Genomic DNA, 133940 nt, shown 5'->3' with positions numbered 1-133940 from the left:
GAGAATCGCTTTTAACTATACGCGTACGATTAATCGAAAGACGTTAGAAAGATATATTAGCCGTAGCTAAGGTTCTAGCGATTAAATATAAAGAAGCTACCCGGTATTAAGACGAAAAGAACGCTTACCGGATACGAAAAAAGCCTTTAAAAACCGACGACCTCGTATTACTATACGATACGCTACGATATATAAATAAATCGATAGCCGTAAAACTAAAGTACTATTAAAAGAAACCGTACTTAATCGCCGAAGATTTAGGCTATAGTCGTTATAAGCTTAAAGAACCGGATAAAGTTACGTTATTATATCCGGTTTTAGGCTATAAACTACGGAAATTTATTTAAAATATTAACGGGTTTTAAAAGCTAAAAAACCCGGAGAAGGACGAATAAATTATACGCTTACTACCGATTAAATATAAGGACTAGGAATCGACGATTATTAACGACCCTTAAGCTAAAGGAGGCCTAAAGCTTATACCCTCGGTAATTAATAACGAAGAAGAAGAATAGTTAACCCCGAACGATAAGGTACGAATTATAATAAAAATATTAAATAAGAAGCTTAAAGGATACGAAGTTATACCTAACGATAAACCCGGACTAAGAAGATCGACCCGACTTAATAAATAACCCTCTTATTATAATATAATAAGGCTATAATACCCTAAAATAACCTACCTATACCGATCGAAGAATAATAAAGCCTAGGAGCTTAATATATAGTCGCTTTCCTAAGTAAAAGAGGAAAGAAGTTATCCCTATATAGTTATTAAACCGGTAACCTATATACGAAATTAATACCCTAAATCATAATATTAATAAATACGCCTTTTCTTTATTTCTTACCTTAAAAGAAAGCATATTTCTATAAATTATTAACGCCGATTAACGCGTTCCTATACTTAAATAAGTTATTCTTTACGTTTATCGTTAGAAATCCGGGATATTAATATCCTAATATTACGTAACTATTATATTTTAATATAAGTATATTTTAATATTTAAAAGAAAAGCAAGGAAAGTAATTTATATTAGTAAAAGTAAAAGAAAAAGAAAAGGAAAGGAAAGAAATACGCGTTTAAAAATAAGCTAGAAATAACGTATACCTGCCGATTAATACCTCTCTTTTCCTCTTTACCTTCTTATCCTATCCTTTACTTATTAGTTACTAAGAAAACTAAAAACTTACTTACTTCCCGACCCCCGGAAAGTAACGATCTTCGAGTTTATTATAAATAATAACTCCTTCCCCGTTATCCGTATTATAAGCGGGTATACGGCTTAGCTTAAATCCTTTATTAAAAGGAAATTACGATTTATCCTTACCCGTAAGTAGGTAAACCGTTCGTTCCGGAATTTATAACGCGCTCCGTTAATAAAGAAGAGATAAATACCGTAAGAATACCTAAAGATACGATCGGGGGCTAAGGATCGGTAGGAAAAGAAGGGCTATATATCCGCGTATTTAGCGGTATCGAAAAAAGCGAGCCGGCGCTCGTAGTATTAATAAGGTACTTCGTTAGGTACCCTATATTATTAAACGAATAAATTAACGACGTAACGAAGGTCCGTCGTTAACCGACGAAAATACTCGTTAACCGGGTCCTTATTATTAATCTTTATAAATAACGTCCGGCGGCGAAAGAATTAAACGTAACGAACGAAGGATATAACGTAGCTCTAAAGGTAAGTAACCTCCTAAAAGTCCTTACTTATAATTTCCTATGCGATATACCGGCCGGCCGCCGGCTTATTTAGAAAATAAAACCGAACGTTACGAATTATCTTATTATTAATTAATATAGCCTTCGATTAATAAATCTTATTAATATTAAGAGCTATATACCTAGCGTTATTAGTTTATTATTCGAATCCCTTCGATGCTCCGGAGCTACCGGCCGATAATTACTTTCGGGCTTTAGTTTAACGGGCGGAAGTACGGGGCGTACGGTACCTACTGAACAGGAGCAGCGTGGGCACGCTGACGGAGGCACGAAACGGCTACCCAACTGCCAACAACTGGCCCAGTGCCGATCAACCAAGATCACAGCTGTAAACAGCTGTAATCGGTTGATCGGCCAGCTGAAAACGGCAGCTGGGAAAGAAAGAACTGGAAAGGCAAAGACGAGGATGGCTAGAAAGGCATGGCAAGAAACGAGTAAATAGCTATAGGCTGTAATATCTATAGGTCTAAGTCTGGCTAATGAAAATATAAGTACGCGACCCATATAAATATACATCGAAAAGGCTACGTAGCCTAGATCTACCGTACCACTACAGCCTCCCTAGTTTAATTGATCCGTAAGGAGTAATTAAACTCCTAATAGCAATAGGTGCGGTAGCTTTCGTTCCTATTAAACCTAAATAACCTAATCAACCTAATCCCGATTAACCCTAATTAACTAAAAGCTAGCTAATTTAATTAAAGGCCAACAGGATAAGTCAGGTAGGTCTCTGGTTAATCCTAAAATAACGGGAGATAATTATAATAGCAATAAGTAGGTGGTGGAGTAGGTAACTGTAACCGTGCCTGACTATGCCTGATTAATCCTAATTAATCCTAAACCTATTTAATCGCTACTAACTAGGAGCTAAGCTAGTTTAATTAACGATTAACAGGAAATAGGAAAGATTAGGAAAGGTCCGATAATAACTAGGCTAGCGGAGCTATAACCTATAAACTAACCTGATCAACCTATTCCTAATTAACCCTAATTAACTAGGAGCGAGCTAGGTTTATTAGGGCCATCAAGAAATAACAGGGATTAATAGTTAGGAAATAAGAACTATAACGGGCAGGTAAAACAAGCGTAGCTTCCGTAAGAAACGAAGAAATAATCCCGTAAAAAATCTGATGCAACGTAATCCCGTCCTTCTCGTCCATGGCTATCTTTTGCCGATCCTTTTTAACTAATTCCTAATCCTATAAACTAATTAATATATCCTATTCAATGCCCGTTTCTATAACTCGTTTCTAGTAACCGTTCCTATATTCGTCCGGCAGTATCTACCGGGCTTCCCTTAACCCTCGATCCCTCCCCTATACGTAGTTCTAGGGGCTCTGGCTCTTCCTACCAACTATATATCGGTAAGGGCGATAAGAGGGGTCTTTAGGCGTTACTATTCCTATGGCTGTTTCTAGGCTATTTTATTTAATATTTTATCTATTTCGTATCGCGGTATCGTTTATATGGGTCTTTCGCGCTAATCGGTAGGTTCCCCGATCAGGTTCGTAGGTATAAGGTCTATCGGTATCTTCGTATAGTAATTAAAGGCATCGTAGTACCTATCGGTTAGGGAGGAGAAACCTCCCTAGGTACCGTAACTAACTAGCAGGGATAAAACAAAGGCGATCGGAGCTATCGGTAAGCCTCTTGCAATTAAAATAAACTAATCGGTAAAGAACGAATGCCTTCAAGCGCGTACGAGGTTGTTATAAAAAGGAGTAGTAGCGGTAACTTAGTTAGATTAACTAAGGGCGAGAAAACTACCATCTAGGTACTTAAAAAACGACGACGGAACCAGATAAAAACGGGCATAGCTCCTTTAAAAGAGATAATTAAGAAACGAGGATAAGATAGATCTACTAATCGGCGAACGAGCTTTCAAGCAAGCTAATCAAAAGCTAATAGGAGGGCGTGGGTTGTTAAGATGGTCGCCATGGTTATCTACCCTCCCGTTAATCCTAACCTCCTAAAAAGGCTTAATCTAAAAGCTACGAAAACGGCTCTGGAGCTACGAAAATAGCTCCTAATTAACTAAAAAACAGGGAATCTCCTAATCGACAAATCCTAAACCTAATAACTATAAAAACGGTCGCAAAAGGTCACTCCTAAGATAAGGTAAGGTTCGAGCTACTAGGTAGTCGCTATTAAACAGGAGCAGCGTAGGCACGCTAACGGAAGCACGAAACAAGGACTGCCTAACTACTAATAACTAGCCCAGTACCGATCAATTAAGATTATAGCTATAAATAGCTATAATCGGTTAATCGGCCAGCTAAAAACGGTAGCTAGGAAAGGAAGAACTAGAAAGGCAAAGACGAGGATGACTAGAAAGGCATGGCAAGAAACGAGTGAATAGCTATAGGCTGTAATATCTATAGGTCTAAGTCTAGCTAATGAAAATATAAGTACGCGACCTATATAAATATACATCGAAAAGGCTACGTAGCCTAGATCCACCGCACCACTACACTACTAAGGCTTAAGAATTAGCCGATTAACGTCCCGAAACTCCTCGGTAGAGGGTAAGTAACGGAAGGATTCGTCGGGCTACTTATTTATTAGGTTTACCGGCGGCGGTATCGACTTAACCCGTTAATACGTTACGGCTTTTCTCTTATCCTCTTTAACCTTTTTAAACGCCCCGGTAATCTCCTCGTCGGTAATTCCCGTAGCCTTTAACTACTTAAATAGCTTAAAGGCGGACGCCCGGTTTAGTTTAAGGAATTACTTTTAAATAATAGGGTTTATTATATATATATATATATAAGAAAGAAAGATAGGAACGACGAAATTATAAATCTAGAATTAAAAAAAATCGAAAAACGAATTAAAACGAAGATAAAGGACTTAGGAAATAAAAGAAAGGAAGTAGATCGGAACCGTAAAATAGCGAGAAATAAGAGGAAAGGTCGGACGAGAACGAGAAAGTCGAATACGTTACTTAGGTCGTAAGTACCGTACTTAGGAAAGTCTCGATAATACCTACCTTAGCCTACGTTTAATTACGAGTCTACGAACGTACGTATTTATTACTTTATTAAGAGTATATAATAAGAAGCTATAAGTTAACGCGTTTCCTATTATAGCTTTATACGTACGTAAAAGAACGCGCTTTCCTAAAGCGTTAGCCGTAAAGGTATATCTAACTATATCGTTAATACGTCTCCCTCCCTCCCTCTTTTTTTCCTCTTTAGGCATTCCATTCCGAAACCCTTTCCCTATAATTATTATATTCTTATTAATCTCTAGCCTATCTTTCTTATTATTAATTTAAATTCTTACTTTTACCTTTAACTTATTATCTTTTTTTCCCTCCCTTCCTTAATTCTTTTTATTTATTTTTACGATATTTTCTTTCCGCTCCGCCGGAATCCCTCTTTCCTTCTTCCTTTCCTCCGTTTATAAAAACGTACGTCGCGCCGATCTAACCGATTTAATTAAACTCTTACGGGAGATTTACGGTAATAAAGATAATTAAAGTAATATAAAGAAATATTAACTTAGTACTTTAAATAACTACGATTCGGGAAAGGGTCCGATCGAGTTAGGATCCGATATAGCCTAGGCCTTCCGGCTATTCGCTAATCGACCCCGAACTATAAACTAATAGCTATAGGAATAAACGAAAGTAACCCTAGCTAACTCTTTCGTATACCTCGCCCGTTACGACTACCTTATTAACGAAGATATCCGCGCCTTCTATATCATAATTAGCTACGACTTCGAAGGCCGAAAGGCGGCCTTCGAAGTAAACCCGTACTAAACGATAGGCTATCGATCGGTAGGATCGTTTAACTTCTTAATTCGTTAGTACCTCCTCGATAACCCTACCTTTATTTTAATCTTTACGATCTATACGGATTTAATAAACCCCGAACGAGCTATTACCGACCCCTTAAAGTTCTCTTAAGCTTACTTCGCCGTAATATTATACCTTTCTAAGCCCCGGAGATTATTTAGCTTTAATATAGTTAGAAACGGCGCCTTCGATCGGGCGGCGTACGCGTTCGGCTAGCTACGGCGAATATAAAAAGACGGTAATCTCGAGCTTAATATAATTCCTTAATCTACTTATTACGTCGCGTTAATAAATTAATAAGATAGCTTTAACTACGGGTTTTAAAGCGGTATTCTACCGTATCTTATCTTTAAACGACCGATCGAAGTCGCCCGTTAAGCCTAAGAAAATAAGAGGCTTAACCCCTTTAATACCATAAGAAAATACGCCGAAGTAATAAAGTAATTTTATAGCGTTCGAGTTTTAAAGGAAGGGGTAGGTATCGTTAAACGTCTTCGATAAACCGTAGATTATTAAAAGCGAATTAACCTTATTAACGCTATAGTATCCGCTTAAAGTACGCCGATCGGTAAGCCCCTTAGCCATAAATCTTCCGTTCGGTTTATCGTATAAACCAAAGTCCGCCGTTCCTTTATAGCCTTAGTACTTAATTCCCTTTACTCCCTCGTATTAACGGACGTAAACCTCCGTTACGATAACCTCGTTAAGGTTATAGCGCGTTTCCTTCCTTTCCCCGGATTAAAAAGGATTAAGGCTTTTTAATCGGAAGAGACCTTTATACCGTATAGGTAGAAGAAAGATACCTAGTTAATCCTCGGGACGCGCCCGTTCTCTTATTATCCTTTTAATTAGGAGGGCTAGGACGAAACTAAGAAGAAGGTAGCCGAAATAAAGAAGGAGAACGCCGATCGGGTTAGATCGGCGAAGGTAAACCGGGCTAAGTTAGCCGTAAAGTAATAAAAAGGCCTCCTTATAATATTAAACGAAAAGCTAAAGGCACGACGGTAATAATTAAATAATAGCCGGTAGAATGAAGTTTCGCGGTAGTTTTTAAGGGAAGATATTAATCGGGATATATCGTATTACCCTTTTTAGTTTAATTATCCCTTACGGTATAATTAAACTAAAAAGGCTATAATAATACGGTAAGATATATCCTCTTAATATATTACGTAATACGCTACGATAGGCCTTATGCCTATATAAAGTAACCATAGCTTCCGTAAATATAGGATATGTTATGCTTATTATCTAAATCATTACCTAATTAAATTACTATCTTTATTATTTTTACCTTAATTAAAGATTCGTTTTTATTATTAGATTCGTCGTTCTCCGATTAATATATCTATCTTAGTTATAGGCGCTTAAGTTACTTCGTCGTATCGCTATAGCCGAATAAGTAACTTTTACGTCTTACCCCTTTTCTCCTCTTACCTCTTATACCTTTAGGCTAGCGATTACTATATCTTTACGACTAAGGGGCATAACTAAGATACGATAACTACATTAAATTCCTTGCCTTTCGATTAATATAGCGATATTAGTTTCATCTATCTTAGACTATCGTACGTACTATAGTCTTCGATAAAGTATACTTTCGAGTAAACCTATCCGGGTCTCTAGCATCGCGTACGCTCTGCTCCTCCTTAATATATATATATATATATGTAGCTTGCATCTTCTTTATTCATTTCCTTCCTAGTTAGCTAGTTAGTCAGTTCAACCTCTTTATCCCATCTTCCGTTGCACTTACTGCAGAGCAACCTCAGTCCTTACGTAGCTCTCCTGATCTACGTAATAAAGATATAAACCTATCTCCCTGTTACCTCTTCTGTTTCGTAGCATCTCATATATACTATTCGCATCCAGGCCAAGCACATGGAGAAGATTACACTAGTATTCGACTTGCAATGGGCGCTCCGCAAGATTATCGCCATGGCTGAGGGTGCCGAGGCGGTGGATAATGGCGAAGACGATCCCAAGTACCTCAACGAGCACGGCCGCTTCCCAGGGCTGGAGGCAGGTTACCAGTTCGCGTGGAGCTTAGCTAGGGATCAGCTTACTGATAAGACTGATGGTGAGACTGACGGTGGTCCTGAAGACTCGCCGCCGATCTAGGATCACGCCGACGGGACTCGGGACCCACGTGGAAGGAGGTGGGATAGTGGCGCCGTAGCCAAGACTTTCCTGAGGAAGATGTCTAGTTTCGCTCTTTACATGTACGATATACGTAGTAGGAGGCAAGAGTACCTAGTATGTGTAGGATGCCAAGAAACAGGGGGGTAAGAGATCAGTAGGTTACTTAACGGAGGATAGGTTCGATTCCTAACAGCACTACTTAGTAGCCTTCGCTATTTAGCTCATCTATAAGTATGTACCCTCGACCTTCTAAGGTCCCCAATACCGCTTCATGCCGAGCTTTATCCTTATTTTTCACAAATGGTATCGAAATTTCCTTTTAGATGCATTTCTAGCCACCGTACGAAAGTGCCTTTAATTGATTCTTTTTCGTAATTAAATGTTACTTCAGGAGCTTTTTGAAGCGATATAACAAGTGGTGGTGTCCTGGTGGACCATAGAGTGTGGGGTTGGACCTGACAGCGGCTCGGCCCGCGCTACTGGGACTACGATCAGTAGTAAGCACTCCGTACTACCCGCGTTTTTGCGGCACGATTGTCTGCAGACGATTGAACACAAGCCCGCATCAGCCCCAACTCGTACATATATTGAGAGATAGTCCCGGATATCCTAGCACAAAAGCTAGGTTGGTATACGACATACCAGTACATTGTTTGACATGGTACGCAGCATACTGGCACAGAAAATATACCAGTACATAAAACACTAAGCTAGTAGTTGTGAAAGTGGGTGGAGAATGCAAGAGGCAAGGCAGCACTCTATTTTCGAAAAGGGGACTCACTTTGGCCATATTTATATGGGACCAACTCTGGGCCTACTACTCGGCTAGAGTTGAGGCAATTCCCAAGCTGCTGTGGCGCAGCCTTGCCGAAAGCGTCATTTAGGGTGAGCAAAAGTGAGCAAGGGCGAGCAAGGGCGAGCAAGGCCCGGCTAGAGTCTAAGCAAGGTCCGAGCAAGGGTGAGCAAGGTCACGTGGGACGTGCCGGGGCGCGGGCGCCCAGATTCGCCTCAGCAAATACCTACTTGGAAGCCCGCAAACTCGATTGTCTAACCCCTCCGTAATGCCGTCGAAGAGACTAGGAAGGTGTTAAGGCTATACAATCTGCTTTCATATACCCAGGAGGCAATCTTGAGCACCTAGGTACCTAAATTTTACCAATTTTACCTACCTACCTACCTACCTATCTAGCAGCTGACGACCTCTGCTCAGCCCGTTAGGATGAAGGTTCCTTGGGTAGCCTTAGGTAGTGTAAGGTGCTTGCCAGTTTTTGATAAAGCAAACAGGGGAAGAGGGCGGAAGACGCATTTCACATAATATTATTCAAAATGAGTCTAGTTACGTGATTGCTGTAAAATGACCTTTCACCATCACAATGGCATCATCAACCAGTATTATTACCCAGTCGCTGCCACTCTTGGATAATACACAACGTACTAGGTAACTCTAGGAATCTCGGACGATCATCACCTTTCCTTCATCACCTCTCACCCAACCCTAAGCAGCTCTTCTCCTAGCCCAACCAAGAACACGAAAGTTGGGTAAATAACCGCCGCCGCCAGCTCTTGAGCTAGGTACGGCGTAGAACCGCGCCGACTCATCTTGAACCCGAACCCCACTAACAGCTTCCTACAACCACAGGACCAATACCGAAAAGATGCCTTTGATGCTGTGAACCTTGCTGGAGCTGGAATGAAGGTAGTATACGACTCACATGGCTCACATCACGCCAAACCCAAGGACTTGGGCGAATGGGCATACCATCCTGGCCTCAACGCCGTGAGTACCTACCGTTTCCCCGGCGATTTGCTAGTCTGATTCCTATTGGTTAGGATGAATCCGCCCTCATCAACTAGCAATACTAGGTGGATTGCCGCTTGTCGAGCGGTGGTGCGGGCTTCTCGGCCTAGTTGTCTGCCAAGCGCACTTTCATGCGTGAGCTGGGCGCGGTCCTGCTCGCCCATCCCACCTGGGCTGACTACCTCGACGATTAGGCCAAGTTTCCGGGACTCCCCAACGACTGTGGTGATACCTCGGCTTTGGCCAAACTTTTTCGGGAGGTGTGGCGCGCTGAGACTTCCAGCTGCAGGTCCCTGCGAATCAACCATCAGTCGAGGTGCTGTGATAATGTCGGTCCTAGTGATGGCGACTTCGTTGAAACTGACTAAGAACTAGACAACCTTTGCTCGAGTCCCCATGAAATTTACTAGCGGTCGAGTATCCCTCCGGGTCCATACCGCTCATCGACAAGAGCTCATATCGTCAGGCGAAAACATGTGGCGACGCCAGGATTACACGGTACTACTTTCTACCCGTCTGGTCAGTTGAGGACCTCAATACGTCGGGATGGATGACGCCTGGCAACCTCGGGGATGGATATATATACATGCCTACGATATATAGCCCTGGTCCCGAGGTCGCGGGTCCAGTGGTTTTGGCCCCTCCTAATGACTCCTCCCATATTTGATTTTGCCCTCCTCTCCCTTCTCCCGTACTTAGGTATATATCTGGCACGCGTCACGCGGCCTCAACTTAGCCGTCACCTATCCTGGAGGGGATGGACAGACCACGAGAGCCGCCCGGCAAACCGAGAGGCAGAGGACCAACTGCTGAATCCCCCGCGGGGTACTAACCAGACCGTGACACCTAAGTTGGTGGGCATGAGGGCAATGCTTACCAGCAGCTGCTGGTGGAGAAGTCGAGCCGCCCTGTTGTCAACGGATCTCGCCCACTGAAATAGGGCAAGTGTGTGTGCTTCGAGTGCAGGAGCCTCCACTACCTCCAACCCCCTTGTGGTACTCTATGGGATAGCTCAGGCCGGGTGGGCTAGCGAGTACCTGTTGTGGCTGGCTATAAATTCCCCCTACCTTACAGGATTCCTCACCGTGCTCATGGTTTGAGACTGGAGAGACTGTAGCGGTGTGGGAGAACTGGGCGTTACGCAGGGAGAGCTACCTATATAAGCCTACATAGCCCACGAGGGAAACGCAAGCGTCTACGTTTTCACGTGATAAGTAGGGTGGCGTATGTTATTATATATTGTAAACCCGGGCTTAGATTTTACTCGCTGGAGTGGTTAACACATAACCTTACTCACCACTTGTCTGGTTGTGATCGACCCATCCGTACTCAGGTAACATCCAGCCTTCGTGACTGGGGGATCAATACCCCTCGTACACTCCGTTGCCATGCCGATATGCCCTTGTGGCTATCTCAGCAGCACAGGGGAGCGCTCGATAAAGCTGGACAGTTCAACGACACGTACAGTCTCGCTGCGACATTAGGGGAATACGTGCCGGGTTCCTTCGGTGTTACGGTATTTACCTAATACCGAGTTAGCCGCCCTGTTTTCATACCTTGGTTGTTTCAAGCCCTATTTCAGATCAGGCCACGTAGGAAATCCGACCCTGATCAATCAGGTTTCCTCGAAGCGCTGCGCGTATACGCGTTCTTGCCGAGTCTGCTCCAGCCTTCTCCGCGGAAAGGGCAGCTGTGCTGGGCTGGGTATAGGCTTACAATGACAACATTATGTCGCAGATATTAGCTAGGGTTTGGGGGCGAGTGGACCTCGAGATGGATTCCGGGGCGGCGTGTTCCTTGGCCCGACGGATTTGACGTCGGAGAGTGGACAGAGTGGCGCTGCCCATAAGATCGCTTGTCCGGCATGGTTTGTTGATCGCCGACGCCCCGTCTCTCCCGTCACGCCATCCGCCACAGTCGCACGAACCGGGGGCGGCGGTAACCGTCATCGGTGATCACCTCTCGTCAGTAAGGTAGAGACCGGCCCCACTCCACGAAGAGGCGACCGTCCGGGCTGGGTAGCGCCGGGCGCGTCGTGTTCCGGAGATATCCGGCGTTCTCGGGGGCAAGGGGGGGGGGGGGGCACAGTGGTAGGTAGGGCACGGGTGACAGCAAGGCTTCGCAATGTCAATCGGGGTTGTTCGCCGTCGACCGGGAACGTGGTATCGCAGAGAAGAGGCACTGCCGTTTCTATAAATTAAACAGCAACATGCCGTAGTACGGGTTAGTTATGTATGAGTTATGTATCCATGCACATTGATGTTGTTGGCGCCAACAGGCTTGTCGCTGCACCGTTGATCGATTCGCGACTTTATATAGGTAGCTAGGCTGGCTTGGCTTGCTGCTCTACAACGTTGAGGCTCCGTCGTGTCACCTGTTCATTTCTCGTGCATCATCTCCCTGAACAGCATCGAAGACGACCGTTCTATGTGTAAGCTAGACCCCCGCTCTACGGACCACCCCTTCACGGACCACCCTTTTTATATGTGTTTACATACAAACGATTTTTCCCCGTAAAAAATCGGAAAAAAATCGGAAAAGTCGGAAATTTGATTACGTAATTGGCTTATATAATTCAATTAACATATATTTTTCCCGAATTCTTTAGTCTATAAAATAAAGAGTTTTATACGATTTTAGTTTTTTTTTTCTGGCACTAATAGTTTCCCATATAATTTATTAAGGAATCTAATATAATGATACGAAATCACCCTTTTAAAGTTTTTTTTAACCGTAATAAAGTAGAGCTATTACATAATCAAAGATAGGCTAATTAGAAAAATGGTTATGATTACTTAATCTTATTTTTATTAGGTGATTTTATTTTTATTTAATTTATTATCTTAAAAAATTAGACGTTTTTTAATTAAAAGTTTTTCAGAATTTTATATTGGAAATCGGGTGAATTTAAAAAGTTTAGGTTTTCCATATAAAATAAGGTTTAAAAATTTAAAAATTTACCTATTTTTTTAGATAAAAAATTAAATAAAAATAAAATGAAGTAATAAAAATAAGATTTAGTAATAGTAATCATTTTTCTAATTAGCCTATCTTTAATTATGTAATAACTCCACTTTATTACGGTTAAAAAAAACTTTAAAAGGGTAATTTCGTACTATTATATTAGATTCCCTAATAAATTATATAGGAAACTGTTAGTGTAAGAAAAAAAAAACTAAAATCGTATAAAACTCTTTATTTTATAGACTAAAAAATTCGGAAAAAACATATGTTAATTAAATTAAGTAAGCCAATTACGTAATCAAATTTCCGACTTTTCCGATTTTTTTCCGATTTTTTATGGCTTTTATTAAAATAAACTTTTTGTATGTAAACCCCATACAAAATGCCTGGTCCGTGAAGGGGTGGTCCGTAGAGCGGTACCCTAACTTATATTAGAGACGGGGTGGGGGGAGAGTACTATCAGTACTGCCTTCGCGCGCGTCGGGTCCGGGTAGCGATGGGTTGCAGCGCGCACTGATGCTCGGAAAGTGGCGTGGTCACCTATTATCATACCATGCGGAATTCGGGGTGACGGGGCCATGTTTAGGAGGTCTCCCATAAGTCTAGGTATACACTCTATTGTCTCGTCTCGTCTCGTCTCGCTCTCCCCAGCAACCGCTCGCTGCCACCGAAAAAAAACCCGGTTTCCGCCGATGGGGTAAGCAATGCGGCAGTCGTTGGGGCTCGCGACTATGGGCGCGATGATATATCCGAGACTAAAATCAAAAGAGAACTAGGAGAGCGGTGCCAAGGGCGACGATGTCCTCTGCCTGACAAGGCATTATTGCCTGGACGAGCGTATGGAGGGCGCTGTTACTTAATTGGCTGCCGCTAGGAATTCAGCTAGGGGAGGCGTATAGAAGAGTGGGAGTGCTGTAAAGCCGACTTTGTATATACCGATACGGGTAAGGGGTTGGAGTTGAGGGGGGGCCGGTGGTTGTCCAGAAATGGAGAGAGGGGGGAAGAGATGCTGTTCGGCAGATATTACGGCGTCTAAGTCTGAGGGGAGAGAGGGTCTCTGATAAGGTACCTACGTGCAGGCGGTCTTCCATTTGATTACTACTTATTTAAATATATATAATTATATGCATATATTTATGAGTATGTCGAACAGCAACCCGTTAGGGGTGTGCAGATTTGCTGCTGACCGCCCGAGTGTTACGGCGCATGCATGTGTGTGTATGCATGGCGTGCCTACCTAGGTAGGTAACCTGCCTGCGTACCTGCCTACGTCAGCAAGCAGGTTGCGGCATGTTTGCCCCCCATAGCAAGCCGCAGATGTTCCCGAGAGATACGTATGTACTTTGCTTAGTAAGGATTGTCGACGTCCTCGACGAGAGGAAATATGGGAAACTCCAGGGTGGGACATAGGTCCATATTGCTACACTACCCTAAGTACTTTAGGTACCTGGCTGCCTGCTAGCCTACTACCGGCAGCTTCCCCTTCCCTCCTCTCCCTGCCTTCCTGGCTCGTGCCTACCACTAGTGCCGTTAGATCCATCTGGGGCAACAGCTTCCCCCATCCCTCCCCCGGCCGAGCAGGTAGCGGGGATTTTTATGTAGCGGCATATCGGATCAGATTGTTACCGTGTGCGCGTGTGTGTGCCACCCGCGATCTCTCCGTGAACAGAGGTAACGATAGGTACCTATCCATCCACCCAACACACCAGCAAGCAGCCAAAGAGGTCAGCTTATTTCTCTCCCCTCCCCTCTGCCTCCGTCGCCCATCCGCCGAGGGCCGGAATGGAGTCGCCTATAGGACGGTGCGTGCTGCGGCCTGGGTCATGTGCAAATTGCGACCTTGTACAAGTTTTTCCTTTCTTGTCGCTGCCGCTGCCTCCATGCCTACTATTAGTGCCGACTATTAGTACCGAACATGTGGCCTATAGGCTAATATGCAGACAGAGACAGACAGGACCGACAACGACCAGACGTATGGCTGCTACAAGCCCTGCTGGAGGGGGCCGTTGGGTCCGGGTTTCGCACCCATCCGCGACGCCGACTCTCCGATATAGACACGAAATCCGATGGCCAGCTGATGATTGGTGGCAAGCGGGTGCCGGTCAGAAAATAATGAACAAGTTGTGCAGGGCCAGCCTGTCAGGCGGACACCGTCGAACCCGCCCTTGTCGGAGTCCAGCCCGAACCGCTGGGAATCCCGATCAGGGGTCTCTCTTTCGCTCGAGCTGCTGCATCTTCGTCTTTATGAATAGGTTCGTCCTGGGACCAGCGCCAGGGGTCCAATCGCATGTTGCTTAAGGGAAAAAGAGCGTGACATCGCGCTCGAGTCCCAGCCAGAGCACAGGCGGGATCGGTGTAAGTGATATCTGCCCTTCCCGTATGTGCCGGCTTCTCGCTTCGTTCCCAACCAACCCTGGACCTGACCCATCCATCTCTTCCCTCTTCCCTCTTTCTTTTTATTTGTTTCTTTTTTCCTTTTTCTCCTCCCTCTTCAGCCCCTCCGTCAGTGAGGTGAAATCGAGATCCCAAGGACATCCCAAGACGCGTCGTCGGTCCAGCCTAGTACGAATAGCGGTAACGAGCCCACAGAACCCAAGCGCCAGACACGAGGAGCGTCTTTAATTAGAACCCCCAGCGCCCACCTACCCATCCGGGACGCATAGTATCATACCACCATACCCGAGCAAGCCTTCCCAGTGCCAATCAGTCGCGCTGGGGTTAGACTCGCCCAAGCCTTCGGCGAAGAAGCCAAGCACAGGTAAGCCTTCTCTAAACCTGCAACTCACGCATGCCAGCCCTTTTTTTTTTTTTCGTTTGTTTTTCAGTCGCATCTCTAGCCTTGGGTGACATTACTGGCTTAGCTAGCTAGACTGATCCGTATCGAATCGAGTTGTTGACAGGCGCCTGCCCGCTGACTAGATTTCATCAATGACGTCCAGCACGGCGTCGACCGCCGCCGGGACGCATCCCGACGGCGAGCGCGACAATGACGTCGACATACAGCTCAGTCGCAAGATAAGCCAGGCCGTGGACGAGGGTCACGACGCGGATATCCCGTCGAGCGAAGGGTTCGTGCTTACGGAACAGGAGGAGCTCAAGCGAAGGCGATCGATAGCCGAGCGGAGGAGGAATTCCATCGCCAGCAAGAGGAGCAAAGCTGATCGCGACGTCGAGAAGGGCCGCCAGCCGGGCCAGGGTGTGCTCTTGGGTGCCAGCGACGAAAACGACGATGGCAGCGACGACGCCAATGTCGTCTGGTGGGACGGCCCCAACGATCCCGAGAACCCGTACAACTGGCCGACCTGGCGCAAGGGTCTCAACTGCAGTCTCATCAGTGCTATGACGTTCATCTCCCCGCTCGCATCGTGTAAGTTACCAACCTGCGCCCTCCCCCCCGTCCGCATTGCGTATACGCACCTACGTTTAAAAAGAGAGAAAAAAGAGATGTGTGCGACACAGCGTTATATACCTTAGGTCAACGCTAACGTGGTCACGTAGCCGTCTTCGCCCCCGGCGTTCCTCAGGTTATGCGCGAATTCCAGTCCACCTCCTTAGAGATTGCCGCTTTCGTAGTGTCGGTGTACGTGCTGGGTTTCGCGGCGGGCCCTATGTTGTTCGCACCGCTCTCCGAGATATACGGTCGGGTCATATTGTACCACATATGTAACGTCGGATTTGTGGCTTTCTCGGTTGGCTGCGCACTCGCCCCCACCCTGAACGCCTTGATCGTCTTCCGGTTCTTCGCGGGCGTGTTCGGCTCGGCGCCCATCACGAACGGCGGTGGCTCTATCGCTGACATGATCGCTCAGGAGAAGCGAGGAGCCGCGATGGCCATATTCAGCATCGGTCCGCTTCTGGGACCCATTATCGGTCCCGTAGCTGGGGGTTTCCTGACCGACGCCAAGGGCTGGAGGTGGGCGTTCTGGTTGCTGACCATTGTGGGTGGCTTCCTGACGATATTGATGCTCTTCAGCATGAAAGAGAGCTATGCACCCGTTATCTTGGAGAAAAAGGCTGCTCGGCTACGCAAGGAGACCGGTAACGACCTGATCCGGTCAAAGCTCGACGTGGGCTTATCGGCCAGCGACTACTTCAAGCGAGGCATCATCCGACCCTTTCGAATGCTGTTCCTCTCCCCCATCGTCGCTATTACCGCCCTCTACATGGCCGTCACGTACGGCTATCTATACCTCATGTTCACTACTATCACCCAAGTGTTTATGCAATATTACGGCTTCTCTACGAGCACGGTCGGCTTAGCCTTCCTCGGGCTCGGCGCGGGAAGCCTGTTCGGAATTGCCATATTTAGCCTTACCTCTGATAAGTACATACAGAGGAAGGCGGCCGAGGACGATGCGAAAGCTCAGACGGCTGGCAAGGCTACGTCGGGTATAAAGCCAGAATACCGCCTACCCCTACTCCCCGTTGGAGCCATGTTGATCCCGGCTGGGTTGTTTATCTACGGCTGGACGGCATCCTACAGGGTACATTGGATCGCCCCTATTATCGGAATGACCGTGGTAGGCGTAGGCAATATCCTCGTTTTTATGACGATTCAGATGTACCTCGTCGATACCTTTACTATCTACGCCGCTTCGGCTATCGCATCTAATACGGTGGTTAGATCGACAGCCGGCGCCGTGCTCCCGCTGGCTGGCCTGCCGATGTACGATAAACTAGGCATCGGCTGGGGCAACAGTCTGCTCGGCTTCATCGCTGTTGCTTTATTCCCCGTAGCGGTTGTTATTATCAGGTACGGAGAATATTTACGGCATAGGTTCGCGATCAAGAATCTCTAGTCGCTAGATCGGTAGGTATGCTTTTGCTAGCTTTCTCCTAGAAAAAATTGGGTTAGTTGCATCAACGAGGAGACGGGCGCATATAAAAAGGTTGGGTAAACAGACGCCTTCTATCCTTTATACTTATAACTATAGAGAGGTCGTCACAGCTACCGATGCCGTCTTTCTGTGCCGCATGTATTGGGCCGTCTAGACCATAGATTGAGTTATGCCCTCTTGAGATTTCCTTTCTCCCCCTTGGCAAGATCGTCTGAGACGCATCAATGACACAGGCCCTATTTTCCAAAAAGGGGGGAAATGTTGTCATCTGCACAGTGCTCTGATATCTTTCTCCCAGTAATTGCCGGACGTGATAAAAAAAAGGTCGGTTGAATACAAATCCCTAGTCGAATCTCGGCCCGTCTATCTCCCCCCACTCCTTTTCGGCCGTCATCCAGACGAGACTTTGTTCCGGCGCTCAGCCTCTCGCTCATGCTGGCGCATACGATACCTCCGGCGGTCGTACTCGTAGTCGTCGTCGACCCACTCCGTCCGCTCCTTCTCACGACCCTCGTCCTGCTCCTCTTCCTCGGCCACGCTCATCGCCCTCCTCCAGCTATGCGTCCTGCGCTCGCGCTCCTTTCTCAGCTCCTCTTTCCCTCTCTTCCTCTCTCTCTTCCTCTCCATCTCTCTCTCCCTTTCCCTCTGCCTCTCCATGCGCTCCTCCCTCTCCAGGCTCGCGAGCTCGTCGGCTAGGCACGCGTGGGCGGCGAAGGCGGCGCGTAGAGCGTCGGCTTCGCAGTCCCGCTGCTTGCCGACGGCGCGCAGCCCCGCGCGCAGGTCGCCCCGCCGCTGCTCCCACGCCTCGCGCCACGCGCGCTCCTCGCGCTTGCGCCGCTCCGACTTGGCGGCGCCGGCCAGCGTGCCGGCGAGCGAGGCCCAGAGGTTGGGCTTCTTCCGGCCGCCGCCGCCGCCACCGAAGACGAATTCGTTGGTGTCGATGAGCCCCCGCTGCACCCCCAGCTCCTCCGTCTCTCGCGCGGTCTCGTGCAGGTTGTCGTACTCGCAGTTGGCCGCCTCGAAGCGCTGCTGCGCCCGCGCCCTCGCCGCTCTCACCGCCACCAGCCTCTCCCCGAGGTCCCTTATCCAGTCTCCCCGCGTCTCGCACTTCGGCGCCTCGCCGGAGCCCCGGCCCGCGGCCGTTTTGCCCCCCTTCGGCTCGGCAGAGTGCGCGGACAGCTGCTCGTCGTACGCCGCTCGCTGGCGGGAGTCTTTCAAGGTCGAGTACGCGGACTCCAGCTGCATCCCGCCCCCTCTCATGTTAGTCGATCAGAGGACGGGATATTGCCTTCGGCACGGTACGTACAAGCTGAAATTCCACCGTGGCGTTGGGATTATCGGGGTTCTTGTCTGGGTGCTTGGCCTTGGCGAGCCGCCTCCAGGCTGCCTTGATGGCCCCCGGGTCTGCCGTTCGGTCGATGCCCAGAACGGCGTAGTAGTCACGTCCGGCTGACTTGTGAGCCATGGCCGAGATCGCGCGTCAGCGGGGGAAAAGAAACCGCGCTCTCGGCTGTTTAGAGGAGGACGTTAGCTAGGTTTGAACCATCACGGAAGCCCCGCTTGCGCCCCCTTTTCCGGCTCGCGGGGGAGGGGGGAAGGGGGTGAGGGGGGCTTTTATCGAGCTTGAGAGGGACAAGGTCAGGCGCGGACGTGAAGAGGAGGGTAGATGGAGGGCAGTATAGATCTATCTATCGGCCGCCCGCTCGCGTACTGGCCACCCCGATGTCCTGATGTTTGGATATGGCGAGCTCAGCCTGCAGGAAACCATGAGATGCATCATTCCCGGGGCCTCATTGGTGCAGGGCAGCGCGCAGCACTTGCAACATCGCACCGTAAGCCCACTCGTCCGAGATGACTGCATCTCTGTGTGCTACCATGCGAGCGAGTAGCCGCCCCGAGGTGCGGCCGAGAACGCCTTACGAGGCAGCACTTACGGCGATGGCGATGTGAATGCCATCCAGCGAGGCCAATTTGGCTGTCATAACCAGCCGTCCTCCACCCTCGGGCCAGCCTTGCCCTTCATATCACTTACAGTTTCGCTCTGTGCAGGCCACGGGACTAAAATTTGGTTCGACGGGATTGATACTATCATTCCTCGTCGATGTGTGACCAATCGAGACTTTCAATCCTCTCCTTGCAACGCGATGGCTGCGGCGGGTGTATTACGTTGTAGTACGAGTTTTCGAGAGAAGAGAGCGAGTTATTAGAGGTTATGAAATATTTGACGAGAATCTCTCCCTCGTCGGCGAATGCACGATGGAATATCACGAATAGCCCTACCGAGTCGCCTTTTCGGTATTCAAAAGTAGAAGAAAAGGAGAGGAGGGGCACCGCCCAGCACCAACATCTTTTAACTCCTCCTCGGACCTCAGTATGATATCACGGAGAGATCGAGAGCACTCTAATACCGTACTGATAGAGTCTGTTAATACAGAGAAAACGCTAATCCAACTAAGCTTCGAAACACGAAGCAAGTCAGCATTGGTGTGTCTACGACATCATACTACACACTTACCTCGCGTTTATAAGGTATAGTCAACTATTAGTTTTATCATTTATCAGAGCCTAAAGAGGCTACGGGAGTGTCACTACTACATCGACTCGCCGAGCTCTGTGGATGGGAAGGCGGCAGAGTAGCTATCGTGACGGCTTTAATCACAGATATTATTATTATAGTTGGGCTACTCCAGCTGAGACTCCGGCGCAAGATTTCGACAACATATATAGAGACATCAAGGGCCCAAACGAAGAGTACGTGCTAATATGCCTACGTTATGTTCACACATAGCGCTATGCGCCTCCAACGCTGCTTATGCTAGACGGCTTGACCGTACCGACTGCTTTGATCTCCATGCTAAACCCACCGCCCGGTTCACTCGTAGCTCCGGCAACCTATGCAGCAGCGCCGCCGCACCATCAAACCCTCTCGGACCCGGATGGTCAGCTTCCCTCGTACAACATATAGGGCTTGGTCCTGTTTCTGCTCGATTGTAAGCTCTTGTGGAGGGTGTCGAGGGCAGACCATCTCGTTTCATAGTTTCATATTGGAGTTACTTTTCTCTCCTTTTTTTCAACCAGCAGGTAACTAGCTGATAACTTCTCTCGTAATGTGACCTGCTGTGACGGGAACTAGGGCCATTGTGGCCCGCGGACACGATCGTCCCCAGACAGAGTAGTATTAGTAGCGGTGTTGGCAAGTAATACTATTCAACACCCGCGGGTGAGGCTATGCTGGGGGCGTGCTAGGCTAGGCTATCTACATATGTATGGCTCACTCGGCTCCCTATCTAGGCATCTCTGTTCTCGTTTCGTGCGCAACACGTTCTATTCCGTATCCCCTCTCCTCGAAAGATGTTTAGCATCTCTTTGATGCAGCGTGTTCATCCTTAGTGCAGGGGCCATGCTAATCTTCTCGGTATCGTTTCAAATTAACCAGATGTCCAAGGGCATAATATCCCCAGGCGGACAACGTACGAAAAGAAGGAATGTAGGCACATAGCTATAGGAAGAGGTGAGGTGTGTGCCTAAGTAAGTAGCGGTGTGGCTTTCCTAGATCGTCTTCTGTAGATACTTATGGTACCTGCGGTAGGTGCCTAAGATGTAGGTGTACCCCAGAGGTATTCAAGCCACATTATACCTCGATCGCAGATTCCGCTAAAGAGGCAGACGCAGATGCTATACCTTAAAGGCAGGCACCTCACACATGCATGATATGCGTGCTATAGGCACTTACCTCTTGGGTCCCTACCTCTTTCCTACCTTAGATAGGTACCTAGGAACCTACGGGCCTCCTCCTTGGGTGTTACTTGCGGTAAGCAATAGGTGGGTACCTGGGTATATACTTGTGAGTAGCCCCCCTCTCTCGAACATACCAAGAGGTAGGAGATGAGCTAAAGAACGAAGACTACCAAGTAGCGCTGTTAGGAATCGAACCTATCCTTCGTTAAGTAACCTACTGATCTGTAGGTACCCAAGACGTAGGTAGGTAGGTACTTAGGTAGGTAGGCGGAGGTACCTAAGATATCGACTTTATGTACACGGGCAGGTACCTAATGTATGCGGGCTACGGCTGGCCCAGCAAGACATCCATAGGCAGGTCCCGTCATGTATCGGCTAATCGGGACTATTCCCAATGCGGGAGGGTACCTTAGTAGGTACGCATATAAGGTCGTTGCTCAGTAATGTGCCGCCCGTCTTAGGAGGTACCTACCAAAGGCTACATGCACACGCAGGTACATGCACAGTTGCAATTGTGTGTACCTATATGGGTGTCTGTCCCCCCGTAGTTACATGCGTGACCTGCTTCCATACGTACAATACTGTGTGGTACATCCATCTTCCCTAGATCCGCCGACCTGGCCTGACCTGACATCTCTCCGTCTCTCTCCTCCCCACCACCACCAACTTGACCGACCACCTACAATATTTAGCCTCTTGTCGCCTGGCCTGTCTCGCCTGTGACGATCATCTCGTGCAGACCCTCCTCAGCTGCTCCTCGGCTCTGCTCCAGCGACTATTCCCCCCGTACCCAATATATCTGCAATCAGAAACCCCATCGGACTTCTCCCTACCCGCTCCTTTCGTACCGGACAGAGACCCCGATAGGATCTCCTCGAACCCAAACCACCGTCATCGCCGCCTCGAACACTCTCGTTGTAGCCATCTCGCATTCAAGATGGTGGTATGTTTTCCTCCCTGACAGAACGCCATCCCCTTCCCCCCCCGAGCACCAGCTCCTCTGCCGACCTCTACTCGCGGAGAGGTTCGGGGAGAGAGAGAGAGAGCGCGTACTACCGACGAAGAGAAACACGTGAGAGCAGAAACTCTCCTCTTGAGGGCTTGTTCTTCGTTTTATGTCTTGCTCGTTCTACTCGGGAGCTGAGCGCCCTTGCCTCTTCCTCGCCCGCTTCATTACGACAACGACGCTGAACTCTGATCAATGTGTTCTCTTCCTGACAGTTTCTCAACTTACTGACATTTGGCCTCTGGGGAAAGCTCGGACGACTCACCCACTACGCCGTCGACGCGGTGCTCAGTATGCAATACCCAGCGACCGCTCGAATATTTCCCCAGCAGCTGACCTCTTGTCTCCTTGCCTAGTCTCCACCATCCTCGCCGGTATGCGTCGGTCAACCGGTCTTACGTGAGTCCTCACCTCGAATGCCTTTGTTCTGTTTAGTACAGGCGGCCTAGTAGAAAAGAGCAAGGGAGAGGAGCGGACAAAGGTGGCGGTGTAAAAAGTACGGTCCGACAAGGCATCGAGATTCGCTGACGCCTTCCCCGACTCCGTATAGCTTCAACACCGAGCGCGTATCCATCGGCGAGAACAAGGAGGCCAACAAGTGGATAGAGAAGTACCTGGGGGTCGGCGAATGGGTCATGGATCAGTCTGTTGCGATAGCCGGGTCGAGTGGTTGGTTTCAGCGCACTCGATAGGGCGGTAGTAGGAATGCCGTCGTCCTCAGACAAGCGGTATCGCCACGTGTGAGATGTCTTACTAGCGACGAACCCGCATAACGACGCTCCTATCGCCGCTATCATCATCGCCCAAGTCTTAACCTCCCCCCGCCCTCTCGTCTACTACCTCTCGCCGCCGCCGCCCTAGATCCCCCATACTTACAAGTACGCCTACGTGGCCGCCCGACGTCCTCTTCGGAAAGGATGGGAGAGGGAGGAGAGTATGTTTGCTTGCCTTTGCGTGTTATGAGGAATTTTGGATTCGGTTGCCTCCCCCGTCCCCCATCCCCCCTCCTCGACATGAATAGGCGTTTGTTTGGCTGTATCGTTTCATATATCCGTTTGGTGCATTTCCCGTTCTCGCGGTAGAACGGAAGGAATGGACGGATTGACGAATGGATAGATGAACCCTCCTATCCCCCCTTCCTACCCTACTCGGTTTGATTTGTATGTAGTTCGGTTGCCGTCACCGGCGTACATCATACGGGAATACGAGGAGATGATCAACTCCTATTATGTGCCATCTATCTTGCCTTGCCGTTGTTATCGCGTAGTCACGTTAGGATATGAGAATGATTGTTTATCATTCCAAATGCCCCGGCGAAGCCTTCAGTATCTTTGGAACGCCGTACGTGTAATGGGTAATCGTAATGAATAATAAGAGTGCTAAAGTGCTATTCGAGAGACGCGGACGCTTTCGCCCTTTCTAAGCCTAAGCAAGATGATTGTGTGTGTGTGTCCGTTCGAAGACAGCCTCCCGCAAAGGCCCCATAGCTAATAATACTCCGCCCTACCCTAGATGCCCCATCCAAAACGCCATCATTAACTATGATTCTCCTGCCATGCCTCCTGTACGCCCAACCTTCCCCTTCCTAGTTCCCCCCCTTTCTCTAGCGTGCCAGCACGCCGAACCAAGTCCGAGTTCCAAAACCCAATACACCTTGACCCGGCTTCGAGCAGCGAAGGCGTACGGCAGCCACGTCTAGTCGACCGGATCGCCGTCCTCGGCAGGACGGCTCTCGGCCAGCAGGTCCGGCGGCACCGCGTTGTCGGTCACGCTGCTCTCCCTGCGGACGCGGGCGCGGCGCTCGTAGCCCTCCGCCGCCCGGTCCCTGCCCCGCGGCGGGCTGTGCATCGACAGGAACTCCGAGGGCACCTCGTTGACGCTGGGCACGTCGTCCTCGACGCTCTCGCGCGACCGGTCGCCGAGGGCCTCGCCGAGGAGCCCCGGCGGCACCTCGTTGTCGCTCTCGTCGCCGCGGTCGCTCGCGCCCAGCAGGTCCGCGGACGCGCTGCGGGCCCGGCCCGCCGGGACGGCCGGGGCGGCGTTGTCGTGGATGTCGTCCCAGCGCCGAACCACGCTCCGGCTCAGCTCCTCGTCCTCCTCCGGATCGTCCTTGTATTCTTTCAAGACGCCGCCGTTCTCGCGTACGTCGACCAGGTCGCTAGCGCCGCCCGGCCCGCTCGGTTTGGAGATGGCATGTACCGGTGTGATCGACCTATCGTCGTATCCGGCACTGCGGATAGTGGCGGCCAAGAAGTCCTTGACCCCGATGAAATGCGCAACCTCGGCACCGATGGCCGCAATCAAGAGCTTCCACCCCTTGGACTCCGCGTAGTCGTGCAGCGCTATCAGCTCGCGCAGCATCCTCCTGATGGCTTCGTATTGCTCCTGCAAAATAGACTCTGGATTGCCGATATCGGGATTTGGTACTTCCGAGGAATTCTTCATGACAACCTGCAGTGAATCGTGAAGCGTGCCCTCAAAATTGCTGACGAGATCAACCACCTGCTGCCACATCTCGTTGCCCTCCTCCAGTGCGGCGCGTTCTTTATCAACGGCAGCCTTGCGTTGCTCGAGGACGGCGACTTCGCCTTCCCACCAGTCCTTGGCCATTTCAGTTGTTCTTCTCTCCGGCCGCAGCGAAAGGAACTCGAAGCCAGACATACGCTTAGACAAGAGCGTGTCGGTATCTTCGGTTTGCTTCTCGATATCGTCGGCTTCCAACATCCGTATACCTGGGTATTTCATGAGGTCTGCGATCCCTTGATCACACTGCCTCAGTGCTCCCTTGTAACCGCTTAAGCTGGCATCCCGTATGCTTTTAGCCTCCTCGAGCTTACGTTCCAGTTCAGCCTTGGTTCTTTTCAATATTCGGAGTTTCTCCTCGAGTACATCGATATTAGCACAGACTTCCTGGCGCTGCCCCTCCATTGTAGCTATCTCGGCCCTGATCGGGAGCTCGCGGTCTTCTTCCAATGCCCTCATCTCAGCGGCGATGGAGGAACGCTGCGACGATAAGCTCCGCAGCTTCGATAGGGCAGTCTTGCGCTCGGCTAACGCGGCGGCGATGTAGGCGTCCTCCTCGTTTTTCAGATCCGCCAACATGGTGACAGAGCGAGCAATACCGACGCGAGCCTGGCGTTTGGACATGGGCTTCTTCTTTGGCTGACGTACGGGGACGACAGACGCTCCCGAAAGCTTGGAGTGGGCAGTCGACGTCGCCGAGCTTGGAGATCGCCCTGGTTGGGCATCATTAGGCAAGCTCGCGGCCGCGTCGGTCCCATCGAGCTCTCTTTGCAGGGCAGCGCCTTGGGCATCGAGCAGTTTCTGCAGCTCCTTCTCCATCTGGTGCTCTCGACGCTGCATTAACTTGAATGTGTTATCGACGTCGGAACGCGCGGCACGATCTGAAGGCCGGTCGGGTCGGCGCAAGAAGACGCTGTCGACGAAGGAGGTGTGGGATCCGGCCGTAGTCTGGCCGTAGCCTCGCTGCTCGGTATGGATAGAGGGTCGCCAGATGCCGGGGGGGACCCTTGGCTTGTTCTTGGTATTATCCGACGCTATACTGTCATCATCAGGGGTATCTGGGGCCCGAGAACGCCAACGAGTCGGCTCCTGGTAGGCAAAGGCGATAGCTTTGCCTTTCCCCTTTGAGCGCAGAGGCTTGTGGTCCGGGTCTCTGGCGTTGACGTCCAGCTTATCTGGAGCTCCAGACACCTTGTTCCGACGAGGGAAGCTGCTAGGGAATTTAGGGGAGAGAAGTGCATCGTCGGGGCGCGGGGAGAGATCGTCGAGGTCGTGCTCTTCGGACGCGCGAGGTGGCGGAGAAGTATGTAGAGGCAGGAGGGAAGTCATTTTGCCCTCACCGGGTCTCAGCCTGGAAAGCAACGAAGCGCTTAAACTCATGCCTTTTCTTTCTCCCTCTCCTCCTGGTAGGTCCGAGACTCGGTCGGGGTGTGCTTGTCGGGCTCTAGGCCTCCAGCTCTGAGCCTAGAGGCGAATCCACGCGCCGTGTAGGTGTAGGTGCGGGCGTTAGTGGTGAGGGGAGAGGACCGATGCGGAGGGAAGAGGGGAGACGAGACGGGCGAGGGGAGAGCCAAACTAGACGGTTCGACGGCCCCCGTGATGCCAGCTTACACGTCTGGGTCGGTCACAGTAGAAAGCCGATCTCCATAAGACTAGACCAGGTGTTCACTGTGACCTAGAGCTAACGGAGGGGGGAGGCGAGAGACCCGGCTGGTTGCTTATCGATAAAGCCATGTGCGTCCTAGGTCGGTGTCCTGGTATCTGAGCAGAGACAGAAGTGGGACGTTTGGCAGGTGCCGAACTCAGAGACAGAGCACAGCATCAAGAGGTAGGTTGTGATTGGTCAAGCGGATGCGTCATCCTAGGGTACATGGTACGTACCCATCCAGTACATTCGGTAGGTACTCAACGTGTAGGTACCTACCTCCTTCGGCACTCAACCTCCAGTATGCGCATGCCAACTTACGATAGAAAGCGCATACATAAGTGCCTTCCCTTCTATCCCTTGGAGAGGTTGGTATACTCAGGTATTTCAGGTACTTGCCTATTTAGTGCTAGCTCCTTGAGTGCATTTAAGGAATTTCTACCTACCTTGATTGCCTGCCAGGTAGGGAGAGCTACCCTAGGGCCCTATAGTATACGCCCAGCCTATATACCTACTAATACCTATCCTAGCGTACGCCTTGGCAGAAGCGTCTTCTGTAATCCTCTCCCAGCTCTCGCGCCCCCGTTCATCTCATCTGCCGATCTTCAGCCTTTCGTATTTGCATCGTCTCGTTGGCTTTCTGAAACTCCTCAGCCGCGACACGCCTACTACGTAGTGTGATCTACACGCCCAAGCAAACTACCCAGATAGATGGGATTGGGATGGGAGTTGAAAGGAGAGCATCCTCCCTTCTTTACTTACCTACCTCCTTCACGTATAAGCATTTCACAAACCGAGTCGAATTCGCCGTCTGCTGCGCTCCGCAAGGGACCCGCGATCTCGAATCCAGACGGACTTCTACCTAGGGTTGCAGTTTTAATTACAGGCTGTCGACGATCTGCAGTGTCTCGCTAGGGTTACTAGGCTGTGTCTGGTACTTTACCCTGCGGATCGCATCACAGACCAGACGGCGGCGATCTACATAGCCAAATCTGCAAACTGAGCGACTTGTGCCGATGAGCGTCGCCATGGGCCGGGAGAAGGGGAACATTTGTAGGCGTGTTAGGTCAACCCGCCTTACATTAATATATACACGCACCCGTATATACGACCCAGAAGGAAGTAGGGAATACCTACCTACGTTCCTACACAGGTATATAAGTATATCCAGGCATAACTTGAGAGGTATAACACGCAACTCATTCATATGTAGATATATAACACTTGTCAATATAAATATAAATATAAATATATATATATGTATACCCACCTAACGTAAAAGGCAGCCGGCCTACCAGTTCGTCTCTATGTCGTTGCCGACGGGTCTCATCCGTTCGTCTCACCCGCACACGGCCACATCCCATCCGCTGCGTCAGTCCATCGTGCTCCGTCCACCTTGAATGAATTCACCCGAGACCACCCCCTCTTCCTCCGGGACCTGCTCAGAATCGGGATAAAGGATAGCTCGGATCAATTGACGGATTCCTACCGCTCATACCATCCTAGCTGCTAGCTCCTCTACCTATCATCCTAGGACATATTCCATCTTACGCGACTACGACGCTTCTCCGAGAGATCAGCTGGTAAGGAGCAAACAACAACAACAGTAGTAACCTGCAACTGTTCACCATCCATCTCGTGTTCTTCGTACTTCCGCGCACGGGTCGCCTTCTGGATTGCTACCATTCCTCACAACCACCATCCGAGATGCTCGCGGTACTTCCCTCGCTCAACACGGGCATCTCGCTCGCCTACCTCCTGCTGACCTTTGCTCACGAAGCTCACGCCGGACTCGTACTGTCCCGACAAACACCGGAGGTGAGAAACGCGGCGGGGGGAAAATACCCCGTGGCTTTGTCATATTCGTCCCGTACGACAGGTTGTAACCTGTGAGCTAATACGGTCCGTATATAGAATCTGACCGGCACCAGCGCTGCCGCTGTTTCTACCATCACTGGCTACGCTCACCCCCTGAGCCTCACTCCCCTGTCTCGCCTCGGCCCGCTCCAGACGCCTCTCTCCTACGCGGATCCCCCGACGGCCATCACCGTCCCTACCAGGCGCCAGCCACCATTTGCAGCCGCCGCCTCTTCTCCGGCCCACGCTAGCGTCTGGCGCAGCAGCGAGGCCGAGGATAACAGTCCCTCAGGAACCCTCCTCGCCCAGGCCACTGACCTGCCACCCTCCTCCTCCTCCTCTCCTGCCCCGGCGTCACTATCGCCGACAACGGCCCAGGCGCCCGTCAGCGTCTGTACTTCGATCGCGGGATCCTACCCGACGGCGACGCTGCCCAACTTCTGCGCGCCGTCGGCCCACGCGAACGCGCCGGCCCTCGTGCCCGCCGTCGGCGCCGGCGCCACCGGCAGTGCCCGGCCACCCACCGCCACCGTGACCATCGGCGGCGTCACCAATAAGCTCGACTGTTGCGTGCAGTGCGCTGGCATCTTCAACTGCGTCGCCTGGCGCTTCCTGCCCGTCTTCACGCAGCCGCCCAACGCTCACCTACCCGGCGGCTTCGACCCCTGGGGCCGCGGCGACTGCCTCGCCGTCTACCACATCGATAGCCGCCCGCCCCGCGGCGGCGCCGGCGGCGAGGTCGGCGGCGACGTCTCAAGCCTCTGCCCCAACGGCAACGTCGGCGAGGTCCTGCAGGCCGGCAACAGAACCGAGGATGGGGCACCGGAGGGGGGGCAGGGAGAGGAGAAGGATGCCCCCGTCCGCAGCTGGTCACAGCTGTACTACAACGGCTGGAACGAGGGCCCCTGCGGCGCGCCCATCGATGCCTTCGAGAGCGGCTATGACGCGGGACGGGGTGATCGAGATAAATTATGCTCACAGATGCGTGCTACGTGAGGATGGCGCACACGCATGTGGATTTGTGAAGATAGTAGGTAGATACCGCGAGCTAGGCTTCTGAGCATGAGAATACGACGATCTTCTTCGCTCCCTAGCTTCCTCTTCCGCGGGTTCATGGTGACTTACATTACCTAGCCCCGAGGGTTGGACCCCATTCGTCGCTGTAGTTGATCCGACGATCTCTGTCTGACGGGTCTCGCCCAATACCGGACCTGGTCTTCGCTGTTGATCTTCTGCCCTGTCCCCCCCTCTCCCAGGTACCTCTCCGCGGCCTCTTCCACTTACCTACCTAACGAAGGGGAACGTCGGAGCAACCGGGGAGGAGGGGGGCCTCATTATTGTACCCGCATCGCGGATTCGTCCCCGGAAAGGGAGCACAGTTGGAGAAAGACGACCCCGTCAAACCCATGATTGTGTCTGCGCGGATCGTAGAAGCAGGAAAATAGCATATCATTTCCGCCTGTTTAGCTATATCCGAAGGCTTCCTGCTTGTATCCTACGTGCGGTGCCGGTATTCGTAAGTAGTACAGCAACCCTATTTGAGATGCACGAGACACGCACTTTACTTTGCCGCCAGCCTAGCTCCAGGTCTCTGAGGCCAGTGGAGGCGCGGCTCGAAGAGGTGCTATACCAGTCATTCCTCCGTTAACGATGCACCGTGGTACATGCCAAGGCCTATCGCATAGCGTAGATCCCTTCTAAGAGTCAAACCCTTCAGGACGGTGTATATAACATGTCGTGCTTCTAGGACCACGAGTGGCCACCACGCGAGTAGTGCAGGCCTCAAGCATGAGCCCGTAGCTTTCCGTATTGCCCTCGAAATCCGTGCAGCGATCGAGGCTATCAGGAATAACCCGAATGTTGCGGCGATGGTAAATGAGGCCTCAACAAATTGATAGCGCTCACCGATGCGGTGGGTGAGGTGACGACGGAGATGACGGAACAGAAAGGCGCCACGGCCGCGCAGCAACACATGATGATATGGAGCGCCGCCGCATGCATCCGCCTCCACCTTGTAGTAACGTAGGAGCAAAGGAGAACATAGTACTGGATGATCGCACCCTGCTCTAGGGCAAGCCACAGGAAAATAGCGGCGATTCGTTGGATAGAGTCGCCAGATCCGGACCTGGAATCTAACAGAAAAATAGTCACATAGATGATGTAGCCGAGGCAGGTAGCCGGTGCCCAACACATCCACAAGCCCTCCCCGTAGTACTCCGTGAATGAAGTTGAATTTAGTATCCATCGGGGCGATACGTCCTCGGAAGCCGCCCCGTGGGCTTCAGTTGGTGTTGCCGCCGTATTTTCTGGGGCTCGCTGGTCGTGTTCGAGGACCGCGCTCGCCACACCCAACATTAGCCACAAGGGGACACCAGCTACGTAGGTACGACGAGGATTCGCTATTTCTCTAGGCTCAGAAGGCTTGGGGATTCTGGTGATGGCAGGAAATCCGTACCCCCTTGTCCAAGTGATGGATTGTTGGAGAACTCGACCACGTCCATTCGCGGGTCATCTTGCGAAGCTATTGCTGGCTTATGCGCTTTGCCTAGGTGAGATGGGAATACACGACTGTTCGGTAAGGCAGGCAGCGCACATACTAAGAATAAATGCCTTCTTCCCATACCGAACTAGGATCAAGATCCATCCCGCCATTAGAAGCACAGGGAGGATCTGTCCGAGACCCCATGTGTCGTCCTGCCGAGTAGAGGATGCTTCCAGGGCCCTTCATAGCTCAACTAGCCTCAGGGTTCCCCAAGCCAAGGAGACAACCCGCCAATAAATCTAGGGCCCCTCAGAGTAAGCAGCTATGTGGGAATATATACCTACAGGCGGCGGCGCGTAAAGATCTAGAGCGTAGGTATACTTTACCTCGGATGCCACAGAGGTGAATATGCCGACCCAAAGGCAGATGACAAAGTGAGCGGCAACGATCATAGGTATTTGAAGCCGCTCTCTCCGCGTGGGAATCCCTGCCAATCATATCCTGAAGCAGCGATGCGCTCCTCAAACACTTCACGGTGAGAAACGCGGGTACTGAGGAGTATTTCGCATTGGGATGCCCCAAACCACGGCAAAGCTTGAAGACTTGGGATGTATATATAGGTAAGAGTTCCTAGAATCCCCCCAAAAGTGGCCAGTAGGGACGAGAGCGACCGTAACGACCACCAACAGAATGAATATAGACCCAGGTCTCCGTGCCATTTCGAACGGGTGCTGGACTAGGTAACTCCGAAGAAATGTTAGTGCTGATGAGTTAGTTGCCAAAGAGAACCAGGCAAGGTAGGCAATCATCTTCCAGTGTAAGGCCGACAGGCCCTGAGGGAGGAGCGCGAAACCAGCTGTCAGTATGCCTAAGCCATTTACGATTTGGACGTCGGACATATTCAAGGCATACCACCCGGCGTTAATAACCAAGCCTAGTTGAGTAGCTAATTCTGTATCAGATACATATGGAAGTCCACCACATAGGAGAACGGGCATGGGGAATCACCTTGGCAAACGCGGCCTCTAAACGCCCCGTTTTGCAGAGGGCCCGCCATTGGGATGGATCAATACAGAGCGATCCCCTCACGACTTTGAGAACTAGCACATCGAATGGGTTTGGTCATGAGCTGACGAGGGTCTCCTGATCGGAGGTCCCGAGAGGGTTCCTCGTAGAGTCATGGCTGAATAGATAATAAACTAGAGCGACAAGGAGGAGGATGTATGCTGTCGAGACGAACCCGATGAGAACCTTGCGCGGTGTTAGATGGTGGTATGGTCGTGGGTGGCAGCCTTACTTACACCAACCCCAGAGATGTCGGGAATCGAGTCTATATCGAGCGATTCCAAGGGCTGCTGGGCGCAAATGGTAGGCAGCGGCATCATGATCACCCTGTCGTCCGGCTGGTAACCATCATTACCTGGAACTACTACGAAAATGTGGGGGGATAAATGTGGAAAGGATATATAGTACGCGAGGTGAAAGGCTTATAAGGCGGATTTGACCTTATAAAAAAGTAGACTAGACTCGAGCCGACAGATATTAAACAGCCTGTAGTACCTGGCTCTTGTAAGGATCGGTATTACCACTTCAGCTCCGCCTCGTCGACGCCATCATAGATGGTAGGAGTTCATGTGGCGTAAGTCAGCAGGGGGACGAGGATGAACCTTGGGGACCAGTTCATGAATGCAATCGAGCTGTCCAGATGCCGATTAGGAAGAGGTGACAAGAATGGCAGAGCAGAGGTGTCCTTGGGAAAACGCTACGAACAAGCCGGCCACTAGATATTTCGCATTGTGCAGAGAGCATCATCGAGGTTTCCGAGTATGGCAATCGAGAAACTCGCGTCGTCACCGCGGATGAGTATGCGAGGCTGGGACATTCGAAAGCCGCTCATCTTCTGTGAACCCGATTCAAACAACCCCCGCCGAATGGCCCGTCCGACGGTCAGCTGGCCTTGTTGGCGAGTGAGGCAGTGTTCGGAAGCCTCGGGTAACCCGGATACTAAGCCGGGGGCCTTTCCGGGGAGACGGGCAGGTGGGGTGGATTGCCCATGAGCGCTCTGTTTTCGGCGTCGGGATCGCCGGGGCGGGTGCAGCTTCGAAAAGACGACGGTTTACCGAATTGGTGCAAATGGCTTCTCTCAAAATCGACGTGTCTCCCCGGATACGTTCGGTGACCTCCATCTCGCATGCATGCATCAGACGGGTTGTTCGGCCTTGGCTTGTCGTTGGTGGCCGGCGTTGGCCTATGAATCTCGTTGTGCTCTCCGACGGCCTCCACCGTGGACTCCAGCTAGACATGGGGATTTATGGGCCTGACCCGATCGTGCCATCAGCCACTTGTATCCTAACTCGTGCGTTCCAGGACACGATGGAGTGATGCTGCCGGTTTCGCACATCCTTAGCAGAGAATATAACCCCGCGATCTCCATCGCGGCTTGGGACCTGGCGGTTCAGCAAACTTCCGGCAGACACTCCGACTTCCCTCGTTCTCTCGTCTCCTCTAGTTCGTGCCTCGTTTATTTCCGAAGATGGCAACAGAGAGATCTGACCTTACGCACCGGATTCTCCCCCGGGTACTGCTGAGCGATGGCTCTGCCGGCTCCTTGACGGCCCCGCCCCCGCCTCTACCCCGCGAGACTCTAGCAGGAACCCGGGCCCAAGAACGCTTTCGCGTTGCGGGCAACGCAATTGTGACCGGAGGAGCTGGCGACCTTGGGTTTGCGGCGTGTAGGGCGCTCCTGGAGCACGGATTAGAGGGCTTGATGATATTCGATATGAACCCGGCCGAGGCACAGGCTAGAATCGACGCACTCGCGTCCGACTTTCCCGGCGCCAAGATTCACTTTCTGAAAGTTGACGTGACCGACGAGGATGGTGTGAATCATGCCGTCGATGAGACAGTCAAGCTTCTTGGTGGCGTTGTCAGTACCTTGTTAAGCTTTGCCGGAATAGTCGCTTGCGGACACGCCCTGGATTGGTCGGCGATGGACTGGAACCGCGTAATGAGCGTTAACACGATTGGTGGTTTCCTTGTCGCCCGGGCAGTGGCCAGGAAGATGATAGAGCACGGCACCGGGGGGAGTATGGTCTTTATAGCCAGCATGTCAGCACATAGAGCGAATTACCCCCAACCCCAAGTGCCCTATAACGTCTCGAAAGCCGGGGTGGTGGCTATGGTCAAGTCGCTGGCGGGCGAGTGGGCCAGGTATGGCATCCGGGTGAATAGCATTTCCCCAGGATATATGGACACTATCCTGAACGAGGGCGACGGACTTGATGAGGCAAGGAAGATATGGCTCAGTCGTAATCCATTGGGAAGGATGGGCCAACCAGACGAGATGTCGGGAGTTGTAGTAATGCTCGCGAGCCGTGCTGGCAGCTATTTCACCGGCTCAGATTTCCTCATGGATGGGGGACAGACCATTTTCATGTAGAACACCATTGACCACGACGACCCCCAAGTTATTCGCGAGCGTGGTTTGGAACGTGTAATACTAGCCAAGCGATTCGGCCTTCTGCTTCCGAATAGCTGTGCTGCTTATCTTGGTCGTAAAATCCTGCGTTTCTGGTGACTTTTCCACAATCCCGCCGGCATCAAGGACGTCAACTTCAAATATCTCCAGCTGCCGCCAGCCGAGTTCCTTTCGCCGTTCGTTCACAGCGTTGCCACCAGCCCTTGTCTCAGCTGAGACAACAAGGGCGTCCATGTTTTCCGTGGTGACCGTGGGGCCATAGGCATCTTGAATAACGACACAACGGACCTCGATTGTACCATCCCGAAACACGGCAACGACCTCTCCTTGTTTCTCAAGGCTAAGCTGTCTCTTGTCCTTTCCCCAACCGTTCCTAGACAGGTCAAGCACAGTAGATAGGAAATCTATTATGTTTGTTGCGCGCTCGTCCCAAGGCTGTACGTATTCCGCGTATTTCTTTCTCTTCAACAACTCGTCCCCAGTGACGCCGATGATGAATTGGCACGGGCTCGGTGCGCCCTCTTTAGGGACCTTCAGCAGCATCGCAGCCGCAGTCAAGAGCAGTTTGTGTCCCAGGTGAAGATGATCGAAGGTGCCCCCTAAACAGACGACAGCACGAAGAGCAGTATGAGAGAGGGCTCCTGACGGGGAAGGCGGCCGGGTAGTCACAGAGAGGCCGCCTTCCACTACGACGAGCTGAGATTGCCTTAACGTCTGGAAACCCTCCAGGACTTTGAGGTAATTCGAGAGCAGCTCGTAACCAGGCTCGTTATTCGGGTGGAATATATATTCCCACGGATGATAAGCCGCGGCAAAGGTGGCGAGGTTGATAATTACTGTGTTGTTCGGCCCTACTGCAGGCTTGGAAACCGTCGCAGCCGGTTTCGGTAGTTCGCGGTCGACCAAAACGACGCGGACATCCACGGACCCCGGGCCCGCGTGGATATCGGTGGGGATGGATAGCTGAGCGCAGATGGCGGATACGACACCGTACAAGCCGGCTATGACGGATTGCGCGTGGGACCAAGACAGTGACTTTTGCCGCGCCGAGCTACCCGCAAGGATCGGCAATACGGGGGCGACAATAAGCGTTGCACCATCCTTCCCGGCTGTCTCGTTGTTCAACTTCGAGATGGCAGCTTTAAGAGGAGGCTCGTATGCGGTGTTAAGAGCCAAGCGGGACGGGGGGTGCGGGGGCGGGGGCAGCAACAGGAGTGAGGGTAGACGGCTCCCCATTGCCACGTCTAGTCGCGTTGCGTTGCGTGTGGTGAGGGGTGGTAGGCGAGGCCGATCGGGACCTATAGCCGAACGACGGCGAGAACGAGAGGGGCCAGGGTGCGGTCGTAGGGTGCGGTCGTAGGGTGCAGTCGCAATGTGCAGTCGCGCTGGCAGGCAAGGCCACAGCGAGGCAGGGGAGGTCGGAGAGAGTGATGCGCCTCGGCTGCTGAAATGCCTCTCCGGCGTCAACAACGGTTCCCGACTAGGTGGTGTGACGGCGAGGTGTCGAGTCTCGGAGAGGATTCTCGTCACTGAAACCGGGTTGGACGGAGTTTCTAGGAGAGGTGCCGTCATGAGGAGCCGAGAGATGAGTCGATAGGCGAAGACGGAAAGATATAGTAATATGTCTAACCCCCACTCGAGGGAGTCTGACTAGTATTATTAGCAGGTAGGTCGTATATTATAGTGCACGTAAGCTAATCTCCGTAGGAGATCCTACCTACTACCCTTTTGTAGCGGGGTTACGGTGACATTACCGTGGCTTGTAGGTACCTAAATGGCCTACATCTGGGTACCTAGGTAGGTATGTATGTGCCTACATCAGGTGGGTATGCACATCTATGGGATGTAGCACCCCGAAGAGAACAAAAAGGTACACATCTCCGCCCGAAACTCTCAAGAAGGCCCATCCACACGTAGGTACCTATGAGTATTCTACTAGCCCAGCCGGCCGAAATCTCCGCCCCCACAGCATTCGTTCCACCTTGCTTACGTCTTGTCTTCCCTATCCTACGTATTTTCTCCAATATTGCCATTCCTCGTCCTCTCGCAACGCTGCTTCTGCTCCAACAACCACAGAGGCGGCCCCCGGAAACCAATCCATGCCGGAAGGGCGGGCGCGGGCACTGTTGCATACCAGAAACTTGCCCCATCATCAAAGACCGGTCGCGGGTCATCGGTAGCAGCGTTATTTGCAGTCACAGCGGGACCAGTGGTGGCACCGCCAGCGCCGGAGCCCAACCAGATCCTCCCTCCCGGCCTGGTGAAATTCTGCAGGGGCATATCCCACTTCGACTGCGTCAACCTCCGTCGCGCTGTTGAAATACCATACCCGGCTCGCCAGTTCGCTAGCGACGCTCGCGAGCCTGCCTCCCTCCCCCGGTCCCCGGCCATCAATCGAGCAACCGTTCCGCTTCATCGATTCTCTCGCTCGCGATCCCTTCTACAACCCCCCAACCCCCCACCGCAGCCCTAGGCTCATAGCATAGTCGACTTACGTTAGCCCGTTATCTCGCGGCCTCGTCGCGATCGCTAGCGCAACCAATATGAACCAGCAAGGCCAGTACGGAGGCGCCCCGAGACGAACGAACACATATGGCTCCCAGCATGATGAACTTCATATTTCTCCTACCGTGAGCCACGGTGGACAAATATCTCCGCGGGACTTCACCAACGCCTCTGGCCCGCACATAAACCTGGAGCAAACGGCTTCCCAGCCTCTCAACCCTCAATACTCAAACTCGGGAGTCCCGAATGTTCTCCAGCCTGGCGGACTGACCCCGGGTCGCCCACCCGCTCTAAGTGCCAATACCGCACCCACTCTACCTACGATGTCGAGTGCCGTACAGCACTCTCCAAGTGAATACGGCTCACCCTCGAAACCGCCTACCCTGAGTCTATCGCACAGCTACTCCCGATCTAGCCCGGCGGCTCCTTATGAGGGGGCCCCCACTTCATACTCTCCTTATACCCCCACAACGCCCGGTGGAACTGGTTCCGGCCAGTCTCAATATATGCTACCGCAAGAACCTAAATATGGTGCGCCAGGCACCCAGAGGAACATCTCGAACACGCCGCTTGGATTAGCGGATATCAGACCTAGGGCAGACTCGAGCTTGTCCGATGGTCCCTCAGGCACCTTGGGGTACGAGCTTGCCAACATCCAGCCGTCTACCAGCAACTACTTGGCTCCATGGGCGCTCTATGCATTTGACTGGTGCAAGTGGGCGCCTCAAAGCAGAGGAGCCGGCAAAGTAGCTATCGGAAGCTATCTAGAAGATGGTCATAACTTCGTATGTTGCTTCCACTCCGCCCCGAGGAATATAACGCTCAATAAGACCGCATGACCGCTGACTCGCTACTTTCCCTGTAGATTCAAATCCTCGACACCCAAATCGTGAACACACCCCCCGATGTATATACGCCGGGTTCGTCCAAGTTCAGCATGGAGTTTACCAAGGTCGCGGAAGCAACGCATTCGTACCCCGTAACGCGTCTCCTGTGGGAGCCCCCGTCTTCGAAGAAGCAATCCACGGACCTCCTGGCCACATCCGGCGACCACCTTCGGCTTTGGTCCTTGCCATCCGATGCCCAAACTAACCAGTCCAACTCTATAAATAAGCCTAATCTGGGTACGCCGATAACGAAACTCACGCCTTTGGCGTTGCTGTCTAACTCGAAGACACCGGATCACACCGCCCCCCTCACGTCATTAGATTGGAATACTGTCTCACCAAGCCTAATCATCACATCAAGTATCGACACGACCTGCACCATCTGGGATATCCCCTCACTGACTGCCAAGACGCAGCTAATCGCACATGACAAAGAGGTCTACGATGTTCGATTCTGTGCCAATAGTGTGGACGTTTTCGTCAGCTGTGGGCAGGACGGTAGTGTGCGCATGTTTGACCTGCGTAGTCTGGAGCATAGCACTATTATCTACGAGCCAACTGCCAAGGATGATCGTGGTGAGACTCTGGGAATCGGTGTGGCGTGGCCCTCTAGAACGTACTAACCGTATTAGCAGACGCGAATGGCGGACGAATAAGCCCGACGCTGGCTCAGCAGACCATGTCGCACGCGCCCCCTCTCTTGAGGCTAGCCACGTCTCCTCACGATACCCACTTGCTGGCTACGTTTGCGCAAGACTCGAACGTAATACGCATTCTCGACGTGCGGCAACCCGGACAGGCCTTGTTGGAGTTGCGAGGCCACGGCGGGTCTGTCAACTCGGTGGAATGGTCGCCTGGGCGGCGAGGACTTCTCGCGTCTGGCGGCGACGACTGCCAGGTGCTATTGTGGGATCTTATGAACAGCACTCCTACTACTGGCGCGCCCTCCAACGGCGTCGGATCGGCTGAGAAACACCTCAGCCCCGTTTCTAGCTGGCAGTGCGACTACGAGGTCGGCAATCTGGGCTGGGCTCCTCAGCTTTCCACCAGCGATAGCGTTGGCGATTGGCTTGGTGTCAGCGGCGGACGAGGCGTCTGGGGGGTGAGGGTTTAAGCCGTCTCCTGAAACATCAGTTCTCACACCCCTGGACGGACGAGAATACGCAGCAACAATTTCCAGATTAGTACTACTTTTCGGATTGTTGCGGTACGTGTATTGACAAGACGTCTTCGTCTCAAAGCACGGATACCTAGGGCATAGAAATAGAACAACCTGGCAGGGCATAGCGGCTCGGGAAACGGACGAGAGGGGAGCCTTGCATAGTTAGCCATGACGGGCCACGTTCAAAGAAGGGGGGAAGGAGGCCGATTCGCCGTCGGTTACCTACGCGAGAGGCCAAGGCGTGGAGGCGGGGATCGAATGCTAAAATACCATTATATAAAGGAGAGCCTCATGTTCGAAATTTCCAGCCTGTATATTAGCAATTTGCGTAGGGGAGCAAAAGGTTGGGTGTCGGGAACGACTCGATAGGTGAATCTGTACGGATCGCGGTTGGGCTGGCGGATTGTGGTGGGCGGCGAAGCAGGGCTTGCCTGGGAGATGGAAGCTCTTCATCGCAAATCCGAAGGCTAGGCCACGATAATTGACCTCACTTGTTACGAATTGGGGGGGGACTGGAGTATACGAACGGATGGTGCCTACCAAGAGGTACCTAGTACAAGCAAGTTTCCTAGGTATACCTTAGGTACCTCAGGTAGTTAGTAGGAGGTAGGTACCTAGGTAGGTAATTGGAAAGCAGCCTTTGACATGTATACCTACCTGGGTACCTACCTATCTACGGCGCGTGCCTACATTGATATTGTTATGATCATTCGCAACCCCATCTAGGGTGCGAAGTAACTATACGGAATGTCATAGTGTATGTAGGTAGGTATATATATACCTATCTCGTCAGGGGAGAGGAGGGCAGTATTGCCAGTATCTCAGGATGCGTGGAGTTGCTTATTCTCACCAGGCACTGCCAGGCGCCAGACGCGACGCACCAGTACCACGTATATCCGTACATTAGGTGCCTACCTAGAGGTAGGTGCCTTTTTAGATATTTATGAAACCGGCGAACGATTTGCTGACGCCCAGTAAGACCGTTACAAACCTAGAGAGGTATGTTTATAAGAATTACTGTTACGCAATTTTTGCATTTTTCTATTTTACGTTAAAAAGAAAACCTCCGTAATGAAACAGTAAAAACAAATATCGGAGAGCGTGAGGTGAATTAAGCTAGGAGGCAGGTGCCAAAACGGGACAGGAAAAGTTCTTGAAACCCAGGCGAATACGTACCTGGAAATATAAAACTGGCTAAGCCGAGTTGGGTACCTAAGCTCTGCGTTCTCCAGAATTGTCCCAGAGATTTAGCACATTGATGGTGCCGTCGATCATAAAGAACCAACCAATCCTTCTTCCATCCGCCCTGTTCCTCATCCATTGTCCATCGACTCTCATTCTGCTCTTCATCATCGCTTTCCCATATTCATCTCCCGCTATTCCATCTTCTTTTTCGATTCTAACTTCGTCTCTCCGCCTGCAGCTCGATTTCTCGTCGACGCGCATACGGTCTCGCCATAATGAGCGACCCTCGCGACCATGATCAGGCCGAGTCTGACGACGAGGAAGACTTCAACCCGGCACCCGCCGACCTCAGCGATGACGAGAACCAGGACGGTAATGACGCGAATGGCCGGCCAGACCAGAAACCGCGAAAAGCATCGCCCGCTCGCAATGGGGGAGGCGGCAATGGCGGTGACGAGGATGATGTAGAGGGCGAGGCAGTCGGTGAGAACGACGAGGATGACGAGGACGAGGACGAGGAAGACGAAGAGGATGAGGAGATCCAAGTGAGTCACCCCCTTCCATCCTTCCTTCCATCCCACCAACCTCTCCCAACTCCCCCTTTCCCTTGCAGCGTTTTCTTCCATCTGACCGTGCCGCCCCCCCACGCTTTAGGGCCACCGTCGCAAACGTCGTCGCGACAGACGGAACGCGTTCTTTGATATCGAGGCCGAAGTCGACGACGAGGACGAAGCTGAGGATGACGAAGAGGCAGCTGAGGAGAATGAGGGGTTCATTGAACACGAAGAACCAGGCGACTTCGGCGAACAGGGTCGACTAGATGATGACCGGAGACATCGAGAACTCGATCGACAACGCGACGCCATTACCCAGGAAGACCTCGAGCGTGCCGCTGAGGGATATGTACGCAAGTATGGAAACCGGCGGGCCGCGCGGGGCATGGGTGATTCCACCATCGTCCCCCAGCGGCTGCTCCTACCTAGCGTCGACGACCCAGGTATCTGGGGTGTTCGCTGCAAAGAAGGAAAGGAGCGCGAGGTTATCCAGGCCATTACGAAGAGGATAGCCGATAGGCGCAACACGAAAGATCAGCTGTCCATCACGGCGGCATTCGAGCGAGGTGGCCCTAATTCTATCATGAAGGGCCTTATCTACGTGGAGGCTCCCCGACAGTCCGATGTTCTGGTGGCACTCGAAGATATGATGAACGTCTACCCTCGATCTAAGCTTCTACTGGTCGACATCAAGGAGCGGCCCGATCTTATGAGAGTTCAGAAGACGGCAACTCTCGAACCTGGCGCGTGGGTGCGGCTGCGAAGACCTCCCAAACACGCGGGAGATCTTGCACAGGTATTGGACATCACGGAAAATGGCCTCGACGCGAGGGTACGCTTCATTCCTCGACTCGACTATGGACTACGAGACGAGTCCCTCTCCGCGACTCCAGACGGGAAACGAAAGCGCCCCGTTGCCGGTCCACGCCCCCCACAGAGGCTGTTCAGCGAGGTCGAGGCCCGCAAACGACACCATCGCACTCTCCAGTTCAGTGCCCAGACCGGCACTTGGAACTACAACGGCGACGAGTTCGAAAAAGGATTTCAAGTCAAAGATATCAAGATCCAGCATCTTGTCGTCAGTGACGTGAACCCGACGCTCGAAGAAGTTACCAGGTTTGCGTCTGGGGGCGAAGACGGCGTGGAGAATATTGATCTCAAGTCCCTCGCGGCCAGCCTCAAGGACAGCAATGCCAACGTTACCTATCTGCCTGGTGACGTGGTTGAGGTCTACGAAGGCGAGCAGAAGGGCGTGGTTGGCAAGGCCACCAACGTCCAGGCGGACATCGTCACAATAGAAGTCACGGAAGGCGGCCTCGTGGGCCAGACGATCGAGGTGCCCACGAAGGGTTTGCGCAAGCGTTTCCGAACCGGCGACCACGTCAAGGTTATTGGTGGCAGCCGTTACCGCGACGAAGTTGGTATGGTTGTGAATATCTCTGAGGATCGCGTCACCCTTGTGACGGACCAAACAAATACCGAAATTACCGTATTCAGTAAGGACCTTAGAGAGGCCAGCGATATTGGCGGGCAAGGATCCCTGGGGCAGTATTCATTGCTCGATCTAGTCCAACTCGACCCCACGACCGTCGGCTGCATTGTAAAGGTGGATCGTGAGACGCTGGTAGTGCTAGATCAGAACGGTGATACTAGACAGGTTATGCCATCTCAGGTCGCCAACAAATTACCAAAGAGAAAGCTTGCGGTGGCCGCTGACCGCAACGGCTCCGAAATCAGGCCGGACGACGTGGTCAAGGAATATGGAGGCATGGGTCGACAGGGCAAGATCATTCACATCCACCGCACCTTCGTATTCTGCCATACCAACACGACGACGGAGAACGCTGGTATTTTCGTGTCTAAGGTCAACAGCGTGTCCACCGTATCCGCCAAAGGCGGTCGCGTCAACGCTGGAAATTCGGGCCCCGATCTCAATGTGATGAACCCTGCAAGGAAGTTGAATCCGAGCGGAGGTAGGGCCGACATGCCACCTCCGAAGGCGTCGTTCGGGCGCGACAAGTTGATCGGACAGACCGTCACAATCCGGAAAGGTGGATTCAAGGGGCTCCTCGGTCGCGTCAAAGACACCACTGATACCCATGCCCGTGTGGAGTTGCACACAAAGTCCAAGGTAATCAGTATAGCTAAGAGCGATCTCATGGTTCGTGATAGCGTTACTGGCCGCGAGATCAAGAACTACGACAACCGTCGTACGGGCGGATTCTTAGGAAGACCGCCTCAGGGCAACAACTCCGAGTGGAGCGGAGGCCGCACTCCTGCGACGGCAGCTTCATCGCGAACCCCGTCTTGGAAGACCCCGTCGGCAGCCTCTCCAGGTGGACGGACTCCCGCATGGAATAAAGGTGGCGACGGCGGCCGAACGCCCGCCTGGGCAGAGGGTTCTCGCACCGTTAACCCCTACGATGGTAGTCGAACTTCCTACGGCTCCGGAAGTCGCACGCCGGCCTGGTCTTCAGGTGCCAAGACGCCAGCGCCTGATCATTTCAGTCACGGGTCGAAAACTCCAGCTTACGGTGGCGGCGGAGGCGATGCGTGGGGCTCAAAAACGCCCTACGGCGCCTCGGCGGCCACTCCGGGAGCAAGTGGCGGCGATACTTGGGGCTACACTCCCGGTGCCAGCGGCTCGTCGAACGCATACGACGCGCCAACTCCCGGCGCCAGCCTCTTAGGCGCTCCTACGCCAGGCGCTCTCAATGCACCCACACCTGGCGCCTACAACGCACCCACACCCGGAGCCATGAATGCCCCTACTCCGGGAGGAGGCTGGCAGGGGGGTTGGGGGTCTGATTCAGCGCCGACGCCCGCGGCCGCCGCTCCAACGCCAGCAGCCAGTGGGTTCGCCTCGTCCAGCGGATATTACGGGGCGCCGACGCCAGGTGCTTACAGCGCAGAAACGCCCGCCGCAGGTCCTAGGTACACGGACGACGACTAGCGTAGATCGAGAGAGGGCACGGGGAAGGGAAATGGAAAGAGGCATAGGGTTGGAGTGATGAGGAGTTTGAGATTTCACTTTGTCTTCGCGACCAGCGCTTTGCTGCGTCGCACCAGTTGCTTAATTGACGAACAATAATATCTGGCTATTCTGCATCACCCGCCCTTCGCGGGTGCTACTGTGATCGTGGACCTGTTTCCAGGCGTCGTCCCATGAACTTGATCCCCCTGAAGTCAAGGGCTGTGAATATTGATTGCCGCGCGGTACCTAGCATCTGCCCTCTCTATACACTAGGTTGATCGCTTGTCTCTGGCCGATCCCTTATTTTACTTGCCCTGAGTAGTCACGTCTTGCCGTCATGCCAATGGGACCGTCGTCCTCAGTATTCTCTTGAGTCAAGTCCAACACCAAAAACGGATCAGGGAGTACCTCACCGCACACAGCGGTTTCGGGAACTAAGAAAGACAACCTAGCTGGTCAGATTTCAATGGGACTGCGTTTTCCAATGAGTCGAAGGATGGCCTTCACACAGCCAGGACATAGGAAGAAAAAAAACCAGCAATAGGCCGACCTTTCGACCAGGTTCTACGTCGCTTCTCATGACTCAAGAGAAGAAGCGGTTCTTAGGGCGCTTGAGGCCGAGATGCTCGCGCAGGGTGGTGCCCTCGTATTCCTTGCGGAAGATGCCGCGCCGCTGCAGTTCGGGGACCAGCTTCTCGACGACGTCGTCGAGGCCTTGGGGCAGGAAGGGGAAAGTGACGTTGAAGCCGTCGGAGCCCTCCTGCAGGAGCCACTGCTCCATCTCGTCGGCGACGGTCTCGGGCGTGCCGACGAAGGCGAGGCCGGAGTAGCCGCCGTAGCGCTGCGCGAGCTGGCGGACGGTGAGGCCCTCGTCGGCGGCGAGCTTAAGGACGCCCTCGCGGCCCGTCTTGCTCGCGTTGGCCTCGGGCAGGTCCGTCGGCAGCGGGCCGTCCGGGTCGAGGCCGGAGACGTCGAAGTCGAGCGCGATGGAGAGGGAGGCGACGGCGCTCTCGTAGTGCACGAGGCTGTCGAGGACGAGGCGCTTCGCGCGGGCGGCCTCGACGGTGTCGCCGAGGATGACGAGGGCGGCGGGGAGCAGCTTGATGTCGTCGCGGCTGCGGCCGGCGGCGACGGCGCGCGCCTTGATGTCCTGGAAGAGCGCCTGGCCGGCGGCGAGGTTGCGCGGCGCGCAGAAGACCACCTCGGCCGTCTCGCCGGCCAGCTGGCGCCCGGGCTCGGACTGGCCGGCCTGGACGATCACGGGCCACCCCTGGGGCGGGCGCGCGATGTTGAGGGGGCCCCGGACGTGCAGCTCGGGCCCGTGGTGGTCGAGGACGTGCACGCGGGAGGGGTCGAAGAAGATGCCGCTCTCGACGTCGCGCACGAAGGCGTCGTCGGCGAAGCTGTCCCAGAGCCCGGTCACGACGTCGTAGAACTCGCGGGCGCGGGCGTAGCGCTCGCTGTGCTCCTTGTGCTCGTCCTGGCCGAAGTTGCGGGCTGCGTCCGGGTTCGCGGTGGTGACGATGTTCCAGGCGGCGCGGCCGTTGCTGAGGTGGTCGAGCGAGGCGAAGCGGCGGGCGACGTGGTAGGGCTGATCGTAGGTGGTGGAGGCGGTGGCGGCGAGCCCGATGCGGTCGGTGACGGCGGCCAGGCTCGACAGCAGGGTGAAGGGCTCGAACGAGGTGGTGGTGTGGCTCCGGCGCAGGGCTTCTATGGGCATGTTCAAGACGGCCAGGTGATCAGCCATGAAGAAGGCGTCGAACTTGGCGGCCTCCAGCTTCTGCGCAAAGGACTTGAGATGCTGGAAGTTGAAGTTGGCGTCGGGATAGGAGCCGGGGTACCGCCAGGCCCCGGTGTGCAGAGAGACCGGACGCATGAACGCGCCCAGGTGCAGTTGTTTTTTTTTATTCTCGGTCTCATTCTTGTGCGGCTGCTGGTCGGCCATGACTGCTAGCGTCTCTGAGTGTCTGTCTGTCTTTTGGTTTCCTTCTGTCTGCCTGTCTATCTACCCGTCCGTCCGTCCGTTTGTCTGTCTGGCATGCGTTCTACGATTATAGTGTAGTTCCCCGGAGAACAGTGGCGCGACGCCGGCCTCTTTTCTCTTCTCAGCGTGCTCCTAAGCCTGACCCCCGAGCGGTCCGGGTCGGCTTATAAAGCCGAGATGTCGCCATCCCTGAGGGGTATGACGAGCGAGTGGGAGAGATATGGAGAGAACGAGTGAAATTCGGAGAGCCAAAGGCGGAAGACCAATAGTCGATATCACGCGCACTTCAAACTGTCGATGGTTCTCTTATAAATCAAGACATCTCTCGAGAGGCCGGTCCAGACATCGTTGATTGCGTCGCATTGTGTATTTATAAGACGACGGGCTTCGAACTAGTCTGGGCATTCACAGACAGCTTCATAATAATATAGAATAATCACAATTTGCTCATAACAACTGATTCTTCCTGTCGCCGTTCCCTAGGTTTGGAAAAGAACAACGAAAAGAAGGAGAAAGACGTTTCCGAAGGCGGTTTTGCTCGAAGGATGTTACCCTGTTAGATGACTGATCAAAAAGGGGGAAGGGGAGAAGAAGGGAGGGAAGAGGTTTAGCAGTTAGCAGTAGTGATGATATCAACACCCGTAGTAGTGATAAAAACACCACACAGCTCTTGTTGTTGGGTATTGCATAATTTACATTAGTAGGGAGCCTTGAACTTGCCTAGAGGTACCTCCCCACCTTAGGTACCTGCTCCCTATAATTCAGGTGCCAACCTCTCTTTCTGAGTAGAGGTAGGTACCTCTTAATCTACCGACATAAGAGGCACCTCTACCTATAAGCAAGTATCAGTATAGGCCCACGGAATGTGCAGAATTAATATACATGTAACGCGCGTATGATATAATTCATCTACGGCTATAGCCTTACGGGAATGAGGTGTTGATTAAGCTTGTTGTCTGATGCTATCACCGCCATCTGCTTGGTAGGACGGGGGCGGGTCATCGACTTGGGTCCTCTTCGCTACATACCTACCTACCACCTCCTACTTATACATACCTACCTATCTATACATGTGGGACATACACAGAGACGGTAATGCGCGACTATCTATAGAGCCAACGTTATGCGCCCAAGTCGGTCGATCCGGCCTCGTCGCGAAACCCATGCTTCAAACCCCCCTAGGCTCACCCCTTGCGGTAATCCCAGCCAGCATCTCGAAGTTCCTCTTCGCGCGGCTGCGACGTGCGGGGCTAGCGTCTTAGGCATGGTCGCCGACACCACGGCGGGTCGGCCATGGGATCGCCTTGCCAAGTTTCGTGTTCGCCCGGATTTTCCATCGCTTCGACTAACCGCTCACCCCTGTCGCCGCGCCCCCCTGTCCAAACCCTGGATAGCCCCAACGAGGCCGTGCCTTTTCTATCCATCCCTGCGTCTTTCATTTCTCATCTGAGATGGGACGACCTTCGCTTCCGCGCAACGCTTCAACCTTGCGGGGGAGAGAGAAAGGGGAAGAGAGTTACGGTAAGAAGAAGAGAAAAGCACTCGAGCGACATCGCCGTATACGCTGCATACGTACGTACACACCTACATACTCCGTGTCCAGTAGGCGTCGTACTAAGATACTCGTAAATCCTCGCTCCACTCGGCATTCAATATTTCTATACTGACATACTGCGTAGCGTAGGTATACGTGTATACATACACACGCACGTAGTAGAATGTATGTAACCTGGGTGCACACATACCTACGTATGAGTACGTGTAAACGCAATCTCCGTCGCTTTGCACCTAGACATCCCGGAATCGAGCCGGGTTAGGGGAGGGGCACAGGGGGCCCGAGACTCTGGAGCCTCACGATGGTGCTCTGGCGGTCACTAAGTGGACAGTACCGCCTTTTCCGGAACCCAAGCTACTCCACCACGAGGGCACCCCGTTAATGAAGGATTCCTTCGGAGGGTGTCATCGGTGCGTCCCAACTGCTCGTCTATCGAGGCTATCGGACCTTGTCCCCCGCTCCCCGCCGCCCGCTTCCCGACTACGAGAAAGGAGGCAGGGTTTCAGCCAAGGAACCCTTCACGCAAAGCGCGTTGCACACCAGCTCTTCTAGCACGAATCTGGCGCGCGCCCCGGCGGGACCCTACACGAGACCTCGTAGCTCGCTAAAACATGCTCGCGAGATCGCTGAGAACGGGAGCATGCGTTGCGATGTTTCCTCGCCACTATGGAAACCAGCGTCTATAAGATCTACAGCCGGTTCGCCTCCCCTTCTCCCGGATTCCCTTCTCCCTCCTCACATCGTCTTCGTCCCATCGTTAATCATTCTCCGATAGCTAGTCTTCGGCTTTCTCCTTTCCTCCCTCTTTATTCCACATTCAGACAGCTGCGCTGTTCTTTCGCTTCGCCGTCCCAAAACCCGTTGATCCCGCTTCGGTCGTTAAAACCCCACTTTCCACACGCTTAGCTAGTCCGTCATCATCACCGCCAACATGCGTTTCTCCATTGCTCTGATTGCCGCCGCCGTCTCGGCCGTCCAGGCTGGTGTGTTCACCCAACAGAACTACGACGACATCTCCATTTCGGGCGGTGTCGCCGGCAACGCCGAGCAAGAGGCTCTTGCCGTGTTCAGCGCACTCGATCTCAACAACCTGGCCGCCGCCGACAAGGCCGACATCGACTTCCTGAAGTCGGTGAACAGAATCTGCAACGATGCTGAGACGGATGCCTTCAACGAGGCCATCGACGCCGCCTCCGGCGAGGAGGCCGACGCCCTCCAGCGCGGCAAGATCAAGAACAAGGTCCTGAAGCTCGAGGCCACCTTGATCCGCCTCCAGATCGAACAGGCCCAGGGCAAGGACGTGACCAGCCAGATCGCCAAGGAGCAGAAGAAGCTCAACAACAACATTGCACAGGACGAGGCTGAGGCGGGCAAGGCGTCGACCTTCCTATCTTTCGACGCGACGACCGCCTAAGTGGAATAAGAAGACCGAGGGGGAGGGAGTGGAGTGGGGAGGAATGGATTCGCCTTTACGGCCTTAATTTTTGATACCGATGGAATGAAGAGATGTCGACCATATAATATACGTGCCTTGCTCTGACTCCGAATGCGAATGCACAGCCAGTGAAAACACCCAAGAAGACGGTCTAGACGTGATCGTAAACATTTTAAATGAGACCTATCTTCCCTCCCCCTGCTGCCTGTTATTCCAGCGGAGAGGTGGACGGTTCGAAACTGCGTTGGGTTTATACATAACCGGCCTTTCGTGTCATGTCATAAACTACCACCGGCACGTACGACTATCGCTCTGAGGACCCTCACGACTTGAAAGAGATAAGCTCATAGGTATAACCTGAGTTTGTCTTTGGCACATTTCCATGTGATATGTCTATGTATGTACATGCCACACATCCTTCCTATGAGTCAGCACTTCCCCCCTCTCCGCCACATCCGGGCCATCGTCGTTCTCCCGCGCGTGCAACTTAACAGGTGAAGACCTCGGGTCCGGGGGCGGTGTATGACGTAGGGACGGGGTAGTAGATATTAATCAGCAGGCCGGGGTCGGTGGCCTTATAGGCGCCGGGGAAGGCGACGAGGTTGGTCGGGGTCTTAGTGCCGCCGCCAGTGACGGTGAGCTGGGCGCACGAGATGTAGGACTGGGCGCCGCCGGGGCTGCTGGCGCCGTGCAGGGCGATGTGCTCGACGCGCAGGAGGTAGTCGCCGGCCGGGATGCAGGCCGGTATCGTCGTCGTTACCTGCTGCGCGCCCTCGCTCGGCCACGTGAGCCCGCTCGGCGCGATGTTAGGGCCCTGCGAGAAGATCTTGAACCACACCGCGCCCGAGCCGTCCCACGAGTCGGCCGTCTGGCCTGCCGGCGCCTTGGCCATGTAAAACTGGAGCGTCCCCGGGTGCGAGACGGACGAGTCGGCGGTGAAGCCGACGGTAGAGCCGGCCGCCACAGTCATCGTCTTCGCACCCTCGTTCCCAGGGGCGAGCTGGTAGCAGCGGAACTGCTCAGAGCTGACGTCGGTCACTACCCGCATCTCAGGGTCAGCAGGTCTGCCCAGCTTTCTTTTTCCCTCTCCGTTCTTTTTCTACGCGGCTGGTGATAGCGCAGGACGGAGGAGGTACCCCACCGAAATACCAAGACCCCCGGGGACGGAATTGAGTACGGACCTGGTCCATTGCTCTGGTAGTTGGTCGTCTTTCTCACGTACTCCCACTTGTTCGTCACGGCGCCGTTGGCAACAAGCGCCGGGAAGGTGTCTGTACTTGCGGCATCAGTTGCGCCCTCAATAACCAACTGTGGGTCACGCGTAGGTACTGACAGTGGGCCTGTACGGCCGACACCAGAGCGAATAGAGCGGTTGCTTTCATGTTGCCAGCGTTCGTGGGATCAGCTTTCCGGTAAAGAGACGCCCGAGGGTACTCTATAATAAAGCAAGGCCGAGCGTTCGCGAGTACTATAGAGGACGAGGTGGAGGGTCTCTACTGTCGCTTTTATAGTCATCGCCCGTCTCTGCTCGGTCTTGAGAGAAAGATGGCATAAGACATGCACTACCAGGAAAACGAATCATGCCTGATGCCGACCTTACATCTTTGGACACGGCGAGCTGGCTACCGAGCGGATAAAACTCTTCTGGGTAATTTGTGGTTCGCTCTTGTAATCTCTCCCCCCTCCACCCTCCTCTCGCCCAATTAACTAACCCCGTCTAATTGCAACGTGACGGGAGACGGATAGGGGTATAGTCCGTTAGGAACCCGGAACTCTGCAGACCGCAGTCGGTGTGTGTGTTAATGCACGGGGGCTTACGAGGCTGGAGCCCAAGGGTCGAGATCCCAGCTTCCGTGTAAATATGACCCAGATACCCGATTGTGGCCACAACGTGAGGCTGGACGGGTGTATGGTTTTAACGCTATAGAAAGGGACTTAGATCAGCTAAAACGGCTTGGAAATTTGCATCGTGGACGCGAACAGGGACTATAGGGGTCGAGAGAACGATGCAGAACAGGGTGATTACACGTGGCCGAGGAGCGTGGCCTACCGCGTATTCGAGTTCGAAGTCGGGTACTAGCACGATTTCGGACCTATGCAATTGTCGCTTCCAGCAGTCGGGCCATCACGTTCCTAGAGTTCATTGTTGCTACCCTGGGTCTCAGGTAGCGGTGATAACCACAATTGAGGATGCCGTGGGGAGGTTGCCATTCTTCATCTCCTGCTCGCCATACTCCTCGGGACAGATCGACTGGATCTCGATAGACCTGGTGGCGCCCACAGGGCCAAGCCCATCGGGAAGCGCCCATCGGAGGGCGCCCATCGGGGGGCTCCCATCGGGGGGCTCCCATCGGGGGGCTCTCATCGGGGGGGGCTCCCATGGAAACACTCTCGGCAGATTTCAGGTCGCTCGGATCATGTCTCCTCCGGCCCTGCACGCACACGTTGCCCTTGTACGCCGCCATGCAAACCTCGCCAGCCACGTAATGCTGACTGAAGACAATGGCGTTTTCGACCTTCCCAAGATGTTAAGGACGGCGAGTCTTTCCGAGACAAGAGCGAATTAGGCCGAAAGGGGGGGTTTGACTTACAAACTCGCGCCCAGGGCTGAAGGGCCGTACCAACAGGGCCAGCAAGACCAATCCTCAGCTAGCAATAAGAGAGGAAACAACCGGCCATGCTGTTATCGTAGAGAAAGCGAGGCCAGCACAAGGTACAGAATTGGCCAGTAATCGACAGTAGAGAAGGATGAAGATAGCGATTCTAGCCATCGCCAACGACTCGCTCGTTCCGCGTTCGACTAACGGCCACCTCGCAAGTGGATGATGAATAGAGCAACCTGAGAACCAGACGCATGCATGCGCAGCCCCAATTGTATTTTTACCCCGCCTCGCTCAAGATAACGGACGATACGACAGGCCAGCCGGTGTCGACCTGAGTATGCCAGAGCTCGGCTGCAGAATGGACCTCAGACGATAGGTGGGTTTAAAGGTGATTTTCCGAGGGGGTAAAAGATGTTGTATTTGTCAGGTTTTTTTTTCTATCACACGCCCTGGTACGTAGGTATCTGACAGTAGCTCGTTCTCTCTCGAGCTTGGCATAGGCGTACTGGTAAAGGGATCACGAGCACCTCAGAGCGCCTACACAGGTAAGATGAATGGTGGCATCTGCTGGAAGAGACGTATAGGGGAATTGCCGAATATGGTGGCGCGTGTTGGATCAACGCCAACAAGGAAAGATACCGTCAACCTGGGTGAACCAGGTAGGTAAGAATAGTGGCCTGTTTGTTGGCTCTGTCAGAACATCATTAGGTAAGGATACGACACGTGATACCTTTGCCCCGTACTACCTATTTATCTGTTGCCCCTCCATCTATCCCACAAAGCTGGAGGGGCTGAAGAGGGGCTACCATGCTGTGCCTACCCAGCCTCGAATTGCATCCCACCCTCCCCCAAATCCCACAGGGAAAAAAAGAGAGAAGCATTCAACGAGATAGCCTATACACAACACACACATGCAGTCCAAGCAAAAGCAAATGGAAAAGACTACCACTGGCGGTACTGGGAATCGAACCCAGGTCTACACGGTATAAGTAGTGAGACCACAACGTATTGTACTATCCACTATACTATACCACCTTAATGATTTCTTACTAAGTGTTTAGTATCATCGTTGCTGCTTATCCGATCCTATGTTCCTGTCCTAAATTGCCCAAACTCACCACAGCTAAAGCCGACATTTAACCGACTCCAAAGTGATCCCACATTCACCTAATGAACTCGACGACCCCTCTCTGCGATGCTAGGCCAGCTTTCCAGGTACCCGGATAAAGGAGAGACCTCTCTTGGCAAAGGAGGCTTATTTAACATGCGACAAAACAATGCATTGTTAGGAACCACGGTTGTGAGGGTACCAACCTGTACAGATCACAAGGCATGAGAGCAGAAAGTGGAAGTAGGTTATTCCACTTCCTGTTGTTTGAGCGCAAGGGCTTGGCGCCAAGACAGTACGGCCCAAGGCCGCAAGGGATTTCAATTGCGCTCTGCGGGAATTGGAAGTACTACGCTCGTTGAATAAAGAGGTCTATATAAACAGACTAAGGGATCTCTTTCTTTCTTAGTCGTTACCTAGTTGTTTAGTTATTAATCTCAAGTATATAGTTTACTCTTAATACGTACCTTTACCTGTAAGATTAAGAAGCATGTAAAGTATAAGTTATATAATCTATAACTGATTCCTTAATACATTAAGATAAGTACTATAGTAGTACGGTAAATCTAAGCCACGTAGCCTTTTCGATATATATTTATATGGGTTGCGTACTTATTATTTCATCAGTTAGACTTAGACCTGTAGCCATCACTAGTTACAGCTATTCACTCGTTTCTTGCCATGCCTTTCTAGCCATCCTCGTTGCCCTTTTCTAGTCTCCCCTTTCCCAGCTGCCGTTTCAGCTAGCCGATCAGCCGATTGCAGCTGTTTACAGCTGTAATCTTGGTTGATCGACACTGGGCCAGTTGTTGGCAGTTGGGCAGTCCTTTTTTCGTACCTCCATCACAGCGTGCCCACGCTGCTCCTGTTCAGTATTTAACCTCATAATTAATTAATATAATAGAGGGTTTGACGTATTATAACTATCCTCCGGATAGGATAACAACACCTTCGGTTTCCATCAGAAGTCCAACCGTATTTATTAAGGAAGAGCTTAGGAAAGGCTTAAACCGCGTTCTGATAGTGCATTTTCTATAGGTACATTAGTCGGCCGCCTGTCTTCTGTAGGCTTCTAGCCTGATCAGGCGCGTGGTATAGCATTAAACACCCGTTTTGTTCACTATGTTCTCCAATATACCTACGCCTGATACTAACGGAAGTGAGGGAATATCAGGCGGCGCTGCTAATTAGACCCCTCCCTCCGTGGTTTTTAGGGAGGTCGACGCGAGGGATAGAGCAGCCGCTAGGACTGGTGGGGATGCTCTCTGTGTTCTAGAGCCTGGACATCGATACGGCGGGGTGGGTGGCTCGCAAGGGCCGATTCCTATAAGTTATAGACGAGTCGAGTACCGCTTATAGAAAACACGCTGGGCCGGACGGGCGCTTCAAAATAATGTCGTTCCTATGAATAGAAGGATATATACCTATAAAAACCAAAACAAGCATGGAATCCGCCACACATACATACCTACCTGAGCTTACGCCCTTTGTGGCGTATACTAGTAGTCCTCCACCCCGTCGCTGGGTTTAGCTCACTAATTATGCCGCTATATCAGGCCCTCGTCGATAGATGGGATCCTGAGCTTCGATCCCTTCCCCCTCCGCCCTCTAGCGATCGCCGAGTATACATACCGAGGTGGGCGATGTTTATATTTACTCGGTAGCAGTGAGGTCCGGCGAGAGACGCCTAACCAGAACCCCATCCTCGCGGGACCACCCGCTTATGCGCCCGTGGTCCTTAAAGCTTAATAACGCGGTGCTGAACTGATCTATCTCAAACTCCAAGCTGTTAAGCTTGTCCACCGTCTCGAAGTATGCATCCTCGAGCGCGATGAAGGCAGCCCATGTGTCCGCATCCCAGTTCTGGCCGCGGGTCTCGAAATAGCACTGCCGGGCCCAGTCGTACTTGGACTTCTGGGAGGATAGCTGCTTCTGGATTTGGCGCTTGTCTGCCAACTTCCGGTCCCTCTCCCGGGATATGTACGCCCGTAGACATGGAGTGAGTTCGCATCCCCGATTTTGGGAAATGGTGATAGGAACGCCGTTTCTGCGATCTTCCTCGTCACTCTCCGACTCCTCGTAAGCGGGCTGCTCGCGTCGCTTATCACGTCCGTCGGGAGATGTGCACTCTGAGACGATGCTATGTGGCCGTCTCCTGGCTCTGGACATGAGTGATACGCTGCGCTGGAGTATTTCGCCATATTCACGTTCCGGCGCCCAGCTTTCCCTACTGAGGGGCACAGACCGCGATCGTCTTCGGGATTGGGCTTCCCAAATTTGTCCCTGCGAATACCTGTGTATCTCCCTTCGTACACTTGCCGTTCTTGCCATGTTGCCGTGTCTGCGACGACTTGCCTCTGTGCGGCCGCGAAATTTGAACGTCGAGACTAGAACGCAAGAAACACGAGTGCGGATAATGCCCGATGGCATGCGTAGCCTGAGAGCTATTCTTGATGCCGTAGCATTCATTCTGGTCTTATCCTATGCGGTAATTACAGGAAGTATTGTAAAAACAATTATTCTGTAGCGCTAGACAAAAGGATGGAACAGACCTCGCCAAACCTAACAAAGGGTATTATTTTATTACTAAGTAGCAAATCATACCACCACCTTCTTTCATCGTCTCACTTTCGCCGACCGGCGGATTCGTTATCTTATACTCGAGAACCTGGCGATAGCCATTACTACCTCCTAAATTCTCTTCCCGAGGCCTCGCAAGCTCGAAGCTCGAACCTGCGACGGTGGCGGGCTTGTTTTGCTCTCTCTTTTTTTCCCATCTCCTTTTTTCTTCTTTTTCCGACGACTGCTTCATCAAGCCTAGTTTTGTCAGCACGGCCTTGACCTGCTCTAATTGTTTTAGGTTCAACGAATTTGCGATATGGAGGACAGGCCAAGAGACACTTTATCGATATCGACGGCCAAAGCAGTAAGCTGGTGGACGAAGACGTATCGGGGGTCCTCGTCGGCTGCATCTAGAAGGCCAACCGGGTAGGTCGCGGCCGGCTGGGCGCCCTGGGGAGCTCCCGGAGGGGTTATCAAGGCAGTCTCGAGATCTAGAGAGGGCCAATCGAATTGCATGTCCAAATCGCTGCTTAGGTAAGCCGAGGTGGGCACGGTGCGTCGAGCGTTGGGCTTAGCCAGGCTGAAGATACAGCTGGCGCCGGCTTTGAGATATCTCGTGCAAGTAGCGAGGCCCAGTTGCTTTGGGCACTTCAGCTTTTGCGAGTGACACCGGTCACAATTGGATCGGAGGGGACGTGACATGATGCTGTCTTTATCCCACCCTTCTGCCCAGCTTGGCCTCCGCCCACTCGCTCTGAATCACTTCTCTAGATCCCGCCCAAATGCTAACCCCATATCGGTCTCTGGGGTCACATAGATTTAGCCTTGCGTGGCGATTCTACCTCGGCTTTTCCCTGGACGAATGAAAAGAGGATCTAAACGACTACGTGGAGAAGAGGGAGGAAAAGGTTGTCGGGTTGAAGGTTGGAGGAGAGGATGATGCTGGATTTACTGGGTCTGCCAATATAACCAAGCCCCATCGCAGAACCCTAAGGCAGGCATTTAGATACTGTAGGTACCTAGGAGGTACTTACCTACGGTAGGCAAGTAATGCACGTAGGTACCTGTTATACCTAGGTAGATAACGCATTAGAAACATGTAGTGTATCTATATGTACCTATGTATCTTCTGAGTACAGGCATAACCTACACAAATAGTAGGTACCTCCCAAGCATAAATGCATCGATCGTACAATGCAAAGACTATCAACTACCTCTAGCTCAGCCTTCAATATGCGAGCTTCTCCTCTTCTCTCCGCTGGATGATTCGAACCCAGTTTCTACCAAGTCAAGAGACCTATAATACAGTCCGGCGGTCCGGTTATGAGGTGCGCGTTCGACAACGCGAAAACCGCGGGAGGTATCCTGCGGTCGACTCCCAAGAAGGGGCTGCGATATTGAGTATTCTCGTCGGCTCCATGTCGGGCTGATTTTCCATCTGCTCCTCTTTCCCGCCCACCTCTCTATATATAGGTAGACGGATTCCGTCGGATGGGCTGGCACCAATGGACCCGGTCTCTTCATACATATACACGCAGCGATCGTATTGTATTATACGACCATTCTAACCCAACTGGGATGGCGACGTCGCTTGGTGACGACCTCTACTAGGAGGTCATGTAGGTATCCACCGCCTCTTACTGCCTTGGAAATACTACGTAGGTGTAGGTAGACGGCTAGACATACCCGACCACCTGACCACAGACTCGATATTACCCCGACTTGGATTATGAATCAAGCGTCGTCTTACCTGCGCACGTACACACTCTGTATCCATCCTCTCAGCTGGTCGCTGGATTTCCCCACCAGCTCTGAGCCGCACCATCGGCAACGTAAGGGACGAACCACAACCTGCCAACGGGCAGACATGTAGGTATATAATGAGCTCGAGTTCTCGGCCCGTCGCCTGGGGTCTCCCCCCCAAGCGGGTAGACAGTTTCCTGAATCGTTGAGCTTTGCCCGCCCTCTCGCATCGCCATGGCCGAAGTTACGAACCCTCCCTCGCGCCCTCTAGGGAGGTCCGTTTTTGTCACCGGCGCTAATGGATACCTCGGCTCCGCCGTGTGCCGGGCTTTTGTCCGCGCCGGATGGCGCACGTATGGTCTGGTGCGTCGCCCCGAGTCGGCCAGCGCCCTTGCCATTGAGGAGATCGTCCCCATCGTAGGCTCTATCGCCCACAACGCCACCTTCCTGGAGGATCTATACAAGCATACCAAGACCATCGACGTCATCGTCTCCTGTACAGAGCAGATTCCCTTCGGCACGCACTATCAGGCCCTGATCGGCCTGCTGCGCAAGCTGGCCGAGACTTCGAACCGGAATGGCGTCCGGCCGCTGGTCCTGATCAGCTCTGGCGTCAAGGATTACGCCGTGACCGGCGTACATGGCTCTCCAGGTCTCGCGCCCCTCACCGAGGACTCTCCGCTAGATGGCATGGACCTCGTGCAGGAACGCGCTACCTCTTGCCTCGACATATTCAATCATACAGACTTGTTCGACGGGGTAGTCTTGCGGCCTACCCCGCTATTTGGTTACGGTGGGAGCTACTATGGCGTCACACTTGAGCTGGCGGCGGCGGCGGCGGGGTCTCCCGAGCGCATCCTACGGATACCCGCAGATTTCAACGTCATCCTACACGGCTGCCATGTAGATGACTGTGCTGAGGCGTACCTGTCCCTAGCCGAACATCCGGCTCGAGACGCCGTCTCGGGGCAGTCGTTCAACGTCTCGGGGTATCGCTACGAGACGCTGGGAGACCTCGCCGAGGCGATAACCTCCGAGTACGACTTGCAGGGTGTTGTGCCAATTTCTAAAGACGAGGATGCGGTGCCGGGCTCCGAGATCTTGTTTGGCGTGAGCCAATGGGTTGATAGCACCAAGATCCGGCAGCTGACAGGGTGGTCCGACAAGAGGATGTTGATGACGGAGAACCTACATGCATATCGCGTGGCTTACGAAGACGCAGCGAAGAGGGGCGATGAAGGCGTCCAAAGGATCAAGGAACGAGTCGAGTTGATCTTTGCGCCCGTCAGGAAATAGAGTATGGGGCAACACCGACTTTGGATATACGTATACATACCTACTACAACTTCATCATCTTCACCCTCGACTAAGCAGTTCGAGTTGGAACTACAAAATAGATGATTGCCGCTCTTAGATGCTAGCAACTGAATGCCGACCGTGAAGCCAAGGTGCGGCTTACGGTGGCAAAGGACACGCGTGGGCCAAGTTAATCATAATTCCTAACGTCCTGTGACGGCTTGGCAACCTCTTCATCTCTCCTTTCTCTGATTTGCCTAACGGCTCTGTATCCACAACCGACTAGAAATCAACAGAGACGAAGGTGTTATCTAGAAACCATCGACCTGCGGTGGCAATAGATAAGCGATCTGTGACACATACTCTTGGAGAGTTGTTCCGCTAGTCAGCCTAAAATTAAGGCGCTCATGGTCGTGATCTAATCATCAAAATGCCGTAGGAGACGGCAAGGGAGGACTTACTTAGCTAATCCGTAGAGGCAGCCCGTGATTGTCTGCGTCGTCGCATAGCTTGGTTTTTTCCAAGCTCTCCTAATGATCCTGTACAATATATAAGTCAACGTATTTGCTTATAGAAGGCGGGTTGTGTGGCGTAGGTGCTGCATTTCCATGCGCGCTGGACCTTCGATTTCGTAAATACTGCTCAACCGATCGTGATGTTCGCGTACATCTGGGATGTTTCGGCGCTCGTGCCTCACCATTCTGCCCAGTTTGTCTCAAAACGTGACACATAGTACGCCCCAGCGCGAAAATATCCACAGGGCAAAAAAATGAACAGCGAGGAGGGCCAGACTGCCTCTCCAGTCCCATCTCCAAGGCCACCGGTCGGTAGGATTTGGGGTGTGAGAATTTCCATCGTGACCGGGTGTGAGCATGCCCCTGTTGAGCGGCATACCCAAATCAAACCCTGCAACGCCGACCAACGGAATGCCGACACTGAGGCTGACGGTGAATGGCCAACACGGCCTGACGAGGAATGCCATCTTGACTAGGAATAGGACCAAACGGAGCACAAATGATATCGAATCGGCGCGGCTGTGAGCGAAATGAGCTAGGCGAAGTTGAATAGCCGTCATTTGCTGTTGGGCTGCCCCGCCCGGGCCGGTGGGTGGTGCCAGGAGCAGTGGCGTATTGATGGTTGGGGACGGCGGTGGGCGGTCTATTCCCGTAGCTTGACCGCGTTCCGGAGACGAATGGGCGAACCCTTCGTGGCTTCGGGATAGTACCATAGCATGTGCGCGATGACGCGCCGTACTAGGCGTGGGGAATTTCTGGAGACTCCCATGAAGGTCGGTTTGGGACGAGTGGCTGGGGGACGGCGAGCTCTCGATGCTAGGCGATGTGAAGTCTTCTTCTGGCTCGATAACGGTGCTACGACGTTTGATAGGATCGGGTAACGGTCTGCCAGGGGGAATCGGAGAGTCCAGATTCTGAATCCTTCGTCCATTCATGCCGACAGAAGGACTTACGCTCCGCGGTACTCCTCGTAAGCCCCCATGATACGACTCGTGATTCATCACATTTAAGACTTCGACAGCACTAGGCCGCTCGGCCGGGTCCAGGGCCAGCATTTTCTTAAGAAGTTGGTATAGCTTCGAAGGAAGATCAGGCCTTTCCCGCTTCTCATCCTGGAAGCCTTTCCACTCGGTGATTTCCACTCGTAGTAGATCTATGTCCTCCAATTCTTCCTGGACGGTATTTGCGTTCACGTAAGGAAGTCGACCGAAGCATAAGAAGTAGAGGATCATGCCCAGCGAAAACACGTCCGATCTGGTGGTAAAGTTGCCCAGCTGACCCCCGGCGTCTCTCTTTAAGACCTCGGGCGCACAATAAGAAATGGTACCCGTTGTCCCTGTCGACTTTCGAATGGCATTCCGAGGCTGTACTTCGCCGAAGTCGCTGATCAAACACGTGAGCCTTCCGGCCTCGTGGTGCAGGAGGCAGTTGCTGGGCTTCAGATCACGGTGGATGTAGTTTGCGCTATGGAGGTAAGCTAGACCGCAAGTGATGTCCTTGAATAGGGAATAGATCTCCTCGAACGAAAGGCGGCGCTGGGAGGAAAAGAGGTCTTTGGGCCGCTCGGAAGCGCCTCTCGATTTCCGTCTAATCTGGGCCTTGAGCTGCTCCTTCGTGGCCTGCTTTGGCTGATCACCCACGACGTAGCGGAGCAGATCTCCGCCGTTGCAGTATTGCTGGAGGATGAAGGCACACGCAACCCTGGGCCCGAAGCGATTTAGCTTGACATCCTCAAGCCATACATGTCGATAGGACACGAGGTTAGGGTGCGAGAGCTTCGCAAGGAGCTCGACCTCGACCAAGACCTTTTCCAGCCAGGTGTGATCATCTCCCACGGGAACCCGTTTGCAAGCAAAATGGCCAAGAGGGCACCCGTCGATCTCATGGCGGACTAAAAGAACAACGCCTTTCCCACCTCTGCCAAGCTCTCTTTCCTCAACGAAGAATCTGGTAAAATAATTTGGACTAAATGCGTCCCTCCTAATGCGTGCTCCGTCATGGGGAGCTGGCGAGTCAGAAATGAACTCGCCATCGTCGAGGTCTTGAGCTCCGGGGCCGCTGGGCAAGGTAGGCTGGGCTCGGCGGCGGACGGGGCTCGGCGGCTGGTCTTGTGCATGCTGGTGCTCCTCCTCTCCGTGGCCTACTTGAAGCATGCGAAAGTAGTTGGGGTCGACGTAGGATTCGTGTGGTGCTGGCGCGTCAAAGTGCCGATCGGGGGAAGATGGACGGAGAGGCTGATGACAGGTAGGGCACTCTGTCAAAGCGACGCCTCGGATCTCTAGGCGCCGCGACAAGGGATCGCGAACGACAACGGCATTTCGGTGACGCCTAGGTTATAAATCTAGCTTAGCGGAGAGACTACAAGCCGTACCCAACATTGGCAAGACGGCGCAAAGGAAGAGGTAATAGGGCTGGGCTGGACCCTGCCGTCTCTGTCCCGCCCCTGTCCGCTGCTCAGAGGGGAAATGACGTACAGCACAATTTCACGACCGTCCCGCGATGCGCGCTGAATTAGTTCCATGATGGTACCATTCCGTGGCGGGGAGACTGCGGAAAAGTCGAGTTCATCGGGATGTGTACTCGTGACGAGTGTGCGACTCTATACGGTAGCGGATGCCTCGATAGATAGACAGCGAAGACAGTGAAGACAGTGAGGATATGGTGGGGTGGTGGAAGGAGAACTCTGGTAGCTGAGTTAGCAGTAACAACGACGGTGGTGTCGTTTTTTGCCCACTTGAATCTGGGGAAGTTTTTGTTTAGACAATTGGTCGGTCTTGGCCGGATGGGGCAGGCGTCATGTCATGGTTCAGATGTACCGGTACCTGGTATCTCGGAGAGCACAGTCCATATACCTAGGTGCCCAGGTATGTAGGTCTACAGCATAAACTCACATTATAGATACCTATATTTGAGTCAATAATACATATGCGTAGAGACGTCTACATGCAGAGGTACTTAGGTACCTCTACCATCTTGGTACCTATACTTCTAGGTCGGTGGGTGTACAGGCATGAATTATTCACGCATAATTGCTACCTAGGTACCTAGATGCCATCCACAGCAAGCCTCCGACGACTCGTCCCACCTATGGGACAATCTCGAAAACAACATGGCCGTCGTCTACAGCCGACTCCCAGTTCAGAAGTTTGGGGTCATTACTTGGCACCCAATTTCCCTCTCGACGTCAATCATCATCCGATCTTTGGCCCCCAAAGTCACCTTGACACCAAGCATAGAGAGAACATGTCAATCCCTCCATCGCTCGGGTTGCAGACCTGGAAGACTGTCCGGTCGACAGACAGGCAATAGGTTCACCTAGTTTCACGGAACTCGTGATGCGCAGGCTCACATTTAGCCCCAACATCGCGTCTGCATTGCTGAGCGATAGGGTTGAGGTGGTAGCCAGGGCCACCTGCAGCTTGGCCCAACGTGTCTCCAAGTCGGCACATCCTCTCGCAGAGAGCATTCTAACGATATCCCGTCGTGTCACGGGTATATACCTATGTTGGCAGCGGCGCGAAGAGTCCCCCGAGATTCCGACGGAGTGGTGGTGTCGTCACGTTACCGCGGCCGAGTCCGTGTCATGTGAATCGTCACTTTCCTTCCCCAGGTGGCGGCGGGGTTAATCGTTAAGCCGGCTTGGTCACGTACCAAGGTAATATATGCCTGGTATTCCCATGCCCGGGTTTACATGGCATTTTCCTGGGAAGACATGGGTATATCTCGTAGTGGACCCGACGATGTCGCCTTGCCCTCTAGGTAGCGTAGTAGCACGGTGGCATCTTCGACGCGTTTACTATGCTAGGTACCTACCTCCTAGAGGTAGTACCTATATAAATACACGCGTTGTCCGGGGCAGACGTTTGTTCAGAACAGAACTCCAAGATGACGAATATATACTTACGAGGTCTCAGATCAGCCCAACTAGTCCCCTGTACCTTACCCCAACCTCTAACCGGATTAGGAGATTTTGCCGAGCTTTTTCCCTGTTAACCAAACTTTATCCCTATTTCGTATAAGGGTTATTAAATTCTCCTTTCTAACTACCGTACGAACGTGCACTTGATTTATTCTTTTTCGCGATTAAAAGTTGCCCTAGAAGCATTTAATAAACAATTAAATAATCGGTGGTGGTGGTAGTGGTAGTGGTTTGGTGGTGCAGTTGACTTGGTGGTGGTAGTTGACTTGGTGGTGGCAGTAGTGGCGGTGGCTTAAGTAATCAAAAGGATCTCACCCCAACCAACTAGTGGAGTGAGGTCGTAGGAAAGAGCCAATAGAATCTTTAGGAAGCCGCGACCCGCTTTGGGGTGAGGTTCAGGGGACTAGTTGGGCTGATCTGTAGACTCATACTTACCTAATAGTACCTAACTAATAGTAAGATCCTTTATTAACCCACTGTCTCGAACGACACAGGATTGAAGGAGGATTCACCGCGCCATGGATCAAGACGCGACTGAAACCCAGCCGCTCCCGTAAGAGTATAGTGTGTATCTCGTTTCTAGCTGCGCGAAGCAGGCATGTACGTGGCATCACCCTGGGTGGCGTCGCTGTCGCATCTTCTGGATGTGATAATAACACATCGTAATCACCTAGCCTTCTTCTCCGTTGATGCCCTACGTCAACTTCGTGGTAGTTATTGCTATCGCGTTCATATCCCCAGGATAAAATGACATCTCCTGTTGAGCTTTTCACCCTGCCCGACGGGCGGACCATTTCCTACGCCCAGTACGGAGACCATGCCTCGTCTCGAACGATCTTCTACCACCACGGGTATCCGTCCAGCCACGGAGAAGCCCTGGCATTCCATGACGCCGCACTGCGACACGGTCACCGTATTATTAGCGTCGACCGCCCCGGCATGGGGTCCTCTACCTACCAACCCCAACGCCGGCTTCTCGACTGGCCCGCTGATCTTCTCGCGATCGCCGACCACCTGAAGGTCGACCGATTCGCCGTCCTTGGCGTTTCCGGCGGAGGGCCCTACGTGCTGGCGTGTTGGCATCAGATCTCAAGATCGCGATGCGTCGGGGCCGGCATCATGGGCGGGTTGTTCCCCACTGACTTGGGATTGTCAGGTATGCTCGTAGGGAGCCGGATGCTGTTCTGGGCCGCCCGGTGGTCGCCTCGGCTGGCAGGGAAGATCCTCGACTTCGGGTTAGGCTCTACCACAAGAAGCACGGAAAACCTCGAAACCTTGGAGAAGACGCTCGGCGAGACGGTGAAATCTCGGCCAAAGCCGGATGTCGAAGGTGAGGACAACCCCCCTTCGCCCCCGTGTTGTAAAGACAGTAGAGGGCCTAGATTAGCTAACGAGAACTAGCCTGGGAGAGTAGCTCTAGTAATTTCCGCCAAGCACTAACCAGCGGCTTAAAAGGCGCATTTCAAAACGGACCCGAGGGTTCTGGGGTAAGAATCGCTTCTTCTTCATCTTTTTAGCTTCGTGTGCAGTCGCTGATTTGTCGTGTGCCGTAGTGGGAGGCTCGCTTATATGGGTCGGACTGGGGCTTCAAACTCGAAGAGCTCGCCATAGAGCCTGGTAAAATGGTTATATGGCACGGTGACGAAGATGTCAACGTTCCCGTTGCCATGGCTGAAAAGGCCGCAAAGCTTCTTCGAAACGCAGAACTGCGAATTTCAAATGGGCATGCGCATATGAGCATATTTGTGTCTAAGGCGGACGAGGCTATAGAGGCATTAGGCCAGATGATTGATACAGCATGAGACTTCTTTCTTCCCCGGTGGGGAGGGAGGGGGGACATTGGTATGCAATTTTGATTAGCGCTACACCACCAGTGTCAAAGGGGAAGACACACGCAGTTTAGAAGCCGACTGCGTAGGAAAACCTACCCATACAACCCTGCATGACCATGTCAGTATACTAATGTAGGTGTTAACATTTACATTTTCCTGCGAGAACTCCTTAACACGAAATGTTTCATCCCAAATACTGTCAACTAGCTGTTACTTTCCTAGAGTCAACTAGAAAGTAATACATGGTATGGTTTCTATAGCTCCTTTTACCTTAAGGCAATACTTTTCAGATTTTCTATTACAGGTAGGTATATCGCTTTTATGAAGAAAGGGGTTTCAATACACTTGAGACCCCAGTTACCCTGGTTACCCCTATTCCATACGTTTCCCACTCTCTTTGTGTAGTGACAAGGGCCTCTAGCATTTTATATCATCAATACGGTGCGTAAAATCCAGCCAAATGGAGACTTGCGTTACTTCTTAGAGCGAGCGTGTGAGATTTATCTTCTCATGGTTCCCAACTGGGTGCAAATAGCTCCATACCTCGATATGACAGTCACCACATGAACACTCTAGAACTTCTTGGTCGCAAAAGCCCTAGCAACTGACAAGCGTGGGGGTATCGGAACGAGGATCGCAATATGGCATGTTAGAGCTGATGTGCCCAACGCCTTCTGAGCAACTGGAAAGGGGTCTGTGTGCTGACTCTGGGCATTGATCAATGGTTATGCTGAATTCAATAGAGATAATATAGAAAACAGTAGGTATTTGCCGGATGTCACCGGAGTAGGAAAAGAAAAATCATTCTAGACTGAGGAATCTAGAGAAAAGCCGTTACCGACGCGAGTTCATATGTCTGGTATTCGCGTCACGTCAGCCACGAAGGAGTCATATAAATCGGTATTACACGGCAGCCCTCTCCTGTTCCCCAAGTACTCGCTAAGGCTGGAAGGGATGACAACGTCGCCGAATCTGCAGTGAGTCTGCCCGCTAATAATACCCCTGAACGTCTTCGGAGTTTTGCATGCCTCGATGACCAAAGTCCCCAAGGACGGGCTTCTGATGGATGAACCGTCGGTTTAATTTTCAAGGAGTAGTAGGAAGTATTATCCGGGCGCATAAATAACGCCTGAACGGGGGCAAATTGTTCTTCTTGGCTTCTTTATCATAATTCCCCCCTATGCTTCCTTTTATATTTCCTGACGCTGCCTCTCCTTCTCGGTTAGTTAACCATGGGATTCGAAATGGCCCTTACTGCGCTTGCAGAGTCGGGCTTGTCTCGGGCCAGCGTGCTGGCGCCTCTTCATGTGTTATCTTACTCGGCACTTCTCGGAGCGGAGCTGTATCAGACGTTTATAATGACGAAAGTATGCTACGAGTCGCTACCCAGGTCTGCCTTCACGACTGTTCAGAAGCGCCTCTTCCCCATCTACTTTCGTGGCCAGGCTGCATTTCTGCTGCTGACAGCGGTGACCGTTCCGCCTCATGGACCGTTGACGCTACAGAGCGGCATGGATAGCTGGCTGCCATTCGCCGTGGCGGGGGTCACTGCGCTGTTGAACCTGCTGATCTACGGACCGAGAACCCGCCAGATCATGGTTGACCGGATCCACCAAGGTCTGATATACCTACTCGTTAAGTCCCGAGCGAGTGCCAACTTCGAAGTCGTGAGTTTTAGTAACCGAGATTTAGAAAGGCGGGAGGGGCGGAAACGAGGCAGCCCAGCCCAGCCGACCGACGACATGATGAGGCTCAATAGAGAATTTTATCGAAACCACGCGATGAGCATCCATCTCAACTTAATTTCCATCAGCGCCATGATTTGGTAGGGTTGCAAATTGGCGTGGCGGCTGGACGTTTGAAGCCATGATCGCGTCGAACAACGGTACACAGCACTACTTGGTAGTCTTCGCTACTTAGCTCATCTGTAACCTACAGTCTTACGATGGAATGTACTCAAGTACATTCGCGCAGAATTCCACCTGACTCATGAATCTGCCGTGGTCTCCGATCGGATGACAGCGGGTTCTTGGCTCCAGGGGTTCATACCGTAAGTACCTCCCTGGGCAAGGTGGAAGAGGCTCCCACCACAAGATACACCGCGGTGCCCACTCTACTATAACAGTACCTAGCGGTAGCACGTTGGAGACCTGTCCCTGACTAGGAGGTACCTCCCGAAGAATGGAGACCAGAATCCCACCCACACACACACACACACCGCTCACATCACGGCACATAGATTGCCAGTTGGGAAACAGGTTACGTCGCTGCCTATATGTACATATAAATTCTAGTACGATGAGAATTGCCTCATCACCTCTTCTATCACGTGCCTCTCTGCTCCTTGTAAGCACAACCGCTGGGGCGCAACCGGAAAGGGGGAAGCGGACCTAGATGGTCGCACTGCTCGCTCCGTCTACGCAACGAACGTCGTCGCCCGCCTCCGCTGAGGGGCGTTCTCAGCGACACTATTGCCTCGACTGCCGGTGTTCGCGTTGTTGTTGCCAGCGTTCGCGTTGTTGTTGTTGCCAGCGTTGGCATTGTTGTTGCCGTTGTTGCCATTTCCTCTGCCATTTCCAGTATTCGTGTTGCCGTTACCGGTATTCGCATTGCCGTTACCAGAGTTTCCCCTGTTGTTACCGTTGCGTGCGGTCGTCGTGGTTGCTTGGGCAGCCGTCGTTGTAGTGCTAGCAGCGACTCCTGTGATGACACTAGGCGTCTGCACCGGTGCGGCCAAGCTCGTTATCGTCTCCTTAAGGATCGACTTGACAACCGCCACGTTCTGGAGCGCCTGGTCAGCTCCGGCGTCTTTGATAGCACCGATAGCAGCCGGGAGGTCCGCGTTGTTTTGTGCCACTTGCGCCAGCACCTTATCCAGGGAGAGCACCGTAGGGATGTTCTCCGGAGTGTTGACGTTCGGCTCGGTGTCGATTTGCTGGAGGGGGACACATCCACCGAAGGGTCCTAGCACGACGTTAGACCATAGACCGACACAGTGGATAGCTCGTTACGTACCGGCTTGCGCGTTATTGCGGCACCTCATGGTGCACACATTGCCCGCCGAGGCTTTAAATATTAGCACGTCGATAACACTTGCGGAACAGCCCGGTACTCACATCCAGTGCAGGTGAACTCGTCAGGCATGGTGACAAGGATCTCAAACTGCTCAGTCTTGGCCTGCGAAAAGCCGTTGACACCGGGAACGTTGTTCTCAACGGTGAGATTTTGCGTGATGACACCGTTGTTTCCAGCCTCGACCTATCCAGTGATTAGACATCTTCCAAAACATCAGGATACCAGATGCTAACGAACCAGATCACATGTGTAAGGGCCGGCACCGTCGGCATTCACCTGGTCTGTCGAAACACGTTAGTCAGAGATCCAGGCGACTTGCGTAATGAAAGGTTTCTTACGGATGGTGACCTTGACCTGCGACCCCCTCTTGACCTGGGTGACAGCACCACCAGCAAGCGCATTCTCCGTGTTCTCCCCAATGTCAATATTGCCAGCTAGCTGAGTGCGTCCACACTCGTTCACTATGTTTGCGGCGATCTCGGCGTCTCGAATGATTGTCGAGTCTTGCTGGCACGGGCTGATCGCCGTGCAGTTCCGCGCGAGCTCGGGTTGGACTACGAGGCATTAGCTCACCCAGCCTCAGGACTGGCTTCGGTTCTTCCGGCATACCTTGGAATCCGACACTGGCCGGCGAACCTTGGAGGCCCTGGGCGCTGAGAATAACGCCGTGGGCCTGGCTGATGGCGACCAAGGACGCGAAGGTAAGGATGGACGAAAAGGACGACATATTGTTGACTGTACTGAAGGAAAGCAGCACCGGGCCGGCAGAGGGTAAAGTGATATGGGGGAAAAGTAAAACGAAGGAATTTGTTGAGAAGAGAAGAGATCCACAGGATCGTTAAGGACGAAGAAACAACACGTACTAGGGAGGGAAAGAAACCGGCCTGGAGAATAGGAAAAACGGAAGTGACGAGGGGGACATAGTCTGTCTATATAGATATCAGAGAAGCGTTGCTCGGTCTTCCGTGGGCATGACGGCTTAGCCCGAATCGTCGCGAGGCCGGAGCCCTTGCGGGATAGGGATGCCCCTTGGGAACCCGGTTGTACGAGCCAAGGTCCAACGGGATCTGTGTCATGCCTGCGGGCTTCAAGCAATCAAAGAAGCTTCTTTCTTGGTGCGGACCCTTCTTGACCTGACCGGACCCGCCCCCCCTGGCCGAAGACATACTACGTAGTAGTAGAGAGCTGAAGGAAAACCGTTTCGAATTTCCATCAGCGCGCGCGCCGGTGACCAGCGGAGGGTTGCTTTTGGCGGACGCCCGCCAGGGAGCCGCCCTGTCCAAAGATCCTCAGGCGCCCATGCTGGTCTCGAGGAACTGTCTCACCCAGGTATCGTAAACGAGGCCATCTCGACTAGGGTTGGGGGGCCGGGGGGGGGGAGACAGAGAGCGCACCCGCGTTAGCGACGATAAAGCATTATACTAGATACATACATACATACATGCGTGCGCATATAGGGAGGTAAGTAAGTACCTAGGCACCTAGATAGGTTAGGCAGGTAGATATAGTGGCCCGCCTACTAAGACATCCTTGAGGGTTCGACAGGGCGGGTCAACCCCACTAACGGGATATTGCATGTACAGTGTAGCTAAGCAGGTATTCACGTACATACCTACCACCTAGGTATCTACAGGGGACAAGTTCCAGCGGTTAATCACGATGCAAAAGACTGTCTCCCAAGCGGCGCCCACAGCAGGAAATGGCCAACTTTCGGCCCTTACCAGTCACGAATGCCCCCCCCCCCCCTCCTCCCATACATACACATACACATACACATGGTACATACATACACACATACACGCGGACGGGCGGATGAGTGGATGGATAGGCGAGGACTGTGGAGGGACACGCGGGACCTTGAAGCGCCACAGGCAAGGCCGCGAGAGAACCCACGTATCCATCCTTTGTCATGACCGTGGGTAGACCTAGACGGACGTCCTCTCTGACGTGTCTGGGCCTGATGGGCGAGGCAGGATATTTGCAGGGCCGGCAGCCGGCCATGTTCCTCGTCGTCATCGTCGACATCGCCGTCGTCGTGTCCCGCGGCGCAGATCAGCCAAGGAAGCGGCGTTGAGGATTGAACCGCCAACTCGGCTCGAACCGACGGTGGCTTGGGCGGCTGGCCGCTTGGTGCGTGCAGTATGTGTGTCGCCCAAGGACGCAACCCAGCCCAGAACAACCCCAGAAACCAAAGGAACAAAGAAAATAAAAATCCAGCCTTCGCCCACGGGATTTTCAACGCAGTGATCGCTTATGATCTACCGGTTATTGCTAATCCTTCCGCGTTTCGACCCCTGTGCCAGATCTTGGGCCAAGACGTTTCCAGTGTGGGTATCGCGGTAATTACCAGGTAGTAAAACGTCCACCACGCCGCCGCTCGAGGCAGAGAGCCATTGGCTGGGCGAGCCAGCCCCTGCTAACTTTTCCCTCAAAACGGAACGACGTGGACGAAATGATGTTATAGTCTGCTGATGTATCGGACGGTAGTGTCGGTTTCGGTCAGGACGACCGTTTCACGATGCCAACGCGCCAACGGCAAAGATACATACCTACAAGACGCATAGCGTTCGCGGCCAGGGGTTCTGTGGGAGAGGAGGATATGGTGTAACTTCTCTCCACGCGACGGCCCCGAGAATGGCCCAACACAACTCCAAATTGGCCCACGATGCTACAGTTTTCCCTCTCAGATGCTACTGCATAATACAAATCTTACATCTCACATCTTACTCCATTTATAAGTCGGGCTAGGGTTGTGCTGTTGTTAGTCTGCCACGGTCAACAACCCCCTCCCCCTTTTTTTCCCTCCTTCTATTTCTTCCTTTCTTTAATCTTGTTCTTCTCGCATCTCGGCTACTAGGAGGAGGAGGAGGAGGAGGAGGAGGAGCAGATGGACGAGTCTGCAGTAGTCCGCTCTACACAAGTATAACGTATGTTCTGCCGTTGTTGTTTTTTTTTTTGGCCATCCAGCCTCCCTGTGTGCACATCGGCGGTGCTGACAGAATGCATACCATGGATGACATGCCCACCACACCTATGTCTACCTTGAGCAGGCACATACCCAGGAATGTACTTACATATGTTAGGTGCATATGGAGGTAGCTTATACCTTCCTTATTCAGGTAGATACCTACGTAAGGTACCTAAGGCAGGTAAGCCTCATACTCATATACCTAGGTACCTAGGTATGGGGTATGCGATTATGCCCTTGTTATCCCACTTCGAGAATCGCAATAACCGTGCTGGGCACCAATTTCCTTCGGAGCCTTGTCGGAGATCACATAGGTAGAGTAACTCCCTATGTGCCTCCTAGCCTTACGTAGGTAAGTGTGGATGCTTATTATTAGGTATATTCTAGTACCGAGTACGTGCTTGTCCCTCAGGAGGCGTACATCTAGCTATCCCACCCACCCCTTTAGAGAATCGCTGCAACTAGGTACTGCATACGTGCATGCGAGGCACCCGAGGCCGGGGGAGGGAGGAAAATAAGGTCCTTATCGTGGTTCTCTCTCTACTACTACCTAGGCTACCCGTCCCCAAGCGCGCTTTGCTATGGGCCGACGACTACTTTCTACTCATATACATGGTCATGTTCTATACCTAGGTAGTTGTGGGCCGCGTAGGGATTGAAGAATTTGCAGTCCAGGGTCGGATGAAGCCCAACAGAGAGCCAGAGAGGTCCACGGCACGTCTACGACCGAGCTGCCATTGACGTATTCCCGCTAACTATCCAACTCGTGCCCGGTAGCGGATGAGACAGGAATCGTCGAGCACAACATCCTGGTGACTGTCTCTCCCTCTCTCTACAACCTTCCAAAAGGAGTGGCGGAGGGGGTGGAGGTGATCAAGCGCGTGTTGGGCGCTTGAGGGGGGGGGAATCTTCTGGTGGCTCGCCTCACTTCCTCCTCCCTCGCATAGGGGCGATCCAACCAAGAGACGAACCGCGTGTCTAGCCCGCCAAAACCCGAGCTCGCGTGCGGTTACATGCAATGCTATCCATCTCGCATTACGCATTCCCGCTTCCCACCTGCAGGATATATTAATACCCCAGATGATGCCCGTCAGGGGTGCAGCAACATAAAACTTCAACCGTCGGGGCCTGTATTCGGCAGGTCAGGCAGATCCAACGAAAGGGAGGGCGGAGGGATACCTCACTCCTTCTCGATGTCGTCGTCAGTTGCGTCGACTTTTATAGATGAATGATATATTAATCTCACTGCGTTCGATCTTGTCCACGTGCATTCTGAGCATACCTGCCGAACAACCTATTTCAGGTTTCGTGCTTTTTACTTAGCCATCAGGAACGCATCCCCGGCGGGCATCTCATACGCATGAGAGGTTTTATACGTTTAAGTTTTGAAAAACAAGGAGCAAGGGAGTTGTGGTCTATCCGTTCTCTCTATCTTTCCCCGGTGCCAATCGATTTTTGGTAGCGACGAAAAGCGTCGGCGTTACCTTTCACTCATATTAACCCGTCCTCTTACCACAAGATCAAATCCCTAACCTACTAGTTATATTGTCAATCTTAGTCAAGATACTCTTAACGCGTAACATAAGAAGCGTCTTACCGTAATCCTTAGTTAGTTCCGATAGGGGTTGACGGTATATAACTACCAAAGTTCCCTAATATAGGATATTTCCCACCGCAGTATGATTCCGAAATAGGTGGACGGTTGATGGTTGTTCATAGCTACGCTCTTTGGGCACAATACCAGCCGACAAGAATTCTCACATCGATACTGTCCCGCTACCGAAACCACTTCCGCTAAGCTCCTAAGTCTGGGTGTTCGGGACGGTTGAGATCACACCCAGACGGTATTACCCCGTTACAAACACTAGACGTGCCCGACTTGGAAGGAAATCTCACGATACCGGAAGCGTAGACTTCTTTATGATATCTTTATCGGTTCCGCGTATCCGTCTTCTAACCGCCAGCCGACGATCTAGACCGAGTGTCTCCTTGAATACCACATGACTATCCATCGTCATGTTGCACTGACAGTCAGCCACCCGGCAACCCAGATAATGGTACGCGAATAATTATACCCGGAAACAATAGATGCCAATTCCAACTATAGTGGGTGTATGACTGTTGACTACGCGAACCATGCTGACACCATCGCGAAATATTGAGCTAGGGCACACTGCTACGAGGACGCAACAAGTCAGCCACGAGAAGATAGAGAACCACGTATCGAGTTTAAATCCGTACTTTGGGACCGAATGATACCAGCACCTGCGTGAGATTCTGGCTCGTTTTCCCCGTCGCGGATGATCATGGCCTGGAAGCAGTCAGCCATCACTAAAGTCCGTTTACGACCGAGTACGGGGTTACATAGCTACATCTGGGAAAACCCCCCAGTTTAGGGTAGGATTCCCTGCTTTTAATGTCTAGACTTACGCTCTAATAAAATAAGGCATCAATTTCTAATATATATTACCGTTAACGTTATATTATAACTATTAGAATCTATATATTTAATTATAAGTATTATTCTTATTATAATTAAAGATTAAGAGTAATTAAAAGAAATTATGATTAAAACTAGTTCTAAATCGAACGTAGTTATAATTAAAGGTAGTTATAATTAAAAGTAGTTATAATTAAAAGTAGTTATAATTAAAGGTAGTTATAACCTAAAGTAGTTATAATGAAAAATAGTTATAATCGAAAGTAGTTATAAATTAAAGATAAGTACGAATTAAAAGCAAATATAAATTAAAAGTAGTTACAATTAGAGGTAGTTATATCTAAAAGAAGCTATAATGAAATATAAGAGAAAGTTATAATAACTAGATACGTATTAAGAAGGAGCAGAGCGTATACGATACTAGAGTCCTAGATAGCTTACTCGAAAGTATACTCTATCAGTAACTATAGTACGTACGATAATCTAAGATAAATGAAACTAATATTACTTTACTAATCGAGAGACGAGGAATTTAATATAGTTATCGTATCTTAAGTAGATCCTTCGGTAATAGAAATGTAGTAGTCGTTAATTTAAAGATAAAAGAGGTAAGAGGAGAAAAGTAACTAAACGTAGAAGTTATTTATTTAGCTATTACCATACAACAAAGTAACTTAAGCGCCTGTAATTAAAATAAATATATTAATTAGAAGACGACGAATTGAACAATAAAATCGAATTTTAAATTAAGGTAAAAATAATAAAGTTAATAATTTAGTTAAGTAATAAATTAAGTAATAATCGTAATATAATCCATACTTACGAGAGCTATAGTTACTCTATATAAGTATAAGGCCTATCGTAGCGTTTTACGTAATACATTAAGAGGGTATTGAATAGGAGCAGCGTGGGCACGCTGATGGAAGCACGAAAAGGACTCCCCAACTGCTAACAACTAGCCCAGTGCCGATCAACCTAGATTACAGCTATAAACAGCTGTAGTCGGTTGATCGTCCAGCTGAAAACGGCAGCTGGGAAAGGGGACTAGAAGAGGAAGGCAACGAGGATAGCGAGAAAAGGCATGGCAAGAAACGGGTGAATAGCTGTAAGGTCGTGATGCCTACAGGTCTAAGTCTAACTGATGAAAATATGAGTGCGCGACCCATATAAATACACATCGAAAAGGCTACGTAGCCTAGATCCACCGCACCACTACAGTATGTGTTACCGTATTACTATAGCATCTTTAATAAAAAGAATACGTATTTTTTATTAAGAAGAATATATACCTATTAATAAAAAGGATATGGATTTATTAATAAAATAAGTATATACTATAGCGAGAGGGGAGGGTCTATTGATAGTATGTTTATAATACTAATACAGTATGGAGATAGTCTTTAAACGAGGTTATAATAATGAAAATTTTTATTAGGTATAAAATACTTATAGCAAAGGTTATAGTACGGATTTTATTATAATTTAACGTAAGTATTATAATATAATTATTCTAATAAGATATGTATTTATTACTTTCTTGATATTTTATCGATTTGGATATATATTTTAGCTTAACATTATATAAAACAGCTATTCTATCCTTAGAAAGAGCTACTAGATTAATATAGCGTTTGTATTATACCTATGCCGCGTTCTACGTTTAATTTGCTTTAATATCGCGATAGAAATACTTTCAGCTATAGTAATCCTTTTTAGGGAGGGTGATAGTACGTAACATGATATCGACAGACCCCCATCCCCCCGTATAGTATAAAGAGGGTACGTACCTACGAGAAGGAGAGAGATACGGAGGTACGAGCCTACGATTACTTAATTAAATATATCGTACATACTAACTACACCCCTTCCTACCTCGGGGTTCACCTATTAAAAGAATGTAGCTATGCGACTCCGTAACCGAGGACCTCCCCCGCGATGCTCATGATGCTACCTACGCCTGACATCAGACTCTCAATTGACTGAATAAGCTACGGATCCTCGTCGCACGTCAGAGTCTCTCAGTGTCTATCCCTCGATGAGTTCCTGAAGGCCCATATGGGCTATAAAGGCAGAGGGAGCTTCCTCTACCTCCTCTCCAGCCCAGTACCATACGTACACCAAGCCGCCTTGACCTACTTGCCCTGCCCATCTAGAGTTACTGATAGCTACTTCGTGTCCCAACGATGTCTCCTCCTCCCACCGAGCCGGGGTACAGTCTCGTGTGGTCCGACAACTTCGCGGGCCCCGCAGGATCCCTCCCTAACCAGTCTAAGTGGAATATCATTTCGAAGGGCCCCAACGCGGCCAACCAGGAGGTTCAGCACTACACTCAAAGCACCTCGAACTCCTCCGTCAACGGCTCGGGTGTGCTACATATCACGCCGCAGCACAACAACGGCCAGTGGACTTCTGCCCGTCTCGAAGGCAAGAATGCCTTCAACTGTCCCGACGGTCATCGAATGCTACTCCAGGCCGAGCTACGCACCGGGACTTCCCCGGCCAACCAGCAGGCCGGGATCTGGCCTGCATTTTGGGCCCTTGGTAACGACATTCGGAATGGCAAAAATATCGACTGGCCTCAGTGCGGCGAATGGGATAGTAAGCAATATTTTCCCTTTTGATATTACCCCCTTGACCCCTTATCCCCTTTCCCTCTCCGATGGGCCCGGGAGTGAGCGTGCAGAGAGACCTACCACTCGTAGGAGCCATCGTAAACACGATATTCCAGATAACAGTGGCGACACGACAATTCATTATTTCTGGCAGTCATGGAGAACGCCCACGGCGCCGACTTCTCTCTAGCAACACTCCACTACGGCCGCGGCGGCTCGGACCATCTTAGCCGTGGCGGTCCCGGCGCCAGGGTGACGTTTCAAGTCGAGTCCTTCCATACCTGGGCAATCAAGGTCAACCGAACGCCCAGCAATTGGCAGGACGAAACCCTGGAATGGTGGCTCGACGGGAACAAGTTCTTCCAAATCAAAGGAAGCGATATAGGAGATGGTGAGCTTTGGGGCCGAGTTGCCCATAAGAGCTTCTTCCCCATCTTGAACGTCGCCGTGGGAAGCAATTTTCCCGGTAAGTTACTACTCGTTACGCGTGAACTCCGAACAGTCTCGCTAGCTGCTAACGAGGATGACAAGGCGGGGGACAACCGGACAACAAGACAGTCACCGGCCTTGGGAGCGGCCTACAGGTTAAATACATCGCCTTCTACCAGTCAAACTAAGGTGATCGCGCCGACGACGAGTCTATCCCAAGCCCGCCGTGGGGTTCTTCTAGCAGAGACAAGTCGTCGAGCAAGTACACCTATAGAGAAAGATATATTATCGGGAATCTTTCGGGGATGAACACCACTCTCTTTCTTCCATCTGTTGGTTCCGTCCTCGTGGGATGTTGAAGGTCCTTCCTATTGTCGTCCCTCTCGCCCAATGTTCACTCGCCCAACTCCTCCGGACGGGAACACAATTAGCACCATACGCCATTTCTACCCATGATATATATATACCTATAGCATGAACTGACGTCCCCTCGATAACCTCTCCCCTTTCAGTCACGATGCAGAAACAAGTCCGGCTGCTAGGTTCGCTGAGTGTAAGCAATTCCGAATACGTATTTTATAGCACTAGCTTTGCCAACCTTCAAGTTCTCCAAGGCCTCTTGGATGCACCGGAGTCCTCCTGGCACAACTTTCTAGGGGTGCGCCCAGAATCATCCTTCCTAGAGCCCACGGGCGATGTACCAGAAGTAGACGAAGCCGAAATCTTTAGCATTTGAACGCACGAAGCCCACAAGCGTCAGCGACCGCGCGGTGTCAGCTGAGAACGCGTAGTCTTTGGACGGCAACACCAGGGTTATCCTCAAGTCCTCAGCGTGAACCTTGCTCGGATTGACGTAACTGTTGTGTTCCAACTCAACATCGAATGCGTGGGGCAACCTGTGCCTCTCGGCGACCTTCCTCAAAGCCCCGGCGACGGCGTCATCGCCGTCTCGGTAAGTCGATGATAACGTCTCCTTTGATGGTGTCGATCAACGTCTCGGCGTGTGATCGCGATTTACCGGCGAAGCATACCAAAGGGTGAATATTGCGACGCCGAGCTAGCTGGACGACGTAAGTTCCCACAGCCGATCCCACGCCGTAGATGATGAGGGGCGTGGTTTCCGTCGCCGGAGTCCGTGGTCGTGGGAGGCCGAGACAAGCGTAAAAGCCGGCCGCGGATGTCATAGAAGCCAACGGGGTAGCAGCGCCCTCTGGCGACCCATTAGCATGTCTCTGATTGCCTATGTTCCCGTCGTGTCTATGCTTATATCCTATCTACCCTCCCTCACCTTCCCCGTTCGCTACACTTGCCTTCAAATGTCGTGGTGCTGAGGGAGGTGGAAGGTCGTACGCTGCCAAGCAATAGGGTACTTGGTATACGAGCCGTAGGGACTCATGATCTCGTGGAATGCGGCGACGCGATCCCCGGGTTCGAATTCGACCACGTTGGAACCAACTCCTTCGATGGCTCGCTCTCCGAGCCGATACCGCGCAGCCACTCGACAAGGTTGTTCCAGAGGACCTACGTATCGGCGTCAGCGAAGATCAGTCTTCGAGTATGCCACATCACTTCCGGAATCATAGCTTCCATCGCCCCAGATATCCCCATCCAGACCAGCACAGCTGCCGCGGCTCGTTTTTCGTAGTCACCTAGCGTTACGATAACCCCAGTTTTAGCCAGACGACAGGTGCCCAACCCCCAAATCGGGGTTTTCCCCTTGATATAGCTCTACGACTCCGTGAAAATGCGTTGCCTGGCACGGGCAAGAGCATAGGTGAAATTGTGACATGGCGAGGCGGTTGAGCCATGGCGGCAGCTTGATATCTGGCTTCATGTTACAAGTCGTCGCCCTCGGCCTACTTGTCAATGTGGATGAGGAGGGGATCGGTTTATAGCATGGTCTTGAGACTAATTTAGAGACAACTAGCTGAACATCGCCTGCCTTCTCGAGATGGCCAATTCGAAGGCAACCCAACTAAGGCCGCTTCAGGGACTTGAAGAGCGTCCTCGTCTGCGCCTCGACAGAGGGATAAACGTTCCGTTCATCCCACAACCTGCGGTGACACACGACGACACGGTGTGGATGTACCGGATCTTTCCCGACTCCACTCTGAATAGGTGACTATCAGGCATCGGTGCCTGGCCCTGGGATCGATCTAACCCGGGGAAGCCAAGGTAGATGTCGACGGCTCCCATGACTTCGTCAACAACGTAGCGACGGTTGGTCACTACAAGCGTTGAGGGCATGCCTGCCAGCGTGCACGAGTCTCCAGTTATATTGAGTGGCGCCGTGGAAACACCGCCTTCTAGGCGGGAACATGGTATCCCAAAGGGCACCTTTACGGTATCGTCCTTGAATCTCTCGAAATATGCATCCCCGGCTGCCTGGATTACCGCACGGCTGTCTTGCTCGTCCTCTGGAATGGGATCCCAGTTCTCGAGTGAGTTCCAGTATAAATAGCCCGTCGCGTTGAAAGCCCAATCTCCGGCATCAGTGACAATAGACTCCATCAGCGAAATCTTATTTTCGCCATCGAGGAGTACGCGCGTGCCGATCACATACGGGTGTGGTTGATTCGCAGCAATGATCTCGGTAAAAGTGGCGCAGTTGACAGTATCGTGGATGCTGCGGTGGTGATCTATCTGGATGGATTCCGTCAGGATGCCATCGGCGATATCCTTTGGGGCTTCGTTCTCGGTATAGGTGACGTTGGGTGCCGTTAGCCTAACCACCTCATCACTGGAGCCTCTGGCCTGTGCCGCCACGTACTTGTCGGTGAGTCCTACCAGGAAGCCTCGGGTGCACTCGGCAGCAGCCAGAGAGGAAAAGAGGAACCACTCTAGGAGCATCGGAGTCATCATCTCGATGTAGAAAGACAATGGCTATTGGGGATAGATATAGGTAGGCATAGAGAGACTGTCCACCTACGATGGCACGCAACTTCGAGCCACATTCGCATCAGAACATGTAATGGCATACATGGGTATGCATACCTACCTATATACCTACCTAGTACACATACGTGTGTGGTGAGTGGCCGGACAGACTGTGAGTCTTCACCACTGAGCGCCTCCCCCTTCCCAAATAGCCTATATAACTCTCCCAAACTACCATGTCGTTGCAGGCTGAAGGCAATGCTCGCCGGAGCACCCGTGGAGTGGGTCTGATCAACGGACACGCCTAAGAAAAGGTCGCCGTAACAGCGGCCACAGTTATGAGATGCTACTTTAAGCACATCCCGTCTCCCCCATATTGACTTCCTCGAAGCATAATTACGATATATATTACACAGAGATGATGCCCGGGAATCAATACAAGTCGTAGGCCGACCGGATTGGTTCGTTGATCTGACCCGGGAGTGCCGACGAGGAGCCCGCGGCAGATGAGGAGGTAGGTATATTATCCGATGTATTAGTGTAGCTGTATCTATTCTGGACGTTAACCGACCAAAGACCCGGAGTGGCGTTTCGTCACGCACCCCGCAAGAGACAATCTCAAGGCTTGTCGTCCTCTGGTTCCACGCCTACGTTTGAAGCCCTCCCGGAAACCACGCCATGCCTATCGCTCACTCGCTGACTGTAGATTGCCATTAGCCATTTGACTACCGGCTCCGTACCAGCAGTAGCGTCTAACCCCACACGAGGGCCTACGCCCGCAGCAAGGCTAACATTACACTCGCTCGTAGCTAAAAGAGAGAGGGAAGGGGACCTACGTATGGCACAGCAGACAGTTTGAAAAGATGAAGGGGGGACGGGAAACGGGTGCTAAGTCTGAGATGAATGTGAGTAAACACCGCCCGAAGACAATATCGCCCTTTCAATTTGTATTTCTCACTAAGACCCGATTGTTAGCTCACATCGTGTTACTAGGCTGCTAGATAGAGCAAGTCAGGTGTAAACGAGGCAGGCTTACCACCGAGGACAGTATTCCCAATTAAATCTCTCGGCTTCAAGAGCGTCGTACGCGTCTTAGTTTGCCCGCGAGAGACGATGAGCATATAGGCTGAGCTGGCAGGGATCATAGAACCTTGCCATTCACCCCAGACCTGGAGAGTATTGAGGGGGCATCGTCACAGCATGACGTCCTATGGAATACAGAAATCGATCCAGCTACCCAAATAATCGAGCCGATTACGGCCATTATCATTGAATTCGTGTTCGCGGTATATCTCCTCAAATTCTTTATAATTTAGCCGACCCCATCCACCCCGGTCCCTGGCTTCCTGTTCAGCGACGTCGAGTCGCTTCCACGACACAAGCGTAGAATGTGGTATTTGCTCCGGTGACTTAGGTTTAGAAGCCTTCACTCCCACCGTCCGAGTGTGTCCAGGGGCATCACGACAGCTGGCGATTGTCTGGTCTCCCGGTTCACCCGGCATCGGCGTAGGATGGTTTGGACGGTTCTGAGGAAGAGTAGGATCTCTATATTCCAGAGACTCGGAGGGTCCCGGGCTAATCTGCAGGACATCGGCTTGCCCAATCGCCCTTGTCCGATCCTCTGTGTTCTGTACATCCCTGGCCGAAGTCGTTGGGGGCAGTTCTGAGTCGGGTTGATTAGTTTGGTAGCGGCTAGCCGACGATTCGTGCTGATTTTGCTGTCGTGTTGGGCGGCTAGCATCTGAGTCATGCATGGGTCGCTCCTCCGACTGCTGGCTGGCTGATTCGTCGTCTTCGTCATCCAGGATAATCGCGTCAAAAAGGTCCCTGTGTTTCTCACGTTGTTCCCTAGTCTCGGCAGCTTGGACAGCCAGATCTTCCTTTTTCTTGAAAATCTCGTCTAGCAGCTCATTGAAAGCCTGCTGAGTAACTTGATAGAGGATTTCCTTGCCCGCATCTCGCTCGGAATCCGGTATTTCCATCCCCCCCCACCTCTCAGGCACACTCCGTGAAGAGGTGGATATGTTAGATCTAGTCTCGAAGTCGTCCGCATCTTCGGCAAAGCGCACCTTGGAGGACGACCTTGACCGCGGAGACAAGAAATGAGGCGCGGATTTGGACGATTCGGCGACGGCGTTCATATTCAGTAAGACATCTTGGTTCTCGTCCCAGCCCTGCGGAGGTAAGGCACCTTCTTCTTCGTCGAGATAAAATTGACGCCGCTTCCACCTCTCATAGAGCTGCCTTCTAGCCACCACTCTTTTCCGTTTGTCAATGTCTAGTCGACGGCCGTTAGCCAGGATAGCTTGATGCTGCACTCGAAGTTGGCTCTCTGTTGGCAATGTGTTGGTGAATCTGCTGGCATCTGGGATAGCTCGGGCGGCGGCAGATCGTGTAAACTCAGGCGTGCCCGTGGGTTCGGGGTGCTCCTCGTCGGCATCATCTGCGTCTTGGCCCTCGCATTGGCTCTGGCCATCCTCCCCAGACGAAATGCTCCCCGCATCGTCGCTCAACGTACGTTGCTCCTCATGGCGGATCGACTCGAGAATGTCATGAAGTTGGGTGTAGTTTCCTGAGAACAATGATTCCAGGTCAACCACGGTCTGAGGAGGATTGACGATTCCGGACCAGTAGCGGGCATCACCGTGTGGTGATTGGGGTCTCCTGGAGGCAGGGCCGAACGACTCAGTGAACAGGCTTCGGTTGCCATTCCGAGTAAACAAGCTACTTAGTATCTCCTCACGGCTAGATGTGTCCGGTTTGTCCTCATTAACGACACCTCTGCCATCGTTTACCTCGACGCCTCCATTGGACCGAAAGATTTTGCCCTCCATCGGTCTCGAGTGGTCCGCTGGGGGGACCCTGCCCTCTCTACCGAAGAGACCGCTTAGCGGTTGCCTACCATTGATGAGCTGCTGAGCTTCTGTAGTAGTCATCATATGATCGTCGAGGCCTTCGAGGATATCTTTGTGCATCTGTTTGTAAAGCACATAATACGCCCGAAACATGCGTAGGAAATCCCGTCGACTCACGTAACCGTCGCCGTCGATATCGTAGCCATCAAATGTCCGCCTGAGCTTGTCCTTTCTCTTCCTGTAAGACACACCGTGTAGAAACTCTTCGAAACCGATAAGATCGTCGTGGTTGGTGTCGTAGAATGCAAACATGCGGTCGTGGATGAGGTTAGGCGCTGCGTGCCTGTAACCGCCGGACGGGACGAGACAACGCTCGAAAGTCTTCCGGTCCATCGCTAAGCCGAGACCGTCTGGGTCATCTCTCCACTCCGTGTTGGCCATGAAGGTCCACTGTTCCCAGAAGGCATCGAGCTCAACGCGCTCAAACCCCGTCTCATGGGACCACTTTGAGAGGAGATAGCGGGGCAGGTTACGTATGGAGTTATCGGGATCGCCTGGGTACCAGGCTGGCTGCACGTGGCGAGTCCCAAAGGGCGGGGCTGGCACCTTCACCTTGTAAAAGACGTGTGTCTTGTTGTGAAGGCCTTGGGATTCGCACACCTCACACAGATCGAAGTCGGCACAGTTAGCGCAACGATAGCGGATTCCTCGAATAGGAACCATCCCACATCCGTTACACTGACAGCCACGATGAACATAGGCGTTACGCCTAGCATTGTCCTCAGACACTCGGAATAACAGGGTTACTATGTTCTCGCCGGTGCGCTGCCGTGGGGCCTGGCTGTTATCGTTGTACCATTCCTCAGGGCCCTGGTCGTCGGTATGCGCCGGAGGATTGGGGGGGGGAGTCGACGCACCCACATCCGCATTCTCATCGCCGTGCGACTCGGATTCCGAGGAGGAGTCAGGACGTTGCGATGGACCATGAGGGCGTCGCACAGCATTCCGCCGGCGGAGGTCGGGTGTAGTCTCGGGGGAGTCACGGTCTGAAGAGAGATTATGGATGTGGTGATAATAGTAGTAGCCTAAGGAGACAGCGGTAATGACAGACACAAGGGCGATGGCTATCCGCGGCCGGACAAGGCTTGAAGCTGCTGCGGAAGAGAGATGTGCCATGATAAAAAAATGAGATCATGGCTTAGGACTAAGGTCGAACTGGATGTTGCCCTATGGGGTACAAACCCAGGTTCACGACCGAGGTCTCATCTGAATGCGTCAGGATTAAAGGGAAGGGAGGAGAGAGAAATGGACGGGAAATAATCAGCTTTGGCAGGATTGTGTGTTGTCGACGGTAATAGCAAAGGCAATATAAGTACTAGTAATAGGAACTAGACGTTTCAATTAATATATTAATTAATAGAAATTATAATAGAGAAACTAAGTCAAGATAAAATTACTATTTATAATCTATTATTTATTTATTTATTTCATTATACATTTAAGTATAATTCCATAATAAAAAGGTTTTAACATGTTAAAAATATTTATAAAAATAATAACAAAATAAAATTATAAAATGGATTTTTTTTTCAAAAAAGAAATAATCAACAGATAAAAAAATCTTCAAGCATATATATTATTGGAGTTCTAAATAGTGAATACTAAAATACATTTTATAAATAATTATAATATATATCATAGCAAAAATAAAATAATTTAATATAATATAAAGTTATTAATTATTAGCTGAAGAATCTAATATAAAAATATTACGTAGATCGGGAGAGCTACGTAGGCACTGAGGTTGCTTCTTGGGAGCAACGGAAGGTAGGAAGAAGAAGGTGAATTAACTAACTATCTCAGAAGGAAAGAGATGAACAAAGGAGATGCGAGCTACCTATATATAGACGAAAGAAAGCTACGAGCTATGTTACATAAGCGAGCTGGGAGCTAGGTTAGGTAAGCGAGCAACTAGAGAAGAAGTAAGGAGCCATGTATAGGTGGCTCTCTATGTGACAAAAATTATATTTTAATTTCTCTTATAGCTTTAAAGTTTTAATAACTACTTTATTGAATAAAAAGAAAGTTTAAAAAGAAAAAAGAATAAAATATAAAAGTTATTTAATAAAATATTAAAATTATTACGTAGAGGTTGCGCCTCTTCGTTGCTTACATCAATAATAAGAGCTTCTATATATATGCTTCCGTTACTTCTATTCCTTTAACTAGTTTTTAAATAAAATAAGACCTTTTCTTCTTTATTCCTTTTCATATTACTCGTTACTCGTAAGATAGTTCCTCGTGCGCTCTCGCCTACGTAGCTTCCACAATCTACATATTAATTATAAGCCTAATTAACACTTTAAAAACCTTCTCAAAGCCGCGAGGCGCGTACGAGTTCTTAGAGCTTTATTTTTTTTGACTTTTTTCTACTGCTTAATTTATAGCTTTCTTATCGCTCGCTTTAAAGCTCGATTAAATTGAGTGATAGGGTAAGTAGCAGAAGGTAGTTAGAAAGTCTCTTAATTTATTTTCCTTTTTTTAACTATTTTACGTTTCAATAAACGAAATAAACGCTTTAATAAGTAACCTCGTTTTGGTATCGCTTCTAATTAACTAGCTATAAACTTTAATTCATTTTGATTTAAAAGTTAATCCAAAGTCGGAAATTAGAAACTAAAGGGGAAGGAAAGAGCTTAATAATAAGAAGTCGCTTCTCAAAAAGCTCCTAAAGTAATAACTTTAGCTCTTTGCCGTAATAGTATTCTACTATACGGTAAACGCTGAGGCTTCCTAAAGTACTATCTCCTTTTTACGAGCTCCTTTCTTTTTTAAAATAATCTAAAAAGGTAAGAAAAGAAAAGAAGCTAGAATGTAAAATCTATCAGGCTCGTACGAAAGCAACTTACTCAGTATCAAGGAATGCTATAAGTTTTTTAATAAATTACCTACAATAAACGACGTATATTAAGAATTTATTAATATATACGTCGTTTTATAAAACGCTACAAATAATTATCGTAACTTCTTAAGATACTTAAGTTAAGTAATCCGTTAAGTTAAACTTTAAAGCTCGGCCCGAACCTCGACGTAAGCTATTTAATGCCGAAGCTTTAACGATATTAAGAGTTTTATAAATTGTTCATTAATTAACGGTATTATAGATTGATAATAACTTTCGAATAAGGTTGATTAATTCTCTAATCGTAAATCAACTACCCCTAAAAGGAGTTACTTTTAGGATTTTTAAAACTACTTTTAAAGATACCTAATTAACTCTCTGATCGTAGGTTTTTGAACTTCCTGGAAAGCTCTACTAATTTAAAAAGCGTTACTTTTAAAGCGTTCCTACCGCTCTCTTACCGTTTACTCTAAAGTCCGTTTAATATACGGGTAGTGAGGTACGGTAAGAAAGCTTCTAAGCTCTTCTTTTCTTTTCTTACCCTTTCGATTTCGTTCTTAAGAGATAAATGACGGCGAGTTATTTTATTATAAAAACTCGCCCTTAAGAAACGAACGGAAAAAAGGCCTTCTTTCATTACTATACGGATACTTTTACGTTATTTAAAGCTATTTAATAATATATTTAAAAGCTGTACTTGTTAAGAGCTATCCTCGTAAACTCTCTTTTATCCTGTGTTTTTCTTTTTTAAATTTTCAAAGCCATTTATAAATAATTATGTTAGCTTTATTAATAAGGTTTATTTATCGAAAAAGCTATGAAGCTTAATAACTATATTCTTCTTATGTTATGGGCTATGCCCATTATAAAGCCCTGGCTAGTACTAGGGCATAACACGTAATCAAGCCCTCAGCACCCACGGAGGATAAGGCCAGCTATTATAGGTACAGCCTACACGGCGCACCTCTTTCTCCTTTTTCTCCTCCTTTAGCTTTAGTTCATCAATATACGGCTTTTACCCAACGAACAGCTCGTAAAACCGTGACATCTTATTCCTTATGTATACCCCGTCGTAATTAATTAAAGTTTAATAAGAAATTAATTTACTGAACAGGAGCAGCGTAGGCACGCTGACGGAGGCACGAAACAAGGACTGCCCAACTGCTAACAACTGGCCCAGTGCCGATCAACCTAAGATCACAGCTGTAAACAGCTGTAATCGTTGATCGGCCAGCTGAAAACGGCAGCTCGGAAAGGGAACTGGAAAAAGGGCAACGAGGATCGCTAGAAAGGCATGGCAAGAAACGAGTAAATGGCTGTAGGTCGTGATATCTACAGGTCTAAGTCTAACTGATGAAAATATGAGTGCGCGACCCATATAAATACACATCGAAAAGGCTACGTGGCCTAGATCCACCGCACCACTACATTACTAAAAGAAAAAAGCTTAATTTTTTAGAAAATAACAAACGCCGATATAGCCGGGCTCGTACGAGAACGATTTACCCGGCGCTAATTATCTTTATGCTCGTTCATATATATATAAAAGCGACTTACTTAAAAGAACTTTCCGCTATATTATAAAAGTTAGTAATTCTTTAACTAGCTTTCTTTTATTATAGTAGTGCGGTGGATCTAGGCTACGTAGCCTTTTGAATATGTATTTATATAGGTCTCGGACTCATGTTTTCATTAGTTAGAATTAGACCTATAGGCATCACGACCAACAGCATTCACTCCTTTTGCCATGCCTTTCTAGCCTCTTGCCATCCTTCCCTTTTAGTCCTTTTCTCAGCTGCCGTTTTCAGCTAGCCGATCAACCAATTACAGCTGTTTAGAGCTGTGATTAGGTTCCATCAACACTGGGCCAGTTGTTGGCAGTTGGGTTGCCCTTTTCTCGTGCCTCCATCACAGCGTGCCTACGCTGCTCCTATTTATTATTATTTAATTTTCAAAGTAATCTCTCGATATATATTATAGTAGTGCGGTAGATCTAGGCCACGTAGCCTTTTGGATGTCTATTTATATGAGTCGCGTATTCATATTTTCATTAGTTAGACTTAGACCTATAGGCATTACGACCTAATAGCTATTTATTCATTTCTTACTATGCTTTTTCTCGCTTTTCTTACCTTCTCTTTCTAGTCTTTTCCTAACTACCGTTTTAGTTAGCCGATTAACCGATTGTAGTTATTTATAGCTATAATCTAGGTTAATTGGTACTAGGCTAGTTATTAATAGTTAGGCAGTCCTTTTCTCATGCCTTTATTATAACGTACTATAGTGGTGCGGTGGATCTAGGCCACGTAGCCTTTTCGATGTGTATTTATATGGGTCGCGCACTCATATTTTCATCAGTTAGACTTAGACCTGTAGATATCACGACCTACAGCCATTTACTCGTTTCTTGCCATGCCTTTCTAGCGATCCTCGTTGCTCTTTTTCCAGTTCCCTTTCCGAGCTGCCGTTTTCAGCTGGCCGATTAACGATTACAGCTATTTATAGCTATAATCTTAATTAATCGGCACTAGGTTAGTTATTAGTAGTTAGGCAGTCCCTTATTTCGTACCTCCATTATAGCGTGCCTACGCTGCTCCTATTTAGTAGCAACCACCTAGTAGCTCGTCCTTACCTCAGCCTTAGGAGCGACCTTTTAATCGACCGTTTTATAGTTAATAGGTTTAGGATACGACGATTAGGAGATTCCCTGTTTTTTAGTTAATCAGGAGCTATTTTCGTAGCTCCAGAGCCGTTTTTCGTGGCTTTTAGCTTTTGAGCCTTTTTAGGTAGCTGGATCAATAGGAAGGGCAGATAATCATAGCGACTATTAATAACCTACGCCCTCCTATTAGCTTTTAATTAGCTTACTTAAAAGCTCGTTCGCCGATTAGTGGATCTATCTTATCCTCGTTTTTTAATTATCTCTTTTAAAGGAGCTATGCCCGTTTTTACCCGGTTTCGCCTTCGTTTTTAATAGTACCTAGATAGCAGTTTTTCGCCCTTAGTTAATCTAACTAAGTTACCGCTACTACCCCTTTTTTATAACACGCGCTTGAAGGCATCCGTTCGTTATTAATTAGTTTATTTCAACCGTAAGAGGCTTGCCATCCGATCGCCCTTGTTTTATCCCTGCTAGCTAGTTACGGTACCTAGGAAGGTTTCTCCTCCCTAACCGATAAGGTGTTACGATATCCTTAATTACTATACGAAGATACCGATAGACCTTATACTTACGCTATAAGCCTAATCGGGGACGTACCGATTAGGATTAAGAGATCCATATAAACGATACCGCGATATATAAATTAAATAGGATATTAAATAAGAAAGCCTAGAAATAGCTATAGGAAAGAAACGAGTTATAGGTTAATACCTAGAGACCTCTCTTATCGCCCTTACCGATATATAGTTAGTAGGAAGAGCCTAGAGAGCCCCTAGAACTACGTATAAGGGAGGGATCGAGGGTCAAGGGAAGCCCGGTAGATACTGCCGGACGAATATAGGAACGGTTATACGAAACGAGTCACAGAAACGGGCATAAACAGGATATATCAGTTAGTTTACAGGATCAGGATTAGTTGAAAGGATCGGCAAAGATAGCTATAGACGAAAAGGACGGAGATTACGTTATATCGTATGGGATTGTTTCTTTGTTTCTTTCGGGAGCTACGCTTGTTTTACCTGCCCTGTTATAGTTCCTATTTCCTAACTATTAATCCCTATTATTTCTTAATGGCCCTAATGGACCTAGTACGCTCCTAGTTAATTAGGGTTAATTAGGAATAGGTTGATTAGGTTAGTTTATAAGTTATAGCTCCGCTAGCCTAATTCTTATTATTAGATCTTTCCTATTTCCTGTTAATCGTTAATTAAACTAGCTTAGCTCCCAGTTAGTAACGATTAAATAGGTTCAGGATTAATCAGGATTAGGCATAGTTAGGCACGGTTGTAGTCACCTACCCTACCACCCACTTATTGCTATTGCAATCGTTCCTAGTTGACCTATTTCCTGACTTATCTTATTGGCCTTTAATTAAACTAGCTAGCTTTCAGTTAATCAGGGTTAATCGGGATCAGGTTAATTAGGTTTAATAGGAACGAGAGCTACCGCACCTATTGTTAGGAGTTCAATTGCTCCTTACGGATCAATTAAACTAGGGAGGCTATAGTAGTACGGTAGATCTAAGCCACGTAGCCTTTTCGATATATATTTATATGGGTCGCGTACTTATATTTTCATTAGTTAGACTTAGACCTATAAACATTACAGCCTATAGCTATTTACTCGTTTCTTACTATGCCTTTCTAGCCGTCCTCGATTGCCCTTTTCTAGTCCCCTTTTCCTAGCTGCCGTTTTTAGCTGGCCGATTAACCGATTATAGCTATTTATAGCTATGATCTTAGTTAATCGGCACTAGGCTAGTTATTAGTAGTTAGGCAGTCCCTTATTTCGTGCCTCCATTATAGCGTGCCTACGCTGCTCCTGTTCAGTACTAACGCTACTCCTATTTAGTAACGACTACTTAGTAGCTCGACCTTACCTTATCTTAGGAGTAACCTTTTACGACCGTTTTTATAGTTATTATGCTTAGGACTCGTCGATTAGGAGATCCCTAGAGCCTCGTTTAATTAGGAGTTATTTTCGTAGCTCCAAAGCCGTTTTCGTGGCTTTTGGTCTGAATTTTTAGGATTAGGTTATAGCTTTAGGTAATAGGATTAATAGGGAGAGTAGATAACTATAGCGACCATTAATAACAACGCTTTCCTATTAACTTTTAATTAACTTACCTAAAAGCTTAGTCGCTGATTAGTAGATTTATCTTATCCTCGTTTCTTAGTTATTTCTTTTAAAGGAGTTATAGCCGTTTTTACCCGGTTTCGCCTTCGTTTTTAATAGAACCTAGATAGTAGTTTTTCTCTTAATTAACCTAACTCCGTTACCGCTACCCCTCCTATTTTTTATAACCTCGTACGCGCTTAAAGGTATCTGTTTTTATTGATTTGTCTATTTTAACTATAAGACACTTACCAATAGTTCGATTACCTTTGTTTTATCCCTGTTAGTTAATAACGGTACTTAGAGAGGTTTCTCCTTAACCGATAGGTACTACGATACTCTTATAAAAAGATACCGATATACCTTATACCTACGAACCTAATCAGGAACCTACCGATTAATACGAAGATTTATAAACGATATCGATACGAAGCGAATTAAACAGATATTAAATAAGATAGCCTAGAAATAGTCACAGAATAGGAACGGTTATATGATAATACCCGGAGACCCTTCTTATCGCGCTTACTAATATATAGTTAGTAGGAAGAACCAGAGCCCTTAAAACTACGTACAGAGGAGGGATCGAGGGTTAAGGGAAGCCCGATAGATACTACTAGACGAATAATAGCTAGAAACGAGTTATAGTCGCGTATAAATAGGATATATTAGTTAGCTTATAGAATTAGGATTAGTTAAAAAGAATCGGCAATAGCTATAGACGAAAAGAACGGAGATTACGTTACATTAATTATTTTATAAGAGTATTTCTTTCGTTTTTTACGCGAGCTACGATTATTTTACCTATTCCGTTGTAGTTCCCATTTCCTAACTATTAATCCCTGTTATTTCTTAGTAGTCCTAATAGAGCTATCTCGCTTTTAACCAATCAGAGTTAATTAGGAATAGGTCGATTAGGTTAGCTTATAGGTTTATAGCTCCGTTAGCCTAGTTCTTATTATCAGATCTTTCTTATTATTTCCTATTGATCGTTAATTAACCTAACTTAGCTCCTAATTAATAGCGATTGAATAGGTTAAGGATTAATTAGGATTAGGTATAGTTAAGTATGATTATAGTTACCTACCCTACCATCTACTTATTACTATTATAATCGCTCCTAGTTAAAGACCTATTTCTTAACTTATCCTATTAATCTTTAATTAAACTAGCTAACTTTCAGTTAATTAAGGTTAATCGGGATTAGGTTAATTAGGTTCAGTAGGAAACGAGGGCTACCGTACCTATTATTAGGAGTTTAATTACTCCTTAGGGATTAATTAAACTAGGGAGGCTATAGTAATATGGTAGATCTAGGTTACGTAGCCTTTTCGATATCTATTTATATAGGTTACGTATTTATATTTTTATTAGTTAGACTTAAACCTATAGGCATTACGACCTAATAATTATTTACTCGTTTCTTGCTATACCTTTTCTTGTCTTTTTTACCTTCCCTTTTTAGTCTTTTTCTAGCTACCGTTTTAGTTAACCGATTAACCGATTATAGCTATTTATAACTATAATCTAGGTTAATCGGTACTGGGTTAGTTATTAGTAGTTAGGTAGTCCTTTTCTCATGCCTTCATTATAGCGTGCCTACGCTGCTCCTGTTCAGTAGAGAGATTCTAGGTTTTCAGCACGAAAACATAAAGAAGCGCGGAGTGCTTTGACATATTTTAGTTATTCAATCGCTTTTGTATATTATAGCACCCGGCCTTTTATTTAAGTTAAGTTAGGTTATAGCAGGAGGCTTATCTCTACAGCTACGGAAGCCCATATCTACGCTAGGGAAAAAACTATTTTTAAAAGCGAACGCCCTATATATAACATATAGGTACACGCCCTCATAAGAGAATATAATGTATGTTTAGTGCATGACCCCGATAGTACTATATCTGAATTTTACAAACTGAAATATGTGTTCATCGAGGTTTAAATTTTTAAGAATGTAAATAAATATAAATAAAATACGTCGAAGCGCTCCGCGCTTCTCTAGGTCTTCGTGCCGAAAACCTAGAACCTCACCGAAGGCTACGGAAAAAGGGGTAAGTAGGAATCGACTCTTGATTGAACTGCGAAAAGGGATTGATTAGCAATCGACTCTTGATTGAATGAGGAGAAACTGACCTGGATTGATTGATTCGTCTATGAATAGGATTAATAAAGAAAGAAAATCGACGCGTTAGTATGTAAATAGTGATATATGAATCCCGTCGCGTATGCTGCAGTTTTATTGGATGCATCCATTTTAAGAGGGTCATATAAACTTTTAACTAATTAAAACAACGTATACGAACTTTCAACTAATAAAAATAAAGTATTCTTTAAATGATACCCCTTTACAGGGTTTTTTACAAAGGTATTTAACCCTGTAATTAATCAGCATAACAGGAGGTTATGCGTATTATAACTATTCTCTGAATAGAATTAATTGAAATTTATATATATTAATAAATAGAATTCTAATAATTTTAAATTAAAGTAAAATAAATTTAAAATAAATAAAGTTAAAACTATTAATAATTAAATAAATATATATATACTAATAATATAATGAAATATATTCTTTTAATATATTACGTAATATATTAAAATAAGCTTTATATTCATATAAAGTAGTTATCCCTTTTATTTTGCTTCTTCTTTATTCTTCCTATCTTTATATTAACAATTATTAAATCTTTATAATTAGTAATTAAACTTAAATTAAAATAATTATATTTAATATTTTAGTTTTTCTATTTATAAATTAAATTTTTCTTTATTTTATATTAATACCTTTTAAATTATTATAGTATAATATATTCTTATTTAAAATTATGATAATAAGTTATTATTATAATGTTATTATATTTACTTTAAAATTATTTTTATATTGTAATATTCATTTTTTAAAGACACAAAATTAATAACTTAATATAAAACCTTTGACTTTTTTATAGTGAGAAGGAGCAGAGCGTACGCGATGCTAGAGATCCGGATAGGTTTACTCGAAAGTATACTTTATCGAAGATTATAGTACGTACGATGATCTAAGATAGATAAAACTAATACCGCTATATTAATCGAGAGGTAAGGAATCTAATGTAGTTATCGTATCTTAGCTATGCCCCTTAGTCGTAGAGATGTAGTAATCGCTAGCCCGAAGGCATAAGAGATAAGGGGAGAAAAGGGGTAAAACGTAAAAGTCATTTATTCGGCTATAGCGGTACGACGAAGTAACTTAAGCGCCTATAACTAAGATAGATATATTAATCGGAGAACGATAAATCTAATGGTAAAAACGAATCTTTAATTAAGGTAAAAATAATAAAGATAGTAATCTAGCTAGGTAATGAACTAAATAATAAGCATAGCATGTCCCGTACTTACGGGAGCTATAGTTACTTTATATAGGCATAAGTCCTATCGTAGCGTATTACGTGATACATTAAGAAGGCATGTCTTACCGTACTACTATAATAGATATTAAATAAATATATAAAAGAATAAAGCGTTTGTAATATTAAAATTTTATATAGTTTATATTGAAGTATATTTTATCAACAGTTATAATATATATAATAAATTAATATATATATATATTAAATGTAAAGAACTTAATATAATAATTATATCTTAAGTTTACCTTTTAGTAATAGAAATATGATATGTATTAACCGAAATGAAAGAAAGGTAAAGGAAAAAAAAGAAGTTATGTATAAAAGTAATTTACTTAGCTATTACGATATTATAAAGTAATTAAAATACTATTAATTTAAATAATTATATTAAATTAAAAAAAATAATAAGTTTAAGGAAAATCAATCTTAAATAAAAATAAAAATAATCAACTTTATAATTTAATTAATTAATAATTATAATAAAATTAATATTTATAAATACTATATTTATTTACTATTAATACAAAGTTTATTTTAATATATTACATAATATAATAAAGATTATATATTATTTTATCATTATAATATAAAAGTATATATATAAAATAATTTAAATAAAATATATTTGTTATTAAAAATTCTTCTAACTTATAGAAAATCTATATAATATTAAATTATAGAAATATATATTAAAATATAAATATAAATTTTATATATTTTCATTATTTATAATGAAAGATTTATTTAATTAACATTAAATTTATTAATAAAAGCTGAATTAAATTCTTTATTTATTGAAAACTTTATATTATCTTAATACTATACTAAGTATTTATTAAATAGATTTAAATTTCTTATTAATTCATTTAAATAATAAATATAAATATTCTACATTCTATGGTCATTAATTTATAATCTTATTACTTAATTAAAAATGAAGATAATAATTATATATATATTTAAACTTTATATTTTAAACTATAAATTATAATATAAACTTATACAGTAATAAATTCATTAATATAATACCTTTATTTATTTACAATATAATAAGTATAAAAACTAGAAAGATTTCAAAAATGATTAAAAAAAATTTTAAATATTAAAAAAAAAATTTTTAAAAAAGGGGTTTTTTTAAGAAGTAAATAAATATAAATATATAGATACGTACTTTATCGATAAGGGTATTTATTAATTTTCATATAAAGAATAAGTACCTTCGGATAGGGTAAAACTTTTTCTAGTATAATAATTACTATACAGGGAGGGGGGGGTCTATTAATACTATGTTAGTAATCCTTTCTATAACTAAACATAGTATCTACCTGGTAATAAGAATAAGTTAAACTCTAGGCTAATATTATTACCATTTTTCAACATAGTTACTATCTGGATATAATATCTTTATTTTAAAAAAAGGTACATTCTATAAGATTACCCAGTTACCTCTAGGTTACTAAGTACGTACCTTTATATCTTTATATCTTTTACGTCTATTACCTACCTTCGAAGATAAGTAGTAGATAGATTCCACGTACATGAACTAACTCCTATAGGTTCGAAGATAGGTAGATAGATTCCACGCGTGCAAACTAGCTCCCATAGATTCCATATGCGCGAACTAGCTTCTATAGGTTCGAAGATAGATAGATTCTACGCCTACGAACTATCTCCCATAGGTTCGAAGATAGATGATAGATAGATAGATTCCACACGCCTAAACTAGCTCCTACAGGTTCGTAGATAGGTTCGCAGATAGGTTCGAAGATGGGTAATAGATCATGGTGTTTGTAGAAAAAAGATGAAGATAATAGGTCTAGGTAGATAAGTCTAGGTAGGTAGGTAGGTAGGTAGGTAGGTAGGTAGGTACCTATGGAATATAGACATTATATCCGTCTAGACATTAGTTCCTACGTAGTTATAAAAACCATCTTGAAATTATAAGAAGGGAAGGTAATAAGATCGGTACCGCGACCTTTGCTTTAATTCTTTTAACTCCTCCGAAAGAATAACTAGTTAAGGTAACCCTTACTAGACTTAGTTACCGTATCGGTACCCTAACTTTATTACTGACATACTATCCATAGACCCCCCTCCCTGTATGGTACGTACCGAACGTCGTGCAAAGGTACGAGCGTATAGATGCTTAATTGTATATATTGTACGTGCTAACCATACCCCTTCCTACCCCGGGGTTCACCTATCCCAAAAATGGTTTTTTCCCTAGTGCAGATATGGGCTTCCGTATACAGCCACATGTGAGTACGCTTACGCGCCCACACCTTTAAAGAAACCTGCCCTGTTATCCGCGGCACTGCCTATCGCTAAGGGTTTAGTTCTAAGTGCGTTATATAGTCTCGAGAAAACCCAGTACGTTATTCTCTCGTCTATTGTGTAATATTTGACATCTTCAAACCAAGCGCCGTGGGGCAGAGCCAGTCATAGTCGAGCTCTGGGTTGTTGTGCGGTGCCCGGTTCGCCGACAACAACCCCGGGAGTTGTAGGTGCCGCTGTGCCTGCTGCCGTTAGAGGAAGGATAGGTTCTCTGTAGGTATACCATTTGCAAGTTCGGCCCTGGCGGGTGAATGAGGCCGAGAGAAATCACGAGGAATACTCTCCCCGGCTAAAGATGGAGCGGGAGTGGGTTTAGGTCCCCTCTTACGCGCATGGCTGATCTTGGGGGGTTTCCGTAGCTTCAACCTGGGTGTGGTATCGGAGGGACGCATGCTGATCTCAACGCGTTCCTTATCCGTATCCCCGTCTGTTATCCTACACGGGGCATCGTTGGCAAAACCGCCGCGGGGCGGGAATAACACACTACTCCCGCTCGACCGTCGATGGCGATATTTCAGGTTGTCCTTGGTTAGAGAGACGTCAACTTGGGGCGATATAAATGGCCCGTGTCTTCCCTCATGCGTGCTCACCAGCGAACTAGTCACCATTCTTCGTAAGTCGGCCTGACTCTTGCTAAAAACGACGCGGGCACGCAACGCGTGGACAGCACGGTCTAGAGCCAGCTCAATAGCGCACCGGTCACGAATACGTGATAGTTTAGGCCAGGTTGCACGTTCGCCCAGTAGACACGATTGCATCATAAACTCGGCTGTCGGGTTCTTCAATACTTTAGGCAGGTCCCAGATATCCAGAGCCGGAAGGATGTTGATATCGCCCGAGTATTTTTGACTGAGGATAGACCGCAGTTTACCGAGGAGTGTCGGGAAGATACCTATCTCGGCCATGAATTGCATCCTGTGCAGGGCCTCGCTCTTAGCTAGCGAAGTAATGGCACCCAGCCACGCAGACTCCTCCCCGCAGACATTCTGACAACGAGCACCAGTAGGTGGACTAGACGTGTCTTTGGCGAGGAAGGGGACGACGTGAGGGTTTACCTGTGAGACGATGAAATGATTGACATTGAACATCTCAGCGAGCCGCGTCATGGGAAGGTCGTTGTCGACAGAGCCGTCAATCCACATCTGGGGAGTGGGGTTCCAGGTGCTGTGCTCGCCTGACAGAGGGTTCTTGACGAGCAGCGGTGCGGCACTGAAGATGAATGGAACCGAGCAGGATGCCGCGACAGCAGACCATATCAAGACATTCGGCGCCGTGACATAATTGAGCAGACGAGGGAGCTCGTATATAGAAGCTGGGGAGACGCAAATATTACATATCCTTCTGGTACGATTGTAGGCTTCCTGGAATGTCAAATCACCGAGCAAGTTGCGCATCACGCGCGTCAAATGCTTGATGTCGGACCAATTTCCCTCGGTAAGGAGTCTCCTTAAGTGGCCGAGGATGCCGTCCTCGTTACCGTCTTCCTCGAATACAGCTAGATCTCCATGCGGAAACTCTTCGAGCAACTGGGGGATCTCGTCGTCAGTCCTCGAACAGACCACAGCACAGACTATAGAGCCGGCTGATGCACCTGAGATAATGCGCGGGAGTAGCTTTGCTTCGAACATGGCCTTGAGAACACCGATATGAGTCATACCAAAAGTGCCCCCGCCGCTGAGTAGGAGAGCGCTTCGACCGAAGCTCTGGCGAGCATAAAGCACCGCATCCAACAAGTCCCTAGGATCCAAGTCGGTAGGGAGGTAACAGACACTCCTTTCCACCAAACAAGTGATCGCCTGTAAAGAAGAGTCTACATATCGCTCAATCAACTTCTTGGTGCCGCGGTAGGAATGGTGGTAAAGGTCGATATTACCCATGCCCCCAAGGTCTCGCGAGAGAGCGGTTCGAATGAGATGCATCATAGTCCGCGTATCGTAGTTGGTGCGGGCCTGATCGAGCTCTCGCAAACGCAACTCAAGGAGATCTGGGTTATAGTCGCCGGTAGAAGTATCCGTCTTCCACTCCTCATTGCCCTCGAGGACGTCTAGCTCACGGGCGGCTGCATCCCATTCCAGGTATGATTCAGCACTTTGCAGCTGTGCCAGCAGCGTGTGTCTCCGTTCCTTGAGGCACCTGGCCTTGTCTCTTCCCTGACGCGTGAGACTGTCGGGAAGTAGGCCGGCAAGGATGCCATGTGTCCAGGATAAAGTATTATGCCAGAGCGCGGTCCCCTGTCCAGCCTTTAGCGAATCTCCCACGCGGAAACCCCGGAGCGAGGGGCTACGGGACAGGATGTCAGGAATATAGGCCATCGTGTGCAGTTGAGGCTCGCTTAAGTACGGTCGCTTCAGCTTCTATGCGATGCGCAGAAGAAAGCGCTGGAATGTCGGTAACCTACCTCTACCCAACCTAACTACCTGCTGACGTAGTAGGTGTGTGGATAGAGGTACCTAGGTACCTAAGGTAGGCCTCAATACGTACCACATGTCATGTGATTACAGACTACACCGGCTAGGTCAGCGGGACATTAGCAGCACGTGACTATCCCGACTCGATCAAGCCTAGCGGGAACTAATAGGCCTTTATCCTTACTTACCTAGCACTCGAATAGCTACCCTAAGGTGCGTTAGGCAGACGCAAACCGATGCGCCCGTGACAATACCTACGATATGGAGACGTAGCTGACGGCGGATTGATTGCGTCTTGTCCTAGACTTACTCATAGGAAGGACACTAGAAGTCCTAACTAGTGTTTCTGGATTTCCGCAGCGAGTCTCGGTGAGTGGTGTAGCATTTGCCGTTGCCCTTTTCCCGCATCCTGTCGACCTATGTTACCCCCAAGGCTTATTTGCACGTCACGAGGTACCTGTGTACAATGACTGCTGCCTCGGGTACCTCGTCTGCCTGCCCTTACAGGTACCTAGGTAGGTAGGTATAGGTGCCCGTCTACTTGCCTGTGGGTATACCTAACCCCTCCCTCCAAGGCCCATAGGACCGACCCTGGGTACCTGGAGAAGCCCCGCCAAACTAAACCCAACCCAACCCAATCCGGTAACGTAACCTGAGCCTCGGCACATCAGCCCCCACTCGGCGGCCCAGCAGCAGTGCAGCCTGCGACGGGGCGACGCAGAGGACGACACATACCGAACCTACGACGCGTCAGGAAACGTTCGCGACACTCAGCCTTAGCTATGTGCTCAGCTCCGTACTAACCGCGCCACCAGTGCGCGCAACTAGGCAAAGACGAGTGGATGCATAGCAGACGTATTGGGGGTTTTTTTCTGCCTCTCGCTTCCCGACTCTCTCCCTCTGCCTCTTGCTGCCTCTATAACCCGCTTCCACCTCACCAGGCGCAGAATATGTTGTTGCTCAGCTTTCGCTTCCTGGGCCGCTGCCTCACCGCCGGTCCCCCCTTTCCCTCCCTCCCCTTCCTGTCTGCCTTGAACTCCGGCCAAGTGACTCATTGCTTCGGTGTGCGTTGACCGAACACTGAACTCTCGGCTGTCATCGTCGCTGCCTCCTCAGACCCCGATCTAGTCAGCCTATGGCTCTGCTCCGCCGCTTAGTTGCCACCAACCGTTGCTATGCAGGTGCTACCATCGCCTGTTGTTTGTCTTTTCCTCACACAGATCATCATTAGGATTCTCGACTAGGCATATTAATATCCTGCCCTGTTCTGTGTGTGTGTGTGTGTGTGTATATATATATAGATAGAGAGGGAGAGAGGGAGAGAGAGGGGAAGGGAGAGCGAGGGAGAATACCAGAGTTCCATCTTTCACCTCTGCTTTTTGCTCGTTTCTCATGCCTTTAACGACCAGGTGATTGCCACTATCCCTACCTCATAATCAAGTGTCGTTAGTCAACCGTGCGAGAGCCGTATATACCTGCCTACTACGAAACCTGATTATCTCATCACAATCCGGGGCCGGGGCACAACAGGGTCAAGATGGGATCTTCCAACGACAAGTCCTCTTACTCCAGATCCTCCCCAGTTATCGTCAACAGCGGCAACTCACGTCCGAGCGCCAGCTCCGACTCCTACACAGGCGTCATGCACGAACAGTTCCGATCAGCCGTCAGTGGTATGTACAACCTCACATAGCCAAATGAACACGCCAATGATGACTAACTTGATCCGAAGGAGGATACCATATCGATGCCCACCGTCGATGCGGTGACAGAGACGTTGCTATCTACAATCATCACTCATCCGGATACGAAGCCGCAGCTCCACATCCTCCCTATGGGGCTGCTAGAAAGGACAAGAGGGACGGGCCTAGGCAATAATCTCGGCCTCGAGAATACTTCACGACCTGCTCGCCCCCCCCCCCCCCCCCACAAAAAGAATATAGAGATGAAAATAGGCGTTTGGGGATTCTAGGTAGAGGATGCTCAAGGCATGCCTGACCCAAGTCTACGTTTGGAATACATCGGAGTCGTTCATCATTTTCATAAAATCGGATAGCTCGCAGAAAAACTGCATAGCCTTAGGGCACCTAGATTTCCATCACCATCCTCACGGCTTCCCATAGTCGATAGAATTAAATACAAAAGCTTCCTTTTTGCGACGGCATACGCGTCCTAGCGTTGCGTTAGGATCGCTGAATCCGATGGCTTCACTGAAGCTTAGAGGAACAGTACCTACCTACGTCTCATTCGTCGGCCATTCCAGAGCACGTGTAGAACCAGGGCATAACTATGCAGGGTCTCCTGCCTACATGCGTGGGTGACAAAGCGCCTGCATACTCTCGGGTGCGTGCATGATCAGCTGGTCGTATGGCTCCCCGCAAGGAACACCAAGAGCTGCCAATCCGAACGCTGTCCATCCGATCTGGTTGGACGGCTCCGAACACGTACGCCATGTTTGCGTTTACGGCGCGTGTCGGTCTTGTTGGCAAGCAACGATGTATCCAGGTCGGCAGCGGGTCCTCATCCCACGAAGCACGGTCACCATGCGAGACGGAATCTCTCTCCCGCCCGTGGGTGGCGTACCGTTGACGGCGAACCCGGTTGCGAGGCTAGGGCAAGTGGCGGGTGAGCAAGTAAGCAAGCCGGCTATGGTGCAACGCAAGTATGCCCTCCAGGGCACGTTAGACTACGACGACTGGTAGAAGAGGGCGATTGCTTCGATCTGGGTATGGCACCACCCTCATGCCGCCGAGCAGCAACCCCTATTACAACCTGATCACGCCCACACTTTTTCGCAAATGTAATGCCGATGGGCCGGGGGTGCAGAACAGGCCCGGTTCGTTTGTCGGTGCACCCCGCCTGTCCGATACCCCCGAGAGGATCGAGGGGGGAGGCAAAGTCTCCGCACTTGGGGTGCGGCACACGTTCTTGCGGGCTCCCTTGGGCTGGAAGATGATGATACCGGTAGGGCCTGGTTTTGCCGCCGTCATAGCGAAGCTTCTACGTACCTAGGCAACTATAGAATGTTACTTAGTTAAGGTATGTTGCTGTCTTTGCTCCCATCAAATACCTATTGACAGCCCTCTCTGCCGTTCGCCCCGACTTCCCTCTCCAGCTCCGAGACCCCTCATCCACGCCGATACGCGTTCTGCTCCTCTTCAAAGTAGCGCGACATCTCCATGCCGGAATGGTGGTACCCGCATTTGACATAGAACGGTTCGTTGCGGGGCCCGCAGTTGAGGATGTTCTTGTAGCAGCCGACGTTCATGGCCACGGAGTCGAGGGCTCGGATCATCGTCAAGCCAAGCCCTTTACCCCGGTGTTCCTCCGCTACAGCGATCTCTTCGATATGCCCGCACTTGCCGCGGTTATGTATGCTAGTCTCGTAAGAATCCGACGCCGCCTCTAATCCTGGAAGTAGGAAGGACGCACAGTTTCTTTTCCACGATTAGAGCTCCCGTTCCGACGATGCGGTTCTCGTGCTCGATAACGGCAAAGTAATATGTTCCTTGCGCGTCAATCATCTCGTTGTATGTCTGGACGAATTCAGCCTCTTTGACGTCACCGGTCCACGTGAGAACCTGGAGGCAGTCGAAGAGACCTTTGCCATAGTCTCCCCTCTCCAGCGGGCGGATGGCGAAACCATCAGGCAGGGAGCGGCTGACTTCCTGCGAGATGAGCGAGGCGGAGAACAGAGCCTTCGTATCACTCATTGGTACAAATTCCTGCTGAGAACAGACGGGTTTAATCTAACAGGTACAGGTATACCTACCTACCTATTTAACGCCCCTCGACGTGGGTACGCATTCGAGAATCTCGTACCACCTGTCACGTGACCACAGGCCACACCTACCACCGGCCACCGTGCCCCTTACAAAAAAACAGCAAAAGTCGCTATTTTTAACTACGTCTAACGCTATTAATATAGGTTTTTAAAAATTAAAATACTGTCGAGATTATTCTGCAAAGCTGAATAATTAGGGCATATTTTTAATATAAACGTTAAAAATAATAACTTATTTAGAGAATAAAGAAATATAAGAAGTATATTTAATTTATCTAATAACGACTTTTCTGTTTACAAACTTTATTCATTATAGAAAACCTAAAAGATGTAAGAAACTGTATATAAAAAACTTATAACTTATAAGAAATGATTTATTATAAATACGAAACTGGTTTAAATTTTTATGTTAATGTATATTATATTGAATAAAGTATATAATATTTATAATAAAAAACGTACAAAGTAAAACGAATTTAATAAGAATGAAATATAAAAGAAATTTAATAGAGAAAAAGTTTTTTAAAGTTAAAATTACATAGGTACGTAATTTATATATTAAAAAAGAACGTTATATTTATCAAAAATATGGAAACCTTAAAATTATACTTTTATTATTCTTCCTTTTACGTTTTCTTTTTACGTTTTTCTACGTATTCGTATCTTTTTTTTGTAATATATATAAGGTTTCTTGTAATAACTTGTCTTTAAAAAAGACATTAATATGTAATCCTTTCTATCTTATTATTCGTTTTTCCGTTTTACGGATTACCTTTCTAGTTTTTTTATAAACTTTATTAAAAGCTTATTTTAAATTAAATTTCTACGTTAGCAAGTTTCATTATAAATTAATGTATCTTTCTAAAATTCTTTTTTGAAAATCGTATTTGTATTTTATTTTATAAACTTAACGAGCTCGGGCTCGGTTTCCTAAAATATGTTAACGTAAACGTAATAATTATTATAATAATAATAATTATTTTTTATATTTATCAACTATCGTATATATGTAATTTTTTATGTTTTTTATATTATTTTATATAGTAGTTCTTTTTACGTAAGCATTAATTTATAATTGCTTAATTTTATTAAAGTAAACTTTATAAAGTAGCACACTTTCCTTATCATTATTATGGTCGCTATCGTTGCCGTTATCATTATTATCGTCGTCGTTATTACTATTAATACAAATAAAGATTTATTTCGTAAGTAAATTTCATATAATAAAATTAACGCTAACGTATATTATTATTTAATCGCGTACTTTTTTTATATTATAAAATTTGGAAAATAAGTTACTTATAAGGTTTATCGGAAGAAGAAAGGTTATTATTACCGCCAATAGCTGCTAGGCCATTAATATTACTCCCATGGTATTAGTATCCTAATATTCTACATGACTAATCTAGTATCCTAACGGTATCCGATAACAGATAGTATCCTAATACATAGGCCGTATATCGGCTTCGATTTTAATTTGTTACGCACGGAGGCGGTAGCCTCGCCGAAATTATAAATAGTAACCCTATTACCTAATTTAGTTATTTTAATACGCAGTTAATTCTGTACTTTATATGTTAATACATAGATCGAGAGAGCTACGTAGGCACTAAGGTTGCTTCTTAGGAGCAACGGAAGGTAGGAAGAAGAAGGGAAATTAACTAACTATCTATTACGTAGCTTGCGAGAGCTACGTATAGGTTAATAGGTTACGCGTAAAGAAAGTAACAAAATACGGGTAAGAAGGTATATATTAATTAACTAAAAAGAAGAAAAGCTACTAAAGAGTATAGAGTAATCTACGGGTATATATAAAAGTACTTAACTAGCTTAGGTAAGCTAGGTAGTTCCTACTAGGGATATATATCTACGTAATATACCCCCTAGTTAAGCTTACGATAATAAGGTTAACTATAGTCCTTTACTCGCGATAATAACCCAGGGGGGTTACTCCCTAGTTTCGGTATGCCTCGTTAAGGTTAATCGATTACTAGGTACCCTATCTCGGGCTCCCTTAAGTCCCCTTATCCGTATATGCTCCAGTTTATTAGTAGTAATATTTTCTCCTAAGTTATATACTCTTCGTACCCCTTACTTAGTTTTCCATAATCCGTTATAAATGAAAATAATTACTCACGTAATTACTCGCTCTTAATTAAGCGGTAGTAAGGAGGAGTAGAGCGGACGCGATACTAAAGGCCCGGATAGGTTTACTCGAAAGTATATTCTATCGAAAACTATAGTTCGTACGATAGTTTAAGACGGATGAAACTAATATTACTATACTAACCGAAAGAGGAGGAATCTATTGTAGTTATTATATCTTAGCTATACTCCTTAGTCGTAGAGATGTAATAGTCGCTAGCCCGAAGGTATAAGAGGTAAGGGGAGAAAAGAAGTAAAACGTAAAAGTTACTTATTCGGCCATAGCGGTACGACGAAGTAACGTAAGCGCCTATAATTAAAATAAATATATTAATAAAAGAATAACGAATCTAAGAATAAAAAGAAATCTTTAATTAAAGTAAAAATAATAAAGATAGTAATCTAATTAAGTAGTAAACTCGATGATAAGTATAGTATAGCCCGTACTTACGGGAGCTATGGTTATTCTATATAGGCATAAGGCCTATCGTAGCGTGTTACGTAGTACATCAAGAGAGCATGTCTTACCGCACTACTATACTATCTCTTAAAGAATCAAAGAATTCTTATTACTAATAAACCTTACTTACTTTTTAGAGTCTTAACTTATAACATTTCGTTAAATTTATCCTTGATTACGATAAGCTACTTAAACATATTATAACCTTCCAGGTAGTTAAATAGATCGTAATATACCTTCTAGAAGGAACGTAGCGAGCGATATATTAGTAGACGGCGCGAAATTACTCTCTTACCTATCGCTCAACTATAATACTCGTACTTAATTATAGGTATACTATTAATCTTAACGTTCTGGGCGTTTTTAACAAAGGCTTTAAGCGTCTTAAGGCTAAGATACCTTATTCTTTAATACTAGAATGCCTCGGAGTCTTCTCTCGGTTTAGTAGTATCTCTCGATCTTCTCTACTGGACATTTCTTTCCGGGAAATAAGGTATTATTACGATCGACGCTACGCTACGTGAAATGCTCGATGGTATTATAAATATGTTACGTAGTAATTAAACCAGCCTATATAAGCATACATACCGCAAAGCGTAAATGTAGGCGTCTACGTTTTACGCGACAAAATAATATTACGGATAGGACTTATGAATAAAAAGAGAACTATTTAAATTCGAAAAAGACTAGGTTAAAGCGTCGCTTTAGCTTCCTTACTATAGTACTTTTCTCGGGGGTTTTATTCCTTAAAGTATAATCTAAACCGTAAAACTAAATACCTATACTACGAAGTTTCGCTTTGGAGATAATATTAATGTAAAAATCTTTAATAAGTACGACGTCCTTAAGCTTTAAATTAAAGGTAAGCTTATTAGATTAATTTAAGATATATTTCTTAATAATCCTATGACCCGTACTAGTAATAAGGAAGCTTGTTATATTAGCTTCGACTGTTTATCCATCTCTAGTAAGAACGAACGACCCATTTATTAAAAGGTTGCGATTATTAACAAGGTAGAAAGCTTTATAATTATTGAACAGGAGCAGCGTAGACACGCTATAATAGAGGCACGAAATAAGGACTGCCTAACTACTAACAACTGGCTTAGTACCGATCAACTAAGATTACAGCTATAAACAGCTGTAATCGGTTAATCGGCCAGCTAAAAACGGCAGCTGGGAAAGGGAACTAGAAAGGCAAAGACGAGGATAACTAGAAAGGCATAGCAAGAAACGAGTAAATGGCTATAGGTCGTAATATCTATAGGTCTAAGTCTAACTAATGAAAATATAAGTACGCGATCCATATAAATATATATCGAAAAGGCTACGTGGCCTAGATCCACCGCACCACTACAGCCTCCCTAGTTTAATTAATCCGCAAGGAGCAATTGAACTCCTAATAACAGGTGCGGTGGCCCTCGTTTCCTGTTGAACCTGATCAACCACTGATCAACCTGATCCCGATCAACCCTGATCAACTGAAAGCTAGCCAGTTCAATCAAAGGCCAACAGGATAAGTCAGGAAAACAGGTAATCCTGAAACAACGGGAGACAATTGCAACAGCAACAAGTGGGTAGTAGGGTAGGTGACTGCAACCGTACCTAACTATGCCTAAACCTAATCAATCCCGAACCTATTCAATCGCTATTAACTAGGAGCTAAGCTAGTTTAATTAACGATTAATAGGAAACAGGAAAGACCTAATAATAAGAACTAGGCTAGCGGAGCTATAACCTATAAACTAACCTAATCAACCTATTCCTAATTAACCCTAATCAACTAAGAGCGAGCCAGGTCCATTAGGGCCATTAAAAAACAATAGGGATCCGTCAGGAAAACAGAAACTACAACGGGCAGGTAAAACAAACGTAGCTTCCGTAAGAAACAAAGAAATAATCCCATACGATATAACGTAATCTCCGTCCTTCTCGTCCATAGCTATCTTTTACCGATCCTTTTTAACTAATTCCTAATCCTATAAACTAACTAATATATCCTATTCAATGCCCGTTTCTATAACTCGTTTCGTATAACCGTTCCTATATTCGTCCGGCAGTATCTACCGGGCTTTCCTTAACCCTCGATCCCTCCCCTATACGTAGTTCTAAGGGCTCTCTAGGCTCTTCCTACCAACTATATATCGGTAAAGGCGATAAGAGGGGTCTCTAGGTAATCCTATAACTCGTTTCTATCTTATGGCTATTTCTAGGCTATCTTATTTAATATCGTATTTAATTCGTTCGTATCGCGGTATCGTTTATATGGATCTCTTAATCCTAATCGGTACGTCCCCGATCAGGCTTATGGCGTAGGTATAAGGTCTATCGGTATCTTCGTATGGTAATTAAAGGCATCGTAGCACCTTATCGATTAAAGAGGAGAAACCTCCCCAGGTGCCGTAACTGGCTGGAAGGAATAAAACAAGGGCGATCGGAGCTATCGGCAAGCCTCTTGCAATTAAAATAAACTAATCGGTAAAGAACGGATGCCTTCAAGCGCGTGCGAGGTTATAAAAAAAAGGGGGTGGTAGCGGTAACTTAGTCAAATCAACTAAGGGCGAAAAACTACCATCTAAGCACTTAAAAAACGACGGAGGTAAAACCAGGTAAAAACGGGCATAGCTCCTTCAAAAGAAACAATTAAGAAACGAGGATAAGATAGATCCACTAATCGGCGAACGAGCTTTCAGGTAAGCTGATTAAAAGCTAATGGAAGGGCGTAGTTATTAATGGTCGCCATAGTTGTCTGCCCTTCCTATTAATCCAGCCACCTAAAAAGGCTCAAAAGCTAAAAGCCACGAAAAAAACGGCTCTAGAGCCACGAAAACAGCTCCTAATCAACTAAAAATCAGGGAATCTCCTAATCGACGAATCCTGAACCTAATGACTGCAAAAACGATCGCAAAAGGTCACTCCTAAGATGAGGTAAGGACGAGCTACTGGGTGGTCGCCACTGAACAGGAGCAGCGTAGGCACGCTATAATAGAGGCACGAAATAAGGACTACCTAACTACCAACAACTGGCCTAATACCGATCAACTAAGATCATAGCTATAAACAGCTATAATCGGTTAATCGGCCAGCTAAAAACGGCAGCTAGGAAAGGGAACTAGAAAGGCAAAAACGAGGATGGCTAGAAAGGCATAGCAAGAAACGAATAAATGGCTATAGGTCGTAATATCTACAGGTCTAAGTCTAACTAATGAAAATATAAGTACGCGACCCATATAAATATACATCGAAAAGGCTACGTGGCCTAGATCCACCGCACCACTACATTATCGAAAACGGTACTTTCCAAAGGTAGGTATCGGACTAAATCTATTATAAAGTAGATTTTAATTCAGGTAAATAGGTATATAATACGTAGGTCGATAACTATAGTGCTAATATTAGCTAGCTAGGTAGTAGCGTTATTTCCTCCCCCGTTTCCGGAGCGACTATTAGGTATATTATTTACGGGAACGTTCTATTCTTAGCGGTTAATTTAATTTCGGAGCTTAATGTATTTAAGTAATTGGTATTTAGCTTTAATCTTTCGTATGATATTAGTCGGAATATCTTTTAAGTAGCGTATAGTTTAACTAGTAACGGACTTTTAAAGGATTCTGTAAGAGCGAGCTAGCTATATATATAATCTACCTCTAAACTTATAAGGACATTCGGAGCTCATTACTTTTCCTTAGCTGCTATTATTACCTCATTTCGCCTCTAATATCGGACTTTAATAGGTTATTACAAAAATTCTATAACCCGATTTACCTTTTTACTTATTCTCAGTAGCGAAAGCGCTAAATACGATACCTAATTATTTAAAGGTCTTTAGTTATTCGCCGAGTTTTTTAACTTCCGTAAGAGTGATTAATACCCGAGTAGCCTAATCGACTACGATCTTAGCCCTAACTACTTCGAGAAAATCCTTTACTCTTATAACGCCCTTAATTTCGTTAATATAATAGGCGCGAGTACTGAGGAGGAGCAGAGCGTACGCGATGCTAGAGTCCCGGATAGTATATTGGTACGGTAGATCTAGGCCACGTAGCCTTTTGGATGCGTATTTATATGGGTCGCGTACTTATATTTTCATTAGTTCGACTTAGACCTATAGTGAACAGGAGTAGCGTGGGCACGCTGTGATAGAGGCACGAAATAAGGACTATCCAACTGCCAACAACTGGCCCAGTGCCGATCAACCCAAGATCATAGCTATAAACAGCTGTAATCGGTTAATCGGCCAGCTAAAAACGGCAGCTAGGAAAGGAGAAAGGGAAGAGAAAAAGACTAGAAAGGGGGAACGAGGATGGCTAGAAAGGCATAGTAAGAAACGAGTAAATGGCTATAGGTCGTAATAGCTACAGGTTTAAGTCTAACTAATGAAAATATAAGTACGCGACCCATATAAATAGATATCGAAAAGGCTACGTAGCCTAGATCCACCGTACTACTATAGCCTCTCTAGTTTAATTAATCCGTAAGGAGTAATTAAACTCCTAATAGCAATAGGTACGGTGACTCTCGTTCCTATTCAACCTAATCCTAATCCCGATTAACCCTAATCAACTAAAAGCTAGCTAGTTTAATTAAAGGCTAACAGGATAAGTTAGGAAATAGGGCCAACTGGGAACGATTACAATAGCAATAAGTAGGTAGTGGGATAGGTAACTGTAACCGTGCCTGACTATGCCTGATCCTAAATCTAATTAATTCCGAACCTATTCAATCGCTGCTAACTAGGAGCTAAGCTAGTTTAATTAACGATTAAAAGGAAATAATAAGAAAGATCCGATAATAATTATGCTAGCGGAGCTATAACCTATAAACTAACCCAATTAACCTATTCCTAATTAACTCTGATTAACTAGGAGCGAGCTAGGTCTATCAGGGCCATTAAGAAATAATAGGAATTAATAAGAAAACAGGAACTATAACGGGCAGGTAAAACAAGCGTAGCTCCTGTGAGAAATAAAGAAATAATCCTATACGATATAACGTAATCTCCGTCCTTCTCGTCCATGTCTGTCTTTTGCCGATCCTTTCGTCTGATCCTGATCCTATAAACTAACTAATATATCCTATTTAAGGCCCGTTTCCTAACTATTCTCGTATAACTATTCTTATATTATAGTAGTACGGTAAGACATGCCCTCTTAATGTATTACGTAATACGTTACGATAGGCCTTATGCCTATATAGAGTAACTATAGCTCCCGTAAGTACGGGATATGCTATGCTTATTATTTAGTTTATTACTTAGCTAGATTGCTATCTTTATTATTTTTACCTTAATTAAAGATTCGTTTTCATTATTAGATTCGTCGTTCTCCGATTAATACATTTATTTTAGTTATAGGCGCTTAAGTTACTTCGTCGTACCGCTATAGCCGAATAAGTAACTTTTACGTTTTACTTCTTTTCTTTCCTTACCTCTTATATCTTCGGGCTAGCGACTACTATATCTCTACGACCAAGGGGTACGGCTAAAATACGATAACTATATTAGATTCCTTACCTCTCGATTAATATAGCGATATTAATCTTATTTATCTTAGATTATTATACGTATTATAGTCTTCGATAGAGTATACTTTCGAGTAAACCTATCCGGGTCTTTAGTATCGCGTACGCTTTACTCCTCCTTAGTAGCGATTACCCTATAACTTTTTCGACCCCTTAACCTTTAGTTTACGGAGTTTCTATTACGCTATTAGGATTTAAAGGATACCGATCGCCGTCGGCGCCGCTATTTAACCCGCGAAGTAGTCCGCGTTTTACGTTAAATAGAATATCCCGCCTTATGGTTATTTATTTATTATAAGGAGGTACGTATAAGCCTAGAAACTTTTATTACGATACCATAGCCGTTAAAATACTACCTAGCTTTTAATACTTATAACGCTAATAAGCTATCGATATTACGATATAATACGACGATTAAACCGCGTTTATACCGACCGGGATATCCCTCGCATAGTTATTTATTTACTATATAGAAAAATCCGTGAAACCCGGGAGAACTTTCGTCGTAATATTACCGCTACTAGGGATAGTACTTAGCCCTCGATATTAACCGTTTCTTCGAACCGCTAATAGTATAGTATATTTCGTACGAATAAATAAAGCTTATAGCGATTAGGGTAGCCCTTTTATAGTTATTTATTTATTATATGAATTAAACGTACGAGCGCCTTAGTATAAATTACGATAACCTATACGACCCGCTACTTCCTTACTAATACCAAGGGCGGATAAAGGCTAATAATAATTATACCCTAACCGATCTTACGATAGTTTCTTTTTTCCTTTAAACCTATTAATCGATATAAATTAAATATATAAATATTAATAACTTATTATACTAGAGGCATTTTAAGATACCTAGGCGTAGCGATTCGACGATATAGTATACGATATAATATAGATATTTATATTAATAGTATAGATAAGATTAATAAACTAATAACTACTAGTAACCGATAGTTTTAAAGAAAACTAAGAATTAATATTAATAAAATTACGTAGATATAAAGGATTAAGGAAACGGAATTAAAAGTCGAGCTAATAGGTATACCTATATATAAGCTAGCCTTATATTACTAACTAATAGCTAGTATAACGAGAAGTACTAATATAGGCGTAAAACGGCGCCTAGCGGTAATACCGCTAATACTATTAAATAGCTTCCGTTAGGTCGAGACCGGCTTATGGTTATAACCGGTATCGTATTTAGCGTAATTCTTTACTCGGGATTTATTTCTTATACGTATTACTTTAACGAAGGTTATACGTTAGGAGTTCTAGATTTTAATAAGAGGAATTATCGTTAATTTATTTATAATAATTAAACTATTAGTCTAAGGAATACGTATCGTACTTTAGTTAGGCGTTAGCCGATTAGAGAAGCTCTTATAATACCCGGACCTTATCGATCGGAATAATATAATAAATAATAATATACTTATACTAAAGGAAAAGTATTAAGATATAGATAATAGCTATTTTATTTTTATTCTTATGTTAAATAATAAAACCCTTACTACCTCTCTTTTTATTCTATACCTCGTACCGCTAAACTAGACGGAATTTATAGCTAGGAAACGGAGTAAATCGTTATTAGAACCCGAAGTAATAAAGATTTAACTACTAATAAAGACCTTAAAAGTCGATACTAACTTTCCGTCCTTATATCCGCCCGAAGAAAAGGAAAACGACGATAAAATTCCTACTTAGCTATCCCTTAACCGCGGCTCTATATTTATTCCGCTAATTCCTATAGTATTATCTTAAAATAATAATAACGGGGCCTCTAGTAGCTAGAATATACCGGTAGCTACCCCGACTATCGTAATACTAACTATTAGATTCCCTAATCCTACCGATTACCTTAAGCTTAAGTTTAACGAATATAACGTAACCTAGTAACTAAAGAAGGTAGATCGATTATTTAACCGCTACCATATAAGCGACGACGATAAGATTAAGGAAATCGGCGAATAAATTACGACTAAGATTATTAAGGAGCGTATTAACGACGTTACGGAGGATTAAACGATTTAAAAAGTTATTATTATAGCCCTAAAGTATCGCTTTAGGATTACCGATAAACTAAGTTAAGCTAACGTTAAACGTAAATTCGTATAGCTAGAGCGAGGCAACGTAATTAACGATCCTAAGGCGATCTTTACGTATCTTATAAACTATAAACGTCTTTCTAAGCTCGTAAACGATAACGGAAAGCTTCCCTAGAAAGTAAAATACCTAACCGATAAACTCCGGATATCTTTAATTATAAAGTTTTATAAAACGGGAGATTATAATTATAATAAGATCGGAGATATCAATTACCGGACTCTTTATACCTAGCTTTATAAGTAAGCGGAACGTCGTATAATAATATAAATTACCGATAAGGCCTAAGCCGAAGAACGAAAATAATAAAAAACGGTAACTTTCGAAGAACCCGAGAAGCTTATAATATAAATAATTTAACGATTAACGATTATTAGCTTCTAAATACCTTTACTACCGCCTTCCTCGTAGCTTAAACCCTTTTACGGCTACCTAAATATTAATTAAGAAGTTAGTATATAGGCCTTTTACGACCGATTTAACGCTTTAGAGATAAAGATAACTTTATAGAACTACCGTTAGGAGAGTAGCTCTTATAACCTTAGGGATACGTACGGCGCCGATTAATAATATTAATAGGAAAACCCGTTCCTAGTAAACGCGGTTCGGAACCTAAGTCTTTATAACCTATAAACTAACGGGAGAACCTTAATAGGCTTTAAACGTAATATTATATTAAACTACCAAGGTATACGTAATAAGATTCTATTAACTTAAACGAGTAATTATAGAGAATTCGAATGCTAATTTTATAATACTTTCGATCGGCTTTATAATTATAGCCGCTACCCGTTATTAATAAATATAACCTAGAATCGGTTCTATTATAGGAGTAATAAGCGATTATATTATCTCGAGAACGGAAACCCGGATAAGCTAGAGTTAACGCTAGTCCTAGGATCGATTATTACTTAAGCTAAGCGTAAAGGAGAACCGATCGCTTATTATATTTTATTTTACGTATATTGAACAGGAGCAGCGTGGGCACGCTAACGGAGGCACGAAACAAGGACTGCCCAACTGCCAACAACTGGCCCAGTGCCGATCAGACCTAAGATTACAGCTGTAAATAGCTGTAATCGGTTGATCGGCCAGCTGAAAACGGCAGCTGGGAAAGGAGACTGGAAAGGTAAAGACGAGGATGGCTAGAAAGGCATGGCAAGAAACGAGTGAATGGCTGTAGGTCGTAATATCTACAGGTCTAAGTCTAACTAATGAAAATATAAGTGCGCGACCTATATAAATATATATCGAAAAGGCTACGTGGCCTAGATCCACCGTACTATTACAGCCTCCCTAGTTTAATTAATCCGTAAGGAGTAATTAAACTCCTAATAATAGGTGCGGTGGCTCTCGTTCCTGTTGAACCTAATTAACCTGATCCCGATTAACCCTGATTAACTGAAAGCTAGCTAGTTTAATTAAAGGCTAATAGGATAAGTTAGGAAGAAATAGGGTCAACTGGGAACGATTGCAATAGCAATAAGTGGGTGGTGGGGTGGGTGACTAACTGCAGCCGTACCTGATCCTAAACCTAATTCCTAATTAATCCCGAACCTGTTTAATCGCTGTTAACTGGGAGCTGAGTTAGTTTAATTAACGATTAATAGGAAATAGGAAAGACCTGATAATAAGAACTAGGCTGGCGGAGCTATATCCTATAAACTAACCTAATTAACCTATTCCTAATTAACCCTGATTAACTGAGAGCGAGCTAGCTTTATTAGGGCTACTAAGAAATAACAGGGATTAATCGGAAAACAGGAACTGTAACGGGTAGGTAAAATAAGCGTAGCTCCCGTGAGAAATAAAGAAATAATCCCATACGATATAACGTAATCCCGTCCTTTTCGTCTATAACTAGCTTTACCGATCCTTTTAACTAATCCTAATCCTATAAACTAACTAATATATCCTGTTCATGCCCGACTATTTCCGTTTCTAACTCGTATCTAACTATTATTCGTTCGGTAGTATCTACCGGGCTTCCCTTAACCCTCGATCCCTCCTCTATACGTAGTTCTAGGGGCTCTGGCTCTTCCTACTAACCATATATCGGTAAAGGCGATAAGAGGGGTCTCCGGGTATTAACCTATAACTCGTTTCTTTCCTGTAGCTATTTCTGGGCTATCTTGTTTAATATCTTATTTATCTCGTATCGGTATCGTTTATAGGTCTATCGCGCTAATCGGTAGGTTCCCCGATTAGGTTCGTGGGTATAAGGTCTGTCGGTATCTTCGTGTGGTAATTGAGGGCATCGTGGTACCTTATCGGTTGAGGAGAAACCTCCCTAGGTGCCGTAACTAGCTGGAAGGGATAAAATAAGGGCGATCGGAGCTATCGGTAAGCCTCTTGTAATTAAAATAAACTGATTAATAACGAACGGATGCCTTTAAGCGCGTATAGTAAAAAGGGGGTAGTAGCGGTAACTTAGTCAGATTAACTAAGGGCGAAAAAACTACTATCTAGGTACTAGTAAAAAACGACGAGGCAAAACCAAATAAAAACGGGTATAGCTCCTTTAAAAGAGATAATTAAGAAACGAGGATAGGATAGATCTACTAATCGGCGAACGAGCTTTTAGGTAAGCTAATTAAAAGCTGATGGGAGGGCGTAGTTATTAATGGTCGCTATGGTTATCTGCCCTCCCGTTAATCCTGACCTAAAAAGGCTTAATCCGAAAGCTACGAAAATAGCTCCTGATTAACTGAAAAACAGGGAATCATCTAATCGACGTATCCTGAACTTAATAACTATAAAAACGGTCGCAAAAGGTTACTCCTAAGGCTGAGGTGAGGACGAGCTACTGGGTGGTCGCTACTGAACAGGAGCAGCGTGGGTACGCTGACGGAGGTACGAAATAAGGACTGCCTAACTGCTAATAACTGGCCTAGTACCGATTAGACCTAAGATTACAGCTGTAAACAGCTGTAATCGGTTAATCGGCCAGCTAAAAACGGCAGCTAGGAAAGGAGACTGGAAAGGTAAAGACGAGGATGGCTAGAAAGGCATGGTAAGAAACGAGTGAATGGCTGTAGGTCGTGATATCTATAGGTCTAAGTCTGACTGATGAAAATATGAGTGCGCGACCCATATAAATATACATCGAAAAGGCTACGTGGCCTAGATCCACCGCACCACTATAATATTAAAATTAGGAATCTCTAGAGTAAGTACGTAAGATAGTATATTACTACTTAACCGGAAAGCTAAAGCTTATATCCCTCGACCTACGATACTTTAAGAACGAGGAAGTAATACTAAAGTAGGAAAAGATACTAAGAGCTATATCGGAGATTAACGTTATTTAAATAGTCGAACGTAAATATAGCTACGAATTATACGAGACTAAGATCTTAGGTTATAATTAAACGAAGGGCCTTATTAACGACGAAGGTATTTATTATTATAAGGGAATTATTAAGATGGACCTAATCGAAGTTAACGTAGTTAAGCGAGCTAGAGGTCCTAACGGCGAGTATATCGAAAGAAAAGTACCCGATTAAGAGGATATAGAAGTCCTATCGTTATAACTTAAGCGTAGACCGACTAAAGCCGGTAAGAACGCTACTTCGAATACGAACGACCTAGCTAGGAAGGCGAAGATTATTAACGAGTTATTAAGAAAGTTTTAGCTAGATAAGATTAATAAGAATAATAAGAAACGTTTCGAGGTTTCGTAAGACGACTTAATTAAGTTTATATCCGGATTTTCGGAATAAGTAATAAAGTACCTTACGATACGCGTTATAAAGATTAACGAAGGTTAGCCTAAGGTTATTAAGATTATAAAGGAATAGGTATAAAAGGATCGGAAAGAAAGCGTTAAAATACCTAGCGTACCGTAAACTACTGCCCCGTTTATTAATCCTTCGAATAGAATAGCGGTAAATTCTATTATCGCAAAGGATATTAAAAATTATATCCGGCCTTTCCTTAAGCTAATAGTTAACGTAGGACCTAACGGAAACGAAGCTCTCGTATCTACGGTAATCGATATAAGGGCGTAGTTTAATATAATCGTAAAAAGCTACGTAAAGAAGTAGCGTGTTCTTATAACCGGTACTAAGGCGATATAGCGAGGTTTTAGATCTTCTATAGAGACCTTATATATAGGAATAATCGACGGTTTTATTTAGCTTACCGATTACTACCTTCGCTTACCGATTTACGTCGTTAAAGATAGGTTCGTTAGTAACTCCTTATTACTTAATATAAACTTCATTTTCTAGTCCCGTATAAAACTCGAATTCGACGGAAGTACCTTTATAGGAACCGTTAATTTTAACTCGGCCCGGATAATAATCCCTTTCGTTATTAACTTAAGAAGCGATACGTTACTAAGCCTTATATTCGGCGATTAAGAAAACTAAATGCCATTAATATCCTAGGCCGCTTTAATGACGTATATAGGCCTGAAAATGCGTTCCTAGCCGAGTACTTAGAAACCGACGCTAGCCTTTAAGCTAAAATTAATTATACCCGCCTTTATAACGACGATATAAAGGTAATACCTATTTCCGAAGCTAAGGATTCGTCGGCCTTTAAACTTAGTTTGGATAAAGGAGATAAGGCGATCGTTAGATTAAGCGACGAAGAATTCCTCTACGTCTTTAATAAAGCCGTTACGAAGGTAATTCGATATACGACGTAAGAATCGAAATAATATAAGCGAGACCTAGCCTTTATTTCGGAATTAACTTATTAAGTTAAACGTACGTTTTTAATTAATATTATATATAAACCTAAGTCGCGTAAAGTTTAGCCCGTAGATAACGTACCGTTAAACGGTTAAATACCGTTAGGAATATTCGATTAAAAGGATTAAGTAATAAGGGAGGTTAAATCGAAGTACGAACCGCTAAAGGTATTATAGCGCGATAAATCCTATAAGAATATTATATTAAGATTCGTTAGTAATCCCCGAGGTATTAGATTAATAACGGAAAGACTTAACGCTATTAAAGTAGGTTTATTAGATACGGAATTAACCGATTAAGAGAAAGACGTACTTATTAAGATCCTATACCGAAGAAAGATAGCCCTAGCCTAGGATTTCTTTAAAATCGGGAAAATCCGACCTAAGGTTTATCCCGATTATAAGATTAGGACGGTATTATATAACGCCTAGTAGGCTAAGGGTATCCCTATCTTAGTATCCCTTAAGGAACGAATAATCGAAGTCTTACGTATACGACTAAAGAACGGAATCTTAGAAGAGAGTTACGATTCTTATCGAAATACGTAATTCGTAATCGAAAAGAAAGATAATAATTTACGACTTATTAATTCTACGATAAAACTTAACGCTTAGATTATTCGCGACGCTTTTCTACCTCGAGATAGAAACTCCTTTACCTAAGAATTCGTTATATATTTAATCCTTATAGTCGTCGACTTTTTCTCTAGGTACGACTAGGTAACGCTAGCGGAAACGAGCCGTAATCTAACTACGTTCGTTATTCTTATTAGCCTTTTACGTATAACGACTTTATTATAAGGCGCGACGAACTTAATTACCGCTTTTTTCCGAGCCGTTATATAAATTCTTTACGATTTAATTCCTATTAAGTACGAGCCTTTTTTCAACGACGTTAGTATTAAAGGATTAGTATCGAGATACGATAACTAGGAGGCTTTTCCGGAAATATAACGCTTTATTCTAAAGTACTTAGAGAATATCGACGCCGTCCTTTTAAACTTCGAATTAGCCGATATTATTACTAGCGTCGTTAAGTTTACTTAATATAAAGATAATATAGTAATCGTCGGATATCTATACGGTATAAACGATAGGAAGTCCTCGGAAGCGAAGATAGTTAAGATTTTAAAATAAAAGTTATATAAGAATATAAACGAAGTAAGGTCTTTTATCGGTATTACGGCTTTCTTTAGGATATGGATCGACTATTACGTTATAGTCGTTAAATCTCTCTTAATATTAATACGTAAGGAAGTATACTTTATCTAGGGTATCGATTAATAATATACTATAGATTCGCTTAAGATTATTCTTATTAACGTACCGGTATTAATTATTTTAAATTATACCGTTAAATAGTTAATCCGAATAAAAGTCGACGTATTAAGAGACGGTTAGGGCTACGTATTAAGTTAGGATAATAATAAAGGTAATTTTAAATCTTCGAGATACGAGTTAGGGATCTAGAAAGGGGCGGAGTTAAATTATAACGCTACGAAACGAAAGTATTTAGGAGTCGTTAAGTTCCTACAATAGTTTCGAAACTACCTCTACGGCATTTACTTCGTACTTAAAACCGACGCTAAAGTATTAATCGCTTAGCTTAACGACGGATTCTTTAGTTTCCTAGGCGTTATCTTTATTAAATAAATAGCTTATATTAAGATATTTAGCTTCGATATTTACTATATACCTAGTAAGAGATACTTCGTTATAGACGGTCTTTTACGTAAACCTAGCGGCCCGAGCGACGACGACGACGATTAATAAAAAGGCGATATAAAGGACTTTATTAATATATAGCTTAATATAATATACGCGAATATAGTCGTATTACTTAACGTCGTCGAGTAATCTAACGATAAAGCCTTATCGTTATAACCGCCGGAAGAATAGTCGATAAAGTCGTAAGAAATAATAACGTTTCTTACGCGATTTTAATTACCTATTCTATTAAAAGATAACCGATTAATAGGGTATTAAAAGCGGTAGACTCGGTTTAAGAAAGAAGCGCTTAAATACGTCGTTTCGGAGGATATCCTATGGAGGAAGCCCGAGAAGTATAAGGATATACGACGCGTTATCGATTAGGAGAAATTACGTAAAGCTATAGTTAAGGATTATTACGAGGATTTCGGCTATAAGGAACGTACCTCGACTTACGATTGAATAGTTAAACTATATTATTAGCGCGGTATATTCGAATACGTCGCTCGAAAGGTTAAATCGTATCTTAGATACGAAAAAGGAAATAATACCCGGAAAGTCGATCCCGCTTTATATAACGAACTAATTAACGTTCTTATTTATTAGGTAATAAACGTATAGTATATATTAATAAATAATAGATTTATCGTAATAATCGAAGTACGAAACGAATTATTTAGTTTTTTCGAAGCCCGAGTTATTAGAAAGATAGATTTTCAAACGATCGCTAAGTTCCTTTAGGAGTAGATATTCTTATAATATGGCGTATTCCTAGTAATTAAATATAATAATAATTCCAAAAATAAAAAGGAAGTCCGTAAAGTAATAGAATTAATCGGTATTAAAGTTAAAGTCGGTATTATTTATTTCCCGTAATCTTAGGATATAATCGAAGTTAGGTATAAAGTAATTCGCGAAAGCCTTATAAAAGGTATAGACGGTAGCGATCGGGAATAGACGAACCTATTAAGGGTAATTATATAGGTAGATAGAACCTCGACGCGCTTATACGGAATATCGTTATACGAATTAATATATAAGCGTAAGGCTATTATTTTAATAAAGACCGTTATTTTAACTTAGCGTATTATAAATTAGAAGAATATCCCGGACCGGGAATCGCTTTTAGTTATATACGTACGATTAATCGAAAAACGCTAGGAAGATATATTAGCCGTAGCTAAGGTTTTAGCGGCTAAATATAAGGAAGCTATCCGGTACTAGGATAAGAAAAACGCTTACCGGATACGAAAAGAGCCCCTAAAAACCGACGACCTCGTATTATTATACGATACGCTACGATATATAAATAAGTCGATAGCCGTAAAACTAAAGTACTATTAAAAGGAATCGTATTTAATCGCGGAAGATTTAGGCTATAATCGTTATAAGCTTAAAGAACCGGATAAAGTTACGTTATTATACCTGGTTTTAGGCCATAGACTACGGAAATTTATTTAAGATACTAACGGGTTTTAGGAGCTAGAAAATCCAAAGGAGGACGAATAAATTATACGCTTACTACCGATTAAATATAAGGACTAGGAATCGACGATTATTAACGATTCCTAAGCTAAAGGAGGCCTAGAACTTATACCCTCGGTAATCGACGACGAAGAAGAAAAATGGTTAGCCCCGAACGATAAGGTACGAATTATAGTAGAAATATTAAACAGAAAGCTTAAAGGATACGAAGTTATACCTAACGATAAACCCGGACTAAGAAGATCGACCCGACTTAATAAATAACCCTTTTATTATAGTACGATAAGGTTATAATGCCTTAAAATAACCTACCTATACCGATCGAAGAGTAATAAAGCCTAGGAGCTTAATATATAATCGCTTTCCTAAGTAGGGGAGGAAAGGAGTTATTCCTATATGGTTATTAAACCGGTAGTTTATATACGAAATTAATACCTTAAATCATAATACTCATAGATACGTCCTCCTTATCTTACCTTAAAAGAAAGTATGTTTTTATAGATTATTAACGCCGATTAACGCGTTCTTATACTTAGATAAGTTATCCTTTACGTTTAACGTTAGGAATCCGGGATATTAATATCTTAGTATTACGTAATTATTATATTTTAATATAGGTATATTTTAATATTTAAAGTGAAAGTAAGGAAAGTAATTTATATTAATAAAAGTAAAAGAAAAAGGAAAGAAAAGGAATACGCGTTTAAAAATAAGATAAAAGTAACGTATATCCGCTAATTAATACCTCTCTTTTCCTCTCTGTCTTTTTACCTTATCCTTTATTTATTAATTACTAAGAAAACTAAAAACTTACTTACTTCCCGACCCCCGGAAAGTAGCGATTTTCGAGTTTATTATAGATAGTAATTCCTCCTTTGTTACCCGTATTATAAGCGGGTATACGGCTTAGTTTAGATTCTTTATTAAAGGGGGGTTGCGATTTATTTTCGCCCGTAAGTAGGCGAACCGTTCGTTACGAAATTTATAACGTATTCCGTTAATAGAGAAGAGGTAGACGCCGTAGGAGTATCCGAAGATACGATCGGGGGCTAGGGATCAGTAGGAAAAAAAGGGCTATATACTGTTACGGTTTTAAGAGCTATTCGCTGGGTAAAAGCCGTATATTAATAAACTAAAGCTAAACGAGGAGAAAAAGGAAGAAAGTATGCCTTATAGGCCGTACTTACGATAGCTGGCCTTATCCGCCGTAAGTACTAAGGGCCTAATTACGTATTATGCCCTAGTATTAGCTAAGGCCTTACTATAGGTATAGCCTATTATATAAGGTCCCCTCCCGGAAAAAAAAAGTACGCCCTACCGCCCTTTTCTTCGGCGTCTAGCCCTAATAACCTAACCCGTTTTTTTCCGCGCGCCTTAGGATACGTACCGTATCCTTAGGTACTACCTCCGTTCCCCGGGGTACGCTATTCGTTCCCCGGGTTACTAACTCCGCCGCCTAAGGTATTAATATATCCCTAGGCCTCCTCCTCCGTTCCGTTCGTTTCCCGGGGTATTAATGCTCCCCGGGTATAGCCTCTTTCCTTCCCGGCGGTTATATTATACCCCGGCGTCTCCTCCTCCGCCGTTTCTTTCCCAGGGCCTTTCGTCTCCCGGGGTACTATACCGGGCGCCTCTAGCCCCCCGGCGCTCTTCCCCCGGGTCCTACTCTTCCCCGGGATCTCCTCCTCTTTCTCCTTCTTCCTTTTCTTTCGTAGGTTTCCCGGGTTTCTTCGCCTCCCGGGTACGCTCTCCCGGTAGCTACTCCTCCCGAGAGCCTCCTCTCCCTATCCTCCTTCTCCTAAGGTATTACCGGCGTTCCGGGTATTATCTAATTCCCCGGTATATTATTTCCTTAAGGCCGCCGTTTCCGTCTCCCGGGTTACGTTATCCGTTCCCCGGGCTATTATCTTCGTTTCCCGGGGTATTATTATTCCCCGGGGCTAGTTCCGATCCTTTTATTAAACCGTAAAGCTTTAAAGCCCCGCGTACGAAGTCGCTATCGGCGCTTACTAGGTCTAGCCTAACTTCCGTAGCTACGGAATCGTCGGTCCGTTTACCGCCGTTTAAAGACCCTCGTTTATTTTCCGCTAGCGAATCCCGTCGGATCCGTTAAAAGACGTATTAAAGTACGCCGTCCGATTCGTTTAAAGACCATCGTCTATCGTCCGCTAGCGGAGTTTAAAGGGCTCCGCCTAAAGGCGTATTAAGGCGCGCCCTCCCGTCTACTACTAAAAGGCCTAGGGCTTCTCCTATCGTTTAAAGGCTAGGGACTTATCCGTACTACTAGCGGAGCCGCGAGGCTCCGCCGGAGGACGTACTAAGGTACGCCGTCCTTATTCGTTTAAAGACTATCGTTTATCTTCCGCTAGCGAAGCTAAGGGCTCCGCTTAAGGACGCGCGGAGGCGCGCCCTCCCGTCTACTACTAGCGCCGCTAGCGCCCTTATCGATATTAAGAGACCGATGGTTTCTCCGTAAACCGCTAGTACCTCTAGTGCCCTTATCGAAGTATTATTATTCTAGCCGAAACCTTGTCGTATTTCCTGCTATTCTAACGCCGTTCCTTCCTTATGTTACGCCTCGGGCGTTTTTAACTCGCGCCTCGGGCGCGGCTTAACTCCGTAAGCGCTATGCTCTAGCGCTTTACTATCTTTCTCCGGAAAAAAAATTTTCCGCTATTTTTAGCCGTAAATTTCGTCGATTTCGTCGTTCTTTTATCTCGAAATTACCGTCTAAACTACGTTTTCTCGGGGTTATCGGTCGTTTTCTTCGGTTATCTTATATCGGTTCTCGTTCGTAGGTACTACTACCGGCGCGTATATCTAAAAGCTAATACCGCCTTTCCGACTGCTAACTTAGCCGGCGTAAGTACTAGCATCGCCTTTCCTACTGCTAATCCCGCTCGCTAAGATACTACTACTGAATCGTTACTTCTCGTCGGTCTTCTTCGTAGGTACTGCCGGCGCGTATGTCCAAAAGCTAATACCGCCTTTCCGACTACTAGCTTAGTACCGCTTCTCTAAAGGCTATATCGCCGTTCTTATTACTAATTCCGCTCGCTAAGATGCTACTACTTCCGTAAAACGATAAAAGAAGGTTAGTCTAGCTTTTTATTACGGTTTTAAGAGCTATTCGCTAGGTAAAAGCCGTATGTTAATAAACTAAAGCTAGACGAGGAGAAAAAGGAAGAAAGTATGCCCTATAGGCCGCACTTACGACAGCTGGCCTTATCCGCCGTAGGTACTAAGGGCCTAATTACGTACTATGCCCTAGCACTAGCCAGGGCCCTACTATGGGCATAGCCCATTACATATACCCGCGTATTAAGGAGGAGCAGAGCGTACGCGATACTAAAGACCCGGATATATTTACTCGAAAGTATACTTTATCGAAGACTATAGTACGTACGATCGTCTAGGACGGATAGAACTAATATCGCTATATTAATCGTAAGGTAAGGAATCTAATATAATTATCGTATCTTAGCTATACCCCTTAGTCGTAAAAATATAATAGTCGTTAACCCGAAGGTATAAGAGATAAGGAAAGAAAAGGTATAAAACGTAAAAGTTACTTATTCGGTTATAGCGGTACGACGAAGTAACTTAAGCGCCTATAACTAAGATAGATATATTAATCGGAGAACGACGAATCTAATAACGAAAACGAATCTTTAATTAAGGTAAAAATAATAAAGATAGTAATCTAGCTAAGTAATAAACTAAATAATAAGTATAGCATGTCCCGTACTTACGGAAGCTATGGTTACTTTATATAGGCATAAGGCCTATCGTAGCGTATTACGTAATACATCAAGAGGGCATGTCTTACCGCACCACTACAGTATTTAACGGTATCGGAGGAGGCGAGCCGGCGCTCGTAATATTAGTAGGGTACCTCGTTAGGTATCCCGTATTATTAAACGAATAAACTAACGACGTAATAAAGATCCGTCGTTAGCCGACGGAAATATTCGTTAACTAAGCCCTTGTCACATAGAGAGCCACTTATACATGGCTCCCTACTCCTTCTCGAGTTGCTCGCTTACCTAACATAGCTCCCAGCTCGCTTATGTAATATAGCTCTTAGCTCCCTATCGTCTATATATAGGTAGCTCGTATCTCCTTTATTAATCTCCTTCCTTCTTAGATAGTTAGTTAATTTACCTTCTTCTTCCTACCTTCCGTTGCTCCTAAGAAGCAACCTCAGTGCCCACGTAGCTCTCCCAATCTACGTGTCAGCCCTTATTATTAATCTTTATAAATAACGTCCGACGGCGAAAGAATTAAACGTAACGGGCGAGGGATATAACGTAATTCTAGAGGTAAGTAACCTCTTAAAAGTCCTTACTTATAATTTCCTATACGATATACCGGCCGGCCGCCGGCCTACCTAAAAAATAAAACCGGACGTTACGAATTATTTTACTATTAATTAATATAACCTTCGATTAATAAATCTTATTGATATTAAGAGCTATATACCTAACGCTATTAATTTATTACCCGAATTCTTTCGATACTCCGGAGCTACCGGCTAATGATTACTTTCGGGCTTTGGTTTAACGGGCGGGAATATAAGGTATACGATACTTACTAAGGCTTAAGGATTAGCCGATTAACGTCCCGGAATTCTTCGGTAGAAGATAGACGGCGGAAGGATTCGTCGGGCTACTTATTTATTAGGTTTACCGGCGGCGGTATCGACTTAATCCGTTAATGCGTTACGGCTTTTTTCTTATCCTCCTTAGCCTTCTTAAACGTCCCGGCGATTTCTTCGTCGGTAATTCCCGTAGCCTTAAGCTACTCGAGTAGCTTAAGAACGGACGCCCGGTTTAGTTTAAGGAGTTACTTTTAGATGGTAGGGTTTATTATATATATATATATAAGAATAAGAGAAATAAGAACGACGAAATTATAAATCTAAAATTAAAAAAAATCGAAAAACGAATTAAAACGAAGATAAAGGACTTAGAGAAAGAAAGAAAGGAAGTAGATCGGGACCGTGAAATAGCGAGAAATATAAAGAAAGGTCGGACGAGAATAAGAGAATCGAATACGTTACCTAGGTCGTAAGTACTATACTTAGAAGAGTCTCGATGATACCTACCCTAACCTACGTTTAATTACGAGTTTACGAACGTACGTACTTATTATTTTATTAAGAGTATATAATAAGAAGTTATAAGCTAACGCGTTTCCTATTATAGCTTTATTCGTATACGGGGGAACGCGCTTTCCTAAAGCGTTAGCCGTAAAGGTATATCTAATTATATCGTTAATACGTCTCCTTTCCTCCCTTTCTTTTTCCTCTTTAGGCATTCTATTTCGAAAATCCCCCTCCTATGATTATTATATTTTAATTAATCTCTAGCCTATCTTTCTTATTATGAATTTAAATTCTTATTTTTACCTTTAATTTATTATCTTTTTTTTCCCTTTCCTTAATTCTTTTTTTTTATTTTTCATTATGTCTTCCTCTCGCTCCGCCGGAATCCCTTCCTCCTTTTCCCTTTCCTCCGTTTATAAAAACGTACGTCGTACCGATCTAACCGACTTAATAAAACTCCTACGGGAGATTCATAGTAATAAAGATAACTAAAGTAATATAAAGGAATACTAGCTTGGTATTTTAAATAATTACGATTCGGGGAAGGATCCGATCGAGCTAGGATCCGATATAGTCTAGGCCTTTCGGCTATCCGTTAATCGACCCCGAACCATGGATTAGTAGTTATAGAAATAAACGAGGGTAGCCTTAGCTAACTCTTTCGTATGCCTCGCCTACTACGACTACTAAGGAGGAGCAGAGCGTATGCGATACTAGAGACCCGGATATGTTCACTTGAAAATGTACTCTATCGAAGACTATAGTACGTACGATGGTCTAGAATAAATAAAACTAATATCGCTATATTAATCGAGAGACAAGGAATCTAATATAGTTATCGTATCTTAGCTATACCCCTTAGTCGTAGAGATATAGTAGTCGCTAGCCCGAAGGCATAAGAGATAAGAAGAAAAAAGGGGTAAAACGCAAAAGTTACTTATTTATCTATAGCGGTACGACGAAGTAACTTAAGCGCTTATAACTAAAATAGATATACTAATCGAAGAACGACGAATCTAATAATAAAAACAAATCTTTAATTAAGGTAAAAATAATAAAGATAGTAATCTAGCTAGGTAATAAACTAGGTAATAAGTATAGCATATTCCGTACTTACGGAAGCTATGGTTACTCTATATAGGCATAAGGCCTATCGTAGCGTATTACGTAATATATTAAGAGGGCATGTCTTACCGCACCACTATACTACCTTACTAACGAAGATATCCGCGCCTTTTATACCATAACTAACTACGACCTTAAAAATCGAAAGGCGGCCTTCGAAATAAACCCGTATTAAACGATAGGCTATCGGTCGGTAGGATCGTTTAACTTCCTAACCCGTTAATACCTTCTCGATAATCCTACCTTTATTTTAGTTTTTACGATCTATACGGATCTAATAAACCCCGAACGAATTATTACCGACCCTTTAAAGTTCTCTTAAGCCTATTTCGCTATAGTATTATACCTTTTCAAGCCCCGGAAATTATTTAGCTTTAATATAGTTAAGAACGGCGTCCTCGATCGAATAGCGTACGCGCTCGACTAATTACGGCGAGTATAAAAAAACGGTAATCTCGAGCTTAATATAATCCCTTAATTTACTTATTACGTCGCGCTAGTAAATTAATAAGATAGCTTTAATTATGGTTTTTAAAGCGGCATTTTACTATATCTTATCTTTAAACGACCGATCGAAATCGCGCGTTAGGCCTAGGAAAATAAGGGGCTTAATTTCCTTAATACTATAAAAGAATACGCCGAAGTAATAGAGTAATTTTATAGCGTTCGAATTTTAAAGGAAGGAATAGGTATCGTTAAGCGTTTTCGGTAAGCCGTAAATCATTAAAAGCGAATTAACCTTATTAACGTTATAATATCCGCTTAAAGTACGCCGATCGGCGAGCCTCCTAGCCGTAAATCCTCCGTCCGCTCGATCGCGTAAGCGGAGGTCCGCCGTTCCTTTATAGCCTTAGTACTTAATCCCCTTTACTTCCTAATATTAGCGGACGCTAAGCTCCGTTACGATAACCTCGTTAAGGTTACGACGCGTTCCTTTCCTTTCCCTAACCTAATAAGGATTAAAGCTTTCTAATTCGGGAAAACCTCTATACCGTATAGGTAAAGGAAAAATACCTAATTAACCCTTAGGACGCGGCCGCTCCCTTACTATTCCCCTAACTAGGAGGGCTAAGACGAAAATAAGAAGAAGGTAGCCGAAATAAAGAAAGAAAACGCCGATCGGGTTAGATCGATAAGGATAAACCGAACTAAGTTAGCCGTAAAGTAATATAAAGGCTTCCTTATTATATTAAACGAAAAGTTAAAGGCCCGGTCTTAATAATTAAATAATAGCCGGTAAAATGAAGTTTCGCGGTAGTTTTTAAAGGGAGATATTAATCGGGATATACCGTACTATCCTTTTTAATTTAATTATTCCTTACGATATAATTAAACTAAGAAGGCTATAGTAATATAGTAAGACATACCTTCTTAATATATTACGTAATACGCTACGATAGGCCTTATACCTATATAAAATAACTATAGCTTCCGTAAGTATAGGAGATGCTATACTTATTATTTAGTTTATTATCTAACTAGATTATTATCTTTACTATTTTTACCTTAATTAAAGATTCGTTTTTATTATTAGATTCGTCGTTCTTCGATTAGTATATTTATTTTAGTTATAGGCGCTTAAGTTACTTCGTTATACCGCTATAACCGAATAAGTAACTTTTACGTTTTACCCCTTTTCTTTCCTTACCTTTTATACCTTCGGGCTAGCGATTATTATATCTCTACGACTAAGGGGCGTAGCTAAGATACGATAATTATATTAGATTCCTTACCTCTCGATTAGTATAGCGATATTAGTTTTATCCATCTTAGACTATCGTACGTACTATAGTCTTCGATAGAGTATACTTTCGAGTAAATATATCCGGGTCTCTAGCATCGCGTACGCTCTGCTCCTCCTTAATATTAACCTAAGTAAGACGGTATATATTTTCGTAGTAAAAGAGATACTATTTTATAGATATAATATAATTTCGTAGATTAATAAATCATTTACTAATTTCAATTTAAATTCTTTCATAAGTATGATATCCTTTAATCTTAAATAATTTTATTTTAATTAAACCAAGGATAGATTATAAGAATAGATTATATGATAGGAAGAAGAATAGGAATTATATAAATAGGAATAGAAACGTATAAATAATGAACAGGGGCAGCGTGGGCACGCTGACGGAGGCACGGAACAAGGACTGCCCAACTGCCAACAACTGGCCCAGTGCCGATCAACCAAGATCACAGCTGTAAACAGCTGTAATCGGTTGATCGGCCAGCTGAAACGGCAGCTGGGAAAGGGAACTAGAAACAGGCAACGAGGATCGCGAGAAAAGGCATGGCAAGAAACGAGTGAATGGCTGTAGGTCGTGATGTCTACAGGTCTGAGTCTAAATGATGAAAATATGAGTGCGCGACCCATATAAATACACATCGAAAAGGCTACGTGGCCTAGATCCACCGCACCACTACAATAAACGCGTTAGTAAATATATGTAGGTATTTCAAAGGGTAATAAGGATACGCTAAATAAGAAAAACTCTATTTATCCCGTCGTTTTTATTAAGTATATGTATTTTCAAGGACCTATAGCGCGTTTTTTAGGTAATAAAAACAAAGTATCCCCTAAATGATACCCTCTCATAAGGCTATTTATAGAGGTATTTATAGGGGTATTTATAGAGGTATTTATAGAGGTATTTAACATGTAATTAATTTGTATAACAGGAGGTTTGACGTATTATAACTATCCTCTGGATAGGATTAAGAGGGTATATCTTACCGCACTACTATAATAGCTATGGAGTACTAATAATAATAATATATTTAATAAGAAAAACTTTATTAATTTCCTCTTTCTTATTAAATATATATATTTTAGAAACTTATAGCGCGTTTTTAGGTTCTAAGAATAGAGCATCTATTAAAAATAACTTTATATTTATGGAGTTATTTGTAAGGTTATTTATAATAATGATTCTAAGTATATTTATATAAATAATTTCTTCTTCATAATTAATCACTACAATAAGAGGTTTATTATATTATAATTATTCTTTAAATAGGTTAATAATTTAATAAATAATTTAAACTATAAAGTAAACTATATAAATACTTTTTAAAAACCTCATAATATTTAATACTTTTATATTGCTTTAATATATTAATTAATTAATCTTCATTTATTGTATAGCTATGAAAGATTTTAAAAACATCTTTTTACATTCATTGTTTAAAAATAATCTCAACTTTATTATTATTAATAGTAATAATAAATAATAAACTATAGTATTATACTATATTAATAAAATAATATATAACCTAGTTAAAGCAAGAAGAGTATAGAATTACCGTAGGTTATACGATTATCTACATGATTATATAACCACTCTATCCAACCCCACCGGGCGTACTGATTACTTAGTGCGAGGTCGCGACAACTTCGTGGATAGTCGTATCGCGGGATCAGACCGAGTCGCAAGCGGGCCCCTTCAAAGAAGACAGGGAAGAAAGGCTGCCAACGGAGCAATTAAAATTGCTAATTACGACGTCACCCAAAGGGGCTCCTTTCTCCATCTCGCCTAGCCAGGTATGTCATGAATCGCGGGTCCCGGGAATCTGTCATCGATCTACCCTACCTTGCTCCAGAGTCACCTCTAGCACCCTTTCTCTGGCTTCGTCAACTTCTCGTGGCAGTCTCGGGTCTCGACTGGGCAGCATCGCGTCCCGTTGGTAGTCCCAGTCCCGCCTTCGTTTTGTGCCGGGACAAACAGCCATACCCTGTTCCCTCTACCCCTAGCCCCAGTCGCATCCTGGCGTGGAATTTCTCTCTTCTCTACACTCCTCCATCCAACCCGTCTTAGACCGCTAGCATTTCATCAAGCATTGCTTCTAGTTTTGAGGTGCCCAGTCCTTGTCTCCTAGCTTTCTCCTTGTCCATCTTTCTTGCCTGAGTACCGCCTCGGCCTTTTGGCTAAGAAGGAGGGGAGGTAAAAGATGTCTACAGGTCCTAATCTAACCCCGGGTCAGCCAGACCGTCGAGATAGCTCTCAGTCAACCGACGACGCATATGAGAGCGAATTGGATGACCAGGAACGCCGACAACCTTCCTCAAAGTCGCCGTCCGACCTCCTCTCTGACGTATATCGAGGCATCAAGAAGGCTATCCCAACTCGAGAAGAGTCGCTCAGATTCGCAAGAGCACCCTCGAGACTGGCATTCAAAACATTCACCACTCAATCGGGAGCTACAGAGGCCAACCCCGCTCAGAAGCCCTTGCCTCCACAGCATGCAAGGAATCTGAGTCTACAAAACAGCCTCGAGAAACCACTCCCGGCACCACCGCCACCTTCTCTCTCACCGTCTTGCCCTGCAACCCCTCCAGGTCCATCCAGTGAACCGCAGAATAATCTAAGCGCCGTAGTCAATAGTGACATTGCCCACGAAGCACCTACGACCGGCCGGACGAGCATGATGGATTCCAATACTTCAATACCCCCCAATCAGATGTACAGCGGCGGACTGGATGCGAGCAGCAGCCAGAGTACCGTGGCTAGTTCCTCGCGAACTGATGCCGGGGACGGCCTGAAAGATAATCTTACCCCCCGGAGTAATGGGCAACTGTCAGCTGGCACGTCCCCGCAGGTTGCTCCAACGAGCAGGACTCCGGCCGTCGGCACCGCGGTCGGTACCCCCGCTACCTCGGGATCTTCAGCCCACCTCTCTGGGTTGATGTGTAATGTTCACCGGACTACCGGTCAGGAGCCGCACCCTTTAGTAGGCGCGACAACCACAATACTAGGGGACAAACTGTACGTCTTCGGCGGACGGATTCTGTCGAGAAGTCGACCAGCACCCCTTACTTCAGATCTCTACGAGCTAGATCTCATCCGGAGACACTGGAGCAAACTTGACACTACTGGGGATGTCCCACCGCCTCGCTACTTTCATTCCATGTGTGCCCTAGGCGATACGAAGATGGTCTGTTACGGGGGCATGTCGCCTACCACCTCTCAGCCCGCTTCTGCCTCCCCCGACCAGCAGCCCGAAGTAACGGTTATGTCCGATATATATATTTACGATGTGCCAAGTAAGAAGTGGACCTACGTCCCTTCGCAAGATGCGCCCCAGGGTCGGTACGCTCACTGCGCGTGTATCTTGCCCTCGCCTGCGACCTTTACATCCACCAAGGCACCTTTATCCGCCCTTCAACACAATCCATCTGGCGGGAACCCGAACGAAGGCAGGATCGGTATTAACATCGATGGAGCTGGGGGCGCCGAGATGGTGGTCGTCGGAGGCCAGGATGGAGCGAACCACTACATCGAGCAGATCAGCGTCTTCAACCTACGCAGCCTCAAGTGGACCTCAACGCAACCATTGGGAAAATCGTGCGGTGCGTATCGCAGTGTAGTTGCTCCTCTGCCACCAAGCGTCACCGCCAAGATTGGCAGGGTAAACAACGGTGGTTTGCGTCAGGAAAGCACGATCGGCCAGGAGGGCAAAGAACCGGGATCATCAATGCTGATCTACTCGAATTATAACTTCCTGGATGTGAAGCTTGAGCTTCAGATCCGTTCATCCGACGGCTCGCTCGCCGAAAAGGCGATGTCGGGTAGTTATTCTCCCCCCGGACTACGGTTTCCAAACGGCGGCATCATCGATACTTATTTCGTCGTTAGTGGGACGTATCTCACCAGTTCGAAGCAGGAGTACGCTCTTTGGGCATTGGACATGAGGAATTTGACTTGGGTGCGGATCGATACGGGCGGTAGCGTTTTCAGCCAGGGGAGTTGGAATAGGGGTGTCCTATGGAATAGGCGAAACATTTTTGTCATCCTGGGCAATCGCAAGCGGAGCCTAGTAGATGACTACAATCACCGCCGAATCAATTTCTCAAATGTCTGCATGGTCGAGCTGGAGGCCTTCGGCTTCTACGATAACCCTCGCAGGACGTCGCCGATGTCAGGCTTTATATCCTCGAGCAGTCCTTTCACCGCTCCTGGTCTCAGCATGGCTAGGAAGGCTGGCTGGACCGGGGGGGGCAGAGCCCACAGCCGTGCTGCTGAAGAGCTGGGTGAGAGGGCCTTGGCACTACGTGAGCTGGCGGACATGGATATATTATGCTTCCATGGGGAGCGGATTCCGGTCAATTCTCGAATTGTTGCACGTCGCTGGGGTCCTTACTTCGTCCAACTATTACGTGAGGGCGCGGCTACACAGGACGGCAGTGATTCGGTCACCTTGAGAACCGGCGTCTCGGGGCAGGCAGGAGCACGCATATCGACCATTACCATCACGCAGTCCAACAGGAATACAGCAGACAGTGGGTTATCCGTTGCGAGCACGCTCAACTCATCGTCCACCGGGTCCCTCAAGCAACCTAGCACCGCCGGCACGTCAATGTCCGGTGGTAGTGGCCTAACAGACCTCAGTACTATTAATTCCGCGCCGACGCCCGCATCCCTGCCGCCGAATTCTCGACCGAGATGTCTCTACCTTCCTCACACATGTCCCACCGTCCAGGCCCTCCTACACTTTCTCTATACATCAGCATTGCCACCCCCATCGTCGCCGCTTTGCACGCCGCAAATTCTGTGTTCACTATTACAGATCGCTCGGCCATACAAGATTGACGGGCTACTGGAAGCTGTCGTTGAACGTCTTCATGCGCGCCTCGATTCGCGTAACGCCGCCGCCGTGTTTAATGCTACGGCAATGGCAGCAGGAGGAGGTCGTGGAATTGACGGGAGTATGAACCCAAATACCCTCATAGCCGCCGACTCATCCATTTCTGGGACCATAACCAGTGGCCCCTTCGGCGACCGGCTACGGTCCTTGTCACAGTCCAGTGTTGAGGAATCGGCGAGCGGGCTAGACGGCCTCCGGATCAATACTAGCGTATCAGGAGCTCGGTCGGAGCCGGAGGAACTCAGCGCCACGACGAGCGCGTCAGGAAGCGAGTGGAGTAGCGAACTCGGTGACAGTGAAAGGGGTGGTGTGAGAGAAATTTGGAGTGGAGAACTCAGCAGCGTCATTGGATTGCAAAAGCGAGGGTTAAGAGGGCTCATGGAGGGACGGCGAATGAGAGCAACGGTTGACCGCGAACGGGACGGGGGCAGAAGCGAGAGAGTGGGGCCAAGAGTTGGCTTAGGAATCGGGGCATCTTGACCCGATTATCTCGAAGACACAGGGTTACAGAAGATGTAAAATATTTTCTTACATTTATATTAACTACCCTAAGAGTATGATGATTAAGTAGATAGTAAGCTTTATAGCTTTTTATGTATAATAAGTTTATGCAATGATAGAAACTATTTATTAAATAAATTGAAAAGTTATATTAAAATAAATAATATAATATAATTTTTTAAATTTTTTATATTTTTTATATTTTTAATATTTTTTATATTTTTTATATTTTTAATATTTTTAATATTTTTTATATTTTTTATATTTTTTATATTTTTTATATTTTTTATATTTTTTATATTTTTTATATTTTTTATATTTTTTATATTTTTTATATTTTTTATATTTTTGTAAGCATGTAAGCATGTAATCGGTTATGTATAGTAAAAGAATTAGCTCTGTTCTAATAGTAGTTAATGTGAAGCTAAAAGGTATATAAAACGGCTTGTAAAAGGCTACGTAAATAGCTTTATTTTATTAACTATTTATCCTATTATTACGTAGCTATTGATAGGAGCTACGTATACGAGAGTACGCGTGAGGAATTCTCTTACGAGTAATGTAGTAGTGCGGTGGATCTAGGCTACGTAGCCTTTTCAATATCTCTTTATATGGATCGCGTACTTATATTTTCATTAGTTAGACTTAGACCTATAGGCATTGCGACCTAATAACTATTTACTTGTTTCTTATTATGCCTTTTTTCGCTATCCTCGTTACCCTCCTGTTCTAGTCTCCCTTTCCTAGCTGTCGTTATTAGCTAGCCGATTAACTGATTATAGCTATTTATAGTTATGATCTAGTATTACGTAGATCGGGAGAGCTACGTAGTAAGGAAGAGCAGAGCGTACGCGATGCTAGAGACCCGGATAGGTTCACTCGAAAGTACACTCTATCGAAGACTATAATACGTACGATGGTCTAAGATAAATAAAACTAATACTACTATATTAATCGAGAGATAAGGAATTTAATATAATTATCGTATCTTAGCTATATCCCTTAGTCGGAGAGATATAGTAGTCGCTAACCCGAAGGCATAAGAGGTAAGGAGAGAAAAGGAGTAAAACGTAAAAGTTACTTATTCGGTTATAACGGTACGACGAAGTAACTTAAGCGCTTATAATTAAGATAGATATACTAATCGGAGAACGACGAATTTAATAATAAAAACGAATCTTTAATTAAGGTAAAAATAATTAAAATAACAATTTAATTAGGTATTAAACTAAATAATAAGTATAATATAACCCGTACTTACGGGTACTATAGTTATTTTATATAAATATAAGGCCTATCGTAACGTATTACGTAATATATTAAAAAGATATATTTTATCGTATTATTATAGCTTCCTTAGTTTAATTATACCGTAAGGAATAATTAAATTAAAAAGGATAATACGGTAAGTTTAGATTAATATCTTCTATTAAAAAGTATTACGAAACTTTATTCCTCCGGTTATTATTTAACTACTACGGCCGCGTCTTTAATTTATTATTTAATATTATAAGGAAGCTTCTTTATTACTTTATAGCTAACTTAGCCCGGTTTATCATTACCGATCTAACTCGATCGGCGTATTCTTTCTTTATTTCGGCTATCTTCTTTTTAGTTTCGTCTTAGCTTTCTTAATTAAGGGGATAGCAGGGGAGCGGGCGGGTTCCGAGGGTTAACTAGGTATCTCTCCTTTACTTATACGATATAAAGGTTTCCCCGAATGAAAATGCTCGGATCCTTACTAGGCCGGGGGAAGGAAGGGAACG

At 47.0% G+C, this 133940-nt stretch overlaps 29 protein-coding genes and 1 non-coding gene across 30 annotated transcripts; 13 read left to right on the top strand and 17 right to left on the bottom strand.

Moving 5' to 3' along the window:
- Positions 1–7212: 7212 nt before the first annotated feature.
- Positions 7213–9665, top strand: GGS23DRAFT_618960 (uncharacterized protein; the record flags this gene model as incomplete). Its single annotated transcript, XM_051520973.1, has 3 exons — positions 7213–7611; positions 9257–9450; positions 9582–9665. The coding sequence occupies exons 1-3, from the start codon at positions 7413–7415 to the stop codon at positions 9663–9665; spliced, it is 477 nt and encodes a 158-aa protein (XP_051367245.1). The 5' UTR covers positions 7213–7412.
- Positions 9666–15048: 5383 nt separating this feature from the next.
- GGS23DRAFT_445510 (bicyclomycin resistance protein) lies at positions 15049–17449 on the top strand. Its single transcript, XM_051513969.1, has 2 exons — positions 15049–15802; positions 15934–17449. The coding sequence occupies exons 1-2, from the start codon at positions 15364–15366 to the stop codon at positions 17232–17234; spliced, it is 1740 nt and encodes a 579-aa protein (XP_051367244.1). The 5' UTR covers positions 15049–15363; the 3' UTR covers positions 17235–17449.
- Positions 17450–17482: 33 nt separating this feature from the next.
- Positions 17483–18847, bottom strand: GGS23DRAFT_445573 (uncharacterized protein). Its single transcript, XM_051513970.1, has 2 exons — positions 18580–18847; positions 17483–18512 (listed from the first exon to the last, which is right to left on the bottom strand). Exons 1-2 carry the CDS (start codon positions 18736–18738, stop codon positions 17664–17666), a joined length of 1008 nt encoding a protein of 335 aa, XP_051367243.1. The 5' UTR covers positions 18739–18847; the 3' UTR covers positions 17483–17663.
- A 2662-nt stretch (positions 18848–21509) lies between these two features.
- GGS23DRAFT_589991 (DUF1748-domain-containing protein) lies at positions 21510–23323 on the top strand. The gene is made up of 4 exons (XM_051517662.1): positions 21510–21954; positions 22233–22308; positions 22374–22416; positions 22568–23323. Exons 1-4 carry the CDS (start codon positions 21949–21951, stop codon positions 22707–22709), a joined length of 267 nt encoding a protein of 88 aa, XP_051367242.1. The 5' UTR covers positions 21510–21948; the 3' UTR covers positions 22710–23323.
- A 42-nt stretch (positions 23324–23365) lies between these two features.
- GGS23DRAFT_589986 (uncharacterized protein) lies at positions 23366–26288 on the bottom strand. Its single transcript, XM_051517661.1, has one exon. The coding sequence runs from the start codon at positions 25918–25920 to the stop codon at positions 23713–23715; it is 2208 nt and encodes a 735-aa protein (XP_051367241.1). The 5' UTR covers positions 25921–26288; the 3' UTR covers positions 23366–23712.
- A 1354-nt stretch (positions 26289–27642) lies between these two features.
- Positions 27643–29357, top strand: GGS23DRAFT_445242 (uncharacterized protein). Its single transcript, XM_051513966.1, has 2 exons — positions 27643–28003; positions 28100–29357. Exons 1-2 carry the CDS (start codon positions 27893–27895, stop codon positions 29036–29038), a joined length of 1050 nt encoding a protein of 349 aa, XP_051367240.1. The 5' UTR covers positions 27643–27892; the 3' UTR covers positions 29039–29357.
- A 136-nt stretch (positions 29358–29493) lies between these two features.
- GGS23DRAFT_445367 (uncharacterized protein) lies at positions 29494–30815 on the bottom strand. The gene is made up of 3 exons (XM_051513968.1): positions 30640–30815; positions 30498–30573; positions 29494–30441 (listed from the first exon to the last, which is right to left on the bottom strand). Exons 1-3 carry the CDS (start codon positions 30661–30663, stop codon positions 29885–29887), a joined length of 657 nt encoding a protein of 218 aa, XP_051367239.1. The 5' UTR covers positions 30664–30815; the 3' UTR covers positions 29494–29884.
- Positions 30735–31660, bottom strand: GGS23DRAFT_445354 (uncharacterized protein). Its single transcript, XM_051513967.1, has 2 exons — positions 30911–31660; positions 30735–30823 (listed from the first exon to the last, which is right to left on the bottom strand). The coding sequence occupies exon 1, from the start codon at positions 31520–31522 to the stop codon at positions 31055–31057; it is 468 nt and encodes a 155-aa protein (XP_051367238.1). The 5' UTR covers positions 31523–31660; the 3' UTR covers positions 30735–30823; positions 30911–31054.
- A 1282-nt stretch (positions 31661–32942) lies between these two features.
- GGS23DRAFT_445219 (oxidoreductase) lies at positions 32943–33993 on the top strand. The gene has a single exon (XM_051513965.1). It carries the CDS (start codon positions 33058–33060, stop codon positions 33961–33963), a length of 906 nt encoding a protein of 301 aa, XP_051367237.1. The 5' UTR covers positions 32943–33057; the 3' UTR covers positions 33964–33993.
- A 30-nt stretch (positions 33994–34023) lies between these two features.
- Positions 34024–35238, bottom strand: GGS23DRAFT_601412 (pantetheine-phosphate adenylyltransferase-like protein; the record flags this gene model as incomplete). The annotated part of the gene is made up of 1 exon (XM_051519198.1): positions 34024–35238. The coding sequence occupies one exon, from the start codon at positions 35236–35238 to the stop codon at positions 34024–34026; it is 1215 nt and encodes a 404-aa protein (XP_051367236.1).
- A 589-nt stretch (positions 35239–35827) lies between these two features.
- GGS23DRAFT_589951 (WD40 repeat-like protein) lies at positions 35828–39256 on the top strand. Its single transcript, XM_051517660.1, has 3 exons — positions 35828–37292; positions 37373–37970; positions 38030–39256. Exons 1-3 carry the CDS (start codon positions 36546–36548, stop codon positions 38506–38508), a joined length of 1824 nt encoding a protein of 607 aa, XP_051367235.1. The 5' UTR covers positions 35828–36545; the 3' UTR covers positions 38509–39256.
- Positions 39257–40016: 760 nt separating this feature from the next.
- Positions 40017–43248, top strand: GGS23DRAFT_601410 (transcription initiation protein; the record flags this gene model as incomplete). The annotated part of the gene is made up of 2 exons (XM_051519197.1): positions 40017–40286; positions 40396–43248. 2 exons carry the CDS (start codon positions 40017–40019, stop codon positions 43246–43248), a joined length of 3123 nt encoding a protein of 1040 aa, XP_051367234.1.
- A 302-nt stretch (positions 43249–43550) lies between these two features.
- Positions 43551–45691, bottom strand: GGS23DRAFT_445154 (monooxygenase). The gene has a single exon (XM_051513964.1). The coding sequence runs from the start codon at positions 45212–45214 to the stop codon at positions 43853–43855; it is 1362 nt and encodes a 453-aa protein (XP_051367233.1). The 5' UTR covers positions 45215–45691; the 3' UTR covers positions 43551–43852.
- A 1714-nt stretch (positions 45692–47405) lies between these two features.
- Positions 47406–48360, top strand: GGS23DRAFT_445122 (uncharacterized protein). Its single transcript, XM_051513963.1, has one exon. It carries the CDS (start codon positions 47740–47742, stop codon positions 48220–48222), a length of 483 nt encoding a protein of 160 aa, XP_051367232.1. The 5' UTR covers positions 47406–47739; the 3' UTR covers positions 48223–48360.
- A 1-nt stretch (position 48361) lies between these two features.
- On the bottom strand, positions 48362–49916 carry GGS23DRAFT_444987 (glycoside hydrolase family 61 protein). Its single transcript, XM_051513960.1, has 3 exons — positions 49577–49916; positions 49425–49514; positions 48362–49281 (listed from the first exon to the last, which is right to left on the bottom strand). Exons 1-3 carry the CDS (start codon positions 49623–49625, stop codon positions 48731–48733), a joined length of 690 nt encoding a protein of 229 aa, XP_051367231.1. The 5' UTR covers positions 49626–49916; the 3' UTR covers positions 48362–48730.
- A 1879-nt stretch (positions 49917–51795) lies between these two features.
- Positions 51796–51881, bottom strand: GGS23DRAFT_t86. Its single transcript has one exon. It is a non-coding gene; the product is annotated as a tRNA-His (tRNA).
- Positions 51882–53357: 1476 nt separating this feature from the next.
- On the bottom strand, positions 53358–54419 carry GGS23DRAFT_589910 (uncharacterized protein). The gene has a single exon (XM_051517659.1). It carries the CDS (start codon positions 54382–54384, stop codon positions 53608–53610), a length of 777 nt encoding a protein of 258 aa, XP_051367230.1. The 5' UTR covers positions 54385–54419; the 3' UTR covers positions 53358–53607.
- Positions 54420–55594, bottom strand: GGS23DRAFT_589909 (uncharacterized protein). The gene has a single exon (XM_051517658.1). It carries the CDS (start codon positions 55216–55218, stop codon positions 54817–54819), a length of 402 nt encoding a protein of 133 aa, XP_051367229.1. The 5' UTR covers positions 55219–55594; the 3' UTR covers positions 54420–54816.
- A 672-nt stretch (positions 55595–56266) lies between these two features.
- GGS23DRAFT_444909 (NAD(P)-binding protein) lies at positions 56267–58002 on the top strand. The gene has a single exon (XM_051513959.1). It carries the CDS (start codon positions 56494–56496, stop codon positions 57553–57555), a length of 1062 nt encoding a protein of 353 aa, XP_051367228.1. The 5' UTR covers positions 56267–56493; the 3' UTR covers positions 57556–58002.
- Positions 58003–58270: 268 nt separating this feature from the next.
- GGS23DRAFT_608179 (kinase-like protein) lies at positions 58271–60591 on the bottom strand (the record flags this gene model as incomplete). The annotated part of the gene is made up of 3 exons (XM_051520167.1): positions 58271–58984; positions 59024–60398; positions 60545–60591. The coding sequence occupies 3 exons, from the start codon at positions 60589–60591 to the stop codon at positions 58271–58273; spliced, it is 2136 nt and encodes a 711-aa protein (XP_051367227.1).
- A 1853-nt stretch (positions 60592–62444) lies between these two features.
- On the top strand, positions 62445–64041 carry GGS23DRAFT_589901 (alpha/beta-hydrolase). The gene is made up of 3 exons (XM_051517657.1): positions 62445–63319; positions 63391–63476; positions 63543–64041. Exons 1-3 carry the CDS (start codon positions 62737–62739, stop codon positions 63789–63791), a joined length of 918 nt encoding a protein of 305 aa, XP_051367226.1. The 5' UTR covers positions 62445–62736; the 3' UTR covers positions 63792–64041.
- Positions 64042–64507: 466 nt separating this feature from the next.
- On the top strand, positions 64508–65722 carry GGS23DRAFT_589900 (uncharacterized protein). Its single transcript, XM_051517656.1, has one exon. The coding sequence runs from the start codon at positions 65054–65056 to the stop codon at positions 65648–65650; it is 597 nt and encodes a 198-aa protein (XP_051367225.1). The 5' UTR covers positions 64508–65053; the 3' UTR covers positions 65651–65722.
- Positions 65723–66147: 425 nt separating this feature from the next.
- Positions 66148–67623, bottom strand: GGS23DRAFT_618956 (uncharacterized protein; the record flags this gene model as incomplete). Its single annotated transcript, XM_051520972.1, has 6 exons — positions 66148–66785; positions 66837–66887; positions 66938–67079; positions 67134–67177; positions 67235–67450; positions 67506–67623. The coding sequence occupies 6 exons, from the start codon at positions 67621–67623 to the stop codon at positions 66238–66240; spliced, it is 1119 nt and encodes a 372-aa protein (XP_051367224.1). The 3' UTR covers positions 66148–66237.
- Positions 67624–74047: 6424 nt separating this feature from the next.
- Positions 74048–75990, top strand: GGS23DRAFT_589884 (glycoside hydrolase family 16 protein). The gene is made up of 4 exons (XM_051517655.1): positions 74048–74116; positions 74199–74902; positions 75071–75382; positions 75448–75990. Exons 2-4 carry the CDS (start codon positions 74488–74490, stop codon positions 75531–75533), a joined length of 813 nt encoding a protein of 270 aa, XP_051367223.1. The 5' UTR covers positions 74048–74116; positions 74199–74487; the 3' UTR covers positions 75534–75990.
- GGS23DRAFT_608174 (alcohol dehydrogenase-like protein) lies at positions 75884–77153 on the bottom strand (the record flags this gene model as incomplete). Its single annotated transcript, XM_051520166.1, has 5 exons — positions 75884–75993; positions 76036–76258; positions 76314–76555; positions 76696–76818; positions 77042–77153. The coding sequence occupies 5 exons, from the start codon at positions 77151–77153 to the stop codon at positions 75884–75886; spliced, it is 810 nt and encodes a 269-aa protein (XP_051367222.1).
- Positions 77154–77228: 75 nt separating this feature from the next.
- On the bottom strand, positions 77229–78281 carry GGS23DRAFT_444740 (uncharacterized protein). Its single transcript, XM_051513958.1, has one exon. The coding sequence runs from the start codon at positions 78205–78207 to the stop codon at positions 77332–77334; it is 876 nt and encodes a 291-aa protein (XP_051367221.1). The 5' UTR covers positions 78208–78281; the 3' UTR covers positions 77229–77331.
- A 777-nt stretch (positions 78282–79058) lies between these two features.
- GGS23DRAFT_589879 (EF-hand) lies at positions 79059–82433 on the bottom strand. Its single transcript, XM_051517654.1, has one exon. The coding sequence runs from the start codon at positions 82251–82253 to the stop codon at positions 79431–79433; it is 2823 nt and encodes a 940-aa protein (XP_051367220.1). The 5' UTR covers positions 82254–82433; the 3' UTR covers positions 79059–79430.
- An 11814-nt stretch (positions 82434–94247) lies between these two features.
- On the bottom strand, positions 94248–96896 carry GGS23DRAFT_589875 (patatin-domain-containing protein). The gene has a single exon (XM_051517653.1). The coding sequence runs from the start codon at positions 96786–96788 to the stop codon at positions 94668–94670; it is 2121 nt and encodes a 706-aa protein (XP_051367219.1). The 5' UTR covers positions 96789–96896; the 3' UTR covers positions 94248–94667.
- A 2985-nt stretch (positions 96897–99881) lies between these two features.
- GGS23DRAFT_589867 (acyl-CoA N-acyltransferase) lies at positions 99882–100644 on the bottom strand. The gene is made up of 3 exons (XM_051517652.1): positions 100317–100644; positions 99955–100261; positions 99882–99900 (listed from the first exon to the last, which is right to left on the bottom strand). The coding sequence occupies exons 1-2, from the start codon at positions 100595–100597 to the stop codon at positions 100012–100014; spliced, it is 531 nt and encodes a 176-aa protein (XP_051367218.1). The 5' UTR covers positions 100598–100644; the 3' UTR covers positions 99882–99900; positions 99955–100011.
- A 27745-nt stretch (positions 100645–128389) lies between these two features.
- Positions 128390–132323, top strand: GGS23DRAFT_589853 (uncharacterized protein). Its single transcript, XM_051517651.1, has 2 exons — positions 128390–128572; positions 128980–132323. Exon 2 carries the CDS (start codon positions 128980–128982, stop codon positions 132151–132153), a length of 3174 nt encoding a protein of 1057 aa, XP_051367217.1. The 5' UTR covers positions 128390–128572; the 3' UTR covers positions 132154–132323.
- Positions 132324–133940: the final 1617 nt, after the last annotated feature.

Source organism: Durotheca rogersii (assembly GCF_024521655.1).
Source record: "Durotheca rogersii strain YMJ 92031201 chromosome Unknown GGS23scaffold_55, whole genome shotgun sequence".
Taxonomy (NCBI): domain Eukaryota; kingdom Fungi; phylum Ascomycota; class Sordariomycetes; order Xylariales; family Xylariaceae; genus Durotheca; species Durotheca rogersii.
The sequence above is the reverse complement of the archived record's forward strand: the minus strand, read 5'-3'. Positions and strand labels throughout refer to the sequence as shown.

Excerpts from the sequence above, each read along its gene's own strand:
- GGS23DRAFT_445510 (XM_051513969.1), top strand. The coding sequence starts at position 15,364 with ATGACGTCCAGCACGGCGTCGACCGCCGCCGGGACGCATCCCGACGGC. Across the intron at positions 15,803-15,933 it reads CATCTCCCCGCTCGCATCGT|CCGTCTTCGCCCCCGGCGTT; the intron begins GTAAGTTACCAA and ends GTGGTCACGTAG.
- GGS23DRAFT_445573 (XM_051513970.1), bottom strand. The coding sequence starts at position 18,738 with ATGGCTCACAAGTCAGCCGGACGTGACTACTACGCCGTTCTGGGCATC. Across the intron at positions 18,513-18,579 it reads CCACGGTGGAATTTCAGCTT|CTGGAGTCCGCGTACTCGAC; the intron begins GTACGTACCGTG and ends GGCGGGATGCAG.
- GGS23DRAFT_589991 (XM_051517662.1), top strand. Across the intron at positions 22,309-22,373 it reads CGCCGTCGACGCGGTGCTCA|TCTCCACCATCCTCGCCGGT; the intron begins GTATGCAATACC and ends CTCCTTGCCTAG. Across the intron at positions 22,417-22,567 it reads CGTCGGTCAACCGGTCTTAC|CTTCAACACCGAGCGCGTAT; the intron begins GTGAGTCCTCAC and ends GACTCCGTATAG.
- GGS23DRAFT_589986 (XM_051517661.1), bottom strand. The coding sequence starts at position 25,920 with ATGAGTTTAAGCGCTTCGTTGCTTTCCAGGCTGAGACCCGGTGAGGGC.
- GGS23DRAFT_445242 (XM_051513966.1), top strand. The coding sequence starts at position 27,893 with ATGCTCGCGGTACTTCCCTCGCTCAACACGGGCATCTCGCTCGCCTAC. Across the intron at positions 28,004-28,099 it reads TGTCCCGACAAACACCGGAG|AATCTGACCGGCACCAGCGC; the intron begins GTGAGAAACGCG and ends GTCCGTATATAG.
- GGS23DRAFT_445367 (XM_051513968.1), bottom strand. The coding sequence starts at position 30,663 with ATGGGAAGAAGGCATTTATTCTTA. Across the intron at positions 30,574-30,639 it reads GAAGAAGGCATTTATTCTTA|CCAGCAATAGCTTCGCAAGA; the intron begins GTATGTGCGCTG and ends AAAGCGCATAAG. Across the intron at positions 30,442-30,497 it reads TCCATCACTTGGACAAGGGG|CGAATCCTCGTCGTACCTAC; the intron begins GTACGGATTTCC and ends CTAGAGAAATAG.
- GGS23DRAFT_445354 (XM_051513967.1), bottom strand. The coding sequence starts at position 31,522 with ATGCCCGTTCTCCTATGTGGTGGACTTCCATATGTATCTGATACAGAA.
- GGS23DRAFT_445219 (XM_051513965.1), top strand. The coding sequence starts at position 33,058 with ATGGCAACAGAGAGATCTGACCTTACGCACCGGATTCTCCCCCGGGTA.
- GGS23DRAFT_589951 (XM_051517660.1), top strand. The coding sequence starts at position 36,546 with ATGAACCAGCAAGGCCAGTACGGAGGCGCCCCGAGACGAACGAACACA. Across the intron at positions 37,293-37,372 it reads TAGAAGATGGTCATAACTTC|ATTCAAATCCTCGACACCCA; the intron begins GTATGTTGCTTC and ends CTTTCCCTGTAG. Across the intron at positions 37,971-38,029 it reads AACTGCCAAGGATGATCGTG|ACGCGAATGGCGGACGAATA; the intron begins GTGAGACTCTGG and ends CCGTATTAGCAG.
- GGS23DRAFT_445154 (XM_051513964.1), bottom strand. The coding sequence starts at position 45,214 with ATGGCCGACCAGCAGCCGCACAAGAATGAGACCGAGAATAAAAAAAAA.
- GGS23DRAFT_445122 (XM_051513963.1), top strand. The coding sequence starts at position 47,740 with ATGCGTTTCTCCATTGCTCTGATTGCCGCCGCCGTCTCGGCCGTCCAG.
- GGS23DRAFT_444987 (XM_051513960.1), bottom strand. The coding sequence starts at position 49,625 with ATGAAAGCAACCGCTCTATTCGCTCTGGTGTCGGCCGTACAGGCCCAC. Across the intron at positions 49,515-49,576 it reads GTCGGCCGTACAGGCCCACT|ACACCTTCCCGGCGCTTGTT; the intron begins GTCAGTACCTAC and ends CCGCAAGTACAG. Across the intron at positions 49,282-49,424 it reads CTACCAGAGCAATGGACCAG|TGACCGACGTCAGCTCTGAG; the intron begins GTCCGTACTCAA and ends AGATGCGGGTAG.
- GGS23DRAFT_589910 (XM_051517659.1), bottom strand. The coding sequence starts at position 54,384 with ATGCCATCGGGCATTATCCGCACTCGTGTTTCTTGCGTTCTAGTCTCG.
- GGS23DRAFT_589909 (XM_051517658.1), bottom strand. The coding sequence starts at position 55,218 with ATGTCACGTCCCCTCCGATCCAATTGTGACCGGTGTCACTCGCAAAAG.
- GGS23DRAFT_444909 (XM_051513959.1), top strand. The coding sequence starts at position 56,494 with ATGGCCGAAGTTACGAACCCTCCCTCGCGCCCTCTAGGGAGGTCCGTT.
- GGS23DRAFT_589901 (XM_051517657.1), top strand. The coding sequence starts at position 62,737 with ATGACATCTCCTGTTGAGCTTTTCACCCTGCCCGACGGGCGGACCATT. Across the intron at positions 63,320-63,390 it reads GCCAAAGCCGGATGTCGAAG|CCTGGGAGAGTAGCTCTAGT; the intron begins GTGAGGACAACC and ends AACGAGAACTAG. Across the intron at positions 63,477-63,542 it reads ACGGACCCGAGGGTTCTGGG|TGGGAGGCTCGCTTATATGG; the intron begins GTAAGAATCGCT and ends CGTGTGCCGTAG.
- GGS23DRAFT_589900 (XM_051517656.1), top strand. The coding sequence starts at position 65,054 with ATGGGATTCGAAATGGCCCTTACTGCGCTTGCAGAGTCGGGCTTGTCT.
- GGS23DRAFT_589884 (XM_051517655.1), top strand. The coding sequence starts at position 74,488 with ATGTCTCCTCCTCCCACCGAGCCGGGGTACAGTCTCGTGTGGTCCGAC. Across the intron at positions 74,903-75,070 it reads TCAGTGCGGCGAATGGGATA|TCATGGAGAACGCCCACGGC; the intron begins GTAAGCAATATT and ends TATTTCTGGCAG. Across the intron at positions 75,383-75,447 it reads CGTGGGAAGCAATTTTCCCG|GCGGGGGACAACCGGACAAC; the intron begins GTAAGTTACTAC and ends GAGGATGACAAG.
- GGS23DRAFT_444740 (XM_051513958.1), bottom strand. The coding sequence starts at position 78,207 with ATGATGACTCCGATGCTCCTAGAGTGGTTCCTCTTTTCCTCTCTGGCT.
- GGS23DRAFT_589879 (XM_051517654.1), bottom strand. The coding sequence starts at position 82,253 with ATGGCACATCTCTCTTCCGCAGCAGCTTCAAGCCTTGTCCGGCCGCGG.
- GGS23DRAFT_589875 (XM_051517653.1), bottom strand. The coding sequence starts at position 96,788 with ATGGCCTATATTCCTGACATCCTGTCCCGTAGCCCCTCGCTCCGGGGT.
- GGS23DRAFT_589867 (XM_051517652.1), bottom strand. The coding sequence starts at position 100,597 with ATGAGTGATACGAAGGCTCTGTTCTCCGCCTCGCTCATCTCGCAGGAA. Across the intron at positions 100,262-100,316 it reads CTAATCGTGGAAAAGAAACT|CATACATAACCGCGGCAAGT; the intron begins GTGCGTCCTTCC and ends TTACGAGACTAG.
- GGS23DRAFT_589853 (XM_051517651.1), top strand. The coding sequence starts at position 128,980 with ATGTCTACAGGTCCTAATCTAACCCCGGGTCAGCCAGACCGTCGAGAT.